Here is a 144179-nt window from a genome sequence, read left to right on the forward strand (position 1 = left end):
AAGAGAATTTAACACAAAAGACTGAGGATTTCCAGCCCCCAAACAGATCTAACCAGGATGGACTTTTATTTTTTTATATTGAAGTAGAGTTTATTTACAATGTTGTGCCAACCTTTGCTGTACAGCAAAGGGATTCAGTTATACACGTATAGACATTCTTTTGAGCAGGCAGCCATCTTCAAGCTCATTAAGCCGATTAACGATACTCCTCTGATGTGCAGAATCACTGTGGTTTTAATTTTCTTTATAGTTTTTAGATTGTTCCAATTTTCTATCATATGCATATAATACTTTTTCTCTATGGCAGAAAAAAATAAATGTGAATTAAAAAAAATACCCCAAACCACTACACATGGTGTTAATAGTTCCTGCTTCTCTGCATCACTCGTATGCTTTGAATTCTTGCCCCGATCCAAGCCACCCAGTGAAACATTTCCTGTGAACCCTTTCTCAGAAGTGGTTTTCAAGTGGATATTATGAAGCCTTTCAAATCACATGGGCTAGCACTGGTGGCTCAGATGGTAAAGTGCCTGTCTACAATGCGGGAGACCTGGGTTCGAGCCCTGAGTTGGGAAGATCCCCTGGAGAAGGAAATGACAATCCACTCCAGTACTATTGCCTGGAGAATCCCATAGACAGAGGAGCCTGGTAGGCTACAGGCCATGGGGTCGCAGAGTCGGACACGACTGAGTGCCTTCAGTCAGTCAGTCAGTCAGTCAGCACTTGAATCATAGCTCAGAGTGAAGATGGACAAGCGTCTTAATTCTCTGAAACTGTCTCTTCATCTGTAAAAGAAAGACAGACCTACCTTCTGGATTGTCATGTTGTTGGATCAGCAGCCTCCCAAACTTTAACGTGTTGATGAATCACCTGGGAGGTTGTTAAAATGCAGGCTCTGACTTACTAGGTCCAGGATGGCCCCAAGGGGTCTGCATTCCTAAGAGCTCCTAGAAACGGAGCTGATGTTGTGATGCATGAACCGCACTCTGGTGAGCGACACGACACCCGCAAGAGTCCAGGCGTGAACGTCCTGCCTGCGCTTGTTCCTCTCCTTCCAGGGGGCCTGGGTGTTCCGGCTGCTTGATGAGCCCACCTCAGAGAAGTGCTGACTGAGATCTCTTAAGGTGCAACCCGACTCACCTGAGCTTCAACCTGTTCCTATTTTCTCCCCACTTCAATATCCTTTGTTTTATCTGTTCAAGGACTTCATTCTTCTTTGGCCTAACAAAGATACTGGCACCTATGCTTTTAGGTTATAATTCTTCATTAACTATTTTCGGCTCTGCTGGGTCTTAGCTGCTGCATGCAGGCTCTCTCTACTTGCTGTGAGCAGGATTACTCTACAGTTCTGAGGAGTGGGCTTCTCATTGTGGTGGCTTCTCTTGTTGTGGAGCATGGTCTCTAGAGCATGCCCACTTCAGTAGTTGTGACCCGAAGCTTGCACAATCTTCCTGGGCCAGGGATTGAACCTGTATCCCCTGTGTCGGCAGGAGGATTCTTAAAATGCTGGTCCTCCAGGCAAGTCCAGACTATATTTTAAAGATTATTGAGGTATGATTGATACATGATAAATTGCACTTAGAGTATACGATTTAATAAGTTCCACAATATATGCTGCAAGGAGAGCCAACCGTCCATCCTAAAGGAGATCAGCCCTGGGTGTTCATTGGAAGGACTGATGCCAAAGCTGAAACTCCAGTACTTTGGCCACCTCATGCGAAGAGTTGAGTCATTGCAAAAGACTCCGATGCTGGGAGGGATTGGGGACAGGGGGAGAAGGGGACGATAGAGGATGAAATGGTTGGATGGCATCACCAAGTCGATTGACATTAATTTGAGTAAACTCCGGGAGTTGTCGATGGACAGGGAGGTCTGACGTGCTGTGATTCATGGGGTTGCAGAGAGTCGGACACGACTGAGCGACTGAACCGAACTGAACAGCATGTGTACACTTGAGAAACCATCATCATACTCAAGATAATGACATGTCCATCGCCCGCCCAAAGTGTCCTTAAGCTCCCGAAGCACCTTCCGACCCTGGACACCAGCCATCTGCTTCTGTTACACACACGGGTCTGCCTTTCCTAGAATCTAAATGCAAAGAATCATGCACATTTACTCTTTCACTATCTCACTTTTCCTCTTTCAGCCTAATTATTTCAACCCTAAGGATCATAACCCTCCAGGCTCCTCTGTCCATGGGATTCTCCAGGCAAGAATACTGGAGTGGGTTGCCATGCCCTCCTCCAGTGGAATCTTCCCAAACAGTGATCAAACCCACGTCTCTTATGTCTCCTGCACGGGCAGGGGTGTTCTTACCACTAATGAAACCTGGGAAGCCTCATCTATTGTCTCTTTTTTCTTTCAGCCTAATTACTTCATCCGTGGTATGGTGTGTGCCAGTAACTCATGTGTTGTTTATTGCTGATAGTGTTTCATTGTATGGATGCTGCTGCTGCTGCTGCTAAGTCACCTCAGTCGTGTCCGACTCTGTGCGACCCCATAGACGGCAGCTCCACCGCCCCTGGGATTCTCCAGGCAAGAACACTGGAGTGGGTTGCCATTTCCTTCTCCAATGTATGAAAGTGAAAAGTGAAAGTGAAGTCGCTCAGTCGTGCCCGACTCTTAGCGACCCCATGGACTGCAGCCCACCAGGCTCCGCTGTCCATGGGATTTTCCAGGCAAGAGTACTGGAGTGGGGTGCCATTGCCTTCTCTGATAGCTGCCATAATTTGTTTATCCATTTGCCTGTTGATGGAACTTTGGCTTTTTTCCAATTTCTGATTGCTACTAATATAGGTGCTTTGAACAGTTCTGCACAAGCCCTTGTATCAACATACACTTTCATTTTCTCTTGGGTAAACACCTAGAGTGGAGTGGTTGGGTCATATGGCCAGTGTATGATTAAGTTTAAAAAACTTTCTCTATTTTCCAAAGTAGATGCACCATTTTACATTACCAACAGAGGAGTATGAAGTTCCATTTATTCCACATTCTGGAAATATTTACAACTGTGAATAAACACTGGAAAAAGTTTTTTAGGAAACTCATTAGGGCCAAAAACACCATTTCCATCATTCATCCTACTCACGGGAGAAAACACTATCAAAAAGCCATGTTTGTAGATTTCCAGAAGTTTGCTCTCGTACGAGAATAAAAAGGAAGAAATTGAAAAATGCACTTTTCTCTGTCTTCACTGCTTTTTTAAAAAGCATTTTTAAAATAGACTTTCTTAGGGAATAGATCAGATTCTATCTTGTAAGTATTTTAAGTATTACAGTATTTGTCTGTAATGTGGTAAACAAGGACTATAGAAGTTTCCACTAGCTCTCCTTCTTCCTATACCACCAGGGCAGTAGAAAATAATTCAACACCAACATTACAGGCCTTCAGTTCAGTTCAGTTGCTCAGTCCTGTCCGACTCTTTGCCACCCCATGGACTGCAGTTTGCCAGGCTTCCCTGTCCATCACCAACTCCCAGAGTTTACTCAAACTCATGCCCATTGAGTCGGTGATGCCATCCAACCATCTCATCCTCTGTTGCCACCTTCTCCTCCCGCCTTCAATCTTTCCCAGCATCAGGGTCTTTTCAAGTGAGTCAGTTCTTTGCATCAGGTGGCCAAAGTATTGGAGTTTCAGCTTCAGCATCAGTTCTTCCAATGAATATTCAGCACTGATTTCCTTTAGGATGGACTCGTTGGATCTCCTTGCAGTCCAAGGGACTCTCAAGAGTCTTCTCCAACACCACAGCTCAAAAGCATCAATTCTTTGGCGCTCAGCTTTCTTTCTAGTCCAACTTTCACATCCATATACGACTATTGGAAAAACCATAGCTTTGACTAGATGGACCTTTGTTGGCAAAGTAATGTCTGCTTTTTAATATGCGGTCTAGATTGGTCATAACTTTACAGGCCTTAAGAGCCTTAAATGAGTTAACAACAAACAAATGGGAGGGGAAGGAATGTCTTTCCTCATGACATTATATCTGACAATTATTCTCTTATTTCAAGAGAGCCATAGAGCGAGCTGGTAGAAAAAGTAGGTAAAGAGCATCAATAATCGTAGTAGACTCTCAGTCATCACAGAACACCCACTATGTGCTCCCTGGGGCTCTCTCTGTGCACATTCCCCTTCATTAGGTCTGTGGAGAGTAACCTGCTTTCTTTAGTGTCGACTCAAGCTCCACAGCAGGGATTACCGAAAGGTCTAAAAGTAGGGGAAAGAATCTAGATGACATTTCTTGGGCTCTCTGGGGAAGCACCACCCAACTCCCTTCAACTGCACACCAGGGTGATTTCCAAGACCTCTGCCACTCTCGGCCCCCAGGTTCACTTCCTCTTCCGGGTATTCCACTCCAGAAATGATCCTTGGACTCAGCCACCAGGTAACGTCAGCTCCTTTTTATGTTATCTATGGAGAAGGAGTTTTCTTAACGAGTCTTTGTAACACTGACACCCTCTTAGAATCTATAGGTCTAACTTTGTTTGAGTCCACAGAAGATGCAACCCAAATTCATACTAAAATTGTCCAGTCCTCTATCTTCCGAGTGTCTGAAGCGCAAATGACGTCAATATCAGGCCAGTCTGTAACCTCAGCCTTTGTTTTCCTATCCCTAAAAATATAACGAGGTAATTCCTACAGCCTAGGGTTTATTCACGGACTCCCTCACATGTTCAGCCGTTCCTTCCTTCAGGAGTTTAAGTAGCCTCTCATCTGTACACTCACTCATCCGGTTCATCAAGTACCTAGTCCCTGCCAACCACCATTCTAGTGTGCTAAGTCGCAGGGAGTAAAGTTCCTCGAGGCGGTAGATACGCTAATGCTCTAGGCAGTTACTGCTTTTAGAAGAGGTTTTACTATCAGTGGTCATTTCTCCAGAAACCATCAGTTACTTAAATTACAACGGCAAGATACGGACCAGAGTTTCTTGGCACAGACGTTCCGAAATGCCTTTCCATTTTGGAAAATATTCAGGAAGCAAGAAGGTCCTCCTCCCTGCCAGATGGTTCTCCGAGCTGGCACCACGACGCCTCGAGGTTCCTGGAAACTTTTCTTGCCCAGGGAATCCAGAGGACGTGCAATGTATTTCTGGGCTGGAATTGCGAACCGAGTTCTGATTCTGCCCAGTACCGTTCGGCCTCTGTCCTTAGCCTGAACAGTTCTATGCTTCAGTTTTCCCGACTGATAATCAGGTGCCAGGCTCCTCACCGGCTGTGGCATGCAAGGTACGCGAGTCCCTTAGCCTTTCCGGTGCTGTTCCAAAAAGCGAGGGTCCGTCCACACTGAAGTTCTAGGGTGAGCGGGTCGCGCCCCAAGCTTGGGCGCGCACCCCAGATAAGAGGGCGCTGATGTACAGGCAGCGAAGGCACCGAGCCCAACCCTGCCTTCCTAAGCATCACGAGACTTACTAGAGAATGAAACTGAAAACGGGGAGCCTGTTTCTAACCTGCCCCGGCCTAGTTCGCTCGGAGACTTGTGACGGCCCGGCGGGCAGGCTTCCGATTGGCTGCCTGAATGCGGGGTATAAAGGCGAGCGCGGCCCCCGGCCGCTCACTCCGCCACCCGCGCAGCTGCTGCAAGGATGGCTGGCTCCGCGGCCTTGGTCCTTCTCGGCCTGCTGTCGCTGTCTGGACTGGACGCCATCCAGCGTGAGTGTCCTCTCCTCTCTCCCCTCTTCCGCCAGCCCGTCCTGTCCCGATCACACCCACTTGGCACCCTGGGCACTAACTCTGTCCACCCCGGTCCCGCTCCCAAGTTTTCCATCCCAGCTCGGTGGAGGAGCAGCCGGCTTCGTCTCGGGCAGTGGAAGCGGCGGGGTGCGCGGGGAGTGGGGAGAGGGTGCGACCTCAGGTCGCCAGCTTCCCCGGGATGTGGGGAGGGAGCCCCTGGCTCGGCCGGACGGTACCGCGCGGGTCGGGACGGAGTTCCTGGGTGCGGATGTGGTTCAGGGCGGGCGAGGTGGGGGAGGGATTCTCTTCCGCTGCTTCGCGGGGCTCTGGCTGCCGCCGCGCATCTCGTGGTGGGGGCGGGCTGGCGGGTCCCAGAGGGCAGGGTTGGGGGCTGCGAACGGGTGGAGACAACGCGTGGGCTTTGGGGGAGTCGCCGCCAGGGTATGTCGGCCAGCTGGCATCCTGAGGGCCTGGAGCTTCCAGCAGGAGCCGGGCAGGTTCATCTGCCCCTCTGTACTTTTCCCCAAATAAGGGACCAAACCAGAACGAGGAATTTTCGGAGACTTTGGTGGAATGCCTTGAGGTTTAACAAACCAATGCTCGTCGTTAATTCTCTTGTTCTCCTTACACTTCGCTTTTAATAACAATCATAGAGGTCCCCGTTGACAGCTGTCTATCCTGCGCTGTGTGCTGTCATTTAATTGTTGAAAGGGGTCTGCGATGTAAATACGGTGTCTGTCATCAGTGAAGTTCAGTCACTCAGCTCGTGTCCGACTCTTTGCGACCTCATGTACTGCAGCAGGCCAGGCCTCCCTGTCCATCACCAACTCCCAGAGTCTACCCAAACCCAGGTCCATTGAGTCGCTGATGCCATCAAACCATCTCATCGTCTGTCGTCCCATTCTCCTCTTGCCCTCTATCTTTCCCAGTAGCAGGATGTTTTCAGATGAGTCAGCTCTTCCCATCAGGTGGCCAAAGTATTGGAGTTTAGCTTCAACATCAGTCCTACCAATGAACACCCAGGACTGATCTCCTTTAGGATGGACTGGTTGGATGTCCTTGCAGTCCAAGGGACTCTCAAGGGCCTTCTCCAACACTACAATTCAAAACCATCAATTCTTTGGCGCTCAGCTTTCTTTATGGTCCAACTCTCATATCCATACATGACTACTGGAAAAACCATTGCCTTGACTTAGTTGGACCTTTGTTGACAAAGTACTGTCTCTGCTTGTTAATATGCTGTCTACGTTGGTCATAAAGGAAGGAAAGTTATGACCAATCTAGACTGCCTATCATCAGGGTGTCACAAATGAGGAATTGGAGGCTGAAAAGTTGAAACAAGTTAATCCCGCCAGGGGATCAGTGGCAGACAGTAGAGCCTGACCAGAGCCTTTGGCCTGGTGGTGCGCCCCTTGGGCAGTCACTGGTACGTTTTCCACAATCTTCTGGGGTGAGATTCTAGGGAGCAAGCTGGGCAGCTGTGGGCCTCTGTGACCTTTGTTCGCAAAGGGCTTCCTCCTTTGGCTCCTTGCCTGGTTCTTTCCAATATGAAGTGTCTCTCTACTTTCAGTTTTGAGTAAGTGAAGGTTTATCAGTCAGAAAGGTTGTAAAACTAGGGCTGAATAATCAACACACTAACCCAGGTTGTCAGGGACACTGTTCAGATACCTTCTAAACACAGTGAAGCTCAGATTTCTCTTTCATGTGAAAATGGAATTTAAAATGTATTTGCCAAAAAAACACATGATGTCTGTATTATCACTATTGATATTTTGTTGTGGCCATAGAATGCTTTCAAAAAATAACAAGCAGATATTAAAAAGTATGTTCATTAGAAAATTTCCAAGAGAATACATGCCTGGAAAATACACAGGGGATTTCTAGAAGACATACAAATAACATGTAAGTGTGATTCACTTTGGGAGAGGGGGGATCTATTTTCTGCTCTTCCCCTGTGTAGGTTTTATTTCAGTCTGGGCGTAAATTTTCAGTTAAACTACAGAAGCTAAAATAACTCTTCCCCAAAATGCAGAAGCAGTAAGTGGCCGAAGCCAGATTCAAACCCAGACCTGTCGGATACACCTCCTCCTTTTGGAAATCACTATTGTGATACCCTTGCAAACCCACCCCCTGGCACAAACCTGCCTAGCTCCCTCAAAGGGAGGATTCCAGGTGGGATGAACCTGTGCTGTTGGATGTATTATGGTCTAGTTATTAGATCCACCTGCAATGGGGGAGACCTGGGTTCAATCCCTGGGTTGGAAAGATCCCCTGGAGGAGAGAAAGGCTACCCACTCCAGTATTCTGGCCTGGAGAATTCCATGGACTCGATAGTCCATGGGGTCGCAAGGAGTCGGACATGACTGAGCAACTCAACTGTCACTTATAAGAAGCTCAAATGTAAATAAAGGTTTAAATAGAGGTAAATAGAGGTGTAAATAGAGGTTTCTGATTTATCTTCACTTTGAACGTTGGAAAAATACCAGGGCTTCATAGTATTTCCAGTCTAGCTCTTAGTGGGACTAGGGATCTTTTCTTTGATGATTGGAAGATTCTACAGAGATACATCCAGTCACAGTGGCCTGGACTCCTCCTCCTCTGTGCCTCCTGGACATAGAGGATGAACTGACCTTTGTAATCATGTCCCCTGAGTGCATTTGTATCTAAGTGGATTATATACATATATTTATATCAGTCTGTAAGTTTAGCAGCATTAACAGTTCACTTAGAAAATGTAGATACAGAGCTTATAGTACTTTCTTCCACATCCTCATGGAGCGTCTAAACGTGCGTCTCATTTTGGAATCCACCTGTTCTGTAGCAATGTGTCATATTCGCAGCCTGGCAGATGTGGAAGTCACTTGACCGTGCTCATTAACAACGCAGCTCCCACCGTCACATGCATTACACCACTTGGTCCTGATGGAGAGTCTGATCTTTCCCATTTGCCGCAGGCCTCACTCTTTCTGTTGGTCTCACCCAGCTCATCTAAGGTGTTCCCAGCTCCTGTCAGTGTTTCCCTTTTGCTTCTTTCTTGTCTGGCTCATGAATCGGGTACACGTTCAGATAGAGGTTTGTCACGTGAACTGTAGACATGGTGAACAGCTTGTGTTCTGTGGAAATACACCGTGGGTGGACTCTGTTAGGGACCTGAGCGAGGAGGTAATGATGATTACACCTGCCGTTTACCGGGCAGCTGCGCTGTGCAGGGCTCTGTACTAGGCACCTGCTGAGAAGTCTGGTGGGTGTGCATCTAGACAGGAGACCAGGAAGAAAGAAGCAAATGTGAGGAAAATAACTGGCGGGGCTGAAACAGGGTATAATATGGGAGTCTTTTGATGTGGCCACTCTGGAGGGTGTGTGAAGTGAGAAATGAAGCCCGATCAGTCGACTGGGGCCAAATCATGTAGACTCTTGAGCGATACAGATTCTGTGTGCTGAGGAGCCGTGAAGCCCTCTTGGGAGCCTCCACACACAGTTCTTAAAAGATACAGCATAGTGTCCGTTGACAGAAAAAGATGTTACCAGAAATCTGCCAGGAAAAGCCTGAAAGGCCTGTGTAGGGGATTATGTGGGAGACATACTAAGTCATGGCGTTTCCCACAAACTGGAGGTGGCCTTTTGCAAAAATGGAAGGTCATTTGGCCCGAGGGAAAGAGGAATTGGGAGAAATGGAGGATCCAGTATAAACATTTGGTGCCTGATCTAGCTTCAGACCAAAGGAGCCCCAAGTGGAATACGCTGCAATTTCATGGGTCTTTCCCTGCCGCTCCTCAGGTATTCCAGAGGTCCAGGTATACTCAAGACACCCGCCAGAAGATGGAAAGCCAAATTACCTGAACTGCTATGTGTATGGGTTCCATCCACCCCAGATTGAAATCGATTTGCTGAAGAACGGGGAGAAGATTAAATCGGAGCAGTCAGACCTGTCTTTCAGCAAGGACTGGTCTTTCTACCTTCTGTCCCACGCTGAGTTCACTCCCAACAGCAAGGATCAGTACAGCTGCCGAGTGAATCACGTTACTCTAAGACAACCCAAGATAGTTAAGTGGGGTAAGTTGTCAAGTTCTTTGGTTAACCACTGACAGTTGTATCTGAGCACAGCCACGGCATAAAGCTGCTTTGATATAAAGACATCTGCATCCTGGGATTATCAGGGAGTGTTACTGAAGCTCTGCGTAGTGGCACCCTCTGAGAGAGCTGGGCACAGTGTGGTCGCTGAGACAGTGGCTTCCCTGCAGTGAGAGCAGGGAGCAGCGGCACGTGCGCAGGCACTCCCAAGGCTTGTTCCCTGTGGCCTCCTCGGCTCTCCTGGCAGCCTCGGGCACACCCAGGACCAAGGAGGGTCTCCGGAAGGCACGGGCCTTGAGTGCAAGCCCTGCTACGGTAGGGCCCTCCAACCCTGGCCTCCTCCAGCTCTCTGGATGGCTTGGGATCTCCGGCTGGTAGGAAACGTCTAGGTTTTTCCTCACAGGCTCTTCTGCCATCTTTGTTCATAACAATTTTAGACTTTTGTAGTAAGCAGCATTTCAGAAGTCAAACTTAACTGTTTTCTTTCTCCATCTTCTTTTCCACAGATCGAGACCTCTAAGCAGCACCATCAAGGTGGGTTTCTAACCTTAAGAAACCCTATTGTAATATCAGTATCCTGGGGACCATTACAGACAGCTCTAATATGATAAGCCTCACAGTCTGGAAGACATTAATCAGGGTAACAATTCAGCAGGCAGAGAAGAATCCCATGGGGTCCCATTCCCTGCCCCTGGGAGCGGGGGAGATGAGGAAGGCCGTGGTCCTGGGTGTGACTTTCCCAGCATCACTAACCCTCTAAAGGGAGGACAGAGGAGCTGCAGGTGTGGGGTTACAGGCAGAGGCAGCACCTGCAAGAGTTTGCTCTTGCTGCCATTTCCATGTTGGGCACCTCTGGGCCTTCAAAGGTGAACTGTCCCTCCCTTTGCGTGGCAGCTCTTTGCCAAATAGCCTGAAGAGAAGAGTGACGTGGTTCTGCAGAGACACCATTCCTAAGTGTCTGGGCACTGTAGTTGGGTCTCAAAGCTCCCAGTCCAACAGAGGAGAGAAGTGGAAACAAGATTGTTGTAACTCAGTGTAAAGACACTGTAACAGATGTATTGCAGCTCTCACACCTAACTCCAGCAGCATGGAACAGGGAGGGATTGGACTTCCCTGCCACTTCAGGTGGAGGCCAGAGGCAGATAATCCAGCTTTTCTGGGAAATTGTATTATTCAGTGTATCTTGGCATGGAAAACCTATTCAAATTTCCTGTTGCACTGTAGGACAGGGAAGTTAATTTGCGAGAGCATCAGAGAGTTTGACCTGCCCAGCGTCACACAGTTACTAAGTGGTGCAGTTAGGATGTGAACTCTAATACCAGTATCCTTTTCTTTAATGTTGTTAGTGGATCAGTGGGATAAACTAGTAGGTTATGCTCTTTTAATTCATCTGGAAAATCTCCTGCAGCTACTACTGTTACCAAGAATGATTTATATACAGCACAAGTTAGATAAGATTGGTGGTGCTATATGTAATCTAAGTAAAATAAATGTATTTGGTAATAACTCTTTTTTTTTTCCCCCCCAGGTCTGACGATGCCTCATTTGGGTTGGACTAATTCCAAATTCTGTTTTCTTGCTTTTTAATACTGATACACTTTTATGCTTTGTGCACATAAATTAGAAATTACATTGATGTTACCACAAACATCTTTTAATTGTTCATTGTGCCTGCCTTTCCCTGTAGTTTGGTCTGTGTTGGCAGTATGCTGCAGTGGAGGTGCTATGCCAGCATCTTAGCGGTGTGGAGGGAAGAACTCTGATGTTCAACATCAACATCTTGGTCAGGGTGTTTTGCACACAAATTGTAATCAGATAGCTATGCATATTTAGAGTAAATCCACAATTTGTAATTTTCCTTAGAATTTTTCAAAATGTTATGACAGATATTTGTCAGAATTATTGGAAATGTGTTATGGTGGATGGCATTTTGTCATATAAAATGATATTTACTTCTTCTGTTGAGACATGGTTATGCCTGTTTTCATTTTATTTTGTTTTACTAATTAAAATGTGGTAAAACTTGATGTGTATAGTGTTTATTTTTAGCTCCTCTTCTACTGCCTTCATTCGTTGTTTGGAGAAGAACATAAATTCCTGATGTGTAGGGCTGCTCATAGTGGAAGGAGCATCAGCTATTTGGATTTTACAAATGAGGGAAAGCCTCCCTAAGAAGTTAAATAAGTAGAGGGTCTGTGGTCTGCTGGGAGATCTGGCTTCTGTCTTTTAACCAGAATTCTGCTCCCTGGGCTAAGGAACGAGGGATGTGCAGACTCTCAGAAGGAGCGAAAGTATCTGGAGGAGCTTTAGCAAGCGATATATCCCAATGAAAAATACTAGACTTAGAGCCTCATAAGGCATACATGAGGCATAGTGTATACTTGATGATCAGGTTGGTGCATTTTAAAAACTTGACCGTGAATTTGAGTTAGTGCTAGGTTCTGACAAGGTGAATAAAACTCAACACTGCTCTCAAATTGCCTTAGTGGAGGTGGAGACATGCACTTAAATAGTTAAAATACATCCTGATGAGCAGATAGCACAGTTACAACCGAAGAACTGGGTGAGAGGAGAATGTGTTCAGGGAATAAAAAACTTCAGGTAGATTGTACAGTAGTTCTGTTTTTATTTCTTAAGGAACTCCCATGTTGTTTTCCATAGCGATTGCTAATTTACATTCTTATCAACTATGTACTAGGGTTCCCTTTTCTCTAATATTTATCTATCTATCTGACTGACTGACTAACTTTCAATATGCAAAAACACAAACTTTAGGTAAAGTGTTACGGAAGCCATTTGTTTGTGCTGTGTTTTACTGGGTAGTGGTTCTTCCAGTTGTTAAATGGGGCCTGAGTTAAGGAAGTAAAATGGTGAGATGTCTAGAGGTATGACAAACAGTGGTGCAGAGATGAAATGTGCACCCTGGATACACATTAGGGTTGTAGGGTAAGGGAGTCAGAGAAGGCGGGGTTTGGAAAAAGAAGAGGCCGGCACTTTACAGGAACACATCACCGTTAATGAGGTGAGAGGGGGCAGTAGTCAGATTAGTGAGCTGCTGCCTTAACCCAAGAAAAAAGTATGTATATGTAGGCATGTATGTGGAAAGCTACTGTCCCTTAGGGGGCCTGTTCTTCTTCAAGGTTGTTCAGAGTAGTTTTCTCTTAAATGGCTGGGGCAAGGAATTTTGGAGATCGGCCAGAGGCTGGGTGTAATCAGCCTTAACGTCCATTTTTTTCTTTGGGTGAGAGAGTTGTTTGTTTTGCACAGGATCGTGGGGAGGACCTGGAGGGGAGTTTTAATTCCTGGCTATTTTGAGCCATGTAATTTTCCTTCAAGAATCACCTATGGAACTTAATAAAAAATACGAGCTCTAGAAATTAAAGCCTATTAAAAAAACCCACCACCTTCCCAAGCACCAATTCAGACCAACTAAATCACGATCTGTAAGTATGGAGCCCACATACCAGTATTATTATTGTTGTTGGTTTTTTTTTTTTTTTAGTTAAAGCCTTATTTTTTTACAGCAGTTTTAGGATCTCAGCAGCACTGAGGGGAAAGTGCAGATATTTCCCATATACCTCGCACCCACACATGCATAGCCTCCCCCACTGTCAAAATCCCCCACCAGAGTTGTACATTTGTTAAAACTGATGAACCTACAAGGTTCATAATTTAAGGTTGTTCTTGGTGTTTTGTTCCATAGGTATAACCCAAATGAACTTTTTGGCCAACCCAATATCATAACATGTATCAATCATCATACTGCCCTAAACTATGTGCTCTACCTATTAATTTCTGCCACCCCTGGAAATCACTGATCTTTTTTTCACTGTCTCCATAGTTTATCCTTATCTAAAATGTTATATCCAGAATCATGCAATATGCAGCTTTTTCATGACTTTTTCCATGTAGTTATATGCATTTAAAGTTCCTCCATGTCTTTTGAAAATGACTTTATAACTCATCTTTAAGCTTTGAGTAATATTACATTATCTGGATGTACCACAGTCTATCCTCTCATCTACTGAAGTACATTTTGGTTTGTTCCAAATTTGGGTAATTATGGATGAAGCTGCTATAGACAGCATGCGCAGGTTATTGTGGATGTAAGTTTTCACAGTACTTGCTTAAATTTTTACATAGTTCTTATGTACAGCCAAGGCTGAAACCCATTGAGTTACATCATAAAGACTTTGTTGTTCCATGTCACTCAACTATTTTGTGAAAAGCTGCTTTGCTGACTGATGTTTCAATGTAATGACACTTTGGAGCATGCTTTAGTCTCCCATTTCAGAAGAAGAGATTGATCAAAGAGGATAAATACTGGAGCTTAATTAAGCTTATTAAATATAACTGCAGTTGCAAATTAAAAAGTAATAAAGAATTAGATCTTATATTCTGACTTGGAAGAATACCCATGTTCTATGGCTGAAGCAGAAAAGCAGTTTCTAGAAAATATATATTGTAAGCCTTTATATATAAGTACATGCATTTTATATTTGTATCATACACCAAAGCCGGTCTGGTAAGTAATGCCCTGCTCTGAATTGTTATTCAGGGCATGAAAGTGAAAGTGAAGTTGCTCAGTTGTGTCAGACTCTTTGCGACCCCGTGGACTGCAGCCCACCAGGCTCCTCCATCCATGGGATTCTCCAGGCAAGAATCCTGGAGTGGGGTGCCATTTCCTTCTCCAGGGGATCTTCCTGACCCAGGGATCAAACCCCAGTCCCCCGCATTGCAGGCAGATGCTTTAACCTCTGAGCTACCAGGGAAGCCCATTCAAGGTATGGATGAGGGTAAATAAAGAGAAAGCAAGTCATTTTCATTAGTGTCAGCTGGTGTTTTTCAGAAACCATATGTACTGGAGGGAGTTGGGAGGGATTTGAGGGAGGGATGGGAGTTGGGGATTAGAAGGGGAAACTGCAGGCTCAGACTCTGAGCAGTGGTGTTCCCCTCCTGCTGTTTACCGTGGCCAACAGTGAGGCCTGTGCCTTGCTCTTCTCAACATGGAGATGTGGCAGCTGAGCCAACCACCACCTATCATGGCCTGGCCAGATGGAAGGAGGGTAGGACCTATCAATATTGCCCACATTCTCCCAGGCAGAGAACTGGTCTCACTCCAGTCTATGCTGGTGAAAGGGCCCAAGGAAGCTGTCGCTCAGTTTGGAGCAAATTGATTATTTGAAGAATTGTTTTGCTAATTGATATATAAATTTTTTTCTTTCAAGAAATTTCTTTTATAACTGTTTTAAAACTGCCCCCTATCAGGTGGCGCTAGTGGTAAAGAGCCTGCCTGCACTGGGGGGCGGGAGACACGAGACTCAAGCTCGAGCCCTGGGTCGGGAGGCGCCCTGGAGGCGGGCGTGGCAGCCCGCTCCAGTGTTCTTGCCTGGAGACTCCCACGGACAGAGGAGCCCGGGAGGCTGCAGTCCATGGGGTCGCTGAGGGTTAGACACAACTGAGAGACTTCACTTTCACTTTCATGCATTGGAGAAGGAAATGGCAGCCCACTCCAGTGTTCTTGCCTGGAGGATCCCACGGACAGAGGAGCCTGGCGGGCTGCAGTCCACAGGGTCGCAAGAGTCGAGCACAACTGAGCGACAACACACATAACACACACATCATCAAGTAATGAACATAAAGAAAGTATTATAACCTTTGTAATTCCTATGGAGAAGGAAATGGCAGCCCGCTCCAGTGTTCTTGCCTGGAGAGTCCCACGGATGGAGGAGCCCGGAAGGCTGCAGTCCATGGGGTCGCTGAGGGTCGGACACAACTGAGCGACAACACACATAACACACACATCATCAAGTAATGAAAATAAAGAAAGTATTATAAACCTTTGTAATTTCTCTTATGGAGAAGGAAATGGCAGCCCGCTCCAGTGCTCTTGCCTGGAGAATCCCACGGATAGAGGAGTCTGGTAGGCTACAGTCCACAGGGTTGCAAAGAGTCGGACACGACTGAGCGAACCACCTTTTGGATCCCACTGGCTTCTCTCAACCCATCATTCTCCATTTTATGTTACAGAGATCTTTGTTAAATAGATTCTCCTTGCATTTCCATGTAATTTCCCACTTCGGATAATTTAGAAAGATCCAAGAAACTAGGGAAAGACAGCACAGAATTGGATGCAAGTTTTAGAACTGCAGGGTAGCCTGAGAGAACCCCATAACTTCACTGACCAAAGCAAGTGATACTGAGAAAAAGCTGTAGGGTGGGAGCTGTGACTAAAGGCACTAAACCATAGTAAAGGGAGAAAAAAACACCTGGAAGAGTCTATAAAGAAACACAGAAACGCAGGTTAGAATTCAACAACTTTAACAGAACTGCTCTGTTGACCCAAGGACCTATAAGGAAACATCAAGAGATGAGACTGTGACTCTAACTTAGTGGTTTGTGGATAACATTCCTCAAGAATGGTGCTCAGATCTTGGCAACATGGCAGTCAGCCTGCTCATTCATTTCAGAGCATCAGTATTTACCATCTCAGGTATTCCACGCTGAGGTGCTACCTCTGATCCCATTTTTATATAGGCTTAAAGCAAACCATATTTACCTTTTAATTTTTTTTCTCAACCTCTCTAAGCAGATTAACACCAACAAGAAAAGGTCCAGAAATGTATACAACAATCTCTTAATGATGTTTATCTAGGGGCAAGGGCCAAGATGTCAGGAGAACATGAAGACAGAGTTTTAAAATATAATTCTACATACTTCTTTTATTATTTGAATGTATGTTAATAATTTTTGAAAAACACAAAGTCTGTATAGGCAAAAAAAAAAACAACAAACCCAAAACCAAGTTGTGAATTCTACTACCCAGAGATGATGTTCATTTTGGTATGATTAGTTAAAAAAAATATTTTTACTTATTTTTCTGCACTGAGTCTTGGTTGTGGCACACAGGATCTTTGATCTTCACTGTGGCATGTGGGATGTAGTTCCCCAACCAGGGATTGAGCCTTGGTCCCCTGCACTGGGAGGGTGGAGTCTAGCCACTGGACTACCAGAAGTCCCTAGTGTGGTTAGTTTTTCAGGAGATTTTAACTTTTGTTCTATCTTTTAAAAATTGGTCACTTATTATTTTTAAATTTTTTGGAATAATTGTTATATCTCACTTTGTTTCCACTGTCCTCAGTGAAAACATGGCATAAAAGGAAGCAGTACAGAGGCCTGGCAAATGTTCATATCTAGTTTTTGGAGAAGGAAATGGCAACTCACTCCAGTATTCTTGCCTAGAGAATCCCAGGGATGGGGGAGCCTGGTGGGCTGCCATCTATGGGGTCGCACAGAGTTGGACACGACTGAAGCGGCTCAGCAGCAGTTTTTGTCGACAACTACTGTCTCTATACGTTTGCGCTGTCACTTTTACTTATATTTCTTATATTTTAAACTTGAGGTAAAACTCAAAGCCTTTAATAAAATCAGCATTTTCTCTGTGATGTAGCCATCAAGATTTTGCCTCACTTTTTCCTTGAATTCTAAGCTTTTACAAAAAAAAAAAAAAAAAAAAAAAACACAAAAAACCTGAAGACTAAAATTGGGGTCCCAGATATCTTAAAAGAAATAAAGTTACCTGTGAGTACCTTAATTGGAAATGTTATGCAGTAGAAAATATTCTGATACTTCAGAGAGCACAAGAAGGGTTTAATAAAAAAAAAAAAACCACCAAGTAGTAAATGTAATTACAAATCACACTTTGATCACATATCAATTACTTAAGTGAAAGTCACTCAGTCGTGTCCAATTCTTTGGGACCCCATGGACTATACAGCCCATGGAATTCTCCAGGCCAGAATCCTGGAGTGGGTAACCTTTTCCTTCTCCAGGGGATCTTCCCAACCCAGGGACTGAACCCAGGTCTCCCACATTGCAGGTGGGTTCTTTACCAGATGAGCCACAAGGGAAGCCCAAGAACACTGGAGTGGGTAGCCCATCCCTTCTCCAGCAAATCTTCCCAACCCAGGAATTGAACCTGGGTCTCCTGCACTGCTATGAGGGGAGCCCAAGTACTTGCTATGCACTAAATCCCATACGTCTCCTCTCATTATTTGGATACGGAGTTATTTATCTTCCTTAGTCCTCCACAACACAGATGATCACAAATTCTACAAAACTACAGCATATTAAAAAGCAGACATTGTCCACAAAGGTCCGTCTAGTCAAGGTGGACCATTTCTCAATGGTCATGTATGGATGTGAGAGTTGGATTATAAAGAAAGCTGAGCGCAGAAGAACTGATGCTTTTGAATTGTGTTGGAGAAGACTCTTGAGAGTCCCTTGGACTGCAAGGAGATCCAACCAGTCCATCCTAAAGGAGATCAGTCCTGGGTCTTCTTTGGAAGGACTGATGTTGAAGCTAAACTCCAATATTTTGGCTACCTGATGGGAAGAGCTGACTCATCTGAAAAGACCCTGATGCTGGGAAAGATTGAGGGCAGGAGGAGACGGGGATGACAGAGGATGAGATGGTTGGATGGTACCACTGACTCAACAGACATGGGTTTGGGTGGACTCTGGGAGTTGGTGATGGACAGGCAGGCCTGGCGTGCTGCAGTTCATGGGGTCACAGAGTCGGACACGACTGAGTGACTGAACTGAGCTGAAGGAGATGTTGTATTTCTATAGCACGCAGGCTCAGTTGAAGACGGCAATGATGTGCAATCTTCCTCTCCCCCACGGGCCACTTCCTCTTTTCACTGTTTTTCACTTAGAAAACAGAGCGGACTCTTGATGCCACACACTGCCATACTGTTACTTGAAGTGGTTTTCTAGGTATATTAAGCCGTCTGCAACTGTGCGTACCATTTTCCTCATCTGAAGAGTCAGTGAATGTTTTACATCTTGTTCTTGCAGAAGCAGGCCCTGAGTCAAGGATCTGGATGTATTAATCTGTGACTTAGGGCTTCCAGGAGAAACCTAAGAGGGTGTGGGGATGAAGGATAGGAAATGAGAAGAAGCCAAATGAGGGTGTGATTTCAAAAATCCTACCCTCAACCCAGGCCCATGGGAGCTCAGAACGCAGGAGTGCACGTCAGAGACTGTCCTGCTTTGTAGCAAAGGAGCTGCGCTCTGGTATTCCACATCAGCCTGGCTTTGCTTGGGTGATGCCAGGAGTGTGAAGGGTGAAACACAGTATGCCCAGGTACTTCCAGCTCACTCCATTGCCTGAGGGTAATTTTCAGCCCTAGGGGTAAGGCGCACGTGCTAACTGAGAGCAGCAAAATATGAAAAAGCTGGGGATGGACTCACAGCCATGGGTGGGGCATCAGTTTGCTACTGTGGGTTTCTTGTAAACTTCCTCTGGTGGATGCACAGCACATGTAATCACAAACTTCCACTGTAAGTTATAAGTTTCTGACCATAAAGAAGGCAGAGTGCCAAAGAACTGATGCTTCTGAATTGTGGTGCTGGAGAAGACTCTTGAGAGTCTCTTGGACTGTAAGGAGATCAAACCAGTCAATCATAAAGGAAATGAACCCTGAATACTCATTGGAAGGACTGATGCAGAAGCTGAAGTTTCATTGCTTTGGCCACCTGATGCGAAGAGCTGACTCATTGGAAAAGACCCTGATGCTGGGAAAGATTGAAGGAAGAAGGAGAAGGGGACGACAGAGGATGAGGTGGTTGAGTGGCATCACCGATTCAATGGACAAGAACTTGAGCAAACTCCAGGAGATGGTGAGGGACAGGGAAGCCTGGTGTATTGCAGTCCATGGGGTTGCAAAGAGTCGGACACAACTTGGTGACTGAACACCAAAAACAAAGCATTAAAGTGTGAGTGAATGCCACTGAACTCAGACTTGAGTTTAAATCCTAATTCCACAAATGGAATGGGAAAAGTCATGTTTCTGTTTAAGTCTGAATTCTAACTCCACAAAAGAAATTGGAAAAGTCATTATTACTATCTTGATTCTTTGTCACCAAATCCATAAATGGGAGAATCATCTTTACATCAAATGTTTACTCATTTATTTGGTCAATAATTCATTCAGTGAATATGGAGTATCTACTCTGAGTCAGGTTCTGTTCTAGGGTTATTCTGAGAAGGGGACAGTGGTAAGAAGAGCTCTGTAAAATGTAAAGCTCTAGGCAACTGCTTTATTTCCAGTGGTTATTTATTTTCACAGCTCACTAGAACACATAAAATTGCCTAAACCACAACAGGAGATACAAGGAAAAACTTCGTACAGAGCTGGTTGGGGGAAAAAAACCAACTAGAGTTGTTTCCAGAGTGTCTAGACCTGCCTCTGTCACAGTTGATCCTTTTTCAAATCTCTTAACATTTCCTGTCATTGGTTTCCTTATCTGTAAAATGAACAGTTCTCAGCTACTAACCAGTGATTACCTGTTAGAGCTCTAGGAGAGGGAGTTGGCAGTCAAGTTCAGGCTTGGCAGACTGAGGTGGGCACAGTCCCTAGGGCTCCAGTGTGGATGAGAGGCTCCAACTCCAGTCACATCTGGCACCTCCTGTTTACAGCAACTGTTCAGTGGTCATCTTTTTGCTAATTCGATCACGAAAGCTGAGCGACTCAGGGTGTGAACACTCTAGCCCAGCTGCACTGGCTGCCGTAAAGCAGCGCCAGGTGCTCGCAGCTGGCCTAGGGTCTCCGTCACCCATGGCACTGCTGCCTGAGGGCTGCATTATATGCGTGGCTCCAGCTCAGATATGGTACTGCTTGCTGCGGTGTGATTCTCTGAAACGGTGAAAAATCTCTAGGTAGAAAACCAAAAGCAAACAAACAAGAAAAACTCAAATACATATCTTCCTTTGAGTTGCCTGGTAGTTGCCGTCTTGGAAAATTCAGTGTATATGGGTCTGGCATAGTAAATGATCAGTAAATAATCAAGGAAAAAAATTAAAATAATTGAAAAACAAAACTCACTTCATCATGTGATTGTAAAGCCCAGATTACAAGCAGGGTTTTCAAAGATGGAGAGGAAGAAAGAGACAGTCGTGTATAGGCTGGGGTCCCTGGCTCAGCCCTTAAATATCCAGAGGGACCCCATCCCCGGAACAAGCAAAGGCAGCCCTATTAATTTTCAAAACCTCTCCCAGAGAGACATAATACCATTAGGAACCAGTTTTCCAGAAAATGAGAGTCGCTAATCTAACGACTAGGGGAGAAAACAAAAACAAACACAAACAAACAAGGCAACCAACTTGGCCCCTCCCCTTTCTCGGAAAACAGACTTCCGAGAAAGACTGCGGACTGCAAAGTCCCCTTTCTAACCTGAAACAGCGCTTTCTGCCCAGAGACTTGTGACAAGCTACCACGGGCTTGGATTTTGATTGGGCAGTTGAGAAACTAAAATAGCGGGTGGAAAGGAGAGAAAGCCTGTGATTTCTGCCAACGGGTTGGTGGGAATGGGGGCCCTGACTCTCGCTCCGCGACCTTGGCTCTGTTCCCCTCTGGGCCTGCCGCGCCGCCAGCCTGCCGCGCTCACCCTGAGACCCCGCGCGCGCCCGCCCGCCCCGCGCTCTGCTTCTCGCGTTCAGCCCCGACCTCTGGCTCCTTGGTACTCTTTGCCCGCGCAGTGTAGCTAGGCACCCGGGCTCGGCTTGTTCAAGCTCAGTCTTGAGCAGACCAACAAGCCGCGGCGAGGCCAGAACCTGGCAGCCGCAGGAGCGCAGGCTTCCTGTTCTGTTCTCACACGACAGCTTCCCAGACGGGACAGGGAGAAACAGGAGACAACGCCACGGTCGTTGATAAGCTGCTGGGTGCGCCGGTGGGGGTTGAGGACGCTGGGCACTGCTTTGCAGGGCTGCCTGGTGTCACCCCAAGGGTTCTCTTTTCCTGGGCAGAGCGGAGGAGGGGCAGCCTGGTCACGAGGTCAGTGGTCTGTTGGGAGACAGGCGTTTGTGGGTCCAAGGCAAGGACCGCCTGAGTCAGCAGGTCAGTGCTTTAAGTGGAGCATTAAGCACTGGGCACTGTCCCCTCTGGGCTCCCACCATTCTCCTCTGGGGCGCCACACTTCCTCACTAGGTTCAAGGACTTGTATCTAAATCTAAATATCTCACACTGTTGTGTGTATCACTTCTGTGGCATCTTAGGTGGTTTTTTTTTTTTTTTAATGAAAGCTTTACTGAATAATTCACAAACCGTAAAATTCACCTATTTACAATGTTCTTCAGGGGGTTACAGTATATTCATGGAACTGTGAAACTATCTTCTCAATATTAAAACATTTCATCACCTCCAAAAAGAAACATTGTACCAATTAGCCATCACTACCCATTTCTCCCCAACCACTCTCAGGCTAAGGAAACACTAATCTTTCTATCTGGATGGATTTGCCTATTCTTGATAAATCATACAAATGGAAACATACAGTATGTGGTCTTCTGTGACTGGCTACTGTCACTTGCTATAGTATTTTCAAAGATCATCCATTTTAGCAACTATTGGCACTTTTTAAAAATTGCTGAATAATATTCCATTGTATATTACACTACATATTGTTTAATCATTCATTAGTTAATGAGCATTTTGGTGTTTTGACTTTTTGGCTATTAAAAATACTATTATCAACTTTTATATGCATGCATGAACTGAACTGATGTGTGCTAAGTTATTTCGGTCATGTCCAACTCTGTGTGACCCTATGGACCGTAGCCTGCCAGTCTCCTCTGTCCATGGAGTTCTCCAGGCAAGAATACTGGAATGGGTTGCCATGCCCTCTGCCAGGGGATTTTCCTGACCCAGGGACTGAACCCGCATCTCTCATGTCTCTTGCACTGGCAGGCAGTTTCTTTACCACTAGCACCACCTGGGAAGCCCCATCAACATGCATGTACAACATGCATGTACAAGTGTTCAGTCCTCTTGGGTGGAGTGGAATTCTGTCTAGGAGTGGAATTGCTGGGTCATATAGTAACTATATCTTTAACATTTTCAGGAACTGCCAGGCTGTTTTCCAAAGGTGCCATACCATTTTACCTTCCCACTAGAAGCATATGAGAGTCCCAATTTTCCTACATCCGTGCCAACATCTTTTTCTCTTCCCATCTTATTGTGATATAACTGACATACAGCACATAAGTTTAAGGTATTATATCACAATGAGTTTAGTGAACATCCATAATTTCATATGGATACAAAATTAAAGAAATAGAAAAAATGTTTGTCTTGTGATGAGAACTCAGGATTTTCTCTCTTAACTTTTATATATAACATCCTACTGTTCATCATATTTATCATGTGCATTTAATCCCTATACATATAACTGGAAATCTGTACCTTTTGACTGCTTTCACTGAATTCTCCCTTCTACAACCCCCTGCCTCTGAGTAACCACACATATGATCTCTTTTCCTATGAGTTTATTATTGAAGTATAATTGAAAATGCTATATTAGTTCCTGTTACATGATGTAGAGATTCGATATTTCTATTCACTTCAAGACAGTAACCGTGATTATACTGTCAGCATACAAAGATGTCACATAGCTATACTATACATTTTGTACCCATGACTTATTTTGCAACTGGAAGTTTGTACCTCTTAATCTCCCTCACTGCTTTCTTTCCTCCCTTCCTCCCTCCTCTCTGGCAACCACCAATTTTTCTCTGTAATTAGAATTGTTTCTATTTGTTATGTCTGTTCATTTGTTCTGAAGTTTAGATTCCACATATAAGTGAAATCAGACAGTACTTGTCTGTCTCTGACTTATTTCATTTAGCACAACACCCTCTAGGTCCATCCATGTTGTCACAAAAAGCAAGATTTCATTCTTTTTTATGGTTGAGTAATATCCATTCTATAAATATATATGCCGCGACTTCTTTATCCATTCATCTACTGATAGGCATTTAGGCTGCTTCCATATCTTAGCTGCTGTAAATGATGCTGCAATGACAGAGAGGTACATATATCTTTTCTAATTAGTTTTCTTTGAGTAAGTTTGTTTTCTTTGGATAAATACCCAGGAGAGGAAATGCTGGATTATGAGGTAGTTCTAGTTCTATTTTTCATTTTTTTGGGTAATTTCTATACTCTTTTCCACAGTGGCTGTACCGATTTACATTCCCAGTTCACAAGGGTTCCCCTTTCTCTACATCCTTGCCAACATGTCTTGTTATCTTTTTGATACTAGCCATTCTGATGTGTGAGGTGATATCTCATTGCAGTTTTGATTTGCATTTCTCTGATGATTACTAATGTTGAGCATCTTTTCTTATGTCTGTAGCCATCTGTATGTCTTTGTTGGAAAAATGTCTATTCAGATTCTCTGATCACTTTTAAATCAGTTTCTTTTTTATCTTTTGTTATGTAAGTCATTTGTATACTATGGATATTAACCCCTTATTGGATATAAATTTGCAAATACCTTCTATTCAGTAGGTTGCCTTTTCATTTTGTTAATAGTTTCCTTTGCTATGTAAAAGCTTAGATGAAGTCCCATTTGGATATTTTTGCTTTTATTTCCTTTGCCTGAGGAGACATATCCAAAGAAATATTACTAAGAGTGATATCAGACAGCTTACTGCCTTTACTTTCTTCTAAGAGGTTTGTGGTTTTAGGTCTTATATATGTCTTTAATCCATTTTGAATTTATTTTTGTGTATACTGTGAGAAAGTAGTTTTTTCCAGTTGTTTTTTTGCATATAGCTGTTAAATTTTCCCAACATCATTTACTGATGAGGCTATCTTTCCTCTCCTGTACTATTCTTGCTTCCTTTGGCCTAGATTATTTGCCTATAAAATGTGGGTTCATTTCTGGCCACTGTGTTCTGTTCCTTGGTTTATTTGTCTGTTTCTCAGACGGGCGGGTCATGGTGGAGAGGTCTGACAGAATGTGGTCCACTGGAGAAGGGAATGGGAAACCACTTCAGTATTCTTGCCTTGAGAACCCCATGAACAGTATGAAAAGGCAAAATGATAGGATACTGAAAGAGGAACTCCCCAGGTCAGCAGGTGCCCAATATGCTACTGGAGGTCCATGGAGAAATAACTCCAGAAAGAATGAAGGGATGGAGCCAAAGCAAAAACAATACCCAGTTGTGGATGGGACTGGTGATAGAAGCAAGGTCCGATGCTGTAAAGAGCAATATTGCATACGAACCTGGAATGTCAGGTCCATGAATCAAGGCAAATTGGAAGTAGTCAAACAGGAGATGGCAAGAGTGAACCTCGACATTCCAGGAATCAGCAAACTAAGATGGACTGGAATCGGTGGATTTAACTCAGATGGCCGCTGTATCTACTACTGCAGGCAGGAATCCCTCAGAAGAAATGGAGTAGCCATCATGGTCATCAAAAGAGTCCGAAATGCAGTACTTGGATGCAATCTTAAAAACGACAGAATGATCTCTATTCGTTTCCAAGGCAAACCATTCAATATCACGGTAATCCAAGTCTATGCCCCAGCCAGTAACGCTGAAGAAGCTGAAGTGGAACGGTTCTATGAAGACCTACAGGACCTTTTAGAACTAACACACAAAAAAGATGTCCTTTTCATTATAGGGGACAGGAATGCAAAAGTAGGAAGTCAAGAAACACCTGGAGTAGCAGGCAAATTTGGCCTTGGAATACGGAATGAAGCAGGGCAAAGACTAACAGAGTTTTGCCAAGAAAATGCACTGGTCATACCAAACACCCTCTTCCACAACACAAGAGAAGACTATACACATGGACATCACCAGATTGTCAACACCAAAATCAGATTGATTATATTCTTTGCAGCCAAAGATGGAGAAGCTCTATACAGTCTACAAAAACAAGACCAGGAGCTGACAGTGGCTCAGATCATGAACTCCTTATTACCAAATTCAGACTTAAATTGAAGAAAGTAGGGAAAACCGCTAGACCATTCAGGTATGACCTAAATCAAATCCCTTATGATTATACAGTGGAAGTGAGAAATAGATTTAAGGGACTAAATCTGATACACAGAGTGCTTGATGAACTATGGACGGAGGTTTGTGGCATTGTACAGGAGACAGAGATCAAGACCATCCCATGGAAAAGAAATGCAAAAAAGTAAAATGGCTATCTGGGGAGGCCTTACAAATAGCTGTGAAAAGAAGAGAGGTGAAAAGCAAAGGAGAAAAGGAAAGATATAAGCATCTGAATGCAGAGTTCCAAAGAACAGCAAGAAGAGATAAGAAAGCCTTCCTCAGCAATCAATGCAAAGAAATAGAGGAAAACAACAGAATGGGAAAGACTAGAGATCTCTTCAAGAAAATTAGAGATACCAACGGAACATTTCATGCAAAGATGGACTTGATAAAGGACAGAAATGGTATGGCTCTAACAGAAGCAGAAGATATTAAGAAGAGGTGGCTAGAATACACAGAACTGTACAAAAAAGATTTTCACGACCCAGATAGTCACGATGATGTGATCACTCACCTAGAGCCAGACATCCTGGAATGTGAAGTCAAGTGGGCCTTAGAAAGCATCACTACGAACAAAGCTAGTGGAGGTGATGGAATTCCAGTTGAGCTCTTTCAAATCCTGGTAGATGATGCTGTGAAAGTGCTGCACTCAATATGCCGGCAAATTTGGAAAACTCAGCAGTGGCCACAGGACTGGAAAAGGTCCGTTTTCATTCCAATCCCAAAGAAAGGCAATGCCAAAGAATGCTCAAACTACCACACAATTGCACTCATCTCACATGCTAGTAAAGGAATGCTCAAAATTCTCCAAGCCAGGCTTCAGCAACACGTGAACCGTGAATTTCCAGATGTTCAAGCTGGTTTTAGAAAAGGCAGAGGAACCAGAGATGAAACTGCCAACATCTGCTCGATCATGGAAAAAGCAAGAGAGTTCCAGAAAAACATCTATTTCTGCTTTACTGACTATGCCAAAACCTTTGACTGTGTGGATCACAATAAACTGTGGAAAATTCTAGAAGAGATGGGAATACCAGACCACCTGACCTGCCTCTTGAGAAACCTATATGCAGGTCAGGAAGCAACAGTTAGAACTGGACATGGAACAACAGACTGGTTCCAAATAGGAAAAGGAGTACGTCAAGGCTGTATATTGTCACCCTGCTTATTTAACTTATATGCAGAGTACATCATGAGAAACGCTGGGCTGGAAGAAACACAAGCTGGAATCAAGATTGCTGGGAGAAATATCAATAACTTCAGATATGCAGATGACACCACCCTTATGACAGAAAGTGAAGAGGAACTAAAAAGCCTCTTGATGAAAGTGAAAGAGGAGAGTGAAAAAGTTGGCTTAAAGCTCAGCATTCAGAAAAGGAAGATCATGGCATCTGGTCCCATCACTTTATGGCAAATAGATGGGGAAACAGTAGAGACAGTGTCAGACTCTATTTTTTTTGGGCTCCAAAATCACTGCAGATGGTGACTGCAGCCATGAAATTAAAAGATGCTTACTCCTTGGAAGGAAAGCTATGACCAACCTAGATACCATATTCAAAAGCAGAGACATTACTTTGCTGACTAAGGTCCATCTAGTCAAGGCTATGGTTTTTCCTGTGGTCACGTATGGATGTGAGAGTTGGACTGTGAAAAAGGCTGAGCGCCAAGGAATTGATGCTTTTGAACTGTGGTGTTGGAGAAGACTCTTGAGAGTCCCTTGGACTGCAAGGAGATCCAACCAGTCCATTCTGAAGGAGATCAACCCTGGGATTTCTTTGGAAGGAATAATGCTAAAGCTGAAACTCCAGTACTTTGGCTACCTCATGTGAAGAGTTGACTCACTGGAATAGACTCTGCTGTTGGGAGGGTTTGAGGGCAGGAGGAGAAGGGGATGACAGAGGATGAGATGGCTGGATGGCATCACTGACTCAATGGACGCGAGTCTGAGTGAACTCCGGGAGCTGGTGATGGACAGGGAGGCCTGTCATGCTGCGATTCATGGGGTTGCAAAGAGTTGGACACGACTGAGCGACTGAACTCAACTGAAGCGACTCAGCATGCATGCACATGTCCATGTGATTAGGGAAAAGGGCCTATTTTCTCCAGCTTGCCAGCAGCCCTTGACTCTCCCTTATGTGCTCTACCCAGCCATATTTTCCTTATGTAGACATTTGAGTTTTTGATCTCTGCTTTATGGGAAAAAATGCCTTTGGGTGAAAGTTGGGCAGCCATGGATGCAGGGCCCTACTGCTGAGACACACGTAGCAGTAGTCACCACAGTCACCATGACTGTAGCCTCTCTCGTCCCATAGTGTTAGCACCTGCAGCTGACCAATGGAGAAAGACCCCAGCAAGTGTTGCCCTTTGAGCCCCTGCTGCACTGAACAACTGAGAAGGACCCCAATCAGGGCTACCCTCTGAGCAACAGGGAAGAACCTGCCAGGGCGGCCTTCTGAGTGTCAGCTGCCAGTGGCTAGAAAAGAATCCTAATAGTATTATATCGCCTGCTCCAGTAGCCACTGGAAGACAAGAATATACAATGGGGAAAAACAGTCTCTTCCATAAGTGGTGCTGGGAAAGCTGGAGAGCTAGTGCAAAAGAATGAAATCAGAATACTTTCTAACACCAAACACAAAAACTCAAAATGGATTAAAGACCTAAATGTAAGATCAGAAACTATAAAACTCTTAGAAGAAAACATAGGCAGAAGCCTCTGACATAAATTGAAGCAAGATCCTCTATGACCCACCTCCTAGAATAATGGGAATAAAAACCAAAATAAACAAATGGGACCTGAAAAGTGAAAGTGTTAAGTCTCTCTCTTTGCGACCCTATGTAGCCTTCCAGGTTCCTCTGTCCATGGGGTTCTCCAGGCAAGAATACTGGAGTGGGTTGCCGTTTCCTTCTCCAGGGGATCTTCCTGATCCAGAGATTGAACCTTGGTCTCCTCCATTGCAGGCAGATTCTTCACCATCTGAGCCACCAGGGAAATTAAACTTAAAAGATTTTGTACAGCAAAGGAAACCGTAAACAAGATGAAAAGACAATCCTCAGAATGGGAGAAAATAATTGCAAATGAAGCAACCGACAAAGGATTATCTCCAAAATATACAAGCAGCTCATGCAGCTCAATATCAGATAAACAAACAACCTAATCAAAAAATGGGTCAAAGACCTAAAAAGACATTTCTCCAAAGAAGACATACAGATGGCCAATAAACACGTGAAAAAATGCTCAGCATCGCTCATTGTCAGATGAAACGAAAAGTGGAAGTGAGAGTCGCTCAGTCGTGTCCGAATCTTTGTGACACCATGGACTATACAGTCCATGGAATTCTCCAGGCCAGAATACTGGAGTGGGTAGCCTTTCCCTTCTCCAGGGGATCTTCCCAACCCAGAGAACCCGGGTCTCCTGTACTGCAGGCAGATTCTTTGCAAATTAAAAACTACAATGAGGTATCACCTCACACGGTCAGAGTGACCATCATCAAAAAATGTAGAAACAATAAATGGGGGACAGGATATGGAGAAAAGGGAACCCTCTTGCACCGTTGGTGGGACTGTTAATTGATATAACCATATGCAGAACGGTACAGAGATTTCTTTAAAAACTAGGAATAGAACTACCATATGACCCAGCAATCCCACTACTGGGCATATACCCTGGGAAAACCATAATTCAAAAAGACACATGTACCCCAATGTTCACTGCAGCACTATTTACAATAGCTAGGACATGGAAGCAACCTGGATGTCCATTGACAAGTGAATGGATAAAGCAGATGTGGTACATATATAAAGTGGAATATTATTCAGTCATAAAAAGGAACAAATTTGAATCAATTCTAGGGAGGCAGATGACCCTCGAGCCTGTTATAGAGTGAAGCAAGTCAGAAAGAGGAAAACAAATACCGTCTATTAATGCCTGTATATGGAGTCCAGAAAAATGGTACCGATGAACCTATCTGCAGGACAGGAATGAAGATGCAGACATAGAGAGCAGACTTATGAACACAGCCAGGGAAGGAGAGGGACCTAACTGAGAGAGCAGCATTGAAAATATACATGACCATATGGAAACCAGCTAGCTAGTGGGGAGCTGCTGTATAACACAGGGAGCTCAACCCTGTGCTCTGTGCCAGCCTAGAGGAGCGGGGTGGAGTAGGGTGGAGGGTAGGAGGGAGGTTCAGGAGGGAAGGGACATATATATACTTATGGCTGATTCATGTTCTTGTGTGGTAGAAACCAACACAACATTGCAAAGCAATTATCCTCCAATTTAAAATAAATGTTTTTTGATAGTATGATAGACCTATGTTGTTAAAAAGATGAATAAGATCATATCCAAGATGGTAAAGAATCCACGTGCAATGCAGGAGACCCCGGCTTGATTCCTGGGTCAGGAAGATCTGCTGGAGAAATGGATAGTAACCCACTCCCATATTCTTGGGCTTCCCTGGTGGCTCAGCTGGTAAAGAATCTGCCTGAAAAGCAGGATACCTGGGTTTGATCCCTGGGTTGGGAAGATACCCTGGAGAAGGGAAAGGCAACCCACTCCAGTATTCTGGCCTGGAGAATTCTGGGTCGCAAAGAGTGGGACACGACTGAGCGACTTTCACTTTCACGAAGCTCACAACTAGGGGGGGAAGAGAATGTAGTGAAGGGCTTCCCTGCTGGTCCAGTAGTTAAGAATCTGCCCTGCAATGCAAGGGACATTCATTAGGTCCCTGCTCTGAGAAGATTCCACGTGCCAAGGGGCAACTAAGCCGGTGCTCCACAATGCTGAAGCTGTGCCCTGGAGCCCAAGAACCGCAACTCCTGAGCCCACGTGCCACAGTGACTGAAGCCCGCGCGCCTAGAGTCCCTGCTCGCAACAGGAGAAGCCGCCATAATGAGAAGCCTGAGCACCGCGATGGAGAGTGGCCCCTGCTCGCCACAGCTAGAGAAAACCATGCAGCCACGCAGACACAGCAGAGGCAGTAAATAAGTTATGTATTTAAGAAATAAGTAATGATGCAGTGAAATAAAATCCATGACGGAAGTTTCTGTTAGGTGCTGCTGGGCATAAAAGAGGAAATAACTGACTTCTCAGTGGCTTCCCTGGAGTTGGAAAATGGAACTTCCAATTTATTTTAAGTTCCACTGGAGTTCTTGAAGGTTAATACTTCTTGTTAAGATTAATACCTCTTATAGATACTTATATCTCTTGTTATATTTCAAGACAAAGTTAATTTGAAGGGGCTTTCCTTTTGTAAACTGTTTTCTGTTATCAATGTTAGTGCGATAACAATAACGATAGCTATGACTATTTATTGGGTGCTTACTATATGCCAGATACTGCTCAGTACTTTACATAAATTATCTCATTTAATCCTTGAAACAATCCTCTGAGGTTTGTATTACCATCTCTCTTTTATTTTTTATTTATTTTAAAATTTTTTGGCCTTGCCACATGGCTTGCAGGATCTTAGGGATCCTTGCAGGATCTTGCAGGGATGGCACTTGTCTGGTCTGCAGCAGAAGGGCAGAGTCCCAACCACTGGACCACCGGGGAGCTCCCTATCATCTCCATTTTACTTATGATAAAATTAAGGCTTGGAAAAGAAAAGCAACTTTGGCTTATGACTACATTTTCATTTTTTACTACCCCCGATTACCAATTATATGGTAAAACCTGGTATGTAGTTTTTTTTTTTTATTAGTGTATAATTGCTTTACAATGTTGTGTTAGTTTCTGCTGCAGGACAACATGAATCAGCCATATGTATACATATATTCCCTCCCTGTGGGACCTCCCTCCCGCCCCACTCCCCCCATCCCATCCTTCTAGGTCATCACAGAGCTGGTATGTAGTTTATTAAACACCACTGTCTACTGCCCCCTTGTTCAAAACTTTTATTTTTGAATAATGAAATAAAATCTCAAAATGCCTTTTTGTGAGATTTTGGATCTCTATGCTAAATAGGTTTTGAAATAACAAACTTCAGAGGTGGAAGGGAAGCCTCAGGAGTTCATATTTTACAGATGGAAGAACTGATTCCAGAGGAGTTAGACATCTTAGCCAAGGTTACTCATCGTTCTGGAGGGTGGAGGGAGACAAGGCTTATCTCTCCTAACCCACTATTCTCACCCCAGGGTCAAAGACTCAAGAATGTGCTGACTTCAATGTTTAGTACAATCATCTTGACTAAACATTGTTAAATACTGTAACCAACAACAAAACATTCAAGATGAAACAAACGTTTTTTTTTTACTTTGGGGAACATGATTTCTAGGTGATCATCAGCATTTCATAGCCATTTATTTGGCAAAGAACTTGATCCAATGAATGCTGTGTACCATCAAGGTAAGCATGACACAGCATAACCCAGCAGCTGTTCGTAACTTAGGGAGGGGGCAGACGTGCAGTCAAACAGTTAAAATAATTATGTACAAACATGTTCAAAGGTCTATTGCGCTATACAAATGTGTGAAGCAGCGCTTCTCAGCTGGAGGATGGGTCACACTCCCATATCCCCAGCAGACATTTGGCAATGTTAGGAGATAATTTTGATTCTCACAACTTTGGGGGTGGGGGTGATACTGGCATCTAGTGAGCAGAGGCCAGAGATGCGGCTAAACACCCTCAAATTCATAGGTCAGCTCCCCAACAACAAAGACTTAGGCAGCCCAAACTGTCAGCAGGGCTGAGGCTGAGGTGGTGTACAGGCAGCAAAGTATTTTCTACAAGGGACTGGCTATGGAAGAGTTTACTAAAGAGGTCAAGATTGGGGTGAGGGAGGGTGGGCCCCCAGAGGAAGAATCAGCATGTGCACAGCCACAGAAGCAGCAGATGCAGGCAATCGCACACACCGGTGGGAGGGTCACGGGCGCAAGGCTGGACAGCTAGGTAGGAGCTGACACAGGAGAAAACAGACGGAGCCGGAGGAGCCACTGTGAGAACCGTGGGTCCTGTTCTGTGCTTAACAGGCCACTCAGGAGCACAGGCCAGGGGCCGGCCGCTGCCAGCGGAGACTGTCGAAGTGCCTAAAATGAGACTTCTCTCATCTTGCGTCCTTACGGTCTGGGGTTCTCCAGGCATGTTACTTTCTCAGAGACACAATGCATAGGCTGTTTCAATGGAATATAAGCTCTCAGGTGGAACAGCTCTCTACTAACGCCACCCAGCTGGGTCTCAACGCTGTGATGATATCAGGAGCAGGGATGAAGTGGTTATTCCTCATGCATTAGTCTTACAGGCAAATGACGACGTTCCACTTTCAGGTAGCAATGTAGGCCAGAAATGGGGATATGTGACCCTTAAGATTAGACTGCCACTTTGAATTTAAATGAGTTGTTTTCCATTTCTTGCCAAAAAACCGTGGGCAGGGAGGCTGTTCCAATCAGGGTTTCTCTTTCTCTTAAGCTAACGATGACCAAAGCAACTGACAAACTGTCACGGAATCTGCCAGACCTCACACTGGCCTTCCTGTCTCCCCAGCTCCTGAACTTCCCCTCCTTCTCTCACGCTCTGGGCCCATTCTCAGCAAACTAACAAGTCTCTGACTCCTGATCTGCAGCCATCCTGGAGGCCTGTTGAGCTCTGGTCCAAGTGTCTATCTCTGCCCCCTGGTGGCTTGATGATAGAGCTTCATGGAGGTGAGCAACCTTTCTCTAAGTTAGCTGGTTTCCTGAGTATAATGTGGAAAACTGGATCACAGAAGAGGGCATGGATTTTACAGCATGAAAGAAAATTCAGGGAAAGAGTTAACTTGTGGCAGTTTATAGCTTTATATTCTTTCTAGGCCCTGAATAATTGAGAATTTAGAGAAGAGAGTATGGTAGGAAGTATTGAAATCCGTCACAAACTTTTGAGAAAAATTAACTATATAAAAATATACTTTCCTTCTTAATGTAATCATGTTATTATAATTTTATAGTAAAAAATTTAATTTGTTCATTATACTATCACACTTGGTATTTAACACTTAAAGTTGAATTGATTAAACATGTTAAATTGAATTCCTTCAAGATCTCTTCAGAGTTAGTGTTTTCTTGATTGTCATATAGATATAAGATGTTTATTTACTACGACTACAGGAAAGTAAAAAAAAAACTCACTGAGATTCACCAACAAGAAACTATGACATGAATTATCATTTCCATTAGTTATCACTTCTTATATAGTTTATATTAGATGTATATTAATCATTGAGATCAGGTTCTAATTTCTCCTATCACAGGACCTTTAGATTTGCTCTTACCCTTCTCTGTCCTTAGCTGTTGAAACAAAAAAGGTGTAAGTATTTTGTTTATAATTTCTAGAGAAAAAAGTTTCCATTATTCCCTATTCCTCAGTTCAGTTCAGTTCAGTTCAGTTCAGTCGTGCCGTCATGTCTGACTCTTTGCGACCCCATGAATCGCAGCACGCCAGGCCTCCCTGTTCATCACCATCTCCCGGAGTTCACTCAGACTCACGTCCATTGAGTCAGTGATGCCATCCAGCCACCTCATTCTGTGTCGTCCCCTTCTCCTCCTGCCCCCAATCCCTCCCAGCATCAGTCTTTTCCAATGAGTCAACTCTTCTCATGAGGTGGCCCGAGTACTGGAGCTTCAGCTTCAGCATCATTCCCTCCAAAGCAATCCCAGGGCTGGTCCCCTATTCCTACTACGTTCTTGTTCCTTTATAGTGAGGTCAGTAAAAATAGATGCTTTTTTCTAATAATAAACAAAAATTGTGTAATTGTGAACCTCCCCTTATTTCAAAATTTCAAGCAGAAGCTAGAAAGGAGTGAATTAAATGACTTAAGATCTTGTTCAATTCTGAGCTCTGATAAGTTAAAAAAATTCATAATTCTCCCCTCTTATGTGAAAATGGAGGGATTTGTGAAGCATATGTCTCGCTAGTATGGTAACTCTGCCATGTGATTTGTCCTGTACAGATGAATTGTATTTCTCTGTTCTTTTGGTTAATTCTTCAGAAAACCTGCCCATCAAAGTTTTCTTTGAGGTAATAAAAACTGAGAAAAAATGCTCTTAAATAATGCAACAAAGGTCCTTACCAAACAGCAAATTCCCTTAAATATTTTATTAATCATGATTTCAAAAATCACAATTTAAAAATCAGGAAAAAAAAATCTCAGGGAAAAACTAAGTATTTCTTCTGCAAGTTTCCAAGGACTTCATTACTCCTTGCCTTTTCTCTGTTCTAGAAGAATGTGCTTGGTGAGTGGAGAAGGATGGCTTTCTTAGACAGGCTTAGAAGGATGAAATCAATTCCTGACTCGGATTTCCCTCCCTCTGCCTTAAGGTTGGGCGACTTTCCATAAGGGTCTGTCAGTGGGTGTGATTTCCTAAGATTTCCAGGTAAAGCAATGTCAGAAACTTCTTTGATTTCCAATTACATTCCTCCCTCTAGAGCAGTAGGAGGTTTTTATAGGTTTTTTGCCTCACAAATTTGATCCATTTGATAAATTCAACTGCATAAAACACTGGTTGGCTTTCTGGTGACTAAATGATTATTAGGATAATGGGTTCTTGGTCATACAAACAGACCAAACCCAAGCTTCATCACTTAATTACTATGTAACCTTGGCAAGTTCTTTAACCTCTCTAAGCTTCAATGTCAGTTGGTGCTCGTGGTAAAGAACACTCCTGCCAGTGCAGGAGATGTAAAAGATGTGGGTTCACTCCCTGAGTCGGGAAGATCCCCTGGAGGATGGCATGGCAATCACCTCCAGTATTCATGCCTGGAGAATCCCATGGACAGAGGAGCCTGGTGGGCTATAGTCCTTAGGGTTGCAAAGAGTCAGATACGACTGGAGTGACTTAACACACAATCTTCAATCTCCGTAAAAATGGAAAAATATCTATCTCATAAACTTGTGGTTGTACAGTCACTAAGTCATGTCCAACTCTTTGCGGACTCTATATAGATTTTTATGAGGATTCATTTATACACAGTATTTTACACAATGAAAGATCAATAAATATTAGCTAATAAGATTAAGAGAATCCCTTGTTTTATAGCAGTGGCTATACTCTTGAAAGTCAGGATAACTGGCAAAACCTCAACTGGCAAGATGAATTCACATGAAATACATATATTTCATGTCACAAAATTCACCATTCTACGGTGTTCAATTCAGTGGCTTTTTGCATATTCACAAAGTTATACAGCCATCACCATTATCTAACTGTAGAATGCATTTATCACTCCAAAAGAAACTCCATACCATTAGCAGTCACTCCTCCTTTTCCCCTTGCTCTAGCCCTAGCAACAACTAGGCTACTTAAGTCTTAAAATTTTAATGTTTCTGGTGTATAGTTGATTTACAATGTGGTATTAGTTTCAGTTGTATGGCAAAGTGATTCAGTTATACATACACACATATTTTTTTTTTTTTAGATTATTTTCTCTTACAGGTTCTCACAGAATACTGAGTAGAGTTCCCTGTGTTATACAATTGTTGGTCCTTGCTGGTTATCTATCTTATATATATAGTAGTGTTGCATATTCATCCCAAGCTCTGGATTTGCCCTCCCCCCGACATTTCCCCTTTGGTAATCAAAAGTTTCTGTTTGGTAAATAAGCTCATTTGTACCATTTAAAAACTTAGATTCCACATGCCAGTGATATTCGATGATATTTGTCTTTCTCTGACTTCATTTAGGGTGACAATCTCTAGGTCCTTCCATGTTGCTGCAAACGGCATTCTTCCCTTCTTTTCATGGCTGAGTAATATTCCCCTGCATATATGCACACCTTCTTTATCCATCCCTCTCTTGATGGACATTTAGGGTGCTGCTGTGTTGTGGCTGTTGTAAGTAGTGGGGGTGCATGTTATCTTTCTGGATTATGGTTTTCTCCTGATGTATGTCCAGCAGTGGGACTGCTAGATCACATGGTAGATCTACTTTTAGTTTTTTAGGGAACATCCATACTGTTCTCCATAGTGGTTATACCAAGTTACAGGCTCATCAAAAATACAGGAGGCTTTCCTTTTCTCCACACACTCTTCAACATTTATTGTTTGTATTTATCAGTTCAGTTCAGTTCAATTGCTCAGCTGTGTCCGACTCTTTGCGACCCCATGGACTGCAGCATGCCAGGCCTCCCTGTCCCTCACCAACACCCAGAGTGTACTCAGACTCATGTCCATTGAGTCGGTGATGCCATCCAACCATCTCATCCTCTGTCATCCCCTTCTCCTCCCACCTTCAATCTTTCCCAGCATGAGGGTCTTTTCAAATGATTCAGCTCTTTGCATCTGGTGGCCAAGGTACTGGCCACCAGCATCAGTCCTTTCAATGAATAGTCAGTGTTGATTTCCTTTAGAATGGACTAGTTGGAACTTCTTGCAGTCCAAGGGACTCTCAAGAGTCTTCTCCAACACCACAGTTCAAAAGCATCAATTCTTTGGCATTCAGCTTTCCTTACAGGCCAAATGTTACATCCATACTGGAAAAACCATAGCTTTGACTAGACGGACTTTTGCTGGCAAAGTAATGTCTCTGCTTTCTAATATGCTGTCTAGGTTGGTCATAGCTTTTCTTCCAAGGAGTAAGTGTCTTTTAATTTCATGGCTATAGTTAACATCTGTGGTGATTTTGGAGCCCCCCAAAATAAAGTGTGTCACTGTTTCCACTGTTTCCCCATCTATTTGCCATGAATGATGAGACCAGATGCCATTTTAAGCCAACTTTTTCACTCTCCTCTTTCACTTTCATCAAGAGGCTCTTTAGGTCTTCGCTCTCTGCCCTAAGGGTGTTGTCATCTCCATATCTGGATTCCATCACCTCCACTTGCTTTGTTCATAGTGATGCTTTCTAAGGCCCACTTGACTTCACATTCCACCCTACATATCTGCAGTTTTTTTTTGGCCTTACGTTTAAAATTCATCTTCTAGATTCTGTTTCTTTATGATTCTCCATGGCGTGACCTTTTTGTTTCAAACTCTACCTCATGGAAACCTTAAACCTTCTGCTTCGATCGTCAATTTCCTGATTCTCTCTCTTGTTTCCAGAGCTAAATTCGCAAGAGGTTCTGTTTTTCCCATACCATCTTTTTTCACTGAGCCACATCTTGGGTTCTTGAACAGCCTACGGAATGGGTCAGAAGCTGACCTGTATTTTAATCACTTGGGAGAAGGTCAGTGGAGGTCACAAGCTATACAGAGGCTTGACCTTTAGCATGGACTATGGGAATGACAGCAACTGTATCAATGTATCTAGTAGGTCCTGGGTGGTGAATCTTAGTTTAAAAATCCAGCTGTGGGAAGGACAGAGCACAGCCTTTTCTATAACACTGCTTAATATTAACTTTGAGTCCCTATACCTGTTGCTGGAAGGAAATGTAACTTGTAATCTTTGAAGAGAGGCATCTACATTGATGACTGCTGAAAGTCCATTACTTAATCTGATTAAGATGGTGTATGAAAGACATATTGAAATATCCTCCCCTACCCTCTCCCCAGCCCTTTTCTACATACATAAAAGGATTTGATAAATGGTCAAAAACAATTTAAGCGTCGGTTTTCAAGTGTTAGAATAAAACACTTTCTTCTCTCAGAAATCCACCCAACTTGAAACTATAAAGAGAATGAAAAACAGACAAAAGAGATAAATGAAAACAGATAAAAATAGTCTGTAAGCCTGGACTACAGCCTATGACTACAGCCCAGTATAGCAAAAGTCAAACAGGAATGTGATAATGGATGCCTAGGGATGCACATTTTATACAATGTGAGAGTAATATTGCTCTCCAAAGAAAGTGACCCAAGACCAAAAAGCTCTTGTACTGAACAACAAGAACAGGCAAGCAGACCAAAGTTGGAGCTTTTTATAAAAAAAAATTTCCATTTGCCACAAAGATCTGAGGTATTGGGAAGGTGAAGCTGAACAAGGACAAACAGTCATGTCTGTAAAAAGCAGTCTGTTGGTAAGGAATAGTGAAGGACATGGACTCTGCGTCGTAAGAAACCCTGAAATGCTAATCATGGGGAAAAGCAAGCACTAGCACATACTGGTTCATGGAGTAAATGACCTTAAATATGCCCCTGCCTCCATCCTCTTGAAAGTCTCTTGCAAACAGCCGATGAAGAACTCAGCTCATTCAATGTTTAAAAAAAGCAAAAAATAAGTAGCGTCCATAAAAAAAGAGTGGGGAAAAATGTCCAGAGCAAAGCACTGAGAACTTTGGAATTAGAGAATATGAGCACATTAAGAGAAATGTGGGCTAAAGGGAGAGGCCCCTACATTTGCCTGATAGACGTTTCAGAAAGACTGAGGAGAATGGTGGAGGGGTAATATTCCAAGAGAGATGGCTCTATTAGGTCCAGGCAGGCAAGTGTCAGGGGTGAAGGACACAGGCAACACAGGGACACTAGGGAGCAAAGGTCTAGGAACTCAAGCAAAGCATTTGGGGAGAAAGAGGTGAAAGTATAAGTGTGGAAAGAGAGCAGAAGAGTTATAGATGAGCATGGAATCTGATGAACGGTGAGGCAAAGCATTTTTAGCCATGTTCTCTTGGCTAGAACAGATCTGAATATGAGTGAAACTAACTTTACAAGTAGAGGCAAGCACAAAGTTATGACAGGTAATGGAGGATTAGAAATGAAGAGCTAAGAGTTCTGGATACTTAGATTCCTGAGGGATGTACAGCAGATAGGGACAACTGAGGTCTTAGGGCCAGAGCCCTTTGGACTCCCTTGATTCTACGACTGACTTGAGTGTCACAGCAAATTCTGAATTCCAGTTTTCCTTTCAAGAGCATGAGAGTAACCTATGGACTAATCATCAGGGATTCTGCCTCAGAATAAATTTTCCATCTATATTTAAGCTTTTCATCCTTTGGAGGACACAATATGCAAACTGAAAAATAGTGTATGTACATTTAACATTTCTTTTTTCTCCCATAATAATGTTCCTCACTTTCGTCTGCCTAAGACCTGATCTTTTGAGTCCCGTCTTATATAGCCTATATATTTCCATTGACCACACCCCCTAGTCATACATCAAGGACCCATCTATTATGCTCTCCTAAAACATACTAGAGATATTACCTTGCCAACAAAGGTCCATCTAGTCAGGGCTATGGTTTTTCCACTGGTCATGTATGGATGTGAAAGTTGGACTGTGAAGAAAGCTGAATGCTGAAGAATTGATGCTTTTGAAATGTGGTATTTGGAGAAGACTCTTGAGAGTCCCTTGGACTGCAAGGAGATCCAACCAGTCCGTCCTAAAGGAGATCAGTCCTGGGTGTTCACTGGAAGGACTGATGCTGAAGCTGAAACTCCAATACTTTGGCCACCTCATGTGAAGAGCTGACTCATTGGAAAAGACCCTGATGCTGGGAGGGATTGGGGGCAAGAGGAGAAGGGGATGACAGAGGATGAGATGGCTGGATGGCATCACTGCCTCGATGGACATGGGTTTGAGTGAACTCCAGGAGTTGGTGATGGACAGGGAGGCCTGGCGTGCTGCAGTTCATGGGGTCGCAAAGAGTCAGACACGACTGAGTGACTGAACTGAACTGAAAAAATACTTAGCTCTGCTATACAAATTATCCTCCTGCTCTGAAGAGGTTTCATCTCAGTCTCCATTTCTATACTCCTGAATAATAGCATTTCAGCTTTAGCATTTAGGAAAGGGTAAGAATACACAGAGCTGGTAATGGTATATGCTGGGAGCAGCGGATCCTGGCATTTGAAAAGTCTAAGCTGGGGGCAAAGTCATTTCAGGAATCCTGGCAGAAAACTTTGGAAGAAGGAGAGCCCTGGGCTGTCAATGGTGACAAGGTCCTCCACACAGCTAAGTCAGACAGACCCCACAGGGCCCTGAGACTCCAGAAGTTCAGTTGTGGTAAAGATATCGCCTATGAGATGGAACTCCAGACTTGGTTTCAGGCCACCCTCTTGTTGCTGATTCCAGAACAGAGACAGGCTCAACCCATGGCTAGTGCTCAGATGAGGCAGAATAAAAGTGAATGGAGTGGGCAGGGAAGTGCCATGGCTAGACCTGGGCAAGGCTCCCACTCTGACCCTCCTCCAGCTATATTCCTCTTTATAAGATAAAGAGGCCATGACTGGACACAGAGCACATGCTCTCTCCCATAAATATTTTAAATTACATGCTATGCATCCAGGACTCTTAAAATTCTCTATTCAAGAGATTCTGCGTCCACTGTTGGGACCTCCATAGCTCCCATAGGCAACTGTGCGCCTGAAGGGCCGCTGTGTATAGGGGTGTGTGTGTATGCATGTATGGAGCTTTGTTTTGTGGGCTAGGCTTTCCACATACATGCTTATGAGGTATGGATAGGGTAAGGCAGTTGGGAGGTTAAGAGGAATGGGCCAGGGACTTCGAGCAGTACTTTGCCATGACCTACAAATGCTAGTGAAAACCCAGATGGGAGCAGTTCAAGGGCAGAGCCTCTATCTTACCCACATCTATGCCCTAACAAGTTTGGGCATTAGAACAGAGCTGGAATTATTGAATGTTTACTTCATCAGACTCTTAGGTACTGATATCAAATCCACTTCTGCTGGTTACTATTTAATAACAGCAGCTATAATACTGTGAATCATTTATTCTGGGAAATATCTGGCAATACTGTGAACCGTTTATCCTGGAAAACCTGCCACTATAAAACATATCAAAATGCCACAAACATCCTTTGTAATGCATACCTGAGTGTACAAGAAAGTAAAGAGACATTCCAAAGAATACAGACTGGAAAACAGCGAGATGGGCTGGAGTCACTGAGAGCTGTATCAGCACTGAGAGTTTCTGTGTATCTCAGGAAAACCAAGATTTAACAATTTAAAAAAAAATTTATTCATTTAACTTGTGGAAAATTGATTTAACAATCCTTAGACTCATATCAAGTAGGGAGTTGGACCTCAGACCCTAAATAATGGTAACACATTTGAAGGGTTACATCCTCAGCGAAGGAGTGGCAAAGAAAAATAATAAAGGACCTTTACTATCTTGATCTGGGGTCTGAGTGATAAACAAGAGTGTCTGTGGAGAATTTTTAACCACAAGCTTGACCTCCTACAGGGTTAGGCTTAAAATGTACAATCCCCTCTATGAGCTGTGAAGCTGTGAAGCTGTGTGAAGCTGTGAAGCTGTGTGAAGCTCGCTCAGTCGTGTCCGACTCTTTGAGACCCCATGGACTGTAGCCTACCATGCTCCTCCATCCGTGGGATTGTCCAGGCAAGGATACTGGAGTGGGTTGCCATTTCCTTCTCCAGGAGATCTTCCCAACCCAGGGATCGAACCCGGGTGTCCTGCATTGTAGGCAGACGCTTTACTGTCTGAGCCACCAGGGAAACTTCATGAGCTGGCTAGCAGTAAAGAGCCCGCCTGCCAATGCAGAAGACGCAAGAGAAGCGGGTTCTACCCCTGGGTTGGGAAGATCCCCTGGAGGAGGGTATGGCAGCCCGCGCCAGTATGCTTGTCTGCAGAATCCCACGGACACAGGGGCCTGGCAGGCTACAGTCCATAGAGTCACAAAGAGTAAGACACGACTGAAGCAACTTATTTAGCATGTACGCTATGAGCTACAGATTTGAAACCAATAATATTAACATAAAATGGTGGAGGGTTGGTGTAATTTGGATCTCCAAGCAGAAATAAACACAGATATTCCCTGTAGGGACTTGCCTTTAATCTAGGCAAAATATAAAATAGAAGAGATTCATAAACTAAATTATACTAAATTACACTGCTGCTGCTGCTAAATCGCTTCAGTCGTGTCTGACTATGCGACCCCATAGATGGCAGCCCACCAGGCTCCCCTGTCCATGGGATTTTCCAAACAAGAGTACTAGAGTGGGTTGCCATTGCCTTCTCCGAAATTACACTGAATTACACTAAAATTAAGGACTTCTTTTCTTGGGAAGACACTATAATGGGGATGAAAAGACAAGCCATATACCAGAGATGGGAGAAGATATTTATAAAACAACCAAAATAGAACTAGTATCTGGAATATATAGAGAACTACTCTGAATCAATAAGACAAACAACTCATTAAAAAAATGAAGAAAAGACTTAAGACACTTCTCTTAACAAAAGATGATCCACAAACACATGAAAAATGTTAAACTCTATTGCTGCTGTTGCTAAGTCACTTCAGTCGTGTCCGACTCTGTGTGACCCCGTAGATGGCAGCCCACCAGGCTCCCCCGTCCCTGGGATTCTCCAGGCAAGAACACTGGAGTGGGTTGCCATTTCCTTCTTCAGTGCATGAAAGCTGAAAAGTGAAAGTGAAGTCGCTCAGTTGTGTCCGACTCTTAGCGACCCCGTGGACTGCAGCCTACCAGGCTCCTCCATCCATGGGATTTTCCAGGCAAGAGTACTGGAGTGGGGTGCCATTGCCTTCTTTGGTTAAGCTGCATTAGGTAATCACAAAAATGCAAACTAAAGCTATACTGAGGTACCATTACACACCGGTTGGTTATAAGACAGAAAATGTGACAAAAATAGACGTTGGTGAGGATGTGGAGCAACCAAAAGTTTCATGTTCTGCTAGTAGAGTATAAATTCCTGCCATTGTTTTGGCAAACAGTTTGGTACTATGTGGTAAAGCTAAAGGCGTTCATACCCCATGATCTATCAATGCTATTTCCACATGTATAATGCACAAATTACACATGCCCACAAAAAATACAGAAAAGACATACAATAACACACGTAAGAATGTCATTAATAGGATTGTGCATTTTTTCACAAATTTAAGGTCTGTGGCAACCCTGCTCTGTGCAAACATATTGGTCCCATTTTCCCAAAAGTATTTGCTCACTTTGTGTCTCTGTGCCACATTTTGAAAATTCTTGTAATATTTCAAGCTTTTAAATTAGTATATTAATATCTGAGATATTACATATTATATATTAAATATATAATTATATGTACTATTAACTTCCTATCACAGATGTTATATTATTTGTGATTAGTGATCTCTGATGTTATTGTTGTAACTGTTCTGAGGCCCCACAGATCACACTTGCGTAAGACAAGGATACTTAATAAATGCTGTGTGTGTTCTGACTGCTGCAGATGGGCCACTCCTTTGTCTCTCTCTTTTTCCCTGGGCCTACCTCTTCTCTGAGACAGAGCAATGTTGATATTTGGCTGACTAATAACCCTACAATGACCCCTAAGTGTTCAAAGGGAAGGAAGAGTCACGTGTCTTAAATCAAAAGCTACAAAAGATTAAGCCTTGGTGAGGAAGGCATGTCAAAAGCCAAGACAGGCTGAAAGCTGGGCTTCCTGTGCTATGTGGTCAACTTGTGTATGCAAAGAAAAATTCTTGAAGGAAACTAAAAGTGTGAGTCCAATAAGCTGTGAAGCATAAAAAAGCAAGACAGCCCTACTGCTGATAATGGAGGAAGCTCTGGGGGTCTGGGTAAGAGATCAAACCAGCCACAACAACCCCTAAGTCAAAGCCTCATCCAAGCAAGGCCCTAACTCTTCGATCTCAGGAAGGCTGGGAGGGGTGAGGGGCTGCAGAAGAAGAGTGGCTCCAGGAGCCATCGCCAAGACATGAACGTTCCAGGTGAAGCAGCCAATGCTGAGGCAGAAGCTACAGCAAACTGTCCACAAGCTCTCGCTAAGGTCATTAGTGAGGGTGGCCACACTGAGCAACGGATTTTCAGTTTAGATGAAGCAGCCTTATGTTGGAAGAAGATGCTACCAAGGACTCTCACAGCTCGAGGGGCAGTCAGTGGCTGGCTCCCTAGTTTCAAAGGCCAGGACATGTCTCCTGCTAAGGGGGAATGCAGCTGGTAACTTTAAATTGAAGCCAGTGCTCATTTACCATTCTGAAAATCCTAGGGCCCTTAGGATTTACATTAAATCTACTCTGCCGGTGTTCTATAAACAAGGCCTAGATGACAACACATCTGCCGACAACATGGTTCACTGAATATTTTGAGCCCACTGTTAAGATCTACTGCTCAGAAAAAAATTCTTTTCAAAATATCATTGATAATTTGTCTGATTACTCAAGAACTCTGATTGAGATGTGCAATGAGATTCAGGCTGTTTTCATGCCTGCCAACAGGACACGGAACAAGGAAAATTTCAACTTATAAGTTTTGCCATTTGAGAAGTACATTTCATAAGGCTATAACTGCATTAGATAGTGATTCCTCTGATAGATCTGGGCAAAGTAGATTGATAGCCTTCTGGAAAGGATTCAGCACTACAGACGCCATGAAGAACACTGATGGTTTGTGGGGAGAGGCCAACTATCGGCATACACAGGGATTTGGACGAAGCTGATTAAAACCCACAAGGAAGACTTGGAGGGGTTCAGAACTTCAGTGGAGGAAGTACCTGTGGCTGTGGTGCAATATCAAGGGAACTAGAACTGGAAGTAGAGCGTAGAGATATGACTCAATTGACTGCAGTTTCATGGAACTAAAGAGCTTCTTGATCAAGGTGAAAGAGGAGAGAGAAAAAGGTGGCTTAAAACCCAACTAAAAAAATCCAACTTAGAAAACTAAGATCATGCATCCAGTCCCATCACTTCATGGCACGTAGGTGGGGAAAAAATGGAAACAGTGACAGACTTTCTTTTCTTGGGCTCCAAAATCACTGTGGATGGTGACTGTAGTGATGAAATTAAAAGACGCTTGCTCCTTGGAAGAAAAGCTATGACAAACCCAGACAGCGTATTAAAAAGCAGAGGCATTACTTTGCCGACAAAGGTCCGTATTATAGTCAAAGCTATGGTTTTTCCAGTAGTCATGTATGGATGTGAGAGCTGGACCATAAAGAAGGCTGAACACTGAAGAATTGATGCTTTCCAACTGTGATGCTGGAGAAGACTCTTGAGAGTCTCTTGGACAGCAAGGAAATCAAACCAGTCAATCCTAAAGGAAATCAACGCTGAATATTCATCAGAAGGACTGATGCTGAAGCTGAAGCTTCAATACTTTGGCCACCTGGTGCAAAAAGCTGACTCGTTTGAAAAGACCGTGATGCTGGGAAAGACTGAGGGTGGGATGAGAAGGGGACGACAGAGGATGAGATGGTTGGATGGGATCACTGACTCAATGGACAAGAGTTTGAGCAAACTCCAGGAGAGACTGAAGGACAGGGAAGCCTGGTGTGCTTCAGCCCATGGAGTTGCAAAGAGTGGGACACAACTGAGCCACTGAACAACAACAATAACTGGCGGTCTAGTGGCAGTCACCTTCCAATGTGGGGGGTGTGAGCTTGATTCCTGGTCAGTGAGCTGAGATCCTACATGCCTGGTGGCCACAAAACCAAAATATAAAACAGAAGGAACATTATAACAAATTCAGCAAAGACTTCAAAAATGGTTCACATTAAAAAAAAAAAACAGTAATAGAAGAGAAGTTGCTTTTTATGGATGAGGGAAAAACGTGGTTTCGTGAGATAAAATCTACTCCAGGTGAAGATACCATGAAGAATGTTGAAATTCCAACAAAGGATTTAGACTATGACATAAAACTAGTGATAAAGCAGAGGCAAGGTTTGAGAGGACTGACTCCAATTTTGAAAGAAGTTCTAGTGTGGGTATAATGGAATCAAACAGTGCCACATGCTAAAGAGAAATCACTCGTGAAAGGAAGAGTCAATCAATGCAGCAAACTTCACTACTTATTCCAAGAAACCTCCACAGGCACCCCAGCCTTCAGCAACCATCACCCTGAGAAGTCAGCAGCCATCAACACAGAGGCAAGACTCTCCACTGGCAAAAAGACGCCACTTGTTGAAGGCTCAAATGATGGTTAGCATATTTTAACAAAAAGGTATTTTTAATTAAGATACGTACTTTTTAGTCATCACACTACTGCACATGTAATAAATTAAAACTACTTCCACAGGCACTGGGAAACCAAAACTGTCATGTGATTCCCTTTACTCTGATATTCATTTTATTGTGGTCGCCTGGAACCCAACCCACAACATCTCCAACATATGTCTGTATAGAATATATGTTCACCAAAAAACATGAGCAGGAATGTTCCTAGCAACACTATTTATAATAGCTCTGCACTGGTAACTACTCAAAAAGTCTATCAACAGTAGAACAGAGAAATAAATTATGGCATATTTACACACTGAATATTATGCAGCAATGAGGATGAATGGACCAAAATTATATAGAATATGAATAAATCTCACAAATGTAAGTTGACAAAAGAGGTCAGCAACAAAAGAGTATATATTTGCATTTATATAAAATTAAAAAACAGATAAAACTAATATATTGTGTTGGAAGTCAGGATGGGGGTCAGTCTTAATGAGGGATAGTGACTTGCAGCAGACCTATGGGGGGCGCTTCTGGGATGCTGAAAATGTTTTTCTTTTTTTAATGCTGTTTTCAATTTTATTCTTTTTTCAAATTTACTTTTTATTTTATATTGAAGTATAGCCAATTAGCATTGTGACAGCTTCAGGTGGACAGTGAAGGGACTCTCAGTCATATACATGTATCCATTCTCCCCCAATCTCCCCACTTCCATTCAGATTGCCACATAACTTTGAGCAGAGTTCCCTAGGCTATACAGTAGGACATTGTTGGTTATCCTGAAAATGTTTTGTTTCTTGATCAGGGTTATGATTACACAGATATGTTCATTTTGTGAGAAGTCATTGATCTGTACCCTTATGATTCTACATTTTCTGTAAAATGTTCTTTCTGGAGTGTGTTTTTTAAAAAGGAAGGGTGAAGGGCCTGGATGATATTATGGTTGATGACATTATGGCATTGACTGAGGAATCTGACTGATCTTCCAATTCTTTGCACATGACTTCTAGAAAACAAAATGAAAGGTAATAACTAATAGAACAGATGTTTAAAGTAAAACTTTCAACTGATATAAGGAGAAAGGGAGTGGAAGAAGTGATATACAATGAAATACATTTTTTGATTGGGTGCTCTTTCGTCTTCTGCCTTGGTTCTCTATTAAGTCTAATAATTCTGGGAGTAGAATGAGCTCTGATGTTAGAGAACACTGAGTTTACTGATCACTTTCAGAGAAGAGACGATAGTGCTTTTCCTCTGGCTGCACCAGTTCTCAGCTCCTTTAGGAACAGAGCCCACTACCCTGAAGTGGGCAACAAGAAAGAGAAACTCATTTTAGCTGTTCTTTTTCAAAGGTATCTTCCAACCTCTCCTCCAAAACTGACTCAGACAGCTACGCTGAAGTGAATGATGTGATCACCCAAATATCCTCCAAAGTGCAGATACAAGATATTACTACGGAATTACACTGCCCATTGTGTAATGACTGGTTTTGTGATCCACTAATGCTAAGCTGTGGCCACAACTTCTGCCAATCTTGTATCCAAAAGTTTTGGAAGCAGCAAGCAAATGAAACATTCTGTCCTGAGTGTAAGATGTTATGTCAATACAGCAACTGTACTTTTAATCTTGTACTGGAGAAGCTGGTAGAGAAGATTAAGAAGCTACCCCTGCTCAAGGGCCATCCACGGTGCCCAGAGCATGGAGAGAACCTGAAACTGTTCAGTAAGCCAGATGGGAGACTAATATGCTTTCAATGCAAAGATGCTCGATTGTCTGTAGGGCAGTCTAAAGAATTCCTGCAGATCTCTGATGCTGTCCGTTTCTTCACGGTGGGTGAGCCCTGGGTCTTGAACAGTCTTGAGCAATTCCTTAGGAAGGCTGGGAAAAACTGTTGGACTTCTTCTTTCAATACCACCCCTCATTCAAGTGATTATTAGAAAGCTCAGAGTGCTCAAAAAATACAACGTATCTTGCAAAGTTCTTTCTCTGTAGTTGTCAATTATAGGGAAGCAGTAAAGGAGCTCTGGCCTACTTCCTCAATCAATCAAACATTTACCTGAACCTTGCCTTGACAGCATTCTACTAGGCACTGTACAGAACATGGACATGTAAAATAATGCTTTTGTTACTGAAGTCTTGAAATGCAGTCAAGTTTAAAGTGAACAAAACAAGAGAAGGAATATAAGACAGTCTACTGTTGAGAGCTAAATTTTTGTCACATTTGTTTCAGAGATTAGAGAAAACTGAAATAGTCAGGGGAGGCATGGTGAAAGAAAGCTTGAAGGGGGGGCAATTATTTGAATTTGGATGGGTAGAAGGAAGAAACGAGTGTTCTGAGAACAATGTAAGTAAAAGTAGAGATAGCAAGAACAGTGTAAATATAGTAGAAAGTGTACAGAGTTCTGTTATCTTCCTCAAAGCCCCGTAGTTAGCTAAGAAGAAGATAAAACTTAGTTTTTCTGCAGTTTGTAATTTTCTTCACAATTTTTGGAAGAGACAGGAATTATGATATAAGGGAAAAGGAAACTTTTGTAGTGGGAGCTTGCTTTCTTTCCCCCTGACACCCTGGGGCTTTGGGGTAGATGTTCTTCATGGCCCTTCATCTCCCAATTAGCATGGGTTAATTCTTTATGGTATCCCCAGGAGGAGCTTACCATCCATCAGGGTCAACTGGAGGCAGCCCGGAAGGAGCTTCTGTCCCTGAAGAATATGCAGAAGGATGCTATCGCTGCTCACAAGGTGAGGAGCAGGGTAGAGGGGTCATGAGACAGAACTGGACTTGTACCCTCCTTGTAACTTCAGCTATGTGGGTGGAAAGGTACCTTTACATATACAACAACATGCTAAATGGCATCTGGCCTTAGAAGTAGAAAACAGACACTGTAGAGTGGAAAGAAATACGGCAGTGGAGTAGGTTCCCAATAGCTGATCAACAGAGAGAGCAGACTGACCTTTCCCCTAGATAAGCTGATCCTTTTCATGGTGCAGTCCCTAGGTGATTGCTCTGGGGCTGTGATCTGTCTGATCTTTCCTATTATCTATCGTAAAGTAAGGAATTCATTTTTAAAAAATCCACTAAAGATTGTGATGTTCAAAGAAATAACTTTCTTTCCTTTGGGCTTAAAACCAGGCCTCTCTGAACCAAGGTCTCTTAGACTGCTGGCTTTTCTCTGTGATCTAATCCTTCTTAGCTTCTCCCAAACTAAATAAAACTACTGCTTATACTTTCAACTTCACAGGAGCTCTAGGGCAACATTAATGGTTACGGACTTGGCAAATCAGTTCCTAGGCTGGGGGAATAATTTGGGAGTTCTGTTTCTTCATTAATTATCCTACAGAGGAGAGTCTTCTCTGGCATTTGGCATCTGGAAGAAGAAACAAATATAATGAGGGAAAGAAGAAGGCTAGATGGAAATAAAGATGTCTCAAGAGAATCGTGTTCCTGTTGTAAGAGTTCTTAGTTCAGCTATTACAGTCAACACTCATTCATTCAACAAATATTTGAGTGGTGCAGCATTATGCTAGATATTGTATTCCAACTATGGTGGGAGACAGATGTTAATTAAATAATCCCACCAATAATGAAACATCACTGTGATAATTACTATAAATGATTATAAATATACAGTATATTAGAGTATATAAATGGAGAGCCTAATCTAGACTGAAGAGGTCACTTACTAAAAATTGAAATTAAAAATTTCTTATTAAAAATTGAGAATTGAAAGGATAAGTATTATCTTTAGCCAAGTGAACTGGGTGAGGGGAATATGAAGGAAATGGCCTGTAGAATGTTCTATGAAGAGGAAAGAGCGTTATAGAAAAGTTCTTGAGACAGGAAGCTAGTTACTATGTTAAACAGAAAGAAGGCCAATTAAGATGGATCTTGGTAGGCGAGTTGAGACCAAAAAGGCAGATAAGGCCCAATCATGTAGGCCCTTGTAGATAATGTCATGAACTTTGAATTTTATTCTGTGCATAATTGAGAAGTCATTAAAGGGTTTAAACAGGACAGTCTCATCTCATTTTGAAAGCATCAGTCTGGTGGCTGTGTGGAGTGTGGACTGGAGAAAGGCAATAAGAAGGATAACGGTTAGAAGAAGACTACTGAGGTGGTCCCAGAGAACGATGATGGCTTGGACTAAAATGGCAGTAGAGACCGAAAGAAATAAACGGCTTTAACATATGCTTTGGAAAGAAAAACTGCCTGCATGTGGTGACCGATTAGATGTGAGAGGCGAGTGGTGATATCAAATGGACAACCGGATGTATGGACCTGGAGTTGAGAAGCTGGTCTAGGCTGAAAATAAGAGGTCAGCGTACAGACTGCACTTCAAAGTTGTGAGAGCAGAGGCTATTACCGAGAACGAGAGTGTAGAATGAGAAAGGGAAAGAGCCTAGGACAGAGTATCAAGTAATTTAATATTCAAAGCTTGGTTAGAGACACAACTAACAAATGAGACTGAGAAATAGCGGTGAAATAGGTAACAGGAAAAATGGAAATGTCTGACCTAGAGGACAGTGAGAGTTAAGACTATTTTAAAGAGTACAATTACAGTGCTTGACCATAGACTATAAGCTGGATAAGAGGGGACATGAAGACAGAGAAGTTGAAGAACAGAAACGGAGGGGTCAATGAATAGGAGGATTCTATGAAATCCAATAACTGCTGCAACAGTGGAACCTGGGTAAGCAAACATAAAAGTAATTCTGGGGATGGTACAATTGCCGAGGAAGATAAAACCCTCAATGTGACTAAAAGAATGAGTAGATATAGGTAAAAATCACTAGAAATGATGATGAGGAACTGAGAAGCCAGGATGTCAGATGGCTTGCCCATGAGGAAGCTGAAGTCACCTAGGGAAAGAGCTGCCAGTGTAACGGTTACCGATTTCAAGTGTTGCAGACATCACCCATCTCTGGCTTCTTTTGTATTGTCCTGGCAGCAGGAATGGTGCCTCCTCCGTTCTGATTTCTTGAAAAAGGGCAGTTCTTCCAGCCTCCTCTGGACCCAGTCTAACAGCATCACTTGGTAGATACTGGTTTGTACTTGTGGATAAAAGGGTATTATTGTTCATTTAAAAGTGTTCGATTAACCCCACAGTCTTATTTAAGATGGCATTGGTTACCACCTCAGTTTTGCAACAGGAACCTAGACATGACTTTTGACTATTCCAACCCTAACTATTAAACTAGCTGGGAAAGACAGAGTAAGTTTCCCAAAGGCCTCCTTTTAGTACAGTTGGATGTTGATATGCAGTGTTTGCATGCGTTTTCCTGTTATGGTATTTCCCAAGTTGTGGGAGTGCTGGTGGTGTGGGCCCCCATCCCTAAATGCTAGTCTCAGTAATTACCATGGTGATGATCATGGAGGTTTCCAGGAAAACAAGCTACATCTGCAGCAACACATCTCCCTGGAGTTTCTAAAGCTGCATCAGTTCCTGCACAGCAAAGAAAAGGACCTTTTAAGTGAGCTCCGAGAAGAGGGGAAAGCCTTGAATGAGGAGATGGAGCTGAATCTGAGCCACATTCAGGAACAGTGTCTCCTAGCCAAGGAGATGTTGGTGAGCATCCAGGCACGGATGGAGCAGCAGAACCCCTTCGACTTTCTCAAAGTGAGACTCCACACCGACATGACTATGGGTACAACAGAGGGGGGAAGAGAGGGTTGGAAAGAATGTACAAGCAGATTTTCCCTTCCAGGAGGGTAAAAAATTCTGCTGTAGTGATTTTAAGATTCCCTGGGAGAAAAGCAGAAGGTTCCTTTTGCCTTAGACTCAATTGAAAGTTTTCATATGCCTAGTAAAGAAGATAGTAAGATGCCATTAAAAGCAATGTTTTAATATTTCCCCATAAAGAACTCTGAAGCTTTATTTCTCAAAAATAATGTTGCCACCTAAACTGTATCTTTTACTGGCTCTCAGTAATCGTAAATTGACCTGTTTGAAAAGCTGTTTGCCAATCTTTGCTACCTGACGCTTCACCTCTAAAGTGGCATTGGTTACTACCTTAGGACTCAGAAGCTTAATTTAGCCATTGTAAAGAAAGTGGACTTGGGGTGGGAATATCTATTGTGTTGTTCTCCTGAGACTAAGTGGCAGTATAGGTAAAGACAGCTTAACCTTAATTTTTTTGTTTCCTTTAACAAGAAACTCTAGAAAATCAGAGGAAAGTAAGCCAGTTTGTTCTGGGGTAGATGAAGGATGAAGATCAGAAAAGGCATTTGGAGGATGAGAGGAGTTGGTGGCAATGGGATGGGGGCCATCTGCACAGGACTGCAGTTTTGACCATCATTTTCTGATGGTGGCCAGTAACACCAAACAAATTTCTGAGCTGATGAACATGCATCTAACCTTTTCATTTCTCCTTTCCTCTTCTAGGACATCATACCTCTCTTGGATAGGTAAGTGTTTCCTTGTGGTATTAATAGCCTGCCTTCAGTCCCTGGAGGATGTCTAAGAATAAACAGTTTACATCCCCTGCAGCTTGGAGCAAGGAATGAGAGTGCTGACGCCCAAGGAGCTTGTCTCCAGAAAGCTGAGCCCAGGCGTGTTTAAAGGGCCCATCCAGTACATGATGTGGAGGGACATGCAGCCCACCCTCTCTCCAGGTATCAGTGGGTAGGAGCCTCGGGTAGGAGCCCCAGGAGTTCCTGGGGCTCCCAATTTAATGTTTCATCCTCAGGACCTCTTCTGTGGCCCTAACAGTACGTTTGAGTCTAGATGGAGGGAGGGGTGAAGTTTAGCCAAAAGGCTAGTTGGTATGACTGAATTTCTTTTACTGTTATCTAAGAATGCAGGATCTTATACTTGTGAATAGAGTCTGGTGTCAGAACTAACTTCTCAGCCTATGATTTTGCTTGACTGTTCTATCAAATGTAGCAACCAATATTTTAATATTTTTCTAAAATAGTTATGTAAGTCTCTGAGGCATCTCTGCCCTGAAGGTGGAAGTTACTATACATATTCATCATATGTATGAGTACAGTTCCTCTTGTGGTTAATGTTCATAACACAGAGTATATCATCTTAGGAGATTGTTTACAGATCTTCAGTGCTTCAAAAGAAAACCAATTATTTCAATAACTGTGACTAAGTTTTTGTCATCCTGCAGATACTAAAAAAAAAAAACTGGACAGGATAGGACAAAAGAACACAAACAACATTTCAAGAACATAAAACGACATTCTAAATAAAAATAGTTACAGAAATAGAGCTCTAAATAAAGTGACTTATAGACTCATTATTATTTGTAATTACTGATTTAATGAAAATCACACATCTACCCCTGCTAATTTTTCCAGGTAGCCGACAATGGGAAAAATCAGCTTTACTGAGGTATAATTAACATAGAAGAAAATTTGCTAATTTTAATGTACAATTTGATGAGTCTGACAAATGTACACACTTATGTTAACATCTCCAAAATCAAGATACAGAAAATTTCTGTCATCCCCAAAAGTTCCTGCATAACCCTTTGTGGACAATCTTTTTCTTCTATCCTCAGTTGCTGATAATCACTGATCTACTTTATTTCACTTCGTCTTTTCTAAAATCTCATGCATATATTATGTGCTCTTTTCCTTTTGGCTTTTTTCCTTTAGCAAAATGCTTTTTGAGATCACCTATGTTGCTGCATGTATCAGTCGCTGTATTTTATGGATGCATCACAATTTGCTTATTCATTCACCAATTGATGGACATTTGGATAGTTTCTAGTTTATGGCTAGTATGAAGAAACTTGACTGAATATTCGTTTATAAATCTTTTTGCTTTCTTTTTTAAATTTAATTTCCATTTAACTGAGTCACTGGCTGCGCTGGGTCTTTGTCGCTGCACCTGGGCTGCCTCTAGCTTTGGTGAGCAGGGGCTTCTCTCGGTGCAGAGCTCGGGCTCTAGGGCACATGCGCTTCGGCAGTTGCAGCCCCTGGGCTCAGTGGTCGCGGTGCACGGGCTTAGTTGTTCCACAGCATGTGGAATCTTCCTGGACGAGGGATTGAACCTGTGTCCCCTGAATTGGCAGTTGGATTCTTAATCCCTGGACCACCAGGGACGTCCACGCTTTAATTTTTTCAGTGTAAATATCTAATGATGGGATTGCTGGGTTGTGTGTTAAGTATATGCTTAACTATAAGAAACTATCACATTTTTTCCCCTTAAATGGTGGAATCATTTTAATTCCCACCTCCAATGGATGAGAGTCCCAGTTTCTTCAAATCCTTGCCAAAGTTTGATAATATCTATCTTTCTGGTTGTTTTAAATCCATCAAAGAAAATATTTTGTTCAGGCTCCCAAAACAAATTTGAGAAGTTATGCTGGATTTAAATTGAAAAAAGCCAAGTTAAAACACGGAAATAAAGTTTTCATTTGGTGGACTCTGAAACCAATGTCTATTCCATGTGGCATTTTTCGAGTGTTTTTAAGGGTCTACCAGGCTAAACCCTTCATTGCCTTTACTTTCCCACTTTCCTTTCTTGCACTTTGCCTTCAGCCTTTTTTTTTCCTGCCTCTGGTTCATCCAGCATGGAGTAATATCCATGCTGGTCTAGAAGACTCCTTTTGTTTCTCTTAATATCAGGCTCCATTTTTATGTCTTTTTAATCTTTTACAACACGTTGAGTTTTACCATGACAATGTTTGGATACCACCACAGTTTTATTTTACCTTATTTAAAGAAAATATTTTTCCTCATATAGACTTGTGGGTTGATAGACTCTACTGCTTTAGAAAAGCCACTCCATTGTTTTCTCACCTGTACAGTTTCTGATAAGATATTTATTATCATTTTTATATCATTTCTCTGTATGTACTATCTTTTTTTCTCATGGGTTACTTGTAAGATTTAGTTTTTTGTCACTTTTTTCCCACCAAGTTGATTATGCTGGGTCTCGGTGTGTTTTCTTGGATCCATGGGTTTATAATTTTCATCAAGTTTGGAAAAATGTTGGCTATTATTTTCTAGCACTTTGTACCTCTCCATCTTTTCTTCTCTACTTCTGGAACTCTGACTGTACACATGTTGGTGTTGTTCAGTCACCAAGTTGTGTCCGACTCTTCACAACCCCATGGGCTGCAGCACACCAGGCTTCCCTGTCCCTCACCATCTCCTGGAGTTTGCCCAAGTCCACTGCCTCGGTAATGCCATCCAACCGTCTCATCTTCTGTCACCCTCTTCTTCTTCTGCCTTCAATCACATTCAGTTCAGTTCAATTCAGTTCAGTTGCTCAGTCGTGTCCGACTCTTTGCGACCCCATGAATTGCAGCACGCCAGGCCTCCCTGTCCATAACCAACTCCCAGAGTTCACTCAGACTCATGTCCATTGAGTCGGTGATGCCATCCAGCCGTCTCATCCTCTGTCGTCCCCTTCTCCTCCTGCCCCCAATCCCTCCCAGCATCAGAGTCTTTTCTAGTGAGTCAACTCTTCACATGAGGTAGCCAAAGTACTGGAGTTTCAGCTTTAGCATCATTCCTTCCAAAGAAATCCCAGGGCTGATCTCCTTCAGAATGGACTGGTTGGATCTCCTTGCAGTCCAAGGGACTCTCAAGAGTCTTCTCCAACACCACAGTTCAAAAGCATCAATTCTTTGGCGCTCAGCCTTCTTCACAGTCCATTAGACCACCTAAAATTGTCTCACTTCTCATTGATGTTCAGCATTTTTTAAGCCTTTTTTCTGTGTTTCATTTTGAAACACAGTTGCTATTGCTATTCAAGTTCTCTCATCTTTTCATCTGCACTGTCTAATCTTCTGTTAATCCTGTTTAGGATGTTTTTCATTTCAGTTACACTTCTTCAAAAAGTTGCATCTTTTTATATCATCAGTTTCTCTCTTTAACATGTTCATTGTTCATCTACATTCTCAGGCTAATGAGAGATATTTATAATGTCTGTTTTAATGTCTCTGTCTGCTAATACCACCACTGTTGTAATTTCTAACATGTTTTTACTGTGTGTGTTATCTCCTGACTGTGGGTTATATTTTCCTGCCACTTTGCATGGCTGATATAGTTTTTTCTTCTTAAAAAACTTTATTTTTTAGAATACTTTTAGATTTACAGAAGAATTGAAAATATAGTAGAGAGTTTTCATATACCTCACCCCCAGTTTATATTATATTTAGTGTGATACATTATTTACAATTAATGAACCATTACAAATGCATTACTAGTAGCTAAAATCAATAGTTCATTTGAATTTCCTTCAGTTCAGTTCAGTTCAGTTGCTCGGCTGTGTCCGACTCTTTGCGACCCCATGAATTGCAGCACACCAGGGCCCCCTGTCCATCACCAACTCCCGGAGTGTATTTCCTTAGTTTTTATTTAATGTTATTTTCCCATTCCACGATCCCATCGAAGGTGCAACATTACACTGAGCTGTCATGTTTCTTTAAGCTCTTCTTGGCTGTGACAATTTCTCAGGCTTTCCTTGTTTTTTGAAGATTTTGACATTTTTGAGGACTGCTGGTTCTGTATGTTGTAGGATGCCACGTTAGTGCAATTTGTCTGATGTTTTTCTCACTATAATGCTAGGGCTGTGAGTTACTGCGAGGAAGACCATGGAATTAAACTGTCATTTTCATCATATCAAGCATAGATTCTGTCAGCATAGTCTGTGACTGTTGATGTTGGCTTTCATCACCTGGCTGAGTTAGTGTAAGTTATTTCCTCTCTCGTTTCCATACTGTATACTGTGGAAGCAACTCACCATGTGCAGCTCACACTGAAGGAATGGGCAGCTATGCAATCTGTCTCTTCTGGCTGTCAAACATGATCTGTTTTACATTGCTATTTGCTAATTTTGGTGTAATCCTTTAAGCTCTATTGATTTAACTGGCATTTAGCGAAGTTATTTGAAATAACTTTGCTCCTTTCGACACTTTAAGCTTTGTTGAGCCTTTAAGCTTTGTTAGTGTGTTTCAAGAGAAGCCTTTAATCTGGGGCTAACTCTGCCAATTTTCCAAGATATCACCCTTCTGAGTACTCTGTCTGATGTTCCGCATATTAAAACATTTTTTCCATTCTGACTGGCAGGATTGAAAACTATTCCCAGTCTTGCGTGAGCTCTGCTTTCTGGAGATTCCCTCTCTAGATTTAATGAGTTTCACTGTAGTCGTGTGGCGACACTCAGTCACAACCTTGAGGGAAACCCTTTGTAGACGTTTTGATGTCTCTATGCAGCTCCCTCCTCTCTTACTCTACCCTGAAAACTCTAGCTGTTTCAAGATCACAGCGTTTTTCTTCTTGTACTCTTTGCCCCCAAACTTCACTTCTAGCATCATTTAAAGCACAAACTGACTTTTTCCTTACTTTTGGTATAATTTTACATTTAAGAAAATCAAATGGGATTTATTTAATATATGGCTATTTTAATAATAATGTAACTATGGTCAAACCTTGGTAAAATATACTTTATACTTCTTATTTCTAGGCCTTTGCTTATTCTTATTCTGCAGATTCTTATTTTCTTCTTTCCTGCCTTATAAATGAGGCTATTGCTTTAATTCAGGGGCTCATACTTTTTCTGTAAAGAGTTAGATAGTAAATACTTTTGGTTTTGGGGGTTGTTTGGTCTTGTCAAACTATTTACCTATGCCACTGTAGTGAGAAAGCACCCATGGACAATATGGCCATCCGTGTATTTCAGTGCAGGGAATTGTTTTTATCTTAACATATTTTAATATATTTTCTTTAGTTTTGTGTGTATCAATAAAATATCACCAAAGTTCACTCATTTGACATACTCAGAGAGGCCTACTACATGCTGAGCATTAAGCTGGGCTCCAAGGATACAGAAATAAAAGACACAGTTTCCGCTCCCCAGGAGAGTCTCGAAGACCAAGTTAGAGTCTGCAGCAACCTTCTAGGTGAAAAATTATTAAGATGTAAGCCAGAGGCATGGTAATGGAACATAAAGAATAGATTCCAGAGACAGAATTCTGAGAGGTTAAATATATAGGACAGTAATTAGTGGTAAGGCATAGAGAAAGGTGATGTCAAGGATGGAAATACAGGGGATGCAGATTTTGGAGGGGGCTGATGAGTTCAATTTTGGCCATGTTGTGTTGACTTATAGAACAATTAAATGAATATATTCAAATGGATAATTATTCTAACTAGAGCTTAGGAGAGAGGCCAGAGCTGGAACAAATAATATTGAGTGGGGGTAGCTGAGCTATTGATATAAATGAGATTGCCTAAGGAGAATGAGAACATACAGTCAAGGAGAGAACGTGTGATAGAGAATAACAACAGATGAAGGTCAATTAAGCCTCAGAAGGGACTGAGGAATTATCTGGAAAGAGAAAAAAGAAAAAACAGGAAATAAAGTCCCCATGGAATCTAAGGCAAAGAGAGTGTCAAGGAGAAGGGAATGGTCACTCATACCAAACGCAAAGATCAATTTAGAAAATAACTGGAAAAGAGATGCTTTTAACAATTGGTGGCTTTGAAACATGTGTAATATCATATATGAAACGAGTCGCCAGCCCAGGTTCAATGCATGATACAATGCTTGGGGCTGGTGCACTGGGACGACCCAGAGGGATGGTACGGGGAGGGAGGAGGGAGGGGGGTTCAGGATGGGGAACATGTGTATACCTGTGGTGGATACATGTTGAGGTATGGCAAAACCAATACAATATTGTAGAGTAATTAACCTCCAATTAAAATAAATTAAAAAAATTGGTGGCTTTGATAGGGGTGATTTCAAAAGAGTGGAATGAGTATAAATTATTACATATTGTATAGGGTTCAGGAACAATTTGGAATGAGGCAGTAATGAAGTGAATAGATCACTCATTTGAGAGGTTTCAATAAGAAGGGAAGATGTATATGTAGAAGCAAAGACAAAAGTGGACTTCTAAAAACATACTGAAGGGAAGCAGCCTGCAGAAGGGCAGAATCAGTAGCATAAGAAAGGGAATAATTGGTGAATGTCGGAAAGAGTGAGAGCTACAGAAGAGAGAGGTACTGACTTTACACAGCTTTCTCCAAAACTGGAGAGGAGATAAAGACAGTAGAAGCAAATAATTTTGTGAGATAAGGTTTGCAGTATGAGTAGGAAGAATTGGGGGGTTCATCTCTTCATTCATCTATTCATTTATAAAATGTACTGCAGTTTCTCTGTGAAAGAGGAGATGAAGCCTTCTGCCTGGAAGTGAGGAGCAAAGTGGTGGAACAGTGATTTGAGGAGGAGTTGAAGGTTTGAAATTGCTGTTGTGAGGAAGTGGAGAAGGTTTGATTTGGGAAATATAAGAGTTTGGGGCAGTGCTGATGGCCAAGCATAGAGTAGAAATAATGAATTTGTAGCAGTATCTGCATGCATAATTCTGTGATTTTCATCCTGCAATGGTGAGGAATTAGGATGTGAATTTGAATAGCTGAATAGATCCAAGCTTGGAGAGTTGCATGGCAGATGCTGCAGAAACAAGAAACATGAGAGGACGAAAGTGTTGAGGTTATTGGCAACGAAGCTATCAATGCTAAACTGTTTAGGGAAGAATTTTAAGCCAGGAAGCAAAGAGATTAGGATAATAAAGAGAAATAGGAGACTAGAGATGTTAATGAAGTCAAGTAATGGTTGTAGGGAGAGATGGGAGTGAGAAAGCTCAAAAAATAAGAGTCTGGCATACCTGAATTGAAGATTTTAGAGAATGAACAGTTCCTGGCGACTACAAGCTCCAGAACATAGGCACTGATATGGGCGGCTTAGATGTAATAAGAGTTCAAAAGTCATGAGCAGTGAAGTCGAAGCCATGGAAGAAGCGACGGGCAGCTATGCCCAGAGGACAGCAGAGCCCCGGGATGGTGGGCTGGACCCGATGCGGGAAGTGAGGCCAGCCCGAAATGCGGGGGTGTAGCCAGGAAAAGTTTGTAGGTGATGGTATTAAACAGAGACAGAGGGAAATGTGAAAAGGAATGACAAGAGCCTGAAACAAAGAACGATTTTTTAACATGAGATTGAGGAATAGAGCACAGGTCTGGAAGTGGTGGTGGTGGCTACCTGATCTTCAGCATCTGATTTTAGAAAATGAATAGTCTCTTGAACTTCTGGAAGCTGTTATTCAGTTACCTTCTTTTTTTTGGAAGAATCAGTCTGGAGTATGTTAAATTAAGGAGGTGATAAGAGAATTCTGTAAACTGAAGATGTGCGAGAGTTAAATGGGGAAGTAGATCCAAAGGGCAGGGTGGAAATGGTTGGGGGTGAACGCAGAGGAAGTAAAGAACAGAATAATGAGGATAAAAGTACAGTAGACATTAAATCATTAGAGAGATCTACAATCTGTGTGTTTATGCGAAGGATAACAGGAATACAAGGCATGGTGAAATTAGTTGGTGTCAAAGATTCATATGGAACTCTAATTGCAGTTTATTTAATTGTTTAAAAAATAGTTACTTGAATACCTAGGAATAGTTTCAAATTTTGAAGATAGATGAGGAAACAAAACAAAGTCCCTGCCTTTCCAGAGATTACACTCTAGTGGAAGAGACAATTAAGTAATTTCACATACTGATAACTATTGTGAAGAAAACAAAGCATGATACACTCAACAGATAATTATTTATGTGAGAAAAGAAAGCAGGATAAGAGTATAAACCATGACAGATGGATGAACATGTTACTTTAGATAGAATGCCTAGAGAAAATCTCTTTGAGCAGGTTTTCCCTGTGTTTTACTGTAGACATTTCTAAACATACTGAAAAGTTAGAAGAATTTTACAGTAAACACTTCTATACCTAGCTAGATTCTATCAATAACATTCTATTGCACTTGCATGAATAAAGGTCTGAATGATATTAAGGAGTAAACAATGTGGGCAAAGAGTGTCCAGAATAGAAATAGGAATAGAAAGCGTACAGACCCTGAAGTAGGAATGAACTTAGAATGTTCAAAGAACAGCCAAAAGGCAAGGGTGGCTGGACCACACTGAATGGGGGGAGGGAGGTGGCAAGTGGTGGGAGATGAGGTCAGAGAAGTGGGTAAGTCATGCAGGTCTTGTCTCTTCAGTAAGGACTCTGGATTTTACCCTGGATGATGGGAAGCATAAGAGTATTTTGAGTGGAGAACTAGATGATCTCATTCTTCTTATTGGCAGAATAGGCTGCAGATAGGCAAGAGTGGAAACAGAACAATTAAAAAGCTACTACAGTAGTTCCAAGACACTGGTATTTGTGGAAGTTATGTCTATATATTCTGAGTAGGCTCAGAATATATTCTGAAGGTGGAGCTGACAGAAAGAATTTACTGTTGGATTGAATATGGCATAAGAAGAAAAGCTGGTATGCAAAGCGGACTCCTAGGACTCCTCAAAGCGAGGGCAGGCTGAGCTAGCTGGAGATGTCAGAGGCTTGGTGATGAGAGCAGACTGGGGTTCTAAAAAGGTTAGCAGGAATTCTTTATGATACCTCCAAAGAAATTATAGTGCTCACATCCGGAAAAATAACAACCCTACATGAATGAGGATCGATCTGTGAGAGTGAGAAGACTTGGCCTACATGGAAAATCTTCAGGATTCCTCAGTCTCTTTGTTAGAAAGAAAAAGTCTCTGAGATGATGGAAAAGACTCAAGCTTTTCTGAGAAGAGAGAGAGAGGGTGGATAGTTCTTGCTTCCAGGACAAATAAATCCATCAACAACAAATGTGTTACGAATGCAAATGCACATTTGTCCCCTTGTCCATGACTTGAACAGGTTTTGTGTCTCCTTTATCAAATTTTGTGCCAAGGCTCCATTATCTCACATTTAGAATTTGTGTCGCCTTCTTGCTCACAGGCTTCCAACCTCTCTTCATTTAGAAATTCCCTTTTTATACTGCTGTCCATTGATCTGTCTAAACCACTTGTCAAATTACCTGTGATGAAGGACCAGTCTTAAAAAAACGGATGTTTGCAGAATATAAATGTTATCTGAAAAAATGGAGTTAGAAAATTGCAAAGTGCAAGCCCAGTTTTTAAACTAAATTGATTGACATAAAATTATTCTGTCAGATTTCTATGACAGTTTCCAAGAACTTACTCTTAATTTCTCTACCATCCTGTCCCAGCCTGGCAATTGTACAGTTTGTGAATCACAGTTGGCTCACCAGTGGCATTAACCATTCTAGACCTCAAAAGCTCCAGTGTCTATTAAACCAAATGCAAACTTACCACCATTTTCCTCTAAATTCTGTATCAGTTAGTTCAGTCTCACCTGCTCCTAACTGGCAAGTCCTTATCTTCTCTATCATGCAAGCTACTGTTTTTAACCCATTCTGTTTTTGCCATTGTTTACCCAAAGCATCCTGATACACCTCATACATGTTACATCAAACTAAAATACTTACTGCTTTAGAAATCTTTTTTGGGCACACTTGCCGAATCTTTATCCTTTCAGCATTTGTATTTTCTTATATGTGTTAGTACAGATTTATTTTACCTGTAGTTTTTATTGGAGTATAAATTGCTTCAGAGTAAAATCTGATTTTTTACCACAAATATAAAAAATGTCTAGAATGTAGCCACATGGCTAGCAAAACAATATATATAGAGAGAGTATATAAGATTACCTGCCCATCTAAGCATATACGGCACGGGGAGAGAAAGCACATAAATACTGTTTATGGGAACCTGCATTTATCCCTTTTTCCCCATGCCCTGCTTTCTCTTATTTTCTTACTAGGCCTATCTCCATTAACTCTGGACCCTAAAACTGCTCACCCAAATCTAGTGCTCTCCAAAAACCGAACGAGTGTGTGGCATGGTGACATTAAACAGGTAATGCCTGATGATCCAGAGAGGTTTGACTCAAGCGTGGCTGTGCTGGGCTCACAAGGCTTCACATCTGGAAAGTGGTACTGGGAAGTGGAAGTAGCAAAGAAGACAAAATGGACAGTTGGAGTTGTCAGAGAATCCATCCTTCGGAAGGGCAGCTGTCCTCTAACTCCTGAGCAAGGATTCTGGCTTTTAAGACTAAGGAACCAAACTGATCTAAAGGCTCTGGATTTTCCTTCTTGCAGTCTGAAACTGACTAACAGCCTCAACAAGGTGGGCATATATCTAGATTATGAGGGAGGACAAGTGTCCTTCTACAATGCTAAAACTATGACCCACATTTATACCTTCAGTAGCACGTTCATGGAGAAACTTTACCCCTACTTCTGCCCTTGCCTTAATGATGGTGGAGAGAATAAAGAACCATTGCATATCTTACATCCACAGTAATCTGTCATACTATTGTGTAAATTCAGAGAGTTATTAAAGAGGTACTGAAACAGTTTACCAGTCTCACTGGTTTCTCTTCCCAATGTATGGGGAACTCTGGAAAATGAAAAGAGGATTCACAAATTGAATTCCATTCTCAGTATTCTAAATGGATTTCATTGGAGCTTTTCGAGATGTTATTCTAATTCTCTGGGGTCTACTATGACACAGGAGCCACTTTCATGAGCATGCTCATCATCCTTTTTCACCAGAGCAAAATGCAACCTGAGTTTGTGATGATCAGGAACCCTTCTCTAACATGATCAGAAATTCTATCATGCAGTCCTTATTCTCCAACATAATGACTTTTAACAGATTATTTTTAGACGTGCACTCTTCTTCCTATTTAATTATGCTCTTATGTACATTTTATAAGACATTTATTTCCTGGAAACTGTTATTTTAATTAAAAGAAAACTGTTCGTGAGATTTAAAAAATAAGATGGACTGGGCTTGTTTATAATCTGGTCTTGAATTCTCTCAAGATACTTTTTTAGTCCAGCTAAACTCTGACTCTTTCTCAGTCTCTTTTTCTTGCTTTACCTACCTGTGGAGCATTTGTTTTTCTGTATTCAAATATATTTAAGTATATCCATTTACTTTTGACTATGTCCTTGTAAACATTCTTGCCTATAATTTAAACAGCAGTGTATTTCATCTTGTACTCTCCAATATATTAATTCTCTAGCTTGTTGCTTCTTTCTAAGCATTACTAACCTCAGCAGTACCCTTGAGGAACCATCCCTGTCTCCTTTCCACAGAACTCCCACCTGGCTTCATTCTCTATATTTGACAGTTTTTTGGGGAGGGATGGAGGGCAAGGGAGCAGTGCTTAGGATCTGCAGCATGGCCCTCTAAAATTACAATCAGCACAGCTCTTTTGGCAAGGTAAAAGCCCCCTATCCTATCTGTCATAGTGGAAGGATACCTACACTACAGGTAATATTTATGTAGTGTTGGAATACACAATATACATGCATTTGTAACTGCTGATTTGGGCAAACAGCCATGACATGTTAAGGCTTCATTTAAGAAATTAAAAAAAAAAATGAATTCATTTAAACTGGAATGTAATAAAGACCTATTCTGTACCTGGAACCTTGCTGGATGTTTTGAAGGATATAAAAGTATAAAAAGAAAAAAAAAAGGTTCACCTAGGAGGACTTAAAAGAAATTCAGGTGCCGCGACCCCATTTAAGACCAATTAAATAAGAATCTCTAGCAGTTGGGGCCGAGGCATTTGTAGTTTCTAAAAGCTTACTAATGTGTCCAGGGCAGAGAACCACTGAACTAAAGGAACATGATTTCTCTTTTTTAAATCTTAAAAAAACCCCACAAAACTATAAACTTAGAGAAAAATTGCATACTTGTATGATAAACGCCCATATACTCTCCACCTACATTACCAATCATTAACATTTTGCCATATTTTCTTAGTCTCTCTTCCTGACATCCACCCCATGTGATTTTGTGTGTGTCTATAATTATTACTAATGTCATTTTTGCTGAACTACTTTAGAATAAGTTGCAGGCATTAGGATTCTTATTCCTAAATACGTCAGCAAGTATCTTCTAAGAACTAAGATATTCTCTTACATAATCACAGCACTAAATTATCAAATTCAGAAAACTTAACATCAACACAATACTACTTACTAGCTAATATATAGTCCATATAAATAAGTAAATATTTCTAATGGTGGGATTTTAGGCACTATGGTTAAAAAAAACCCTCAAGTAATATGACAAAGAATCTGGGGGAAAGATGAGGGTCTAGTTAAGTCATATACAGGCAATGTTTTAGATAACTGACATGTAAAGTCTGTCCTTTGGGACAGACAAGTGCTACAGAGTTCAGAGAAAGGGGAGGTCAATATTCACCAGTAGAGGAGGAGAAAATTCAAAGGAAAAGATGTGATTAAGTTGGACAAAATGAAAGATAAGGAGGAATGAATGTAAATTCTAATCTAGACTTGGAAAAGAGGGAGAGGGTGGGATGATTTGGGAGAATGGCATTCTAACATGTATACTATCATGTAAGAATTGAATCGCCAGTCTATGTCTGACGCAGGATACAGCATGCTTGGGGCTGGTGCATGGGGATGACCCAGAGAGATGTTATGGGGAGGGAGGTGGGAGGGGGGTTCATGCTTGGGAGCACATGTAAGAATTAAAGATTTTAAAATTTAAAAAAATAAATAAATTAATTTAAAAAAATCAATGTTTTTTGGAAATGGTTGCATAGCCACACAAATATACTATAAATAGTGTTAATCGCTTAGTCATGTCTGACTCTTTACAACCCCATGGACTGTAGCCTGCTGGGCTTCTCTGAATTCTCCAGGCAAGAATACTGAAGTGGGTAGCCATTTCCTTTTCCAGGGAATCTTCCTGACCCCGGCAGCAAACCCACAGGCAGATTCTAATGTGTCCAGGGCAGAGAAGCACTGAACTAAAGGAACGTGATTTCTCTTTTTTAAATCTTAAAAAAAAAAAACTTTAAACATAGAGAAAAATCGCATGCTTGTATGATAAGCGCCCATATACTCTCCACCTGCATTACAGGCAGACTCTTTACCTGCTGAGCCATCAGGGAAGCCCATGCTATGAATAAGTGAGCTGCAAACATAATGGGCAACTTTTATGGGAAGTAGATTATACACAATAAAGTGTTTTTATAAAAGGGAAAGAAAATTGTGAGTGTTTTATTCAGATCACCAGGGGAATTACAACAGGTCGCAGGTGCACACATATCTTCCACTATCTGCAGGAACCAACCTTTAACACTTTTTCAGATATGCTACTTCAGCTTTCCAGTGTTTGTCTGAACATAGATGACACAAATTTTCCCACAGTTTCCCCAGATAACTGGTTGTTCTATATTGAATAATTTGAACAACCCAGTTACTGAGAACTCAGATTACAATTAAAAGTAGGAATTTTTTAAGGAGTATGAATTATAAAACACCAATATAAGACTTCCCTGTTGGAAACAGACTCTGAATGCATGCATGCTAAATCATTTCAGTTGTGTCCAACTCTTTTCTGACCCCATGGACTATAACCTGCCAGGCTGCTCTGTCCATGGGATTACCCAGGCAAGAATACTGGAGTGGTTGTCATTTCCTCCTCCAGAGGATCTTCCTGATCCAAGGATCAAATCTGCGTATCTTATATCTCCTGCATTGGCAGGTGGGTTTTACCACTAGTGCCACCTGGGAAGCCCAGACTCAGAATAGTTTTCACTAAGAAGCATGACTAGGGCTATCTTATATACTGTTTTCTCTCATGCCACAGGAGATGAGGCCGATAATAACCAAAAAATGAAGTAGAGGATAAAGAGGCACCAGTCAGTGTGTTGGGATTCACTGAGGTGAGAACCTCAAAAGGAAAATGCCTTGTAAAATCCATTCCGAAGAGTATATGTAATGCAATGGACAGTTTAGAGAATAATACAAAAAAATCCCACTCATTAATTCACTATCTAGCTTTGGAAATACAACTGTATTGAAAACCTTTGAAGGCCCCTGTGTATCTCTCCCAGCCCTGAGTTAATCACTATTCTATGTTTTGTGTCTGTTTTTTCCTGTTTGTAAATAATTCATAAATACATTTTTTTCAACAAATGTATTGTTTAGTTTTCCCATTATACATGTATGTTTAGTTTTTCCATGTATGTATCCCTAGAAAGTATAGTTTCATTATGCCTGTTCTTTGAACTTTAAATAAATGGAATCATGCTGCATGACTTCCATAGCTTTTTAAAATTCAAACTTTTGTTGTATTCCAGTGTATGAAAATTAAACAATTTAAATAATCCAAACTACTGTTAATAAGTAAGTAGTTGTTTTTAGTTGTTTCATTTTTTAAATGATCTCTGTTGCTATCCTTATTAGCAACAGTGCTGGCATACACATTATTGGATATGTGTACCAGTAAATGGGAGCAAGAATTTGTCTAGGTTTATACCTAACAAGCAGCAGCATACAGCACATGCACATCTTCAAGTAAGTAATGTTCAACAGTTGGTCAAATTGTGCCAATTTACACCATCACTAGCAGTGGGAATCCCCATTAATCTAGGGCTTCTCTTGTGGCTCAGCTGGTAAAGAATCCGTGTATAATGTGGGAGACTTGGGTTCCATCACTTGGTTGGGAAGATCCCCTGGAAAAGGGAAAGGCTACCGACTCCAGTATTCTGGCCTGGAGAACCGTGGGTCGCAAAGAGTTGGACACGGCTGAGCGACTTTCACTTTCTCTTGTCATTGTTATTAGTAGGAGGGTACATATGTAAGGTGGATACATAAGGTTATCTCATAGTTTTAGCTTGCATTTCCCTAATTACCACTGTGGTTGAGCATCTTTTGGAAAGTTTACTATCCATTAAGTTTCCTCTTCTGTGAAATGCCTATACAAATGTTTGCCCAATTTTTGCATAAGATTGTCTCTCACTGATTCATAAGATTACTTATATGTTCTGGATACCAATCCTGTTGGTTGTCTACACTGCAAATACTTTCTCGTACAGCTTAATACTTTCGTCTCATTTTTAAAAAATTCTTCTCACAGGTCAGAGATAGTCTCCTGTGTTTTATTCTACATATTATAAAGTTTTGCCTTTTATATTTAAGTGTTTAATTAGTCAATCAGCTAGAAAGTAACAAGCATACATGTGCATGCACCTGAAAACATAATTGCAACGTATAAGGCAAAAATTAACAGTATATTAATAAATCTGCAAATAACTTGGGAGATTTTAACATGCCTCTCTCAGTAATTGATAGAAGAATCAGACAATATGATTAACAAATTTGACTCAATGAACATAGGTTAGATAGAACACTGTACCCAACACCTGAGAACATCCAACAGCTGCAGGACATTCTTTGTAAACACACACAGGACTCTGACCATATATTTCAGTCAGAAGGAAAGTTTCAACAAATTTAAAAGGATTATAATCACACCAGTTATATTCTTTGATCTTAAGTCATTTAAACTAGGTATCAATAACAAGATAACTAAACAGTCACATGAACTTGGAAATTTTTAGTATTTTAAATAACCCATGGATAAAAAAAAATCCTATTCAAAGTCTGAAAATAGTTTTAATTGAATGATAACAAAAAACAACATCTGAAAAACTGGCAGTTTAAAGGAAATCGATAATCTTATATATGCATACTAGCAAAACAAAGTATGAAAAAAGTCATCTCTTTCAAGAAATTAGAAAAAGAATAGCAATTTAAAGCCAAGAAAAGTAGAAGGAAATTATAAGGGCAGGAATTAATGATATACAAATGAGACATATGAAAGTATCAAAAATGTCACAAGTTTGTCCTTTGAAAAGGCTAACAAGAACTACAAACTTCTAGTAAGACTAAGAAATGAAAAGAAGGCACAAGTAACTAGTATCACAAATGAAAATGGAACCACTGCTACAGAGCCTGACATTACAAAGCATCATAGAAGTTTTTATTGCATGCTCACTCAGTCATGTGTGACTCTCTGTGATCCTATGAACTGTAATCCGCCTGGCTTCTTTGTTCATTGAATTTCACAGGCAGTGCTCAACTTTATATCAATATTTAAATTTTAGAATAAATTGACCCCATGCAGGAACAATGTAGCTTATCAAAACTGATGTGGGGGAATACCAAAGAATAACATAACTTGAACACCGGTGATTCCTTAGTATATTAAACAAGTTTTTTAAAAAAGGTTTTTGGGTTTTCGTTTTTTGCCTTTTTTAGGCCTGCAATGGCAGCTGTGGAATCCTAACCACTGGACCACCAGGGAAGTCCTTTTTAAAATGTGATGATGATATTTTTGTTTAAGAATTCTTCTCTTTTAGAGACTCCAACTGAAACATTTATTTAAAAGAGATAAAATGGGTTTTGTTTCAAAATAATGACACAGCACAAAACCTTTGTTAATGCTAAGGGCTTAAAACTCACAAGCAGGACACCTTCCTCCTCTGCCGAGTCAGAGAAAGCTTAGACGACTCTTCACAGTTCCACAAGCAGCGACGCACAGCTGGTAGAGACCAGAACCTTCTCCGTCTTGTCTCAGGCTTTTTGGAGGTATTACTCTGACAACCAATCATGGAGCTGGGCTTCGGACCCGGGACCAATCAGTGACCTCACCTTCCACCCCGCCCCGCCCCCTCCCCCCCCCCCACCCCGCCCCGAGTCCTAGCGTGTGAGGAGCGTGAGGCAGCGCCATGTTTCAAGGGCAGCGGGGTTGGTTCTGTGGCAGCGTCAGCCACGACCTGAGGCAGTTTTGGGGTAGGAGATTGGGCAGCAGGGGTGGGTGAGGTGGTGAGGAGAGCACCGCCCCTCCCTCTGGTACCTTGGCCCCAGGGCACTTGCTAGGCTCACCATGTGCTCTTGCCTCCACAGTGGCTGAAGGGGGGACCATCAGTGACCCGAGGGCCGCCGACTTCTTGTTCAGCTGCGATGCCTCACACCCAGACACGCTGAGGTACCTGAAGGTCACCTGGGGGTACCTTTTGAATCATCAGGAACCAGGAGTTGTCGCTGGCAGTTGCCGTCGGCTAATGAATATTGATAATATGAAAAGAGACTGGAAACGAGCAAATTTTCAGTCCCGTCTGGATGTGCAGGGAGGGGGAGGGGCAGGCGCGGGAATAGCTCACAGTCCCTTTTTTCTGCCGCTAAGGCCTGGCCTCCTAACCACTCCTCATGTCTTCCCGACTTCAAGTTGTGTTTTTCCAGCAGACTTTCCCACATCCATGTGATGCCTTGTAGAGCTCTCCTATTCGGTATATTTAAACAAAATCTGATTGCCTGTTATCTTAAACGTTGTGTTCTGAAAATGTTGGTAATTTTTTGAGTAATAACTCCTACTTCCATTAGTCTATTAATTAATCCAGTTAATCCAAGGTCAAACACCGTGTACCATGCTCCTGTAAATGTTCTTTGTTCTTGCTGCCGCTATTTTAGTACACACCGTAAACTGCCTCTTGCCCTGATATCACAAAAACTTTCTGGGAGGTTGCTCTGACTCCAATCTGTCCACCTGTGAGCCCCCTTAACATTGCAGTGGGATTATGTTTACAGAACAGAGGCCTGATCACGGTTCTGGTTCCCTCCCTTTCTCACCCCTTCACTCCCCACCCTCCAGTCTCCTGATCACCTACAGTAATTCTGTTTCCATTCATTTATTCTTTCTTTTGAAATGTTGAATACATTCTTGTTTATTTCATAACCTAAATTATTTCCTTTCTCCTAGAATATATCAGAGTCTTGATTACATAGAAGATAATGCTACAGTTTTTCATGCCTACTATCTCTCTGCTGTAGCCAATGCTGAAATAAAAAACTCGGTGGCTTTAGGTCATTTCATTCTTCCTCCTGCAAGCCTGCAAAAAGGTTAGCAAAGATCTTTAATCGCTGTTAAACTCCGAAATCAGGCTATGTCATCCAACTTTACTGATATTTGTTCTTCATCAGAGCTTTTTGTTTTATATCATTTAGTGTAAACAGAAAAGCATGTACTTTGGATCAGATTGCCTTGGCTGTGTATTCTCGATTTGTTTATCATTCAGTCTTACATTCATCGAGCTCCTACTGTGCCACGTTTCAACCAAGGCGCTGGGGATTCAATGGTGAATAAGACTGATGCAAATATTATCCTCACATTGTTCACTGGCGAGAATCCAGCACTTAACTACTTTTTGTGGCCTCCAGCATTTCTCCCCAGTTGTTTTGAGGATAATACATTAAGTAATCTGACCTGTGAGTATATAATAAACGCTCGTTGCTAGTTTTGGCTCTCACCGTTATTTTTTCTGTTCCCCCCCCCCCACTGATATTTCAAGATTCATCGTGATAATAAATCCATGTATTTGTATTGTTTTATATTATTTAAAGAACTTGCACATTATCTTAGCAACCGTATGAAGTATAGAGCAAATGAATAAATTGCTTCTGAGATTGGTTCTTTCAGTTTTCCCTGCTGGGAACACACGTTCTTAGCCTGTTCTGTCCAAATCCTACCTATATTTTATGAACTAGCATTAAATATCCCATTTTTTAGATCTTACTATTACCCAATTCTTGATGTGTATGTGTCCATCCCTAGAAAGACAGACTGAAAATAGTACAAATTCCCAGCGAGCAGAGTATTTATTAAAAAAAACAACTTGAAAAATATTTCTGTAGAAGAGCTTTGGGAACTTCGAGGATTGGCTTTCTTCCATAGTTGATGTCCTGGAAAAACCTAGTTATAACTTAAAAAATAAATTGTTTTAAGTGGTTATGCAAATAAATTAATGACTGGATAGGAGAATTGATTTACTTAAAATCAGTGAATACCTACCTTCAGGGAGCTTATATTATGGAATGACTATCTGATCTCAGTTACCACTCCTATTAAATCTTTGAGTTTAAAAACTTATATTAAAATGTATTTGACTTTAAAAAATCCGTTTTAAATGAAAACATGCTCCTTTTAAAAAATTAAAAGTATGCATTATTATTCACCTAGACCGGGATTGTCTAGTAAAAGCAAGAAAGGCAAATGTAAGCAACATACTAATTTTAGGTTTCATATTACCCACAAGTTAATAAAAAAGATGAAATTCATATTAAGAATATGTTTTATTTAACATAACTAGAATATTATTTCAATATATAATCAGTATAAAATTATAGATAAATTTTTGTGTTCATTTTTTTTTTGATTCCAGTGTTTATTTTAAACTTAGAGCACATCTCAAGTTGGGCTAACTACACATTTCAAATATGTACCCACATTTATCTAGGTAGCTTAGGTCTAGAGGAATCTAGACAGCTTAGGTCTAGAGGAATGTTAACTATTTTATCCTTGAGTGGGCTGCTGTGGAAACCTGACATCATTGATTTAAGATGATGTCAGTCCTTTGACATGCTGAACATTGTAGAATTCCTGCACTATCATGCCCAATTGACATGTTGCTCATCCTACCTTCTTTTAACAAACTAAACTATTGAATTAAGCACTCCACAAATTCAGGAATTTTATGCCTTCTATTTTGACTGGACAGTTATCTTTATTGGCCTAAACACACTGACATCTTATGAAAATATCATAGCAGAAAAAGTTTAGAACAGTGATTTACATAATGCATTGGAATCATCTGGAGTTTGTTAGAAATGCAAGTTCCCAGCTTCTCAACAATCTGGTTCAATAAGAGTCCTCATTTTAAACAAGTATCTCAGGTACTTTTGATACAGTGGAATAAGGCTGACCTAGAAATTTGAAACCTAAACAAAATTCAGTGAATTCTACAGTTACTTTTTGAAAAATAATATTGGATTTATTTTTCTTACTACAGAAATAAGGAGAAAAATTGGTAGTTTTATTTGGGAACAAGACCAACATTTTCTGATAGAAAAGGTAAGAGTAAATTAAGGTATACAGTTGATACAGAATGTACAGTTTCAAAAAAATTTGAAAGCAGTGTAATCTTCAAAATATGTACTAGTGATGTGTTAGTTCCAGTGACCCAGAGTAAGAAATTTAGAGGGCATGTGTTTTATTGAACATTATCTCATTTGGCATTGTTTTTACGCTAGTAACATTAGTGAAATTGAGATTTTTGTATGAATAAAATAAAAAGCTTTAAAATTTGCCTCAGTAATATTAAGGGAATAATAGGTACACAGCATTTACCGGTTCTTTGCTGCCAGTGTAGATGCTATTTGATTAATTTCTTGTACTATTTGTTAAATGTTATGAATAATACTTCAATAAATGTATGCAATACTGTAAGTTTTTTAACTTTTGTCATCCTGCCTCACATTTGCCATGTTTTTTATTTACTTCAGAATCTTTATGCAAAGGCAAAATTGGGATAAGAATTTATCCAAAAAGAATAATGATGGTGATGGATTATAGTACTTAAAATTAAAAAAAAATCGATGATTCCACAATGATACTCCAAAAGCATAAAGAAAGAAAAAAAAGAACAGAGGAACAAAAGGAGGAAAAAAGGAAGAAAGGAAAGAGGGAAGGAGGGAAGTAAAAGAGGGGTAGGGAAAATTTCCTTTCCGAATAAAAAGTAATAAATGTAGAAGGGATGATAGGGTAGAAAATTTGCACTTTACCACTCCCAATAAAATAGTTGATTTAGGCAAGGGTTATAAATGGATGCTAAAATCATTATCTAAAATGATCACCTCACAGATTACTTATTGATTACAAAGGCAAGCATTGCTTGTACCATTACAATGGAGGGATCTGGCAGACACTGTCTTAACCAACTGATCAAATTTAGCATCACCAATTTGAAACAACCTCTTGTTACGTTCAGCTCAATGTGATATAATAAAAAGGACACTGTATAGGGAATTCCCTGGCAGTCCAGTAGGACACTGCACTCTTATTGCTGAGGGCCCAGGTTCAATCCTTGGTCGGAGAAATAAGATCCCAGGAACTGCCAAAACAACATCAAGAAAACGCAGTATTATCTTGTGTTCTTGTTCAAAGTTCTGAATCTAATTATGAGAAAATACTCTAATCCTTGACTTGTTAGAATGTTCCAGGGACATAAATGGTGGTAGAATGGTTACTATTTGATAATAATTATTGAGTATACCAAAAGACCCTCGAAGATCATTAATTATTCTGCTTTAGAAATGAGAAGACTGAGGTAAGAAGGAAAGACCTCTGACTTAGTTCACATAGCCAGATATTAGCAAAGTGGAACCAAGTTTTCTCAGCTCCAGCCCAATCCAGTGTTTTTTCTAATGTATTAGTAGCATATGCCTGTATTGACTGTTGACTCTAGAAATTGTATGATTATATGGTAAAGGATTTTGTTCTTTCAAATATTGATTGCTATTGAATATTAACTAATTATAATAACACAACCATGAAATTTGTAAGTAGAAGTTACCTCTTTTAATGGCAATAGCAAGGGTAAATCTGGAAAGTAATTTGGGAAACATTATTATTATTTAGAGTGGGCTTGCAACCTATATATAGAAATTTCCTAATGGAATATTACGTAAATATATTGTTATAGATACCAGAATCTGAGGTTTGTCAACTTTACATAATCTTTTGGAAAAGCTTTATATATGTTTAGTTCTTTTGTAACTCCATAGCTAAATGTTTCTTTAATTTTGAAGGGGAAACAATTTGTTCAACTTACTTCATATTTTTGATTTACAACTTGTAGGATGCCTAGGAGTTTTCATGTCAAGGATTTTAAGAAAGTTTAAATCAATAACACTTTTTTTGGCTTCTTTTTTAAAAAAAAACCAAAGAGTTATATGACCACATTAGGGAAAATTTCAAAAATCAGTAAGAGAATAAAATCAGTCAGTTTTACTATCTAATACAAGCATAGCATATATTTTAAAAATCCAGGTCTCCTTTCTTTATGTATCTCTAAAAATAGATAATTCTGTGTGTGTATATACAAAATTTTGTGAGTTTTTCCTATGAAACAAAATGGAATGGATCTGAGTCTGTAGATAGTTTTGTGACTGTTAATATATATATTGCCAATTTACTTTTTAAAAAATTGATATTGATTGCATGATTGATATGGCTGATTTTTTTAAAAGTGATTTCTTTTGCTGTCCACAGCAAGATGAAGTAACATCAAATGAACTAAAGGCCTTTAGGGAAAGCAGTGTACTAGCAACAGATCACAAGAAAGACTTATCCAGAAGGTACTGAATTTGTATACTTCACTGATTTGTATACTTCATTCAATATAGACACCTTTGAACACTGTGTCTTAATCTCATTTAATCTTCAGTCTTCTTATGACATTGGCATCATTATCACCATTGCCATTTTACAGAAAAAGAGATGAAGTATAGGTCAGGTCAGTTCAGTTCAGTCGCTCAGTCGTGTCCAATTCTTTGCGACCCCATGGGCTGCAGCACGCCAGGCTTCCTTGTCCATCACCAACTCCCAGAGTTTGCTCAAACTCATGTCTATAGAATCGGTGATGCCATCCAACCATCTCATCCTCTGTTGTCCCCTTCTCCACCTGCCTTCAGTCTTTCCCAGCATCAGGGTTCTTTTCTAGTGAGTCAGTTCTTTGCATCAGGTGGCCAAAGTATTGGAACTTCAGCGTCAGCATCAGTCCTTCCAATGAATATTCAGGACTGATTTCCTTTAGGATGGACTGGCTGGATCTCCTTGTATTCCAAGGGACTCTCAAGAGTCTTCTCCAACACCACAGTTCAAAGGCATCAATTCTCCGGCACTCAGCTTTCTTTATAGTCCAGCTCTCGCATCCATACATGGCTACTGGAAAACCATAGCTTTGACTAGACAAACTTTTGTCAGCAAAGTAATGTCTCTGCTTTTTAATATGCTGTCTAGGTTTGTCATAGCTTTTCTTCCAAGGAGCAGGAATCTTTTAATTTCATGGCTGCAGTCGCCATCTGCAGTGATTTTGGAGCACCTGAAAATAAAGTCTGTCACTGTTTCCATTGTTTCCCCATCTATTTGCCATGAAGGATGGGACTGGATGCCATGATCTTAGTTTTCTGAATGTTGAGTTTTAAGCCAACATTTCCACTCTCCTCTTTCACTTTCATCAAGAGACTTTAGTTCTTCACTTTCCTGCCATAAGGGTGGTGTCAACTGTGTATCTGAGGTTACTGATATTGCTCCCAGCAATCTTGATTCCAGCTTGTGCTTCCTCCAGCCTGGCATTCCTCATGATGTACTCTATAAGTTAACTAAACAGAGTGACAATATTCAGCCTTAACGTACATTTCCAATTTGGAACCAGTCTGTTGTTTCATGTCTGGTTCTAGCTATTACTTCTGACCTGCAGATACATCTTTCAGGAGGCAGGTCAGGTGGTCTGGTATTTCCGTCTCTTGAAGAATTTTCCACAGTTTTTTGTGATCCACACAGTCAAAGGCTTTGGTGTAGTCAATAAAGCAGATGTTTTTCTGTAACTCTCTTGCTTTTTCGATGATCCAGCGGATGTTGGCAATTTGATCTCTGGTTCCTCTGCCTTTTCTAAATCCAGCTTGAACATCTGGAAGTTGATGGTTCATGTACTGTTGAAGCCTGACTTGGAGAATTTTGAGCATTACTTTGCTAGCGTGTGAGGTGAGTGCAGTTGTGTGATAGTTTGAACATTCTTTGGCATTGCCTTTCTTTGGGATTGGAATGAAAAGTGACCTTTTCCAGTCCTGTGGCCACTGCTGAGTTTTCCATATTTGCTGGCATATTGAGCCCTCATAGCTCAGTTTTAAAAGAATCCACCTGCAATGCAGGAGACCCCAGTTTGATTCTTGGGCCTGGAAGATCCTCTGGAGAAGGGATAGGCTACCCATTCCAGTGTTCTTGGGCTTCCCTTGTGGCTCAGCTGGTAAAGAACCCACCTGCAATGTGGGAGACCTGGGTTCGATCCCTGGTTAGGAAGATCCCCTAGAGAAGGGAAAGGCTACCCACTCCAGTATTCTGGCCTGGAGAATTCCAGGGACAGTCCATAGAGTCTCAAAGAGTCAGACATGACTGAGAGACTTTCACTTACTCACTCACTGAGTGCAGCACTTTCACAGCATCATCTTTAGGATTTGAAATAGCGCAACTGGAATTCCATCACCTCCACTGGCTTTGCTTATAGTGATGTTTCCTAAGGCTCACTTGACTTCACATTCCAGGATGTCTGGCTCTAGGTGAGTGAGCACACCATCATGGTTATCTGGGTCATTAAGATCTTTTTTATATACTTCTTCTGTGTATTGGTGCCACCTCTTCTTAATATCTTCTGCTTCTGTTAGGGCCATACCATTTCTGTCCTTTATTGTGCCCTTCTTTGCATGAAATGTTCCCTTGGGATCTCTAATTTTCTTGAAGAGATCTCTAGTCTTTTCCAATCTATTCTTTTCCTCTAATTTATCATTTATCACTAAGGAAGGCTTTCTTATTTCTCCTTGCTATTCTTTGGAATTCTGCATTCAAATGGGTATATCTTTCCTTTTCCCCTTTTCCTTTTGCTTCCTTAGACAGCCATTTTGCCTTTTTGCAGTTCTTTTTCTTGGGGATGATCTTGATCGCTGCCTCATGTACAATGTCATGAACCTCTGTTCATCGTTCTTCAGGCACTCTGTCTATCACATCTAATCCCTTGAATCTGTTTGTCACTTCCACTGTATAAGATTTAGGTCATACCTGAATGGTCTAGCGGTTTTCCCTGCTTTCTTTCATTTAGGTCTGAATTTTGCAATTTTGAATTCATGATCTGAGCAACATTCAGCTCCTGGTCTTGTTTTTGCTGACTATGTAGAGCTTCTCCATTTTCACGTGCAAAGAATATAAATCTGATTTTGCTGTTGACCATCTGATGATGTCCATGTGTAGAGTCTTCTCTTGTGTTGTTGGAAGAGGGTGTTTACTATGGCAAGTACGTTGTCTTTGCACAACTCTTTTAGCCTTTGACCTGCTTCATTTTGTACTCTAAGACCAAACTTGCCTGATACTCCAGGTATCTCTTGATTTTCTACTTTTGCATTCCCGAAATGAAAAGGACATCTTTTTTGGGTATTCATTCTGAAGGTCTTGTAGGTCTTCATAGAACCGTTCCACTTCAGCTTCTTCAGCATTAGTGGTTGGGGCATAGACTTGGATTACTGTGATATTGAATGGTTTGCCTTGGAAATGAACAGAGATTATCCTGTCGTTTTTGAGATTGCATCCAAGTATTGCATTTTGGACTCTTTCATTGGCTAGGATGGCTACTCCATTTCTTCTAAGGGATTCTTGCCCACAGTAGTAGATATAATGGTCATCTGAGTTGAATTCACCCATTCCAGTCCATTTTAGTTCACTGATTCCTATAATGTCAATATTCACTCTTACCATCTCCTGTTTGACTACTTCCAATTTACCTTGATTCATGGACCTAACATTCCAGGTTCCTATGCAATATTGTTCTTTACAGCATCGGACTTTACTTCCATCACTAGTCACATTCACAACTGGGTGTTGTTTTTGCTTTGGCTCTGTCTCTTCATTCTTTCTGGAGTTATTTCTCCACTGTTCTTCAATAGCATATTGGGCACCTACCGACCTGGGGAGTTCATCTTTCAGTGTCCTATCTTTTTGCCTTTTCATACTGTCCCTGGGGTTCATGAGGCAAGAGTACTGAAGTGGTTTGCCATTCCCTTCTCCAGTGGACCACATTTTGTCAGAACTCTCCACCATGACCCATCCGTATAGGGTGGCCCTACACAGCATGGCTTATAGTTTTAATGAGTTAGACAGGGCTTTGGTCCATACGATCAGTTTGATTACTTTTCTGTGATTGTGGTTTTCATTCTGTCTGCTCTCTGATGGATAAGGATAAGGGGCTTATGGGAGCTTCCTAATGGGAGAGACTGACTGAGGGGGAAACTGGGTCCTGTTCTGATGGGCACGGCTGTGTTCCCTCCTTGGGTATGGCTAAGCCCTCTTGGAGGAGGTCACCATTAACCCCACCACAGAATGGCCAGAACTTACACAGGACTGGGAAACAGACTCTTGGAGGGCACAAACAAAACTTTGAGCACACCAGGACCCAGGAGAAAGGAGCAGTGACCCCACAAGAGACTGACCCAGACTTGTCTGTGAGTGTCGTGGCATCTCTGGTGGAGGCGTGGGTCAGTGGTGGCGTGCGGTAGGGTTGGGGGCACTGAGTGCGGTAGTGCATGCACGACCCTTCTGAAGGAGGTCACCGTTATCCTCATCACCTCCACCATAGACTGGCCTCAGGTCAAACAACAGGGAGGGAACACAAGTGTAGGTAGATGAAGTTATTTCCCCAAAGTCACACAAACTTCTATTAAATGGGGAGAAGCAGGATTTTAACTGGGTCAGTCTAATTCCAGAACCTGTGCATTTAACCATATTATGCTAGCCTAGCCTTACAGAAAAGAAACAGGATTTTTTTGATTACTGTGATATTATTTTTAATATATATAATAATAATAAGGAAATAAACTAAATATTAGTAATGTTATTAGGATTGGAGGATTAGAAAGAGGCTTTCCCTCTTTCTTTTCCACATTGTTTATAATGTGGCTACTTTGGCTTAAGAAATTAAAGTTATATTTTAAAAGACAAACAAACATGGACTTGGTGTTGTGTTAGGGCTAATCTGTGAGACGAACCCTTGTTTCAGGCTTATTCACTATCTAGTCCCAATACTATATTTTCCACTTCGGTGGCTTCCAGATGTTCATAGGAAGCATTAACTATTGAAAGTATGGGATTTAGCTGCTGAAATAAAGTGATCTTTCTTCAATATAAAAATTGAGTTTAATCTATATAGTGTAGTTTTTTTACCTGCAAGTTTTTTTTTCCCATAATTTTTTCTTGTTCCTTTTGTACCTCCTATATGGTTTTCCTTAATTTGATATACATTGTTATCTGATTTAGCACAAAGTTGTGTATTGAATTTTAGTGAACTATTGCCTCATGGTCCTGTGACTTACAGATAATCCACCACTTAAGTTTGAATATCCATATTCTAGGTCTTTGTATTAAAAAGCAGAGACATTACTTTGCCAACAAAGGTCCGTCTAGTCAAGGCTGTGGTTTTTACAGTAGTCATGTATGGATGTGAGAGTTGGACTATAAAGAAAACTGAACACTGAAGAACTGATGCTTTTGAACTGTGATGTTGGAGAAGAGTCTTGAGAGTCCTTGGACTGCAAGGAGATCCAACCAGTCCATCCTAAAGGAAATCAGTCCTGAATGTTCATTGGAAGGACTGATGCTGAAGCTGAAGCTCCAGTACTTTGGCCACCTGATGCAAAGAGCTGACTCATGTGAAAAGACCCTGATGCTGGGAAAGATTGAGGGCAGGAGAAGACGGACACGACAGAGGATGAAATGGTTGGTTGGCATTACCAACTTGATGGACATGGGTTTGGCTAGACTCTGAGAGTTGGTGATGGAGAGAGAGGCCTGGCATGCTGCAGTTCATGGGGTTGCAAAGTGTTGGACATGACTGAGCGACTGAACTGAACTGAACTGAATCTCTATTCATAGAACTCCTTTGAACTTGTTATGCTTTTTGAGATAAGAAACTGGTAAGGTTAGGAAGAAAAATGAAATTGAAAATGTGAGACCATGAAGATATTAAGGAATTAGTAAAGGAGGGAATAGTTATCCCAAGCATCCTTGTAAGAGAAGAATGGGAAAAAGAAATTTTTTCTTATTTTATTTTTTTCAGTTTTATTTATTTATTTTCTTTACAATATTGTATTGGTTTTGCCATACATTGACATGAGTCTGCCATGGGTGTACATGTGTTCCCCATCGTGAACCCCCCTCCCACCTCCCTCCCCATCCCATCCCTCTGGTTCATCCCCTGAACCAGCCCTGAACACCCTGTATCATGCATCGAACCTGGACTGGTGATTCGTTTCACATATGATAATTTACATGTTTCAGTGCCATTCTCCCATATCATCCTGCCCTCGCCCTCTCCCACAGAGTCACAAAAGACTGTTCTATACATCTGTGTCTCTTTTGCTGTCTCACATACAGGTTGTTGTTACCATCTTTCTAAATTCCATATATATGCATTAGTATACTGTATTGGTGTTTTTCTTTCTGGCTTACTTCACTCTGTATAATAGGCTCCAGTTTTATCCACCTCAGTAGAACTGATTCAAATGTATTCCTTTTAATGACTGAGTAATATTCCATATTGTATATGTACCACAGTTTTCTTATCCATTCATCTGCTGATGGACATCTAGGTTGCTTCCATGTCCTGGCTATTATAAAGTGCTGTGATGAACATTGGGGTACATGTGTCTCTATCAATTCTGGTTTCCTCGGTGTGTATGCCCAGCAGTGGGATTGCTGGGTCGTATGGCAGTTCTGTTTCCAGTTTTTCAAGGGATCTCCACTCTGTTCTCCATAGTGGCTGTACTAGTTTGCATTCCCACCAAAAGTGTAAGAGGGTTCCCTTTTCTCCACACCCTCTCCAGCATTTATGCTTGTAGACTTTTGGATAGTAGCCATTCTGACTGGTGTGAAGTGGTACCTCATTGTGGTTTTGATTTGCATTTCTCTGATAATGAGTGATGTTGAGCATCTTTTCATGTGTTTGTTAGCCATCTGTATGTCTTCTTTGGAGAAATGTCTGTCTAGTTCTTTGGCCCACTTTTTGATTGGGTCATTTATTTTTCTGGAATTGAGCTGCAGGAGTTGCTTGTGTATTTTTGAGAGTAATTCTTTGTCTGTTGCTTCATTTGCTATTATTTTCTCCCATTCTGAAGGCTGTCTTTTCACCTTGCTTATAGTTTCCTTTGTTGTGCAGAAGCTTTTAAATTTAATTAGGTCCCATTTGTTTATTTTTGCTTTTATTTCCAATATTCTGGGAGCTGGGTCATAGAGGATCCTGCTGTGGTTTATGTTGGAGAGTGTTTTGCCTATGTTCTCCTCTAGGAGTTTAATAGTTTCTGGTCTTAAGTTTAGATCTTTAATCCATTTTGAATTTATTTTTGTGTATGGTGTTAGAAAGTGTTCTAGTTTCATTCTTTTACAAGTGGTGAACAGCTTTCCCAGCACCACTTGTTAAAGAGATTGTCTTTACTCCATTGTATATTCTTGCCTCCTTTGTTGAAGATAAGGTGTCCATAGGTGCATGGATTTATCTCTGGGCTTTCTATTTTGTTCCATTGATCTATATTTCTGTCTTTGTGCCAGTACCATACTGTCTTCATGACTGTGGCTTTGTAGTAGAGCCTGAAGTCAGGCAGGTTGATTCTTCCAGTCCCATTCTTCTTTCTCAAGACTGCTTTGGCTATTTGTGTTTTTTTGTATTTCCATACAAATTGTGAAATTATTTGTTCTAGTTCTCTGAAAAATACTCTTGGTAGCTTGATAGGGATTGCATTGAATCTATAGATTGCTTTGGGTAGCATACTCATTTTCACTATATTGATCTGATCCATGGACATGGTATATTTCTCCCTCTATTTGTGTCATCTTTGATTTCTTTCAGCAGTGTTTTATACTTTTCTATGTATAGGTCTTTTGTTTCTTTAGGTAGATATATTCCTAAGTATTTTATTCTTTTCGTTGCAATGGTGAATGGAATTGTTTCCTTAGTTTCTGTTTCTGTTTTCTCATTGTTAGTGTGTAGGAATGCAAGGGATTTCTGTGTGTTGATTTTATATCCTGCAACTTTACTATATTCACTGATGAGCTCTAGTAATTTTCTGGTGGAGTCTTTAGGGTTTTCTATGTAGAGGATCATGTCATCTGCAGACAGTGAGAGTTTTACCTCTTCTTTCCCAATCTGGATTCATTTTATTTCTTTTTCTGCTCTGATTGCTGTGGCCAAAACTTCCAAAACTATGTTGAATAGTAGTGGTGAGAGTGGGCACCCTTGTCTTGTTCCTGACTTTAGGGGAAATGCTTTCAGTTTTTCACCATTGAGGATAATGTTTGCTGTGGGTTTATCATATATGGCTTTTATTATGTTGAGGTATGTTCCTTCTATTCCTGCTTTCTAGAATGTCTTTTATCATAAGTAGATGTTGAATTTTGTCAAAGGCTTTCTCTGCATCTATTGAGATAATCATATGCTTTTTATCTTTCAATTTGTTAATGTGGTATACTATGTTGATTGATTTGTGGATATTGAAGAATCTTTGCATCTCTGGGATAAAGCCCACTTGGTCATGATGTATGATCTTTTTAATATGTTGTTGGATTCTGTTTGCTAGAATTTTATTAAGGATTTTTGCATCTATGTTCATCAGTGATATTGGCCTGTAGTTTTCTTTTTTTGTGGTGTCTTTGTCAGATTTTGGTATTAGGGTGATGGTGGCCTCATAGAATGAGTTTGGAAGTTTACTTTCCTCTGCAATTTTCTGGAAAAGTTTGAGTAGGATAGGTGTTAGCTTTTCTCTAAATTTTTGGTAGACTTCAGCTGTGAAGCCATCTGGTCCTGGGCTTTTGTTTGTTGGAAGATTTCTGATTACAGTTTCAATTTATGTGCTTGTGATGAGTCTGTTAAGATTTTCTATTTCTTTTGGAAAGTTGTACTTTTCTAAGTATTTGTCCATTTCTTCCAAGTTGTCCATTTTATTGGCATATAGTTGCTGATAATAGTCTCTTATGATCCTTTGTATTTCTGTGTTGTCTGTTGTGATCTCTCCATTTTCATTTCTAATTTTGTTGATTTGATTTTTCTCCCTTTGTTTCTTGATGAGTCTGGCTAATGGTCTGTCAATTTTATTTATCCTCTCAAAGAACCAGCTTTTGCCTTTGTTGAATTTTGCTATGGTCTCTTTTGTTTCTTTTGCATTTATTTCTGCCTTAGTGTTTAAGATTTCTTTCCTTCTGCTAACCCTGGGGTTCTTCATTTCTTCCTCTTCAAGTTGCTTTAGGTATAGAGTTAGGTTATTTGACTTTTTTCTTGTTTCTTGAGGTAAGCCTGTATTGCTATGAACCTTCCCCTTAGCACTGCTTTTACAGTGTCCCATAGGTTTTGGGTTGTTGTGTTTTCATTTCTATGCATATTTTGATTTCTTCTTTGATTTCTTCTGTGATTTGTTGGTTATTCAGCAGCGTGTTGTTCAGCCTCCAAACGTTGGAATTTTTAATAGTTTTTCTCTTGTAATTGACATATAATCTTACTGCATTGTCGTCAGAAAAGGTGATTGGAGTGATTTCATTTTTCTTGAATTTACCAAGGCTAGATTTATGGCCCAGGATGTGATCTATCCTGGAGAAGGTTCTGTGTACGCTTGAGAAAAAGGTGAAATTTGTTGTTTTGGGGTGAAATGTCCTATAGATATCAATTAGGTCTACCTGGTCTATTGTATCATTTAAAGTTTGTGTTTCCTTGTTAATTTTCTGTTTAGTTGATCTATCCATAGATGTGAGTGGGGTATTAAAGTCTCCCACTATTATTGTGTTATTGTTAATTTCCCCTTTCATACTTGTTAGTATTTGTCTTACATATTGGGGTGCTCCTATGTTGGGTGCATATATATCTATAATTGTTATATCTTCTTCTTGGATTGATCCTTTGATCATTATGTAGCATCCATCTTTGTCTGTTTTTACAGCCTTTGTTTTAAAGTCTATTTTATCTGATATGAGTATTGCTACTCCTGTTTTCTTTTGGTCTCTCTTTGCATGGAATATCTTTTTTCCAGCCCTTCACTTTCAGTCTGTATGTGTCCCTTGTTTTCGGGTGGGTCTCTTCTAGACAACATATATAGGGGTCTTGTTTTTGTATCCATTCAGCCAGTCTTTGTCTTTTGGTTGGGGCATTCAACCCATTTACATTTAGGGTAATTATTGATAAGTAAGATCCCATTGCCATTTACTTTATTGTTTTGGGTTTGAGTTTATACACCCTTTCTGTGTTTCCTGTCTAGAGAAATCCTTTAGCATTTGTTGGAGAGCTGGTTTGATGGTGCTGAATTCTCTCAGCTTTTGCTTGTCTGTAAAGCTTTTGATTTCTCCTTCATATTTGAATGAGATCCTTGCTGGGTACAGTAATCTGGGCTGTAGGTTATTTTCTTTCATCACTTTAAGTATGTCTTGCCATTCCCTTCTGGCCTGAAGAGTTTCTATTGAAAAATCAACTGTTATACTTATGGGAATCCCCTTGTGTGTTATTTGTTGGTTTTCCCTTGCTGCTTTTAATATTTGTTCTTTGTGTTTGATCTTTGTTAATTTGATTAATATGTGTCTTTGGGTGTTTCGCCTTGGGTTTATCCTGTTTGAGACTCTCTGGGTTTCTTGGACTTGGGTGATTATTTCCTTCCCCATTGTAGGGAAGTTTTCAACTATTATCTCTTCAAGTATTTCCTCATGGTCTTTCATTTTGTCTTCTTCTTCTGGGACTCTTATGATTTGAATGTTGGGGCATTTAACATTGTCCCAGAGGTCTCTGAGGTTGTCCTCATTTCTTCTAATATTTTTTTTTCTTTTTTCCTCTCTGTTTCATTTATTTCTACCATTCTATCTTCTACCTCTTCTTTTCACAGCTATTTGTAAGGCCTCCCCAGAAAGCCATTTTGCTTTTTTGCATTTCTTCTCCATGGGGATGGTCTTGATTCCTGTCTCCTGTACAATGTCACAAATCTCTGTTCATAGTTCATCAGACACTCTATCTATCAGATCTAGTCCCTTAAATCTATTTCTCATTTCCGCTGTATAATCATAAGGGGTTTGATTTAGGTCATATCTGAGTGGTCTAGTGGTTTTCCCTACTTTCTTCAATTTAAGTCTGAATTTGGCAATAAGGAGTTCATGATCTGAGCCACAGTCAGCTCCCGGTCTTGTTTTTGCTGACTGTATAGTGCTTCTCCATCTTTGGCTGCAAAGAATATAATCAGTCTGATTTTGGTGTTGACCATCTGGTGATGTCCATGTGTAGGGTCTTCTCGTGTTGTTGGAAGAGGGTGTTTGCTATGACCAGTGTGTTCTCTTGGCAAAAGTCTATTAGTCTTTGCCCTGCTTCATTCTGTATTCGAAGGCCAAATTTGCCAGGTACCCCAGGTGTATCTTGACTTCCTATTTTTGCATTCCAGTTCCCTATAATGAAAAGGACATCTTTTTAAGGTGTTCATTCTACAAGGTCTTGTAGGTCTTCATAGAACCATTCAACTTCAGCTTCTTCAGCATTACTAGTTGGGGCATAGACTTGGATTACTGTGATATTAAATGGTTTGCCTTGGAAATGAACAGAGATCATTCTGTCGTTTCTGAGGTTGCATCCAAGTACTGCATTTCAGACTCTTATGATGACCATGATGGCTACTCCATTTATTCTAAGGGATTCCTGCCTGCAGTAGTAGATACAGTGGTCATCTGAGTTAAATCCACACTATCCAGTCCATTTTAGTTCGCTGATTCCTAGAATATCGAGGTTCACTCTTTCCATCTCCTGTTTGATCACTTCCAATTTGCCTTGGTTCATGGACCTAACATTCCAGGTTCCTATGCAATATTGCTCTTTACAGCGTCGGACCTTGCTTCTGTCACCAGTCACATCCAGAACTGGATATTGATTTTGCTTTGGCTCCATCCCTTCATTCTTTCAGGAGTTATTTCTCCACTGATCTCCAGTAGCATATTGGGCACCTACCCACCCAGGGAGTTCATCTTTAAGTGACCTATCATTTTGCCTTTTCATACTGTTCATGGGGTTCTCAAGGCAAGAATACTGAAGTGGTTTGCCATTGCTTTCTCCAGTGGATCACATTCTGTCAGTAAAAGAAATGTAAAAAAGCTAAATGGCGTCTGGGGAGGCCTTACAAATAGCTGTGAAAAGAAGAGAATCAAAAAGCAAAGGAGAAAAGGAAAGATATAAGCATCTGAATGCAGAGTTCCAAAGAATAGCAAGAAGAGATAAGAAAGCCTTCCTCAGCAATCAGTGCAAAGAAATAGAGGAAAACAATAGAATGGGAAATACTAGAGATCTCTTCAAGAAAATTAGAGATACCAAGGGAACATTTCATGCAAAGATGGGCTCGATAAAGGACAGAAATGGTATGGACCTAACAGAAGCAGAAGATTTAAGAAGAGGAGCCAAGAATACACAGAAGAACTGTACAAAAAAGAGCTTCACTACCAAGATAATCACAATGGTGTGATCACTCACCTAGAGCCAGATCCTGGAATGTGAAGTCAAGTGGGCCTTAGAAAGCATCACTATGAACAAAGCTAGTGGAGGTGGTAGAATTCCAGTTGAGCTCTTTCAAATCCTGAAAGGTGATGCTGTGAAAGTGCTGCACTGAATATGCCAGCAAATTTGGAAAACTCAGCAGTGGCCACAGGACTGGAAAAGGTCAGTTTTCATTCTAATCCCAAAGAAAGGCAATAGCAAAGAATGCTCAAACTACTGCACAGTTGCACTCATCTCACACGCTAGTAACGTAATGCTCAAAATCTGCAAGCCAGGCTTCAGCAATACATGAACTGTGAACTTCCAGATGTTCAAGCTGGTTTTAGAAAAGGCAGAGGAACCGGAGATCAAATTGCCAACATCTGTTGGATCATGGAAAAAGGCAAGAGAGTTCCAGAAAAACATCTATTTCTGCTTTGTTGACTATGCTAAAGGCTTTGACTGTGTGGATCACAATAAACTGTGGAAAATTCTGAAAATGATGGGAATACCAGACCACCTGACCTACCTCTTGAGAAACCTATATGCAGGTCAGGAAGCAACAGTTAGAACTGGACATGGAACAACAGACTGGTTCCAAATAGGAAAAGGAGTACATCAGGGCTGAATATTGTCACTCTGCTTATTTAACTTATATGCAGAGTACATCATGAGAAACGCTGGACTGGAAGAAACACAAGCTGGAATCAAGATTGCCGGTAGAAATATCAATAACCTCAGATATGCAGATGACACCACCCTTATGGCAGAAAGTGAAGAGGAGCTGAAAAGCCTCTTGATGAAAGTGAAAGAGAAGAGTGAAAAAGTTGGTTTAAAGCTGAACATTCAGAAAACGAAGATCATGGCATCCGGTCCCATCACTTCATGGGAAATAGATGGGGAAACAGTGGAAACAGTGTCAGACTTTATTTTTTTTTTGGCTCCAAAATCACTGCAGATGGTGACTGCAGCCATGAAATTAAAAGATGCTTACTCCTTGGAAGAAAAGTTATGACCAACCTAGATAGTATATTCAAAAGCAGAGACATTACTTTGCCGACTAAGGTCCGTCTAGTCAAGGCTATGGTTTTTCCAGTGGTCATGTATGGATGTGAGAGTTGGACTGTGAAGAAGGCTGAGCGCCGAAGAATTGATGCTTTTGAACTGTGGTGTTGGAGAAGACTCTTGAGAGTCCCTTGAACTGCAAGGAGATCCAACCATTCCAATCTAAAGGAGATCAGTCCTGGGATTTCTTTGGAAGGAATGATGCTAAAGCTGAAACTCCAGTACTTTGGCCACCTCATGCGAAGAGTTGACTGATTGGTTAAGTCTCTAATGCTGGGAGGGATTGGAGGCAGGAGGAGAAGGGGACAACCGAGGATGAGATGGCTGGATGGCATCACGGACTCGATGGACATGAATCTGAGTGAACTCCGGGAGATGGTGATGGACAGGGAGGCCTGGCATGCTGCGATTCATGGGGTCGCAAAGAGTTGGGCACAACTGTGACTGAACTGAACTGAACTGAAGGAAAAGACTCATAATATGACTACCAAAACTATTTTAAACTTGTGCCTGGAAATAGAAATATAAACCAGGTTAAAAGAAAAATATATACTTGAAAAAACATTTGATGAAAGCTATTTTCCTTAATATACAAAGAAAGTGAAAGTGAAGTCACTCAGTCGTGTCCGACTCTTTGAGACCCGTGGACTGTAGCCCACCAAGCTCCTCCATCCACGGGATTCTCCAGGCAAGAATACTGGAGTGGGTTGCCATTTCCTTCTCCAGGGGATCTTCCTGACCCAGGGATCGAACCCAGGTCTCCCACATTGCAGGCAGACGCTTTAACCTCTGCACCACCAGGGAAGCCCTAATATACAAAGAGAGCTTACAAATCTGGGGGAAATATGTCTAATATTTTCCAGTAACAACAAAATAACAAAAATAAAGGTAGATGTCTTTCTTTGTGGAACCACCAGAGCATGTAATATTGAACACTAAATGGTGAACTAGTTATTGAACACATGCCAAATGAAAGACATTTATGAGCTAAGCAATTCACAGTATTTCATTTGATTCTCACAACTCTATAAGATAGATAAATAGTATTAGCCTTGTTTTACAATTGAGGAAACAGGTTCAGAGATTTAAATAATTCACCCTGTGTTATTTAAGTAGTGAAGGTACTTTGAAACCAATTGTAGAGTCCAAACTCTTAATCATTGTGCTATTTTTCTTTCCCAGGATGTTCCCAAATCTTCTGAAAATGGCATGAATTTTTGCTTATTTTTCATGTTCTTATTTTATAATAAATGCATCTAGTTTGTCAAGATGGAAAATACTGACAAAAAAAGAATAAAGAAAATTTAAATTGTAACCAAACCCACCACTCAGATAACCACCATCAACATTAGTACATTTCTTGCTAGTTTTATACAGATACACACATTAAGTGGGCTTCCCAGGTGGCACTAGTGCTAAAGAATCCACCTGTCAATGCAGGAGATGTAAGAGACGTGGGTTCCATCCCTAGGTCAGGAAGATCCCCTGGAGGAGGGCATGGCAACCCACTCCAGTATTCTTGCCTGGAGAATCTCATGGACAGAGGAGGCTGGTGGTTGAGAAACCAGACACATGGACACAGAAGTCCATAGGATTGCAAAGAGTTGGACATGACTGAAGTGATTTCCGTGTACACATTAAGTAGAGTTGAGGTCAGATAGCAGAGAGTCTGTCTCTTCATTTTCTATTTATTATTGTATGGGCAGTTCCCCATTTTGAAAAACCTTATTTGACATCATGTCTGTAATGTATGCAGGTCAGGAAGCAACAGTTAGAACTGGACATGGAACAACAGACTGGTTTCAAATAGGAAAAGGAGTACATCAAGGCTGTATATTGTCACCCTGCTTATTTAACTTATATGCAGAGTACATCATGAGAAATGCTGGACTGGAAGAAACACAAGCTGGAATCAAGATTGCCGGGAGAAATATCAATCACCTCAGATATGCAGATGACACCACCCTTATGGCAGAAAGTGAAGAGGAACTAAAAAGCCTCTTGATGAAAGTGAAAGTGGAGAGTGAAACAGTTGGCTTAAAGCTCAACATTCAGAAAACGAAGATCATGGCATCTGGTCCCATCACTTCATGGGAAATAGATGGGGAAACGTGGAAACAGTGTCAGACTTTATTTTTTGGGGCTCCAAAATCACTGCAGATGGTGATTTCAGTCATGAAATTAAAAGACACTTACTCCTTGGAAGAAAAGTTATGACCAACCTCGACAGCATATTCAAAAGCAAAGACATTACTTTGCCAGCTAAGGTCCGTCTAGTCAAGGCTATGGTTTTTCCAGTGGTCATGTATGGATGTGAGAGTTGGACTGTGAAGAAAGCTGAGCACCAAAGAATTGATGCTTTTGAACTGTGGTGTTGGAGAAGACTCTTGAGAGTCCCTTGGACTGCAAGGAGATCTAGCCAGTCCATCCTAAAGGAGATCAGTCCTGGGATTTCTTTGGAAGGAATGATGCTAAAGCTGAAACTCCAGTACTTTGGCCACCTCATGTGAAGAGTTGACTGATTGGTAAAGACTCTGATGCTGGGAGGGATTGGAGGCAGAAGGGGACGACAGAGGATGAGATGGCTGGATGGCATCATGGACTCAATGGACGTGAGTCTGAGTGAACTCCGGGAGTTGGTGATGGACAGGGAGGCCTGGCATGCTGTGATTCATGGGGTCGTAAAGAGTCGGGCACGACTGAGCGACTGAACTGAACTGAATGGCTGTATTGGCATTTAGTCTTATCGTCCGTTTAACCACCTCCCTTTAAATTAAAAAAAATTTATAATTTGCTACTCTTGTAGCACCTTCATAAATATCTTTTAAAAAATAAATATTTGGACAGACAGTCACTTCTGCTTCTGTTTCCCATCAGTTCACAGGCTTTCTTTTTTCATGTAACCTTGTAAGCAGGCTGTGCACCCTGGAAGCAGGAAGCATGGAGAGAGGGGAGCGGCCGAGTTCAGCTGTCTAGTCACCGTGGAGTTGATTGTAGTCACTTCTCTATCATTAATTATAATCATAGCTGTACCCTTTTACTGGTATTATGATCTCACTGCAGGCTTTTTGTTAATACTTTATTCCTGTGTACACACTCAGGGCACAGCATATTGTCCTCCAGGTGTGGGGGTGGAAAATCACCAGAAGGTATCAGGAAGAATGCGGACACCTTCCTTCGTTTTCCAGGCACCCATGCCTGCCCAGCATGAAACTGTAAATGAACCCAGCCTTCTGTGTTAGCTGGGAGACTTCTCCCGTGGACCACACACCAGCGGACCTCACAGGTCTCTTGTGATCCTACTGACTCCGTCTTCATGGCCCTGGCTGCCATTCTGCTCCAGGAGGCAAACACAGCTTCTGAGTCGAGGGCAGAAGTGGATACAACTGCCTCAAGAGGCGGAGGAGCTCCCTCAAGGGCAGGTGGCCCCCGTGCAAGAGGAGCAGCCCCATCAGAAGATGTTTTCTCAACAGAGCATTCCAGTGGTAGTTCCCCCTTTTCTGTCTTTATCCTTTTCGATAGTGACAGGATCCTGGCCTCCTGTGTTGTGGCAGGAATGTTTTTTTGATGAGGGTAAGCATATTCACAGAGTCGTTTATATCCATCTAGTTTCGGGCCTTTGGTGCTCAGTTTTAACTGCTGGCACCAAGCACGAATGACATCCCTGTGGACCAGGTTGACAGGCGGCAGGACTTCAGGTAGAGGGGGGATGGGGATCCGCGTCGGTGTCTTCGGAGGTTTCACACTGGTGAAAGACTGGATACGAGAAATCAGTGAAAGCAAGAATCTTCCGCAATCTGTAATTGAACATGCTGATGGGAAAATGTTTACACCTGGATTTTACAGATTAGGAGTATATACAAAAAACTGCCAATATTGATGCGTTGTGTGTTGCAGCAAGACATGCTGATTGAAGTGACTTTTTCACCTCATTCTATGATAAGTTGAAATTACAGGGAGAAGTAAAGATTTAAGAACTGTTAAAGAGGCATTTATTTGTACCAGTTATCAAACTGTTTGATGGGATAGAGATTGATATTTTGTTTGCAAGATTAGCACTGCAGACTATTCCAGGAAACTTGGACTTAAAATATGACAGTCTGCTTAAAAATTTAGATATGTATAAGAAGTGTTAATGATTGCAGGGTTTTGATTTTGTTGCAAATCAATGAAGTGGTTTTACGAGATGTTCTACATCTAGCATCAAACATTGACAACTTCAGGTTAACCCTGAGGGCTATCAAACTGGGCCAAATGCCGCAACATCTACTCCAATATATCAGGTTTCCTCAGTGGTATCTCCTGGGATACACTCGTAGCAGGAACTTGCCAGCTTTTTTCAAATGCAATAGCATCAGCTCTTGTACATAAAGTTTTCTTGGTACTTTCTAAATGATATGTGTTTAGATTATATTAAAATAAAGTTGATTATAGACACTGAAAAAAAAATAAAAATAAAAATAAAAATAAAAATAAATATTTCTCCACTTCTTGGATAATGTTCTTTTCATTTTTTGGCTGCACCATGTTGCTTCCAGGATCTTTTGTTTCTCGACCAGCTACTTGACAGTGAAAGTGCAGAGTCCTAACCACTGGACAGCCATGAAATTCCCTAGATTATTTTCTTTTTTTTTTTATTATTATTTTTTTTAATTTATTTTTTAAATTTTAAAATCTTCTCAGATGTGAATTTTATGATATTAATGAAACATGAATGTTTTTAAAGGCCATGATGCCTGTTGCTTCCCATAAAAGTACAAATTTAAAAATTCCACTAGTGTTTGTCTCACTATATCCTCATCAGTATATTAATAAGTCTTGTGCTAACTTGATAGATAAAAAATAGGATCTTGGTTTAATTTGTATTTTTTATTAGATTACTAGTAGGTTTGAATCTTTTTTAATTTATTAGCATTTTACATGTCCTTTTCTATGACTTATTTTTACCCTTTCCTCATTTTCTACTGGGAGTCTTACTGTTTTTCTTATCAACTTGTCTGATATCTTTACATAATAGCTATATTGTACTTTTTGTCACATTGTCACATATCCAGTTAGTCACATTGTTTCCTCAGATGTTTATCTGGCTTATATTTTTTGGAGACATAAGTTTTGGATTTTTACATTGTTAAACTAATCACTTTTCTTTTTCTTTTACTGCTTTTATGTGCAGATAAATAACGTAAATAGCCAAGGCACATAAATACCAAACTCATTGCTCTCCTTTTGAAAATCTTTTCCTTAGTTCCTCATGCCTACTTATTATTTTCTATTGTCAAATTTTATTTTTAATAGATAATATATTCATATGGTTCGAAATTCAAGATACACAATAGGGGAAACTATGAAATACACTCTTACCTCTGATGTGAGGTAGCTCCTCTCGGCCACTGCCCTTGCCAACCTAGACAGCATATTAAAAAGCAGAGACATTACTTTGGCAGCAAAGGTCCATCTAGTCAAGGCTATGGTTTTTCCAGGGGTCATGTATGGATGTGAGAGTTGGACTATAAAGAAAGCTGAGTGCAGAAGAATTGATGCTTTTTGACTGTGGAGAAGTTCACAGTTGATGCTTTTGTTGGAGAAGACTGTTGAGAGTCCCTTGGACTGCAAGGAGATCCAACCAGTCCTAAAGGAGATCCTCCATCCTAAAGGAGATCACTCCTGGGTCTTCATTGAAAGGACTGATGTTGAAGCTGAAACTCCAGTACGCTGGCCACCTGATGTGAAGAGCTGAATCATTTGAAAAGACCCCAGTGCTGGGAAAGATTGAGGGCAGGAGGAGAAGGGGACAACAGAGGATGAGATGGTTGGATGGCATCACCAACTCAATGGATGTGGGTTTGGGTGGCCTCCAGGAGTTGTTGATGGACAGGGAGGCCTGGTGTGCTGTGGTTCATGAGGTCGCAAAGAGTCAGACATGACTGAGCAACTGAACTGAACTGAACTGATGAAATATACTGGCTTCTAAATAGCCCGTTTCCCTCCCAGAGGCAACTAGTATTATCAGGTTCTTGTATATGTATATACTGGCAAATTCAAGTAAATATTCTTCCTTTTCTTCATAGATAGTAATATTCTATAAACGTTGTTCAGCACCTTTCCTCTTTTCTCTTAATAATTTACCTTTTAGATCATTCCATGTTAACTACATAAAGAATGTTTTCATTTTTGTGCTATGTGGTGTTTTATTATATGGATTTACCATAATTTAACTGTTTTCCTGTTTTCCTGGACTTGAGGTAATTTCTCATTTGCTGTTAAAATCAGTGCTTCAGTGACTGATCAAGTAATGTCATTTTGTATGTGTGCAAGTGTCTGTAGAGTAATTCTTAGAAGGGGATTGCTGAGTCAGGAGTGTATTCATTTTGTATGCTTGATAGGCCTTGTCAAATTGCCCTCCAAGAGGTTAAACCAAATTACATTCCAATTGATTTTGTATTTACATGGTTAGGGTAACCAGACATCCAGATTTGCTTGGAATGGTCTTGGTTTTAGCACTGAAAAGCCCATGTCTGAGAAATCCCTCAATCCAGGGTAAACTGGGATAGTCATCATTCTTTTATACTTTCTCTGACACAGTGTGATAACATATTTCTACCTTCACATTAGCCTTTTGCTAATATATATTACCCCTTCCCTCTTCTTCACCTCAGCAGATCCTGGCTTTTCTTTATCTTCCTCTACAGTGCCTGGTAGACACGTGCTACTTTGGAAATATAGACCTTGTTAAGACTTATCCTGTAGTGTGGCATTCCAGATATGCTATGAGTAAAATAAGGTGAAGACTGTTTGCCAAAGAAATACGTAATTTATAAAAAAATAAAGTTCATAAATAAAAAATGGGTTTTGCATGTAGAAATTTTGTACTATATGTATTCATTCTTTTTTAAAAGAAATTATTTTTGTCTGCACTGGGCCATTGTTGCTGTGCACGGGCTTTCTCTAGTTGCAGCGAGTGGACTTCTCATTGCAGTGGCTTCTCTTGTGGGGCATGGGCTTGGCATGAGGGCTCAGTAGTTTCAGCACAAGGGGCTTAGTTGCCCCATGGCATGTGAAATCTTCCCAGACCAGGGATCGAACCCATGTCTCCTGCTTTGGCAGGTGGATTCCTAACCACTGGACGAAGTCCTGTATTCATTCTTACTAATATTTTCTTTAATGGCTCCTTGCATTTTGTTTCATTCTTTAAGAAAGCCTTCTATGAGATTATTGTTATTATTTTGCTATGGTTTTTCTTAATGATACTTTTTAATTTTTAAATTGAAATCTTTGACACATTTCGAATATATCTTGGTGTAAGATATGAGGTATGGATCTCACCTTCTTTTTTTTCTTCAGATAATTACCTACTTTTGTCTGTTGGTTGAATAATTTATCTCCCCCCTGCCACTGTATTGAAATGCCACCTTTATCCTAGGTTAAATCCCTTTAAGTATTTGGGTCTATTTCTGGACTTTATTATTAATATATTCTATTACATTCTGTTTGTCATACAACAGTCCCGCTGTTTTAATTATTTATAATATGATTTAATATCTAGAGCTAGTTCCTCCTCCTTACTCTTTTCCAAATTTTCTTAGTTAGCTATTCTTCCTGGTTTATTTTTCCATCTGAATTTTGATGGAATTTGAACCAGCCTGTTCATATTAAAAATTCCTGTTTTTATTTTTAGTAACATTACAAAAATTATAGGTTAATTTAGGGAGACTTTGACGCTGAATCTTCCTATCTGAGAAAATGGTATATTTTTCCTCACTTGTTCAAGTTTTCTTTTGTGGACCTTAAAATTTTTTTTTCAGGGGACTTCCCTCGTGGTCTAGTGGCTAAAAATCCGTGCTCCCAATGCAGGGGTCCCCAGTTAGACCACTGATCAGGGAACTAGATCCTACATGCTGCAACTAAAGACCCCGCATGCTGCAACTAAGATCTGGTGTAGCCACATAACTAGATATATATTAGAATTCTTTTTCATATTTTCTTCATGTAAATCTTATATTTATTTTAAGATTATTCCTAGGTATTTTTTCATTTTATTATAAATTTAATCTTACCTCCTGTTAGATATTCTAATGTGATTGTTCCTGTGAATTTTAGAATTATTTCTTCTTGAGCACTAAAATCCCTTTGAGAATAATTGATAATTTTCAGTATTCCTATCCAAGACAATGCCTTTTTTGTTTTTATTTTTTGATATCTCAGAAAGGTTCCCTAATTTTTCTACAGATAGAATCAGAAACTGCTTATTATGTTATCCCTAGATTTTTATGAACTTTGTTGCTATAGTGGATTGGATCATTTTTTTCCATTTTATTTTAATTAGTCATCGCTGATACATAGAAAATTTATTTGAGTATTTGTCTTACATTTACCCATTTGGAATCTTTAAGATTCTAAACATATTTCAGTTTTTCCTCTTGGGTTTTCAGGATGCACATTTATATCATTTGTTAATAATGAAAGTATTTTTTCTTCCTTTTCTCTATGTAGCTCTTCTATTTTACTAGCTATCTCTTGCATTTCTTGCTTTTCCCTCCCCCATCTCTTTCTGCTTGGCCAGAAATTTTAAAGCCGTAGTAAATTATAACAATGATAATGGGTATCCTTGTTTAGTCCCTGACTTTTCTGGGAACATTGTTTTGCTTTATTTGTAGGACTCTTTCTAAATGAGCTATGGTTTCTCTATTTTCATTTATTTTCTTTTAATTTATTGGCCATGCCTCATGGCATGCAGGATCTTAATTCCCCAACCAGAAATCAAACCCATGGCCTCTGCAGTGGAAGCACAGAGTCCTAACCACTGGACTGCCAGGGAAGTCTCCAGGCTATAGTTTCTTTTAGATGGACTTTTAAACAAATTGAAAATAAAGTCTTTGTTATCTCTCAATATAATTTAAGATATTTTTTAGGAAAATAAATTTAAGGATGACCTCAATGTTTTATTATTGAAGTTTTTATTCTCACACAGTTGTATTATCTATGGATTATATAGAGTCTAAATATAGTTAACATTGCTATTTGGCAGTAGGAAAATAAGATATTTTAGTTGAAAACTGCTTAGCTTTGTAAAAATTAGAATGTAATTAATTGTACTATATAACCACACTCAGAATAATTTAACTTTTTCTCTTTTTAACTCAGAAGTCACTTAGTGTACCTCATGTTCTTTCCCAGACATCATTTTTCACCTAAAATGTGCAAGTACTAATTAATAGAGCTCCAGTTATTTGAACACAATAGCAGTAAATGTGACGATTATTTAAAATGGGGCCTTTTCTTTTAGAGTATTTAAAATTACATGTGTATTTATGTATTTTATCTAATTATAAAGTATTATTGAATTATTATGCTTTCAAGAATATTGGGGAAAAGACCAGGTCTCTATTACTCAATAAATACTTGTGTTTTGAAGTAGTCAAGAAAACCAAAAATATCTGCTCAGTTCAGTTCAGTCACTCAGTCATGTCTGACTCTTTGCAACCCCATGGACTGCAGCATGCCAGGCCTTCCTGTCCATCACCAGCTCCCAGAGTCTACTCAAACTCTTGTCCATTGAGTTGGTGATGCCATCCAACCATCTCATCCTCTGTTGTCCCCTTCTCCTCCCTCCTTCAATCTTTCCCAGCATCAGGGTTTTTTCCAAATGAGTCAGTTCTTCGCATCAGGTGGCCAAAGTATTGGAGTTTCAGCTTTAGCATCAGTCCTTCCAATGAACATTCAGGATTTATTTCCTTTAGGATGGACTGGTTGGATCTCCTTGCTGTCCAAGGGACTCAAAAGAATGTTCTCCAGCACCACAGTTCAAAGGTATAAATTCTTTGGTGCTCAGCTTTCTTTACAGTGCAACTCTCACATTCATACATGACTACTGGATAAACCATAGCTTTGACTAGCTGGACCTTTGTTGGCAAAGTAATGTCTCTGCTTTTTAATATGCTGTCTAGGTTGGTCATAACTTCCAAGGAGCAAGCATCTTTTAATTTTATGGCTGTAGTCACCATCTGCAGTGATTTTGGAGCCCCCCAAAATAAAGTCTGTCACTGTTTCCACTGTTTCCCCATCTGTTTGGAAGCACAGAAGAAGTTCATAGTTAATGTTTTCACCTAATAAGACTGAAGTTTTATCACAGAGCAATACATTGCTATACATATTGCCTGGAATAATTTCTAATTTGTATAACAAGTCCAAAAAACAAATATAAATATGACTTTCTATATGTTTCATTTTATAGCACAGAAAAGCATTTTATAAGGACTCCAGTTGTAGAAAAGCAGATGTACTTTCCTCTTCAGCACTATCCAGTGAACAACATGGTAACAGGTAATTTAAAATAAAATTTAGAGTCAACTCAAGTAGGGAAGAAACAAGGGAATATGTTATACAAAGTATAACTCCCCTGCCATACACACTAATAGGAGACCTCATTCACACATTAAAAAAATTAATCTGCAGAACTGACCCCAAATAGGCCCTGTATTTCCTGTGTTAAAACGCTGGTCTATTGGTAAGGTGGAAACACATCCGTGTTTACATAAGACAGTTCCAGTTTATGCCTGTTGTCCTGGCATCAACTTTTGCTCTTAAGTGTCCCAATTTGGAAGATTAATTGTATAAAATGTTAGTGTTAGTTGCTCAGTCATGCCCGATTCTTTGTGGCCCCCTGGACTGTAGGCCCCCAGTTTTCTTTGTCCATGGAATTCTCCAGTCAAGAATACTGGAGTGGGTAGCCATTCCTTTCTCCAGGGGATCTTCCCGACTCATGGATCAGGTCTCCTGCATAGTAGGCAGATTCTTACCATCTGAGCCACCAGGGAAGCTAGATAAATTGCTTGAACAACCCTAATTATATAGTTTCCTTTGAGAATCTGATGAAACATAGGTCTCTTCCCCCAAGCATACATACATACAAACGTAACACATAAACTTTACATATAATTTAAAGAGGCTCACATGTGCCCAGAAGCCCTTTCATGGGTCACCCAGATGTTGAAAGACTTCATATTTAGGTTTTCTAGTGCCCAGCATAAAAAGAAGACAGTTAATTGAGGCTGACATTGAGAGGGTGCAAACAAAGGAACTAGTTGAAAAGTGGCCATTGAAATTTGAGTAGTGCTAAGTGAGGCAAAGTAGGAGATATTATTTGAATAATTTAATGTGGGTAGTATTTAGTAGGGTCATCATTAATTTAAAAAATAGAGGATTAAAAAATTGTTTTTAAAACACTGCAGTTAAAATGTGTGGACTTTTGGATGTTTCATTACAAAATCATTTGTATATTTATCGTTTTATCTTTTTTAGCATTGTCATAATTACCTCTCGCAACTAGTTTACAAATTCATAAATGTCTTCTATCATATTACTGTTCCTCTAACTAAGTTTATCTATCCACCTGTTTTATTAGTTTTTTCCTTCTATTCATTTGAGTAATATAAATGGCCTTCAGAAAAGCAATTAAGAACTTTGAATGTGTAGTTTGGGGCTGAGTGTTGGAGATATCAAAGAAAACTTCTATTCCAACTATGATAGTAGCAAAGTCAGTTCTGGAACTCTTAGGGGCAACTGTTGGCTGCAAGGGACAGTGAACTAAGAGGGTGTACAGTTGCCCTTTGGACAGCAAGCGTTTGAACTTCCAGGGTCCACTTATATGAGGGTTTTTAAAATAATAGATGCTACAGTTCTGCATAATCTGCAGCTGGTTGAGTTTGCAGATGTAGAACCGCAGATAAAGAGGAACACTGAATCTCCAGGGCTATACATTGTAAGCGGATTTTTGACTGCTGAAAGAGTTGGCACCCTTAACCCCCACATTATTTGGAGGGTCAACTGTACTTAAGTACTACGGTTGGGAGTAGCTGGTTGCTGCCTAGATTTTCCCTAGATCTAAATATTCACATAAGATGTAGGTACCTTAAACATGGATGGTTATGGTATAGTATTGGTATTGATTTTGCTTCAGGCAGCTCCATCACCACATACTAAATGTCTTTTGCTTATTTGGATTTACTGACTGTTTGATAACATAAAGACCAATAATAAATATTAAAATCAGCCATACAGTAAAGACATATGCTTAGGCTTGGACAAGTAACAATGCTGTTCTATATCTCATCGCCATCTTAATGTTTAAAAAGACATGGCAGTGTTATATAAAACAAACTAAAAAAGAACTATAGGGATATCTCTGGTGGACCAGTGGTTAAGACTCAGTGCTTCCAATACAAGGGGCCTGGGTTTGATCCCTGGCTTCCCAGGTGGCGCTAGTGGTAAAGAACCCACCAGCCAGACATGGGATTGATCCCTCAGTCAGGAAGATCTCCTGGAGGAGGAAATGGCAACCCACACTAGCACTCTTGCCTAGAGAATCCCATGGACAGAGGAGCCTGGAGGGTTACAGTCCACAGGGTCACAGAGAGTCAGATGCAATTTAGCACACAGGCAGAGGGCTAGATCCCATGTGCCACCACTAAGATCCAGTGCAGCCAAATAAAATTACTAAAAGCTGTAAAAATAATCATTAGTCATCTTTATAATTTTAACCTGTGGTAAGCTGGTATTGATTTTATTGGTAGAACTAAAATCTTCTAATTTTTTAATTTGTGAAGTTGAATAATTATTTTTTCTTTCTAATACTGCATTAAATTTAAAAATAGTACTTTCTTAAAAGAAAGTTTTATTTAAAAAATTATTTAATTGTCTTTAATTTTGACATAAAGTGACAGTCTTTCCTTTTTTTATCATGCTCATTTGCCTGTACAGGAAGAAATAACTTCCTGTTGAGAAAATCAGCATGTGTTAATTGAAAATATAGGGCAGTGGTAATCTAATTGAAAATGTAGGGCAGCAGTATTCTAATTTAGGCAGCATTATCAACATTTGTGACTATAACTTTACTGTCTCTTCCTCAAAATGGGTTGAGTTCAACTCAGTGAATGTTAAATATCTTAAAATAAATCTAGTTAGATGTCTGGTTTTAGAAAATACAAGTTGGAGCTATACCCTAGAACAGAGTTTCTCAGTCCTGGAACTGTCATATATGGCATTTTCAGTTCAGTTCAGTCACTCAGTCAAGTCCGACTCTTTGCAACCCCATGGGCTACAGCATGCCAGGCTTCCCTGTCCATCACCAACTCCTGGGGCCTATGCAAACTTGTGTCCATTGAGTCAGTGATGCCATCCAACCATCTCATCCTCTGTCATCCCCTTCTCCTCCTGCCTTCAATCTTTCCTAGCATCAGGGTCTTTTCAAATCAGTCAGTTCTTTGCATCAGGTGGCCAAAATATTGGAGTTTCAGCTTTAGCATCAGTCTTTGCAGTGAATATTCATGATTGATTTCCTTTAGGATGGACTGGTTGGATCTTCTTGCTGTCCAAGGGACTCTCAAGAGTCTTCTCCAACACCACAGTTCACAAGCTTCAGTTCTTTGGTGCTCAGCTTACTTTATAGTCCAGCTCTCACATCCATACATGACAACTGGAAAAACCATAGTTTGAAATTGACGGACCTTTGTTGGTATTTTAGGCCAGATGATTCTTTGTTGTAGAGAGCAACCCTGGCCAGTGCCCATTAGATGGGGTGCCCAGTAGCACCCCATCCAGAAACATGCCCCTCTCCACCACATGACCCCCATGTTGTGACAACCAGACGTATATCCAGGTGTTACAAGTGTCCCATAAAATATAAAAGTGTTTTTGGTCTGGTTTTTTGTTTATTTTTTTGCTTTTGACTGGAATTAAGTTCTCTCAGTCTGCTGTCACTGGTTATAACCATAATAAAAAATTCTGATTAACAGTTCCATATGTGGCTTCCCAGTGGCTCAGTGGTAAAGAATCTGCCTGCCGTGCAGGAGATGCAGGAGACACCAGTGTGATCTCTGGGTCAGGAAGATCCCCTGGAGGAGCGCATGGCAACTGACTCCAGTATTCAAGGTGGAAAAAGCCTATGGACAGAGGAGCCTGGAGGACTATGGTCCACAGGGTTGTAGAATCAGACATGACTGAAGCAACTGAGCACATATAGTTAATAAAAAGGAAAAGAATAAGTAAGAGTGATAAATTTCTTGCAGGCAAAAAATCTCAAGCCTAGACCCCCTTGCATTAAAGTTCTTAACTCCTGAACCACCAGGGAAGTCCCCAAACCAAAAAGTTCTGATAATTAAAAGCTTGGGAACTTATAAGAGATACTTTATTAGTTATATATTCAGTTCAATTCAGTTCAGTCGCTCAGTCGTGTCCAACTTTTTGTGACCCCATGGACTGCAGCATGCCAGGCCTCCCTGTCCATCACCAACTGCTGGAGTTTACTCAGACTCATGTCCATTGAGTTGATGATGCCATCGAACCATCTCATCCTCTGTTGTCCCTTTCTCCTCTCACCTTCAACCGTCCCAGCATCAGGGTCTTTTCAGATGAGTCAACTCTTCTCATCAGGTGGTCAAAGTATTGGAGTTTCAGCTTTAACATCAGTCCTTCCAATGAACATTCAGGACTCATCTCCTTTAGGATGGACTGGTTGGATCTCCTTGCAGTCCAAGGGACTCTCAAGAGTCTTCTCCAACACCACAGTTCAAAAGCATCAATTCTTTGGTGCTCAGCTTTCTTCACAGTCCAACTCTCACATCCATAAGTGACTACTGGAAAAACCATAGCTTGACTAAACAGACCTTTATTGGCAAAGTAATGTCTCTGCTTTTGAATATGCTGTCTATGTTGGTCATAACTTTTCTTCCAAGAAGTAAGCATCTTTTTATTTCATGGCTGCAGTCACTGTCTGCAGTGATTTTGGAGCCCCCAAAAACAAAGTCTGCCACTGTTTCCACTGTTTCTTCATCTATTTGCCATGAAGTGATGGGACCAGATGCCATGATCTTTATTTTCTGAATGTTGAGTTTTAAGCCAAGTTTTTCACTCTCCTCTTTCACTTTCATCAAGAGGATCTTTAGTTCTTCTTTGCTTTCTGCCATAAGGGTGAAGTCGTCTGTATATCTGAGGTTATTGATATTTCTTGCAGCAATCTTAATTCCAGCTTGTGCTTCATCCAGCCCAGCGTTTTTCATGATATACTCTGCATTTAAGTTAAATAAGCACGGTGACAATAAACAGCCTTGATGTATTCCTTTTTCTATTTAGAACCAGTCTGTTCCATGTCCAGTTCTAACTGTTGCTTCCTGACCTGCATACGATTTCTCAAGAGGCAGGTCATGTGATCTGGTATTCCCATCTCTTTCAGAATTTTCCACAGTTTGTTATGATCAGCACAGTCAAAGGCTTTGGCATAGTCAACAAAGCAGAAATAGATGTTTTTCTGAAACTGTCTTGCTTTTTCAGTGGTCCAGCGGATGTTGGCAATTTGATCTCTGGTTCCTCTGCCTTTTCTAAAACCAGCTTGAACATCTGGATGTTTACGGGTCACGTACTATTAAAGCCTGGCTTGGAGAATTTTGAACATTGCTTTACTAACGTGTGAGATGAGTGCAATTGTGCAGTAGTTTGAGCATTCTTTGCTATTGCCTTTCTTTGGGATTGGAATGAAAACTGACCTTTTCCAGTCCTGTGGCCACTGCTGAGTTTTCCAAATTTGCTGGCATATTCAGTGCATCACTTTCACAGCATCACCTTTCAGGATTTGAAAGAGCTCAACTGGAATTCCATCACTTCCACTAGCTTTCTTTGTAGTGATGCTTTCTAAGGCCCACTTGACTTCTTCACATTCCAGGATGTCTGGCTGTAGGTGAGTGATCACACCATTGTGATTATCTTGGTAGTGAAGCTCTTTTTTGTACAGTTCTGTTGTGTATTCTTGGCTCCTCCTTAATATCTTCTGCTTCTGTTAGGTCCATACCATTTCTGTCCTTTATCGAGCCCATCTTTGCATGAAATGTTCCCTTGGTATCTCTAATTTTCTTGAAGAGATCTCTAGTTTTTCCCATTCTGTTGTTTTCCTCTATTTCTTTGTGTTGATTGCTGAGGAAGGCTTTCTTATCTCTTCTTGCTATTCTTTGGAACTCTGCTTTCAAATGCTTATATCTTTCCTTTTCTCCTTTGTTTTTCACCTCTCTTCTTTTCACAGCTATTTGTAAGCCCTCCCCAGACAGCCATTTTGCTTTTTTGCATTTCTTTTCCATGAGGATGGTCTTGATCCCTGTCTCCTGTACAATGCCACAAACCTCCGTCCATAGTTCATCAGGCACTCTTATCTATCAGATCTAGTCCCTGAAATCTATTTCTCACTTCCACTGTATAATCATAAGGGATTTGATTTAGGTCATACCTGAATGGTCTAGCGGTTTTCCCTACTTTCTTCTATTTAAGTCTGAATTTGGCAATAAAGAGTTCAAGATCTGAACCACAGTCAGCTCCCGGTCTTGTTTTTGCTGGCTATATAGTGCTTCTCCATCTTTGGCTGCAAAGAACATAATCAGTCTGATTTCGGTATTGACCATCTGGTGATGTCCATGTGTAGAGTCTTCTCTTGTGTTGTTGGAAGAGGGTGTTTGCTATGACCAGTGCATTCTCTTGGGAGAACTCTATTAGCCTTTGCCATGGTTCATTCTGTACTTCAAGGCCAAATTTGCCTGTTACTCCAGCTGTTTCTTGACTTCCTACTTTTGCATTCCAGTACCCTGTAATGAAAAGAACATCTTTTTTAGGTGTTCATTCTACAAGGTCTTGTAGGTCTTCATAGAACTGTTCAACTTCAGCTTCTTCAGCATTACTGGTTGGGGCATAGACTTGGATTACTGTGATATTCCAAGGTTTGCCTTGGAAATGAATAGAGATCATTCTGTCCTTTTTGAGATTGCATCCAAGTACTGCTTTTCGGACTCTTGTTTACTCTGATGGCTGCTCCGTTTCTTCTAAGGGATTCTTGCCCACAATAGTAGATATAATGGTCATCTGAGTTAAACTCATCCGTTCCAGTCCATTTTATATTGCTGATTCCTAAAATGTTGGCATTCACTCTTGCCATCTCCTGTTTGATCATTTCCAATTTGCCTTGATTCATGGACCTAACATCCCAGGTTCCTATGCAGTATTGCTCTTTACAGCATTGGACTTTGCTTCCATCACCAGTCACATCTATAACTGGGTATTGTTTTTGCTTCTACTGCATCTCTTCATTCTTTCTGGAGTTATTTCTCCACTGATTTCTGGTAGCATGTTTGGCACCTACCGACCTGGGGAGTCCATCTTTCAGTGTCCTGTCATTTTGCCTTTTCATACTGTTCATGGGGTTCTCAAGGCAAGAATGCTGAAGTGGTTTGCCATTCCCTTCTCCATTTATATATTGCTATGTAACAAACTACTTCAAAACTTAGCAGCTTAAGACAGTGAACACTTATTATTTTATAGTTTCTGAGGACCAGAAATCCAGGAGCATCTTAGTTGGATGGTGGCAGTTTAGTTGCTAAGTTGTGTCCAACTCTTGTGACCCCATGGACTGTAGCCTGCCATGCTCCTCTGTCCATGGGATTTCCCAGGCAAGCATACTGGAGTGGGTTGCTGTTTCCTTCTCTAGGGGATCTTCTCGACCCAGGAATAGAACCCAGGTGTCTTGCATTGCAGGCAGATTCTTCACTGAGTGAGCTACGAGGGAAGCCTTAGTTGGATACTTATGTCTAGTAGTCTCCCTAGTAAGGTTACAGTCAGTTTGTCAGCTAGTTTGCAGTCATTTTAGGGACACAAAAGTCCATTTCAAAGCTTATGCATATGGTTGTTGGCAGGCTTTGGGTTCTTGTTGGTTTTGGCAAAAGGCTTAGATCTCACCAAGTGGACTTCCATAAGGGCTATTCACAACGTGGTAGCTTGCTTTCCTCAGAATGAGAAATGCAATGCAAGAAAGAGTGTGTTGAAGACAGAAGCCAGTGTCTTTTCTATATCCTATTCTCAGAAGGGACATATCATTACTTCTGCCAAGTGCTGTCAGTCATACAGAATAATCCAATTACAAAGTGGGAGGAGCCTACACAAATTTATGAATACCAGGAAATAGGGATCATTCAGGGCCATTTGAGGGGCTGACTACCACAGACTCATATAGAATTGTCCACCAAGAATGTCTTTCTCAGGAACTCTCTTTTCTTCCCAATTATTTTGGGTTACATTGTCCAAAAACATGAGCTAGTTCCTACCCCAAACAGTTGCTTTGGGAATGAATACCTGACTTGAGCTGGACCAATCAGTTCTTTGGATTTCTAGACATGGAACGCAGCAAGTCATGTTGTTCTTATTCAAGTGACCATACCTCTAAGATAAAAAACTTGAGAGCTATTGGTGGCCATATTTTCTACCCTGTAAAGAAAGTCAGCTTGTGTTGAGAAGAAAATTAATTTAAATTAATATGTATAGGAAAAAACTGGAGATCAGTGAGATGGCCATGAGAGCTAGTTATTTCTGAGGCTTAGCAATATGTATGCCTTCCTCATAGTTTGGTTGATACAGCAGTGTCTTTCCAGTAAACTCACCTTCAGCTAGTTTATTCTTTTTTAATCTTTTAAAATGGATTTTTATTGGAGTATAGTCATTTTATAATGTTGTTTTCGTTTCTGCTGTACAGCAAAGTGAATCAACTGTGTGTATATGTGTATCCCCACTTCTTTGGATTTCCTTCCAGTTAGGTCACCACAGAACTCTGAGTAGAGTTTTCTGTGCTATGCGTGCAGTAGGTTCTCATTAGTTTCTGTCTAAGCTAGTTTAAATTGGGTGTCTGTCAATTTCAGCCTGAAGTCCTAACTACTTCAAAACTGCTACAGTAATCCAGTTTTAAATCATAAATGTCCTATCCTTCTTTAACTTGCAGGAATAATTTTATTAATATAGTAAATATTTAAAACATTTCTATCCTCCGTCATACCTTTAGAAACTTCACATAGTATGTATGTGCAGTTAATTAAATGCTAATATTTTAATGCACTACTTTATTTTACACAGAAATCTAGCCATTAGGCAAGGACCATGAACAATATGGAGTATAGTAATAGTGCTTTAAGAGATATTCTAAAGTAAATGGTTATGTTTAAAATATCTATAAAGATTCTAATGAGTTTTATTGGCCTCATAGTTAATTTATTAACTGAATTTATTATCTGTTATTATAAACAAACTGTATAGATATACTATTGATGGTGGTGGTCTAAATTCAGTCATCTCTGAGCTTTAGCAGAATTTTTTTTCATATGGTATTTACTTTTAAATTAGGTTTCAATATAAGTATAGACCACAAACATTTATATTACACATAAAACATTATCACTCAGATAAGCAACTGCTATCAAGGTAGTATTACTCAAAATCATTGAGTCTGTAAGCTCTTTCCATTCAGGTTTTCTTTTTGATTCTCATATCTATTTCAGATTATTAATGACATTGGAATTACACCTACAACCTTTGTTGACTAAGTTGTGATATCCATTTTCCTCTTAATTTTTTATTAAAGACTGTTATCTCAGTGTTAGCAATGCAGGAAGGTGTTGCTTGCCCTACTAGGGAAAGCTGTTTGTGTTAGTAGCTAGCTGGATGGGGAGTTCTAAGTGATTACATTCTAAGCCAGACACATGTCCCAGTTATTTTGGTCTAAGTACTTTTAAGTTCCAGCCCTAACTGGTACATCACACTCTCTATAGTCAAAGTGGCTAATGAAGTATCTGGTGTTTTAAAAGAGTATAAGGCTAGGGATAGTGGTGAAGAGGCGAGGAAGGTGTTCCCCGATAGTTACCATGTTTTATGGAGAATATTCTCACTGGTATTTCTTCTTTTTACTTCTTTTCTAAAAACATTCTTTGGAAATCTTAGCTCTAATAAATCAAAGACCTTGAAAAGGAGATAGTATGAATTTCCAATATATATATTCTATTCTGTAGGTTATATATCAATTGATGCCATGAAGAAATTTCTTGGGGAGCTACATGACTTCATTCCTGGAAGTTCAGGTTATTTGGCATACCATGTTCAAAATGAAATTAACATGTCTGCAATAAAAAACAAATTAAAGAATAAGTATTAAGTTAAATATTGTCTTTCTATCTGGGCATTTATTTTCTGTAAACTATTACCAAAGATGTGCATATTTTTAAATTCTCCTCTTTGGGACAGGAGGTTGGGGGAATGGGGAAGAATTCTTTCTTCCTCAAAATGTACCTTTAGAAATTCAGAATCATTTTGGCTCTCTGTTTTTACATTTGGGAAGGCATTTTCCCCCAGCTTGTAAGGTTATGTCCACAAAATTCTGAGTACATATTTGTTATGGAGTAATTATCGATGAAACATACTTCATGAATTCTCAATGTCTCTCCCTCTGTCAGATATTCTTTTGACTTTAATGTTCTATTAACTATATATATATATATATTTAAGTTTAATGCTGTAAATGATAAATTTTATGATTCTGGTCATCTTATTTTGATTAAAATCTCAGAATGTGATAGCTGAATTACTGTTTCTGGCTTGAAAAAATGTGTTAAGAAGTAAGTAATTCACAGTTCATTATATGAACAGTTTCTGATCAATGTATCAGAAGTGATTTCATGTAAACAAATGTTAAGTTTTCTGAAATGAACCCACAAGATACCATACAATCACAGTGCTAGAAAGGACCTTAGAGAATATTGGGTCCAACTTGTTTGTTTTTAATGAGGAAATGAAGGCCCTGACAAAGTGTTTTGCTTAGAGTGACTAACTGGAGGCTAAACCGCGACTGGAGCATGGTCCTCTTTTAGCTACTGTTTGAACCATAAGAGCATACTGTGACTGGCAAAGCAGTAGACTAAAAGGAGCCTGGGGTCCTGAGGACATTGTGGAGATACCTGCCACCCCAGCCCTGGGTTGCCTACCTCTAGACTTTCATGTGACCGAGAAAAATGTCTTCTTTGTTTAAGGCACTTTATTTTTGTGTCTCTTTCTGCCAGACTAACCATAAATGAGGCGTAAGAACAGGCTACTGACCTTGTTTTATGGGAGATAATTGTATGGAAGATAACCAGTTCTTTACATCTGTAAAGTGTTAATCTTGAAGTTATAAAGGTGACCTTAATAACATAGCATGTCTTTTACATTTATAGCAGCTTGAGTTAAAAAAAAAATAGTTCTTTCAAATGGAGTGTTTAGTTACAGTATTACTCAGCAATGTGGAAAACCTGAAAATAAACTCAGTGTTTAATAATTAATGAATAGAATGTACCTTAAAATCATATTTCATTGATTTAATGGACTAGCCATTTTTTCTCTTTAACGTCTTTATTAAGATACAATCACATACCACACAATTCACCCATTTAATGGGTACAACTTAATGGTTTGTAGTATAGTGACCGAGTTGTGCAACCATTACCACAGTCTAATTTAGCCCTTTTTCATCACCCTAGAGAGAAACCCCTTGCCTATTGGGCCAGCAGCCATGCCGCTCTACCACACCCACACCCCCGACTGGAGGCAGCCACCTGGTCTACTTTCCGTCTGTAGATTTGTCCATTCTGGACATGATTTGTACGTGGAGTCATGGAACACATGCTCTTCTGTGACAGACGTCTTTCACTTAGCATGATGTGGAGTTTATTCACATTACACTTTGAGGTATCAGTACTTTATTTTTATCACAAAGTAGTATTCTATTGTATGGACATTTAAGTAGAAAAAGATAGCTATTTTGCTTTGCCAGGCAAAGGGAGACACACTGGGTTTCTGCCTCAAAAAACTGTGTCTTCAGGAAGTTGTGTAGTTTTAAATACATACTTTAGATGAGAACAAGGACTAAAAATCAGTGATCTAATAAGCATCCATATCAGGAAACTAGAAAAAAATCACCAGCAACTCCTGAGAAAAATAGAAGGAAGAAATAATATAGATAAGAGGGGGAATTAATGAAATAAGAAACAAATCTATAATAGAAAGGGACAACAAATCAAGAAAATGTTTTCTTTGAAAAGACTAATTAAATTGATACATTTCTAGCAAGACTAGTTAAGAAAAAGAGAAAGAAGCACATAAAACCAGTATCAGAAATGAAGCCAAATGTTAAAAATGTTGAGAGAAATTTGACCAAACTTATGCCAGTAAGTTCAAGTATTTAAATGAGCTACCTAAATTCCTAGGAAATCTGTTTTACTAAATCTGACATGCAAAAAATAGGAAATATGATTAGTCCTCTAACTATAAAAATTACGAATTTACAAGATAAAAAGCTCCCTATAGCCCCATGAGTTACTGGTGTTGTGGTGCTGGCAAGCTATGTGCCTGCTTCCCCATCTCAGAAATGAAGAGAACAACGCAATGTCAGGGTTCCTTGGTGGCTCAGTGGTAAAAGAGCCTCCCTGTCAGTGCAGAAGACAGAGATTCCACCTCTGATCCAGGAAGGCCCCACATGCCTTGGAGCAGCGAAGCTTGCGTGCCACGACTGTGAAGCCTGTGCCCTACAGCCTGGGCACCGCAGCTACTGAGCCCACGTACTAGAGCCTAGAGCCTGTGCTCCGCAGCCAGAGAAACCAGCACAACGAGAGACTGCAGAGCAGCTCCTGCTTGCTGCAGCTAGAGAAAAGCCCTCGCAGCAAGGAAGACCCAGCGCAGCCAGGAATTACATCATTAGACTTTAAAAGGTAGCGTAATGTCATAGGGAGTACTTTGAGGATTAAATTCTGATAGGAGTGCTTTGCATATGGCCTGGTAGTTGGCACATGCTCTCTGTTTGCTGGCCATTGAGTCTCCTTCATGGTCTGGGTGTGTACCACTGAATGCAAAAACGCGTTCTGTGGGCACCCTGCTGTGCCTGTTCTGAGAGGTAAAAGGGACTGGTTTCTCTTTTTTTTGAAGTAAAAGTGCTCAAGGGGAATAGATGCATCTTAAATTTTAAAATAAATTTGATGGTAAATCAGTCTTGTCCTTAAACCAGATTCTGCTCTCCTTTTGTACACCTGCCTTAGAGCCATCTTCAACTATTTTCTGTTGCTCTGTGTTCAGAGTTGCCTACACACCTCCAGGCATGAATCTTAACTCTAGTGGCTTGGAGAAGGCTATTGCAGGTTGTAATTTATACGTCAACTCCGTGAATCACTGTTTCTATTCTTCTGTTTCCCAGGCTATTATTGTCTGATTCCTGTTCTGACTGCTTCTGTGATCTCAGGGCATATAGTACCATCCGGGCAGAATATCACCTATGTCTCCTGTGCGACATAAAGTTCGTTTTGGCTTATCTGATCTCTTCTCACACTTTGTCACTCTGGGGCTTTGCTCAGATCTGGTTGTTGAGCATTGTTTAGATTTGCTCTTCCTTGGTTGGAGGGCTCTTCATTCCTCTAGTCCCTGCCTCTGCTGCTTTGAGCTTGTGACACAGACTTACCCACCTCCCAGAATTCCCAGGTTTGTCTTTCCTCCAGGCTAGTTCTTTGCAGCATTGCCTTCTTAAATAAGAGCTTAAGAAGGAATGGTGGGATGAACTGGGAGACTGAGATTGACATATATACTCTGTGCATGCTCAGTTGCCAAGTTGTGTCCAATCCTTTGGGACTACATGGACTATAGCCTGCCAGGCTCCTCTGTCCATGGGATTTTCCAGGCAATAATACCGGCCATTTCCTCCTCCAGGGGATCTTCCCAACCCAAGGACTGAACCCTCCTCTCGCATTTCCTGCATTGGCAGGCAGACTCTTTACCATGCATAAAGCAGATGGCTGAGGTGTATACACTGCTCTGCATAAAACAGATGGCTGATGAGAACCTGCTGGGCAGCACTCAGTGCTCTGCGGTCACAAAGAGAGGGTTCATGTATCTGCACAGCTGACTCACTTTGCTGTGCAGCAGAAACTAGCAACACTGGAATGCAGCTGAACTCTCACTTTTTATGGGGCCCTCGCCCTCTCTGGTGGGGTTTTTTTCTCTGCCACACTGTAATGTCTTCCACGCTGCTCTTTGGAGTCCATTTAATTTCTTTGTCCTAATTGGTGTCTTCACTGTACCTCCTCTGAATTGTGTTTCTTCCTCATCTGTTAGATTTTTAAAGCTGTTTCTTCCCTTCCCTCTATTCCAATTATTCAAATCCTGTCTTACCTTGAAGTATCATCTCAAAGGATAAGTCTGAATAAAGCCTCTTTCGCAAGTGCCCTCTCCCTATAGTACTTTTTAAAGCGCTTTGTTTACTCAATCTAAAATTATAAATATTTGTGTATGATTAATGTGTAATTCTTTGTGCCCTCTACTAAATACTTAGGGTCTGGAGGACAGGGACATTTCTTGCTTCTCTTTGCAGCTCCCAGAGCACCCAGCATGGTGCCTGGAATATGGAGGTTGTTCAGGAACTATTTGTTATATTGAATTCATGAACATGAGACCCCAGAGGATAAAGCAAGTGCTTCCCTTGCTTTCCAGCCTGAGACCAACAGTGCTCTGAGTGGCTTCATTGTTTAATCAGGAAATAGGTTGTATGAACCTGGATATCCCAGATGAAACAAAGTTTTCCATAAAGCATGTTCATCAGTCTTGGAAGAATTGTCTCCTTCATTCATCACCAAACATCTGTTGAAACTAAGTGCTAACCCTAGTGAAGAGAGAAGATGGGGAATAGGACAGATGCCATTAGGCACTAGTCATCTTGTTCAGGAATTCGAAACAGAAACGTCTGACTGTAAGGCAAAGTGAAATGGGTACTCTAATAAAGTATAAACGAGATTCTCTGAGAACACTAGTCCTTGATTTCAGGAGGGAGAAAGAAGAGGGACACTGGAATAGATGATGATGGCACAGAAGAGCAACTTTGTTTTCACCAGTGGACTCTTAGCATTGGCAAGTAGCCACCAGCCAGATGTAGCTCTTGAAATGTGGCTGGTCTAAATTGAGATGTACGTAAGTATAAAACATGTAGTGGATTGTTGAAAATATAGCACAAGAATTAATTTATATTGATTACATGTTGAAAATAATGTTTTGAATATTTTGGATTAATATAATTTATTAAAATTAATTTCACTTGTTTCTTTCTACTTTTAATGTGAGTTCTTGATGATTTATAATTAGATACAAGGTTTTAAACCCACGTGGTTTTGGTTTTCCCCATGATTAGAAACTATACATCCCAAAGATACATTCCTGTCAGTATGTGAAGGCTGAGAAAAATGAAAGACAGGGTAAATCTCAGTCAGTCAGTTCACTCAGTCGTGTCCTACTTTTTGCAACCCCATGGAGTGCAGCATGCCAAGTTTCCCTGTCCATCACCAGCTCCCAGAGCTTACTCAAACTAATGTCCATAGAGTTGGTGATGCCATTCAACCATCTCATCCTTTGTCATCCCCTTGTCCTCCTGCCTTCAATCTTTCCCAGCATCAGAGTCTTTTCCAATGACTCCGTTCTTCTCATCAGGTGACCGAAGTATTGGAGCTTCAGCTTCAACATCAGTCCTTCCAATGGACATTCAGGACTGATCTCCTTTAGGATGGACTGGTTGGATCTCCTTGCAGTCCACGGGACTCTCAAGAGTCTTCTCCGGCATCACAGTTCAAAAGCATCAATTCTTCAGCACTCAGCTTTCTTTATAGTCCAACTCTCACATCCATATATGACCCCTGGAAAAACCATAGCTTTGACTAGACGGACCTTTATTAGCAAAGTAATGTCTCTGATTTTGAACATGTTGTCTAGTTTTGTCATAGTTTTTCTTCCAAGGAGCAAGTATCTTTTAATTTCATGGTTGCAGCCACCACCTGCAGTGATTTTGGAGCCTCCCAAACATAAAGTCTGCCACTGTTTCCACTGTTTCCCCATCTATTTGCCATGAAGTGATGGGACTGAATGCCATGATGTTAGTTTTCTGAATGTTGAGTTTTAAGCCAACATTTCCACTCTCCTCTTTCACTTTCATCAGGAGTCTCTTTAGTTTTTTGCTTTCTGTCATAATGGTGGTGTCATTTGCATATCTGAGGTTATTGATAGTTCTCCTAGCAATCTTGATTCCAGCTTGTGTTTCATTCAGCCTGGCATTTCTCCTGATGTACTCTGCATATAAGTTAAATAAACAGGGTGACAATATACAGGCTTGACGTACTCCTTTTCCTATTTGGAACCAGTCTGTTTTTCCATGTCCAGTTCTAACTGTTGCTTCTTGACCTACATACAGATTTCTCAGGAGGCAGGTCAGGTGGTCTGGTATTCCCATCTTTTGAAGAATTTTCCAGTTTGTTGGGCTCCAAAATCACTGCAGATGGTGATTGCAGCCATGAAATTAAAAGACGCTTACTCCTTGGAAGAGAAGTTATGACCAACCTAGATAGTATATTGAGAAGCAGAGACATTGCTTTGCCGACTAAGGTCCGTCTAGTCAAGGCTATGGTTTTTCCAGGGGTCATGTATGGATGTGAGAGTTGGACTGTGAAGAAGGCTGAGCGCCAAAGAATTGATGCTTTTGAACTGTGGTGTTGGAGAAGACTCTTGAGAGTCCCTTGGACTACAAGGAGATCCAACCAGTCCATTCTGAAGGAGATCAGCCCTGGAATTTCTTTGGAAGGAATGATGCTAAAGCTGAAACTCCAGTCCTTTGGCCACCTCATGCGAAGAGTTGACTCATTGGAAAAGACTCTGATGCTGGGAGGGATTGAGGGCAGGAGGAGAAGGGGACGACCGAGGATGAGATGGCTGGATGGCATCATGGACTCGATGGACGTGAGTCTGAGTGAACTCTGGGAGATGGTGATGGACAGGGAGGCCTGGTGTGCTGCGATTCATGGGGTCACAAAGAGTCAGACACGACTGAGCGACTGAACTGAACTAACTGTGATCCATACAGGCAAAGGCTTTGGCATAGTCAATAAAGCAAAAGTAGATGTTTTTCTTGAACTTTCTTGGTGTTTTGATGATCCAGTGGATGTTGGCAATTTGATCTCTGGTTCCTCTGCCTTTTCTAAATCCAGCTTGAACATCTGGAAGTTCATGGTTCACGTACTGTTGAAGCCTCGCTTGGAGAATTTGGAGCATTATTTTGCTAGTGTGTGAGATGAGTGCAATTGTGAACACTCTTTGGCATTGCCTTTCTTTGGGATTGGAATGAAAACTGACCTTTTCCAATCTTGTGGCCACTGCTGATTTTTCCAAATTTGCTGGCATATTGACTACAGCACTTTAGCAGCAGCATCTTTTAGGATGATGCCTACCCCTAATCCTAGAAGGGTAAGTCTGGCTCTGGGAGATACTTAGCCCTGAATATCAACTGTAAATCAGCAAAAACACCTGAATTATAAAGACTCAGCTCAGAACTTGGTCTTGTATGCACGTGCATGTGTCTCACACGCTGCCGTATCCCAAGGAGCTCCCGACCTCACAAGACTCGTCTGAGAATCTGTCACCCAGCCAGGGTGTCTTCCTTTCTTATTCAGCAAATCCAGCCTTGTCTGGTCAGTGGGGTTTTTGACAGCATTTTGCTAAAGCCTAAAATTGACAGAAGCTATAAACACAAAAATCAATAATATATCTGTAGGATAGCAAGGCATGCCTAGAATAGAATTGGGAAACTATCCTTCCATGATATGTCGAGCAATAATAAAATGCTTAGGAACAATGTCCACAAGAAAGGCACAGGATCTGTGTAAATAAAGCAGTAGAGTCATTCTGAAAGAAGTAATGAAAAATGCCAACAAAATGAAAAACTGCGAGAAGAATTAATGTATCAATTTCTCCCAATTTATCATGGAATTCATACAATCTTAAAGGACCACAATACTTTACAAACATTTTACCATGTTAAACAATTAGCACCATTCTCAAATTGGTAGCTTTAGATGAAATATGAGTGGAGTGTTACGTCCATAATTTATTTTGGCAGGTAAATAATGTTAAACTATATAAGCATTAGTCTTATCTTTATAAAAATAAATAAGACTTAATTGCATCTTCAAAAGTATTTGCATTCAGCTTGATTTAAGTCATTCTGAGTTCTTTTTATTTTTCATTCTAATTTATCTTTTAATTTTAAAGATAGTGTTGAAGTAATTTAATTTTCATTGAACAAATCGAGGTGATCTGTTGAAGGGAAAGTAATGTTTAGATGGAAGAAAAATTGAGTCATATTTTGTAAGCTTTTATTACCTTCATTTTAGCAAAATCACTGTTTTCAATTATTTATATAAATATCCCTTCCGTTCAACAGAACACGAAAGCTGTGCAGTGATAGCCTTCTTGGATATTTTGTCAAACTTCAGTCTCATGGCACTCATAATTTCACACATTTTAAAGTCTTGTCTTGAAGATTCACATATTATTTGATAGTTTATTGGCATTTATAATTTCAGCTTTAAAAATGTAAATGCATCACATACTCACCTCACTTGCACTGTTGCCCATGACTGTTACGAAGAGCTGCTGTTAGGGTTCCTGAATTCATCTGAAAAGCTGGTGTCGGGGGGTGAGGACTGAGGGTGTCCCAAGGAGCTGGAATGGGGGCCGGGCACCTGGAGGAGCTCCGGGTCCAGAGAAACTACGGAGGGACTTTGACCACAGTTTCTTGACCATAGTACTTAATTTTACTGTGGTATCTTTATGCTTTTATTTGTACTTTTTGCTACTGTAATACAGACAAAATGGAAGACCAGTATTGAACTGTGGTATATTCAACAATGTCATACCACTTAAGATCTATCTGGTCTTTGGTGAGGATTATTCTTAACGTCATGCTCTATGAAGCTATAGCACTGATTATTGTAAAACCTGTTTTATATACATATGAAAATGCAGTATCATGGGTCTGAAGTGTTTCTGAAACAATCCCATAAGAAATAGAGACTGTTATTTATTTTTTAAATATTTATTTATTTTTCTGCACCTGGTCTTGTTTGTGACATGTGGGATCTAGTTCCCTGACCAGGGATTGAACCTGGGCTCCATGCATTGGGAGAAAAAATATTTTTTTCCCTAGTTTTTATTTAGTTGTTAGCTCTAAATATGGCAACTAAGGTTCTATATAAGAAGACTAGGTCTGGATATGATGAAGAATTTAAGAATAGAAGTCTTAGGAGTTTTGTTGTGGTAAATAAAGCAAAACAGGGAAAAGCACAAGTAACACTTTGCTTTAAATGTGAGTTAAGTGCCAGTTCAAAAACAAGAAACGTGGTGAAAAAGGCCACTCCAGTATTTATTGAGGAAATGTTGTGTGATGGGCCAGGTAGGTTCCCATCCCATGAACTGTACCTTCTAGTGGGCAGATGGGACACCTCATTTTCTGAACTCCAAGCATGCCCTTGATGTGTTTTTACTAGAGAGTGTGGTTGGACCTATTTGAATTGCTGTGTGTAGCAGCAGAATCTGGTGAGTCAAAAATGCTCTAGTTCTGATGTTCTGTAGCTTATGAGGAAGGCCTTACAAACAGGTTTTGGTGAACAGATATCACTTGTGTTGTTTCCATTGAAATTCCAGTACTTTGGCCACCTGATGTGAAGAACTGACTCATTGGAAAAGACCCTGATGCTAGGAAAGATGGAAGGTAGGAGAAGGGGACGACAGAAGAGATGGTTGGATGGTATCACCGACTCAATGGACATGAGTCTGAGCAAGCTCTGGGAGTTGGTGATGGACAGGGAAGCCTGGCAAGCTACAGTCCATGGGCTTGCAAAGAGTCAGACACGACTGAGTGACTGAACTGAACTGTTGATTCCATTAAATATTAACAGTTCTGTGATGAGGCAGGACCAAACAGGGTCAAAACCATACATGGATCATTGGAGTTAGACTTTTAAAAAAGTTTATTTAGAGAAAGATGTTATGGGGAGGGAGGTGGGAGGGGGGTTCATGTTTGGGAATGCATGTAAGAATTAAAGATTTTAAAATTAAAAAAATAAAAAACTAAAATTAAAGATTAAAAAAAAAAGTTTATTTATGTATTTGTCTATTTATGGCTGTGTGGGGTCTTTGCTGCTGTGCGGGCTTTTCTCTAGTTATGGAGAAGGGGGGCTACTCCCCAGCTGCAGTGCATGGGCTTCTCACTGCAGCGGCTTCTCTTTTGTGGCGTGCAGATTTCTGTACTTGCGGCACGTGGGCTCAGAAGTTGCAGCTCCTGGGCTCTGTGGTGTGTGTTCTCAGTAGTTGTAGCCCAGGGGCTTAGTTGCCCAACAGCATATGGGATCTTCCTGGACCAGGGATGGAATGCGTGTTCCCTGCACTGGCAGGTGGATTCTTTACCCCTGAGCCACCAGGGAAGCCTTGAAGTTAGTCTTTTAATAAGTGAGCCACAAAAAGAAATAACATCTTCATGGATGATGATGGACATCTTACTTGCATTCATCTCTTTAATAATAATCTTTGTTATTTGTTGAGTGCTTGTTGTGTACCACACACTTTAAATGCATTTTCCAATTTGTTATGTAATTGTACCAAAGATATGTTGGATATTGATGTTTAATGTCTCATTGTCAAGTAACGGACACTTACCACCATCTATTAATACTCTCTCTGTTTCCGTGAGCTCAGCTTCTCTGGCTTAATCCTGTTATGGAAGGCTTGCAAGACACACATCTCAGCAGATTATAGTTGAGGATTTTCTTCTAATGTATTCTTTTATCATTCACTTTTAATATTTTTGTGTTATGTCTACTGGTGTTGTTTCTTACTGAAATTTGTCAATTTCTACTTAAGTACATCTCATGACATCAACATATTTGTGAATTCTATAATTGTAGCTTAAATTATGGATGATAATTTGGCATGAATTGTTTTTTTTAAATTTTGTAATCGTGTTTTTATTTAAGTTTTATGCAAAGTTTTCTTCTGATCATCAGTTTATCCTTTCTGAGCTGTCTGTGATTTTTATCTGTTTCTTACAACTTAACTTGATTTGTTAAAAAAAATCACGCCATCCAGGTGGCAGGTAAAATACTCTCTATTATTTTTAGGTAAGGAAAGGGAGAGATGAATTCTCTGGTGGTCCAGTGGTAAAAGCTCCATACTTCCACTGCAGGGGGCTCAGGTTTGATCCCTGGTCGGGAAACTAAGATCTCATATGCCACCAGGCAACTAAGCCCACAAGCCACAACCGGAGAAGAGCCGTGTGCTGCAAGAAGACCCAGCACAGGAAAAATTAAAAATGTTTCCCCCTCCTGCGCCCCACCACATCCCGTCTCTCTAGACTGATACATACGTGTACTCGTGGCTGATGCACATTGTTGTCTGGGAGAAACTAACAAAACACTGTAAAGCAATTTTTCTCCAAACGAAAAAAAAAGTTTTTAAAGTAATAGCCCCCCCCCCCCCACCAAATATCACTGGAATATGTAATGAAGGTATATGGGTCAAAATTCAGTTATCTGAATAATAACACATAAATTTAAATGAGAAAGAAATTGAAAAGTCATGAACTTTGCTTATCTTTCTGGCTTATAAATCAACCCTTTCCCTTCCCAATGGTTGGGGGTAGAAATCTCATGCACTAAAACAGAATATATTTGAGAAAGACAAGTATTTGAGAAGAATTGGATCACATTTACAAATATTTATTGGCTTGTGCAGATTCAATAGTGAAATCACTTTATGAATTTTTGGCTTTTTCTCTCATGAACACTTTCTAAATGACTCAAGATGCTGTCATTGGTAACTCACATGGAGCCTGGCTATTTTTAAGTATTGTTTCAAAATTCAGAAAGGCAAGTAAATACATATACAAGTGTTTGTGTATTCATTAAAGCTTTCATTTAAAGTCAATAGCAAAGGAATACATTAACTCTTTTGCTCTAGGGAGTATTCAATATTGGTGATGGTTGTTTAGTTGCTAAGTCATGTCCAACTCTTGTGACTCCATGGATTGTAGACCACCAGGCTTCTCTGTCCATGGGATTCTCCAGGCAAGAATATTGGACTGGGTTGCCATGCACTCCTCCAGGGGATCTTCCCGACCCAGCGATTGAACCTGTATCTCCTGCACTGGCAGGCAGATTCTTTACCATTGAGCCACCAGGAAAGTCCATTTTCAATAATAAATGACTGCAGTTACTGTCCATTTTGAGCTGAACAAGGTAATGCAATCCAATTTTTTAATTTTTCTATTAATGAAACAATAGTTAATGTGATGAACTAAGAGTAAAATCATCTCTGAAACCGTGTATCAGAGAAGGAATATCTAGTTAAATTAACTTTCGACACAAGAAGTCCCTGAAGTGGTGATCTGATGATTAAAGTATTAAAACCACAAAGTGTTTGCACAAACTGTTTCAGAAGAGAGAAAAAGTTGTAACTGTGCATCTAGGTATATCTTCCCTTCCTGGAGTTGCACTGCCTTTCAGAAATACATATCTTTACCCCTGTCCAGAATTGATTTTCAAGTGTGCACAGTTTCAATCATTAATCAGTATGGAATCATGGGAAATAAATCCTTTCTTATATGACTTTTAGTTCAGTCCAGTCTCTCAGTCATGTCCGACTCTTTGTGACCCCATGAATCGCAGCACGCCAGGCCTCCCGGTCCATCACCATCTCCCAGAGTTCACTCAGATTCACATCCATCGAGTCCGTGATGCCATCCAGCCATCTCATCCTCGGTCGTCCCCTTTTCCTCCTGCCCCCAATCCCTCCCAGCATCAGAGTCTTTTCCAATGAGTCAACTCTTCGCATGAGGTGGCCAAAGGACTGGAGTTTCAGCTTTAGCATCATTCCTTCCAAAGAAATTCCAGGGCTGATCTCCTTCAGAATGGACTGGTTGGATCTCCTTGTAGTCCAAGGGACTCTCAAGAGTCTTCTCCAACACCACAGTTCAAAAGCATCAATTCTTTGGCGCTCAGCCTTCTTCACAGTCCAACTCTCACATCCATACATGACTACTGGAAAAACCATAGCTTTGATTAGACGGACCTTTGTCGGCAAAGTGTCTCTGCTTTTGAATATGCTATCTAGGTTGGTCATAACTTCTCTTCCAAGGAGTAAGCGTCTTTTAATTTCATGGCTGCAGTCACCATCTGCAGTGATTTTGGAGCCCCCCAAAATAAAGTCCGACACTGTTTCTACTGTTTCCTCATCTATTTCCCATGAAGTGATGGGACCAGATGCCATGATCTTTGTTTTCTGAATGTTGAGCTTGAAGCCAACTTTTTCACTCCCCTCTTTCACTTTCATCAAGAGGCTTTTTAGTTCCTCTTCACTTTCTGCCATAAGGGTGGTGTCATCTGCATATCTGAAGTTATTGATATTTCTCCCGGCAATCTTGATTCCAGCTTGTGTTTCTTCCAGCCCAGCGTTTCTCATGATGTACTCTGCATATCAGTTAACTAAGCAGGGTGACAATATACAGCCTTGACGTACTCCTTTTCCTATTTGGAACCAGTCTGTTGTTCCATGTCCAGTTCTAACTGTTGCTTCCTGACCTCATATAAGTTTCTCAAGAGGCAGGTCAGGTGGTCTGGTATTCCCATCTCTTTCAGAATTTTCCACAGTTTATTGTGATCCACACAGTCAAAGGCTTTGGCGTAGTCAATAACGTAGAAATAGATGTTTTTCTGGAACTGTCTTACTTTTCCGATGATCCAGCGGATGTTGGCAATTTGATCTCTGGTTCCTCCATATGACTTTAGTACATCCAAACATGAACCTTTCACCTCATTGTCATCTACCTTTGGATCCACATGCATTTCTGGTATTTTTTGAAGCCAGAAAAGCCTAAGGAAGAAGAAAGCCCAGCAAATTGAGTAAATATGTTGTTTTGTCTGTGTATACTTGTGAATTGGCAGAGATTTCTCATTTTTCCCATGACCTGAGTTTAGTTTTCCCGTAGTGACTTTTTCTTTACACCTTTAATATGTGCCAAGTTTTATCACAGAATATGCTATTTTTCAATGAACTCCAGTCTCTTCTTCGAAAACTCTCTAGCTTTGTTCGTAGTGATGCTTTCTAAGGCCCACTTGACTTCACATTCCAGGATGTCTGGCTCTAGGTGAGTGATCACACCATCGTGATTATCTGGGTCGTGAAGCTCCTTTTTGTACAGTTCTGTGTATTCTTGCCACCTCTTCTTAATATCTTCTGCTTTTGTTAGGTCCATACCATTTCTGTCCTTTATCGAGCCCATCTTTGCATGAAATGTTCCCTTGGTATCTCTAATTTTCTTGAAGAGATCTCTAGTCTTTCCCATTCTATTGTTTTCCTCTATTTCTTTGCATTGATTGCTGAGGAAGGTTTTCTTATCTCTTCATGCTATTCTTTGGAGCTCTGCTTCAGATGCTTGTATCTTTCCTTTTTCTTTTGCTTTTTGCTTCTCTTCTTTTCACAGCTATTTGTAAGGCCTCCCCAGACAGCCATTTTGCTTTTTGCATTTCTTTTTCAGGAGGATGGTCTTGATCCCTGTCTCCTGTACAGTGTCACAAACCTCCATCCATAGTTCATCAGGCACTGTATCAGATCTAGTCCCTTAAATCTATTTCTCATTTCCACTGTATAATCATAAGGGATTTGACTTAAGTCATATCTTAATGGTCTCGTGGTTTTCCCTACTTTCTTTAGTTTAAGTCTGAATTTGGCAATAAGGAGTTCATGATCTGAGCCACAGTCAGCTCTTGGTCTTGTTTTTGCTGACTGTATAGAGCTTCTCCATCTTTGGCTGCAAAGAATATAATCAATCTGATTTTGGTGTTGACCATCTGGTGATGTCCATGTGTAGAGTCTTCTCTTGTGTTGTTGGAAGAGGGTGTTTGCTATGACCAGTGCATTTTCTTGGCAAAACTCTATTAGTCTTTGCCCTGCTTCGTTCCGCATTCCAAGGCCAAATTTGCCTGGTACCCCAGGTGTTTCTTGACTTCCTACTTTTGCATTCCAGTCCCCTATAATGAAAAGGACATCTCTTTTGGGTATTAGTTCTACAAGGTCTTGTAGGTCTTCATAGCACTGTTCAGCTTCTTCAGCGTTACTGGTTGGGGCATAGACTTGTATTACTGTGATACTGAATGGTTTGCCTTGGAAATGAACAGAGATCATTCTGTCGTTTCTGAGGTTGCATCCAAGTACTACATTTCGGACTCTCTTGTTGACAATGATGGCTACTCCATTTCTTCTAATGGATTCCTGCCCACAGTAGTAGATACAGTGGTCATCTGAGTTAAATTCACCCATTCCAGTCCATTTTAGTTTGCTGATTCCTAGAATGTCAACGTTCACTTTTGCCATCTCCTGTTTGATCACTTCCAATTTGCCTTGATTCATGGACCTGACATTCCAGGTTCGTATGCAATATTGCTCTTTACAGCATCGGACCTTGCTTCTATCACCAGTCACATCCACAACTGGGTATTGTTTTTGCTTTGGCTCCATCCCTTCATTCTTTCAGGAGTTATTTCTCCACTGATTTCCCGTAGTATATTGGGCACCTACTGACCTGGGGAGTTCCTCTTTCAGTATCCTATCATTTTGCCTTTTCATACTGTTCATGGGGTTCTCAAGGCAAGAATACTGAAGAGGCTTGCCATTCCCTTCTCCAGTGGACCACATTCTGTCAGACCTCTCCACCATGACCCACCCGTCTTGGGTGGCCCCAAGACAATTTAAACATTACATGAAAAGGAAAACAGCCTTCCAAATCAGTGGCTTAGTGTCCATTTTGTAGTGCTGAAATAAAAAGGAAAAAAATTTTAAAAAGAGAATCAATAAAAACATTTTTGTGAGGAGAAGAGAGTACCCATTTTTTGTTTAGTGTATTGATTGAATATTGGCTCTGATTACTGCATTCAGCCAGGTCCATCAGTTCCAAGCAGCCAGTTGCAAACAGTTCCATCCACAGCACTGATGCTGACTTTCAATGTAATGTCAGGGCTGAGTCACCGGGATTGGGTGGTGAAATTTTGCTAGTAAGGCTTTTTGCCACCCCATTTCAGTGTGGACCACAGGAGAATGTGGTAAACAGTAGGGCCTCAGGCAGAATGGTGTTAGGATGAGCATGGGTGCTCTCAGAGGATGTGCTGGTGATAACTCACATTCTAAGATGCAAATTCAGAGGCAGATATTATTGAATGGTTAAAAAAAAGTTTTACCCATGATATGAAATTAGCCCTTAGCTCTCATTACTATGTATAAAATAGAGAACTAATGAGAACCTACTGTATAGCACAGGGAGCTAGTGCTCTGTGGTGATTTAGATGAGAAGGAAACCCAGAAATGAGCGGATTTATGTATATGTATATGTATAGCTGATTCACTTTGCTGTATGGTAGAAATGAACACAACATTGGAAAGTGTCTATACCCCATTAAGAAAAAACCTGATTGCATCCAAGGCACTTGTGTAGGCTCTAGGGTTGCAAGCATTGGATAAGCAATCAAAACCTGTCCTCATGGAGCTCAAAGTCTGGTGGGGAGAAAGAGAAGAAAAGATGGGGGATTAATAAATCCATAAAGGAAACTGCAGAGATATATGTTGTTAAGTGCTGTGAATAAAACAAGCAGGGAAGTGATTTAGGGAACTTCTGGTGATGATAACAGTGTTTGTAAAGATGGCTAAGGGTATCTCTTTAAGAAGGTAACATTTGAACAACAGCCTGAGAGTGCAGGAGCTCTGCGTGTGCCAGAGATGAGGGGATACTTGTGGAAGTGTGTTCTCAGGAGAGGGAACAGAACCTGCAAAGACCCCGAGGCAGGGGCACAGCAAGGAGGCCTGTCTGGGGCCAGGGAGAGGGAGCAGGACCGAGAAGATGCAGGGCTCACAGGGTCTTTATTGTGACTACTGTGGCTCCTGCTCCAAGTGACAGGACGGGTTTGGAATGGGTGGTAAAGAGAGGGTTTGTGGACTTAGTGTGAACAGTTGTTAGATTTACATTTAGCCTCCAATTCTATCACACGGGGGATTTGTTTTTAAGTTTCTAACATAATATTAGGGGTTCTTAGATGGTGCAGTGGTAAAGAATCCACTTACCAGTGCAGGAGATGCAAGAGACACAGGTTTGATTCCTGGGTCGGGAAGACACCCTGGAGAAGGGCGTGGGAACCCACTCTAGTATTCTTGCCTAGAGAATTACATGGACAGAGGAGCTTGGTGGGCTACAGTCCATGGGGTGGCAAAGAGTCAGACATGACGGAGTGACTGAGAATATTGTCAAATGAAGAAAAGCGTTAGAAATCCCCAGGAGTTCAGTGGCAGCCAGAGAATGAGATGTTGACTGTCTCACGAATGCGAAACCATCTTAGGAGATGATACACAGTTTCTCTAGTATACAGATCCTTCTATAACCATCAGTTCAGTTCTGTTCAGTTCTGTCGCTCAGTTGTGTCCGACTCTTTGCAACCCCATGGACTGCAGCATGCCAGGCCTACCTGTCCATCACCAACTCCCAGAGTTACCCAAACCCATGTCCATTGAGTTGGTGATGCCATCCAACCATCTCATCCTCCATCGTCCCCTTCTCCTCCTGTCCTCAATCTTTCCAAGCATCAAGGTCTTTTCAACTGAGTTAGTTCTTTGCATCAGGTGGCCAAAGTATTGGAGTTTCAGCTTCAACATCAGTCCTTCCAGTGAAGACCCAGGACTGATCTCCTTTAGAATGGACTGGTTGGATCTCCTTGCAGTCCAAGGGACTCTCAAGAGTCTTCTCCAACACCGCAGTTCAAAAGCGGCAGTTCTTCTGCACTCAGCTTTCATTGTAGTCCAGCTCTCACATCCATACATGACCACTGGAAAAACCATAGCCTTGACTAGACAGACATTTGTTGGCAAAGTAATGTCTCTGCTTTTTAATATGCAGTCTAGGTTGGTCATAATTTTCCTTCCAAGGAGTAAGCGTCTTTTGATTTCATGGCTGCAATCACCATCTGCAGTGATTTTGGAGCCCCCCCAAAATAAAGTCAGCTACTGTTTCCACTGTTTCCCCATCTATTTGCCATGAAGTGATGGGGCCAGATGCCATGATCTTCGTTTTCTGAATGTTGAGCTTTAAGCCAACTTTTTCACTCCCCTCTTTCACTTTCATCAAGAGGATCTTTCGTTCTTCTTTGCTTTCTGCCATAAGGGTGGTGTCAACTGCATAGGTTATTTTATTTCTTCTAGCAATCTTGATTCCAGTTTGTGCTTCTTCCAGCCCAGCGTTTTTCATGATGTACTCTGCATATAAGTTAAATAAGCAGAGTGACAATATACAGCCTTGACGTACTCCTTTTCCTATTTGGAACCAGTCTGTTGTTCCATGTCCAGTTCTAACTGTTGCTTCCTGACCTGCATACAGATTTCTCAAGAGGCAGGTTAGGTGGTCTGGTATTCCCGTCTCTTTCAGAATTTTCCACAGTTTATTGTGATCCACACAGTCAAAGGCTTTGGCGTAGTCAATAAAGCAGAAGCAAATGTTTTTCTGGAGCTCTCTTGCCTTTTCATCGTAAAATAGGACTTTATTAAAAAAAACAATAAAAACATAGCACTTTCCCAGTTTCAAATACTTCATGTGTATGTATTCTTTCTGTTGTAAAGAATGTGTTAGTACTAGCATGCTTTATTGATCATTAGAAAATATTTGTTTAACAGAAAATTGTTTTTAAAAAGCATATAAACACTCAGCAAAGATCATTAAAATGGTTTATTTTAAAACTCCCTTCTTAGAGTAGGTCACTGAAGTCAGTAAACATGTTATTCTTACTTTTCAGCACAATTGTAGGTTTGCTATTTAAGACTTACAGCATAGACCACTTTTTAATATTACTATTTTGGATTTATTTTTACTTTATTTTTGGCTATGCTGGATCTTCGTTGCCGCACTCAGGCTTGTCTGGTTGCTGTGACAGGGGCTGCTCTCTAGTTCCCGTGAGTGTGAGGGCGTCTCATTGCAGTGGCTTCTTTTTTGCTGTTGTGGAGCATGTTGTGGGCTCTTGCTGCACAGGCTTCGATAGTTGTAGCACTCGGGCTTAGTTGCCCTGCAGCATGTGGGATCTTCCCAGACTAGGGGTTGCACCCATGTTCCCTGCACTGACAGGTGAATGCTTACCCAGTGTACCACTGGGAAAGTCCCACTTGTTAGTCTTGATACTTGACACTGTGGCCCTGTATCTTGGTATGTTTGTTTTAGGCTCATAAACACTTTATGCCCCTGACTCCACGCAGGTGTGATGGAGGGCTTGTCATTGCAGAGGGGCAGTCTCCACCCCTAGGGAGGTGGAGATGCCTGTGATGCGTGGAGAACTTTGATGTTCCACGTGGTCCCTGAGCAGTGCATCCATGCAGGGGTGGGAGCTGGCCTGGGCAGGCTAATCCAGGCTCTCCTAACCATCGCTGGGGACCGGACTGCAGCAGAAATGCTGAATGTTGAATGTTGTTTTGTAAAAAGGACACAGGCGTACGTACCTGAGGGCAGACGACACAGGACACAGGCACTCATTGCCCCTCCTCTTCATCTCATGCCTCTGGTCCAGGGCTGGGTGACCTCACAGCCCAGGTCTCACTGGTGGTCGGTGGACGTGATTGAATGCCTCCCTTTGCCCTGTGGTTGCTCATTCAAAGTGAAAATGTTAGTTGCTCAGTTGTCTGACTCTTGCCCCATGGACTGTAACCCACCAGGCTCCTCTGTTGATGGTATTTCCCAGGCAAGAATACTGGAATGGGTAGTCATTCTCTTCTCCAGGGGATCTTCCTGACCCAGGGCTCAGACACATGTCTCCTGCTTGGCAGGCAGATCCTTTATCACTGAGCCCCCTGGGAAGTCTGAACTGCACTTTAGGTGAGAGCAAAGCCAGGCAGTGGAGGTCAGCCCCACAGTTGTCCAAGCAGACAGTGCGCTTCCTCTTTCATTAGAGAAGGCACCTCTGGTTCATCTCCAAGAGTGTCTCACTGGAAACAAAGTTATGATGATTGTCTGTCTACTTACTCCTGAGAAACAGTTATCAGAAACATTAGTCTAGTTTTTATTGATGTAAATGTACTATTTTTCACAGTGAACCACAGTAGGCACTGGAATGTTTCTGTCATCCTCGATGCTTGAGAACAAGTTTTCCTTTGTTTTGTATTAGATTACTAGTCCTGAGTAAACAAGTGTAACCATTTTTTTTTTCTCTTGACACACCTGGGTAAATAATTCAAATGTAATCCTTTTGAGAGGGTAATAGGCAAGAAGGCTAGGGGTCTCCAAACGGAGGAAATAGGCTGTAAGTGGCAGACGTTTTTTATCTCTCTGTGAAGCAGCAGGAGAAAACAAACTACAAGTGTCAGGGTTTTTTCCCCTTCTCTATATAAAATTAAAAGGGTTCTCTGAAAATTCTGTGTTGCCATGACAACACCTGGTTCCACCTAAACATAACTTTTCTCAGACCTTGAGCTATCCAATGCATTTTTCTTATGGAGATGTTTTTCTTAAGCTTTGTTAATGAACCATGTATTTACCCTAGGCTCTATCTTTCTTTAAGTCAGTTCTGCTTAAGACTCAGAACCGATAAAGGCTCAACAAACCAGTATGTTTTACTCATACATTGTTCTCCTAATCTATGTTAATGAAACTATATATTGACTTGGAAACCTGCCTTTCTTTGTTTTATGGCTCAGGATGACTCACCTTGTGCCAATGTTATCTCAAAATGCATGTTGCTGGTGAAGGGCCTGGTGCCACTCTGAGTTTTGAGACATTTCCTTTCTCTAGTTATCAGCCTGCTGATAGGTATATAAGATACTGCTAAAGACTAGCACGGGGGCACTCTTTCCTGCCCCTTCTGATGTCTATGTCAGAAGCTTTGTCTGTTTTATACTTTAATAAAACTTTATCACACAAAAGCTCTGAGTGATCAAGCCTCGTCACTGACCCAGGATTGAGTTCCTCCCCTCCAGAGGTCAAGAATACCCGTGTCTTTCATGGCTCAGCAACAACTTTTCCTCTTGGGGTCTCATCTGGGATTCTTCAGGACAAGGTAAGAATGCTACTTAGAGCTCTAGTTCTTTGTTCTCCTAGCAAACGTGTTTTCTGCTGTACTTTACTAACTCTGCAGTGTGCTTGTGTGTGTGATTGATTGAAAGAGACACACGTGTATGAAGCAAGAACTGTTTCCTAATCTGCAGTTCTGTGGTGACCTTATACGGCTTATGGCGGAAACCCTGTCAGGGATTATACCGACCTGTTAATGTCAAGCGGAAAAGGCGATGGCACCCACTCCAGTACTCTTGCCTGGAAAATCCCATGGACAGAGGAGCCTGGTAGACGGCAGTCCATGGGGTCACGAGGAGTCGGACACGACTGAGCGACTTCACTTACACTTTTCACTTTCATGCACTGGAGAAGGAAATGGCAACCTACTCCAGTGTTCTTGAGTAGAGAATCCCAGGGACGGGGGAGCCTGATGGTCTGCCGTCTATGGGGTTGCACAGAGTCGGACACGACTGAAGCGACTTAGCAGCTGCAGCAGCAGCTGATGTCAAGAGGCACCCAATGTCTCCTTTGGGGAATGGCCAGAGATGGATGAAGCATGTGGACCAAGCTCTCCTTTCTTGGTCAAACTTTCCAGTCTCTTTGACCATTTCATGACTTCCTGGGAATCAGAACTACTAACCTAAACTGTTGGATCATAGGCTTTCAAGGGACTTGTGATCTGTGCTGTTACTGTGTACTCTTACTTAGGTCCCAAACTTGGATTGATAGTCAGGAAGTGCCTAGCCTCTCTAGGGGTTGAAAGTTCGGAAGCTAGATGGAGCTCTAGTGCCGGGGTCCAGCCCTGGTGGATCCAGGGAATTTGAAGGGTGGACAGAGTCTGCGAGGAAAACTTATTTATTTATTAATATAAGATTAGATTAGGAAGAAATAGTGTAGTAGGAAGATTAAGTGGAGAGAAGAGGCTGATTAACTTGGGTTACGTGGAAAACCAATAAAGTTCCAGACAAGGAGCTTGCACCATCTACGTTAGGCCGCTGGCACCCGTTTGAATATTGGAGAGTGCCCCGCCTTGGGCTCTCTCTTATGGATCTTAAAAGCTGGGACAAGTAAGTAGACAAAGTGAGTCTCCACGCCCCAGATGGGAATTCAGCCTGAAATTAGAGTAAAGAGGATACATAGGGGAAAGCAGTCCAGTGACTGGCTCTCCTTCTATTGTCCTTCAAGGCCTTTTATACTTTTGATTATACATAGAGATCAATGGGTAATACAAAATTATGTAGTTAGCAGCCCAGACTGTTTCTGTATATCTTTTTGTATACAAAAGGTCTCAGGTGATTTACATTATCTTCTGGCCAAGAGGCTTGTTAACACTTTTTGGCTCTCTTCCTTAATGAATGTTAATTTCGTTTCCCCTAAGTGTTTTTCTTTAATCTGCATCTCCTTAAAGAGCTAAAGTTACATCTCTATAGAACAAAGGCGCAGTGGGTTATAACAAAGAAGGTACTTAACTCAAAGATCTAATGTTGCTAATACCAGGTCTACTACTTGTTTTTCTATATACCAACTATATCTAAAAATAAAGGATATGAAAATTTGGCAGCAAGTATTGGCTCAACAAATGAAACCTTTAATCAGTCCTATTCTAATGATTTTGACTCCTCGGAAGCCCCTACATTCCTAGGATGTTTTAAGCTTCCTGTGCCTCCTGCGGTCAGGAGGCCTCAAACAATCACATCCATCAGAGGGGTTTTTGGATTGAAACACTCTTTCGAATGCAGAAGACTAAAGCCCTGAATTGACTTTTTCCAGAGAATGTCAGAAGAGTGGAAAAGCAGGCCGATTCTTATTTTTTGGGGGGTGGATGCTCAGGAAATTCCAGGGGAAAAACCTGAGGTCTGATTAGCCTTGCCATCAGAGCTCTGCCACATGACCTTGTCACGGGTGGAATTCCTCACTCTGGATCCCGGCACTCTAGCTCTAGGAGCATTTCTCAGGTTAAAGGTTATTCAGATAGGAAGTACAGCAGGTTTCTCCCTTTGGTAACTCTAGCTCTCAGTGGACCAGAGGAGGCTCTCCAGTGGCTTTTGTCCCAACTCCCTAGATATTCTTTCTATGGAATCTGTGGGAATGAACTGGAAGGACTGGACCTAATAACTTGAGAACAAAATCACTTTCCCTCACTGGCCAGCCCTTCACCACCTCTTTTGTATCAGTTATACTGGTGTGGTGAACTGGGAGAGACAGTAGTGTCATACCTGTGTTGGTAAGAGACAGGTTAACTCCAGCCAGGGAAGGAAGCTTAGCCGGAAGACCTGTCTCCACCCCCATCTAGAGCAGGGAGGGATGTCTCTGGTAGAAAGGTAGCACTGGCTGCTTTTTTTCTCTCTTACAGATGGGAGCTAACAACTCCAGCCTCACTCCTTTGAAAAACTGGGATAGATTTGATCCTCAGAGCTTAAAGAAGACACGCCTGATCTTCCTGTGTGATACTACATGGCCACAGTATCCATTGGAGGATGGTGAACAGTGGCTGGTTGGAAGGTCTATAATACTGTTTTACAGTTAGACAGGTTCTGTGGAAAACAAGGGACATGATTGGAAGTCGCATATGTGTTGCCCTTTTTCTCTCTGTGAGATGTGCCAGATTATGTCCTAAGGGTATAGATTTGGGTATGAAACTTTCATCTCCTTACTCTGCTTTATGACCTTACTTAGAAGGATGTGATATATATCCTGGGGCAAATGCTAACTCCCAACTCAAAAACTCGAGTTTTGGGGAAAGCTGTTGCTTATGGAGTTGAATGGCTTGGTAATGGATCAGTATGGAAGAGAGAGGATGAGATAGCCGCCCTCCCCACTGGGAATCAGGCGGTCCCAACTATAGACCCAGGTTGGAACTATAACACCGCTAAAGGAAGACGGGATCAGAGTCATTGGCAGATGTGTTCTTGAAGGACCCAGGCAAGTGCGTGCTAAGACTTTAGGCCAAATTGGCAAACATAGAACAGGAAGAGAAGGAAGCTCCTGGTAAATTCCTAGGTAGACTGAGGGAAGCCCTTTGCAGATTTACTGTTTGTTCCCAAAAGTAAAGAGGGAAGAATGATGTTAAAAGATAGATTTCTCACTCAGTTGGCTCCAGATATCCACTGTAAACTACTAAAACAGGCATATGGACCAAATCAGTCTTTAGATAATCTGTTGCAACTGGCTCAGACAGTCTGTTACAGCAGGGAATATGAGAAAAAGAAAGGCAGAGAAAGACCAAGAAACAAGCAGAAGCCCTTGTGATGGCTGTCAGAACTGTTCTGAAACGGCCTGAGAAAAATGCCCAGAGGGACCCAGGTGAAAAGGGATGGGCTTGCTATTACTGTGGAAAGGAGGGGCACCTCAAGCGGGATAGCTCTCAGGCATCTAAGCCGCCCCCGGCTCCATGTCTGGTCTGCAAGGGACCATGCTGGAGGAGAGACTGCCCCCAGAGGCGTAGGTTTCAGGGGCCAGACTCTCAAAACAATCAGGACTGAAGGTGACCAGGGGTCCCCACAGAAACTCCTGTCCTAATTACACCTGAGGAACCCCAGGTATTAATAACTGTGGGAGCCAATCTGTTGATTTCTTTTTGGATGCTGGGGCAACTTACTCTGTGCTTACTGAAGCCCCTGGTCCACTTTCTCCCCAGTCCACTTCCATGATGGGACTGTCTGGATGAGCCAAATGTTATTATTTCAGTCGTCCTCTAAGCTACAACTGGGACTCTGTGCTATTTTTCACATGCGTTTCTGACTGTGCCAGTCTCCCTCACCCCTTTTGGAGAGGAGTTCACTGAGCAAGGTCCATGCCTCTGTTTTTATGAATATGAAGCCCTCCTTTTCTCTCCCATTAATTGAACAAAATGTAAATCCTAGAGTGTGGCTGATGGAAAATCTGTGGGTCGAGCGCAAAATGCTATTCCTGTCATTGTCAAGGTCAAAGACCTGCACTTATTTCCACATCAAAAGCAGTATCCACTGAAACATGAGGTTAAGGAGGGGTTAAAACCCATCACTGAGGATTTAAAGGAGCAGGGACTCTTAATTCCCTGTAACAGTCCATGCAACACTCCTATCTTGGGGTGTAAAGAAGTCAAATGATAAATGGAGACTAATTCTAGATTTACAGATGATAAATGAGGCTGTAGTTCCTTTACACCCCATGGTGCCTAATCCTTATACTGTATTGTGTGAAATTTCTGAACAAGCCAAATATTTCTCAGTAATTGATTTAAAAGATGCCTCCTATTGTGTACCTTTGGCAGAGGAAGGTCGATTTCTGTTTGCCTTTGAAGACCTTACTCAGCCAGCTTCTCAGTTAACCTGGACAGTTTTGCCCCAGGGATTTTGTGATAGCCCCAGCTATTTGGGCTGTTTGTCATGGGATCTACAGCACTTTAATAGCTCTGAGGCAGTGGTGCTACAATATGTGGATGACATTCTGCTCTGTGCTGAGACAGAGGAAGCTTGTTCAATAGCTTCAGAAGGCTTCTTAAACTTTCTGGCAGGCTGTGGTTATAAGGCATCAAGGGAAAAGGCTCAGCTTTGTCAACAGTCTGTTAGATATCTGGGCCTAATCATATCAGAAGAGACTAGGGCCATAGGCCCCGAGAGAATTGACCCTGTACTAAATCATCCCCTACCTATGACTTTAAGACAATTGAGAGGATTTGTGGAAATCACAGGCTACTGCCACGTTGGATTCCGGGTTATGGGGAACTTGCCTGGCCTTTATATAAACTTATAACTGAAACTCCGCAGGCCCGAACCGACAAACTACTGTGGTCTCCAGGTACTCAAAAGGCTTTCAAGGCTCTTCAGACTGCTTTCCTGCAAGCTCCCACTTTGAGCTTGCCCACAGGGTCAGAATTTAATTTGTTTGTCACTGAAAAAACAAAGGTATGGCCTTGGGAGTTTTGACACAACCCCAAGGACCTCACCAGCAGCCTATGGGATACCTGAACAGAGAATTAGATGTAGCACCTGATCACAATTGTTTCCAGTTTTTTAACTTTATGCAGCTTGGGAAGATGTGATGGATATCCCGTTAGACAATCCTGAGTTGGAAATATTTACAGATGGCAGTTCTTTTGTTTGGGTTAAAAAGCATAAAGCAGGTTATGCTGTGGTGATGGCTGAACAGGTTTCGGAAACAAACTCTCTCCCAGGGAACCAGTGCTCAGTTAGCGGAGCTTGTGGCTCTGACCCAAGCTCTGGAGTTAAGCAAAGGGCAATGAGTAAATATCTACACTGACTCCAAGTATGCTTATTGACTTTAAATGCTCATGCTGCACTATGGAAAGAAAGACAGTTTAAAATGGCAGCAGGAGAATCTATTAAGCATTTCAGAGAGACTGAGAAACTTTTAACTGCTATATATTGTGCTAAGGAAGTAGCTGTTATGCATTGCAAAGGACACAGCAGGGACAGAGTAAAGTAGCTGAGGGTAATCAGCTGGCTGACTGTCAAGCCAGAAAGGTGGCACTTTATGAAACCCCTGCACTGCAGACACCTTTGATCTGGACAGGTCCTGTGGAACAGGAAAAACCACAATATACTGAGGAAGAATTAGAAAGATATGAGAAAAGAGGAGCAAAGATAACTGATAAAGGATGGTTACAGTCTGAGGATAGATGATTAATAATTCCTGAAAATGCTCAATGGAAAATTCTTAAGGGTTTAAGAAATTTCATTTAGGTGTAGAGAGTACTTGCCGGATGGCTTCTCATTTGTTTGAAGGTAAAAATGTAATGAAAACTTTAAAGAACATTATCAAAATCCTGGTTACAGCGAAGTGAAAAGTATCCTGGAGAGGACTGGGAAATTGATTTTACTCATATACCAAAAGCAAATGGATATTCTTGCTTTCAAGTTTCGGTGGATAGCTTTACTGGATGAATTGAGGCTTTTCCTTGTTGTAGTGAACAGGCTAAGGAGGTTATAAAAATTTTAATCCATGATATTATTCCCAGGTTTGGGTTGCTACAGAACCTTCAGAGCGACAATGCTCCACCTTTAAAGCTGCCGTAACTCAGGAAGTGTCAAAAGCTCTAGGGATAGAGTATCCCTTACACTGTTCCTGGAGATCCTAATCCTCAGGAAAAAGCTAATGACATTATTAACAGACATCTATGCAAATTAACTCAAGAGACACAGGACAGTTGGCTTAAAGTTCTACCCATAGCTTTAATGAGGGCTCAAACTGCCCACCAAAAGGAGGGACTCTCCCCCTTTGAATATATTCTTGGAAATCCCTTCTTATGTACAGACATTGTTCTAGACCCTGAAGCCTTAAAATTAGCTAATTATGTAACTCAGCTCTCAGCTTTTCAACAGGCATTGAAAGAACTCCTGACTCAGCTTCTGAATCAAGCAAGCCTCTATTTGAGCCAGGAACCGAGGTCCTCATAAAAACATTGGGATTTGGGGGCCAATCCCTTGAGCCCCTCTGGGAAGGCCCTTACCAGGTTATTCTTTCTTCTCCCACAGCTGTCAAAGTGCCAGGAACTGATTCGTGGGTCTATCACACTTGAGTTAAGAGGTGGCACCCTGACCAGAACTAAGTGGCATCATTTTATGTCTTTACTTTCTATGCTCTGACTTTCTACTTTTCAGATGGGCCTGATAATCTATGTTAGCCTACTTCTGTTGACTCCAAAAGCCCTGAGTCTGCCATTTGACCCTCAAGACAATGCCTCCCTGTCCTGGGCTCATTCTCAGGCTGCATTCCGCAATCGATCTAGCTGCTGGGTCTGTAGAGTGCTCCCCTCTTCCACAGTGGAAGGCTTCCCTTGCTGGGCTTTTCCATTTCAGGGAAAGGACTTTCTCCAAGTCTGCAAATACCTTTGACAACAGCAGTCATATGTGATGCCTCTTCTTAATCTGATGACATCTAATAACCCTAAAATGGACTGGTGAACAATTTGTGGACCTTAACTGTGGACATAATGTGAGTTTTTTTTTTTTTTAATTCTTTTTTTTTTTTTATTTTTTAAATTTTAAAATCTTTAATTCTTACATGCATTCCCAAACATGAACCCCCCTCCCACCACCCTCCCCATAACATCTTTCTGGGTCATCCCCATGCACCAGCCCCAAGCATGCTGCATCCTGCGTCAGACATAGACTGGCGATTCGATTCACATGATAGTATACATGTTAGAATGTCATTCTCCCAAATCATCCCACCCTCTCCCTCTCCCTCTGAGTCCAAAAGTCCGTTATACACATCTGTGTCTCTTTCCCTGTCTTGCATACAGGGTCGTCATTGCCATCTTCCTAAATTCCATATATATGTGTTAGTATACTGTATTGGTGTTTTTCTTTCTGGCTTACTTCACTCTGTATAATCGGCTCCAGTTTCATCCATCTCATCAGAACTGATTCAAATGAATTCTTTTTAACTGCTGAGTAATACTCCATTGTGTATATGTACCACAGCTTTCTTATCCATTCATCTGCTGATGGACATCTAGGTTGTTTCCATGTCCTGGCTATTATAAACAGTGCTGCGATGAACATTGGGGTACATGTGTCTCTTTCTATTCTGGTTTCCTCGGTGTGTATGCCCAGCAGTGGGATTGCTGGGTCATAAGGTAGTTCTATTTGCAATTTTTTAAGGAATCTCCACACTGTTCTCCATAGTGGCTGTACTAGTTTGCATTCCCACCAACAGTGTAGGAGGGTTCCCTTTTCTCCACACCCTCTCCAGCATTTATTGCTTGCAGATTTTTGGATCGCAGCCATTCTGACTGGTGTGAAGTGGTACCTCATTGTGGTTTTGATTTGCATTTCTCTAATAATGAGTGATGTTGAGCATCTTTTCATGTGTTTGTTAGCCATCCGTATGTTTTCTTTGGAGAAATGTCTATTTAGTTCTTTGGCCCATTTTTTGATTGGGTCGTTTATTTTTCTGGAGTTGAGCTGCAGAAGTTGCTTGTATATTTTTGAGATTAGTTGTTTGTCAGTTGCTTCATTTGCTATTATTTTCTCCCATTCAGAAGGCTGTCTTTTCACCTTGCTTATATTTTCCTTTGTTGTGCAGAAGCTTTTAATTTTAATTAGATCCCATTTGTTTATTTTTGCTTTTATTTCCAGAATTCTGGGAGGTGGATCATAGAGGATCCTGCTGTGATTTATGTCTGAGAGTGTTTTGCCTATGTTCTCCTCTAGGAGTTTTATAGTTTCTGATCTTACATTTAGATCTTTAATCCATTTTGAGTTTATTTTTGTGTGCGGTGTTAGAAAGTGATCTAGTTTCATTCTTTTACAAGTGGTTGACCAGTTTTCCCAGCACCACTTGTTAAAGAGATTGTCTTTACTCCATTGTATATTCTTGCCTCCTTTGTCAAAGATAAGGTGTCCATATGTGTGTGGATTTATCTCTGGGCTTTCTATTTTGTTCCATTGATCTATATGTCTGTCTTTGTGCCAGTACCATACTGTCTTGATGACTGTGGCTTTGTAGTAGAGCCTGAAGTCAGGCAAGTTGATTCCTCCAGTTCCATTCTTCTTTCTCAAGATTGCTTTGGCTATTCGAGGTTTTTTGTATTTCCATACAAATTTTGAAATTATTTGTTCTAGTTCTGTGAAAAATGTGGCTGGTAGCTTGATAGGGATTGCATTGAATTTGTAAATTGCTTTGGGTAGTATACTCATTTTCACTATATTGATTCTTCCGATCCATGAACATGGTATATTTCTCCATCTATTAGTGTCCTCTTTGATTTCTTTCATCAGTGTTTTATAGTTTTCTATATATAGGTCTTTAGTTTCTTTAGGAAGATATATTCCTAAGTATTTTATTCTTTTCATTGCAATGGTGAATGGAATTGTTTCCTTAATTTCTTTTTCTACTTTCTCATTATTAGTGTATAGGAATGCAAGGGATTTCTGTGTGTTGATTTTATATCCTGCAACTTTACTATATTCATTGATTAGCTCTAGTAATTTTCTGGTGGAGTCTTTAGGGTTTTCCATGTAGAGGATCATGTCATCTGCAAACAGTGAGAGTTTTACTTCTTCTTTTCCAATTTGGATTCCTTTTATTTCTTTTTCTGCTCTGATTGCTGTGGCCAAAACTTCCAGAACTATGTTGAATAGTAGCGGTGAAAGTGGACACCCTTGTCTTGTTCCTGACTTTAGGGGAAATGCTTTCAATTTTTCACCATTGAGGATAATGTTTGCTGTGGGTTTGTCATAGATAGCTTTTATTATGTTGAGGTATGTTCCTTCTATTCCTGCTTTCTGGAGAGTTTTTATCATAAATGGATGTTGAATTTTGTCAAAGGCCTTCTCTGCATCTATTGAGATAATCATATGGTTTTTATTTTTCAATTTGTTAATGTGGTGAATTACATTGATTGATTTGCGGATATTGAAGAATCCTTGCATCCCTGGGATAAAGCCCACTTGGTCATGGTGTATGATCTTTTTAATGTGTTGTTGGATTCTGATTGCTAGAATTTTATTAAGGATTTTTGCATCTATGTTCATCAGAGATATTGGCCTGTAGTTTTCTTTTTTTGTGACATCTTTGTCAGGTTTTGGTATTAGGGTGATGGTGGCCTCATAGAATGAGTTTGGAAGTTTACCTTCCTCTGCAATTTTCTGGAAGAGTTTGAGGAGGATAGGTGTTAGCTCTTCTCGAAATTTTTGGTAGAATTCAGCTGTGAAGCCGTCTGGACCTGGGCTTTTGTTTGCTGGAAGATTTCTGATTACAGTATCAATTTCCGTGCTTGTGATGGGTCTGTTAAGATTTTCTATTTCTTCCTGGTTCAGTTTTGGAAAATTGTACTTTTCTAAGAATTTGTCCATTTCTTCCACGTTGTCCATTTTATTGGCATACAACTGCTGATAGTAGTCTCTTATGATCCTTTGTATTTCTGTGTTGTCTGTTGTGATCTCTCCATTTTCATTTCTAATTTTATTGATTTGATTTTTCTCTCTTTGCTTCTTGATGAGTCTGGCTAATGGTTTGTCAATTTTATTTATCCTTTCAAAGAACCAGCTTTTGGCTTTGTTGATTTTTGCTATGGTCTCTTTTGTTTCTTTTGCATTTATTTCTGCCCTAATTTTTAAGATTTCTTTCCTTCTACTAACTCTGGGGTTCTCCAACTCTTCCTTTTCTAGTTGCTTTAGTTGTAGAGTTAGGTTATTTATTTGACTTTTTTCTTGTTTCTTGAGGTATGCCTGTATTGCTATGAACTTTCCTCTTAGCACTGCTTTTATAGTGTCCCACAGGTTTTGGGTTGTTGTGTTTTCATTTTCATTAGTTTCTATGCATATTTTGATTTCTTTTTTGATTTCTTCTGTGATTTGTTGGTTATTCAGAAGTGTGTTGTTCAACCTCCATATGTTGGAATTTTTAATAGTTTTTCTCCTGTAATTGAGATCTAATCTTAATGCATTATGGTCAGAAAAGATGCTTGGAATGATTTCGATTTTTTTGAATTTATCAAGTTTAGATTTATGGCCCAGGATGTGATCTATCCTGGAGAAGGTTCCATGAGCACTTGAAAAAAAGGTGAAATTCGTTGTTTGGGGGTGAAATGTCCTATAGATATCAATTAGGTCTAACTGATCTAATGTATCATTTAAAGTTTGCGTTTCTTTGTTAATTTTCTGTTTAGTTGATCTGTCCATAGGTGTGAGTGGGGTATTAAAGTCTCCCACTATTATTGTGTTATTGTTGATTTCCCCTTTCATACTTGTTAGCATTTGTCTTACATATTGTGGTGCTCCTATATTGGGTGCATATATATTTATAATTGTTATATCTTCTTCTTGGATTGTTCCTTTGATCATTATGTAGTGGCCTTCTTTGTCTCTTTTCACAGCCTTTGTCTTAAAGTCTATTTTATCGGATATGAGTATTGCCACTCCTGCTTTCTTTTGGTCTCTATTTGCGTGGTATATCTTTTTCCAGCCCTTCACTTTCAGTCTGTATGTGTCCCTTGTTTTGAGGTGGGTCTCTTGCAAGCAGCATATAGAGGGGTCTTGTTTTTGTATCCATTCTGCCAGTCTTTGTCTTTTGGTTGGGGCGTTCAACCCATTTACGTTTAAGGTAATTATTGATAAGTATGATCCCGTTGCCATTTACTTTATTGTTTTGGGTTCGGGTTATACACCCTTTTCGTGTTTCCTGTCTAGAGGATATCCTTTAGAATTTGTTGGAGAGCTGGTTTGGTGGTGCTGAATTCTCTCAGCTTTTGCTTGTCTGTAAAGCTTTTGATTTCTCCTTCGTATTTGAATGAGATCCTTGCTGGGTACAGTAATCTGGGCTGTAGGTTATTGTCTTTCATCACTTTAAGTATGTCTTGCCATTCCCTCCTGGCCTGAAGAGTTTCTATTGACAGATCAGCTGTTATCCTTATGGGAATCCCCTTGTGTGTTATTTGTTGTTTTTCCCTTGCTGCTTTTAATATTTGTTCTTTGTGTTTGATCTTTGTTAATTTGATTAATATGTGTCTTGGGGTGTTTCGCCTTGGGTTTATCCTATTTGGGACTCTCTGTGTTTCTTGGACTTGGGTGATTATTTCCTTTCCCATTTTAGGGAAGTTTTCAACTATTATCTCCTCAAGGATTTTCTCATGATCTTTCTTTCTGTCTTCTTCTTCTGGGACTCCTATAATTCGAATGTTGGAGCGTTTCATATTGTCCTGGAGGTCTCTGAGATTGTCCTCGTTTCTTTTAATTCGTTTTTCTTGTTTCCTCTCTGATTCATTTATTTCTACCATTCTATCTTCTATTTCACTAATCCTATCTTCTGCCTCCGTTATTCTACTATTTGTTGCCTCCAGAGTGTTTCTGATCTCATTTATTGTGTTATTCATTATATTTTGACTCTTTTTTATTTCTTCTAGGTCCTTGTTAAACCTTTCTTGCATCTTCTCAATCCTTGTCTCTAGGCTATTTATCTGTGTTTCCATTTTGATTTCAAGATTTTGGATCATTTTCACTATCAATATTCGGAATTCCTTCTCCGGTAGATTCCCTACTTCTTCCTCTTTTGTTTGGTTTGGTGAGCAACTCTCCTGTTCCTTTACCTGCTGAGTATTCCTCTGTCTCTTCATCTTGGTTATATTGCTGCGTTTGGGGTGGCCTTTTTATATTCTGATAATTTGTGGAGTTCTCTTTATTATGGAGCTTCCTCACTTTGGGTTGGGTTCTATCAGTGGCTTGTCAAGGTTTCCTGGTTAGGGAGGCTTGTGTTGGAGTTTTGGTGTGTGGAGCTGGGTTTCTTCTCTCTGGAGTGCAGTGGAGTGACCCGTAATGGGTTATGAGACATCAAAGGTTTTGGGATAATTTTGAGCTGCCTGTATATTGAGGCTCAGGGGAGTGTTCCTGTGTTGCTGAAGAATTTGGGTGGTATGTCTTGTTTTGGAACTTGTTGGCCCTTGGGTGGAGCTTGGTTTCGGTGTAGGTATGAAGGCATTTGATGAGCTCCTATTGCTTAATGTTCCCTGAATTCAAGAGTTCTCTAATGTTTTCAGGCTTTGGGTTTAAGCTTCCTGCTTCTGGTTTTCAGTTTTATTTTTACAGTAGCCTCTAGACTTCTCCATTTATACAGCACTGATGATAAAACATCTAGGTTAAAGATGAAAAGTTTCTCCAGATTGAGGGACACTCAGAGAGGTTCACTGAGTTACAAGGAGAAGAGAAGATGGAGGGGGTAGTTAGAGGTAACTGGAATGAGATGTGGTGAGATCAAGAGAGGAGAGAGCAAGCTAGCCAGTAGTCACTTCCTTATGTGCGCTCTATAGTCTGGACCGCTCAGAGGTATTTACAGAGTTATACGGTGAAGAGGAGAGGGAGGAAGTAGACAGAGGTGACCAGGAGGATAAGAGAGAGGAATGAGTAGGAGAGAGACAAATCCTGCCAGTAACCAGTTCCTTAGGTGTTCTCTACCGTCTGGAACACACAGAGATTCACAGAGTTGGATAGAGAAGAGATGGGGGAGAAAAGAGACAGAGGCCACCTGGTGGAGAAAAAGGAGAGGCCAGAGGAGGAGAGAGTGGTCAAGCCAGTAATCTCGCTCTCAGGTAAACTTGCATAGTGAAGTTTGGGTTTTTAAATGTACAAAATTGACAACAAAAACCTAAGAGCAAAGATTAAAAATCTGGAGTAGAGGTTGGATTTTCAAAGATACAATATTAAAGAAAAGCAGAAGGAAAAAGGAAGAAAAAGAAAAAAAAGAATTATTAAAAAACAGACAAACAAACAAAAAACAAAACAAAACACCAACAACCATCCAAAGAGTATATATGGTGTTTGCCTTAAAAAAAAAAAAAAAAAAGTCTTTTTTTTTTTTTAAATAGTAATACTAGGTTATAGAAATAAAAATTAGAGGAGAAATAGAAGACTTAACAATTAAAAAAAAGCTCGGAAAAAAATGAAAAAAAAAAGCAAAAAGCAAAAAAAAAACAAAAAAAAGAATGATTTTAAAAATATTAAAAAATTAAAAATATATCTGGCTCTTCTCTGATGTTATGGGCCATGTGGGCTCACTTCCAAGGTGGTTCCCTCTGTTTAACTTCTTCTGTTTGCTGGTTTTTAGGCTCACTAGTTCAGTCGCGCTGTGGGGAGGGGGGATGCTGCAAACAAATAGCACTGTCGTGTTCACACAGTATCTCTGCCCCGCTTGACCTGTCCTTTCTCGCGGCGCACAAACCGCTCCGGCTCTACGATGCTCAGCCGGGAACCGTCTGGGGCCGGCCCTAGGCTGCATGCACTTCCCCGGTCCAAGCCGCTCAGGTTCGGCCCTCAGGCAGCCCTCAGAGGCACAAATGCGGCTGGGACTGCGCTTTGTGCCCTTCCCAGGTCTGAGTAGCTCAGGAGTTTGGCGAGCGCGATCGCCGCGGCTTGTCACCTTTTCCGCCGCTGCCGCTCAGCTCTCTGGGTGGACCGCTGGCGCACCCCGTGAGGCAGACTGTGACTGTCCAGCACCCCCAGAAGTCTTAGCAAAGGAGCCTGCTTTCAGTTAGGTAAGTAAAGTCTCTCCGGGTCTGCAATTGCCCCTTTCCAGTCCTTACGGCTCTGGCTGCCTGTCCCCGGCGGGGGATGGTCTGCAGCCGGCTTTTTCCGTTCCGTCCTTTGTTCTGTGCTCGGTCCTGGCGGTGTCTTATGTTCGAGCTTTTCGCGTGGTAGCTATCCCACAGTCTGGTTTGCTAGCCCAAGTTAGATCGTTCTGGTTGCGCGTGGGGCGTTCCTGCCCGATTCTTGCAAAGCTCTGCAGCCCGCTCCTCCCGCGCGTCCCTGCCCTGCCCCCACTTCCCAATGGCGGATGCAGGCGTCTGTGCTGCTTTTCCGCTGGGGGAGTTACTGGTGGGCTTGTAATCTCCTGGTTTTAATTATTTATCTATTTTTCCTTCCTGTTATATTGCCCTCTGTGTTTCCAAGGCTCGCCACAGACTCGGCAGGGAGAGTGTTTCCTGGTGTTTGGAAACCTCTCTTCTTAAAATTCCCTTCCCGGGACGGGCTTCCCTTCCCGGGACGGAGCTCCCTCCCCACCTCCTTTGTCTCCTTTTTCATCTTTTATATTTTTTCCTACCTGTTTTTGAAGACAATGGTCTGCTTTTCTGGTTGCCTGATGTCCTCTGCCAGCCTACAGAAGTTGTTTTGTGGAGTTTGCTTGGCGTTGAAATGTTCTTTTGAGGAATTTGTGAGGGAGAACGTGATCTTCCCGTCCTATTCCTCCGCCATCTTTTCCGGTATTTCATAATGTGAGTTTTAACCTTGCTTATTGTTCTGTTTTTGTTGTTTGCTCCCTGCATCTGTTAACTGTGTAACTGGATTTGTTTCTAGCCATGTGAAGACTTTTAAGCTGCAAATGGTTGCTCAAATTCCTGCGCCTGCTGCAGCTTCCTCCAATTACTACTTGGGGCCCTTGGATCAGAGACCCTCAATATGAGGGTTAGGAGAATATGTTGACTCACCAATTTAGGGACAATGTGTTGGGACCTAACCTGAGCCACTACAGGCTTAACAGGCCACACTAGGCCCAAGCCTCAGGCTCCTGTAAGCATGAGTTATAATTCCAGGAAGCCCCATCCAAGGAGAGTTCCCGCTGGCGCCAAACCGGATTAAAACCTGAGTCATGACTCTGGGGAACCACACCCTGCGAAAGTCCC

The 144179-nt window shown here is 41.0% G+C and overlaps 4 protein-coding genes and 1 long non-coding RNA gene across 5 annotated transcripts; 3 read left to right on the plus strand and 2 right to left on the minus strand.

Moving 5' to 3' along the window:
• Nucleotides 1-5470: 5470 nt before the first annotated feature.
• On the plus strand, nt 5471-11767 carry LOC138443980 (beta-2-microglobulin). The gene is made up of 4 exons (XM_069597349.1): nt 5471-5648; nt 9447-9722; nt 10247-10274; nt 11269-11767. Exons 1-3 carry the CDS (start codon nt 5582-5584, stop codon nt 10258-10260), a joined length of 357 nt encoding a protein of 118 aa, XP_069453450.1. The 5' UTR covers nt 5471-5581; the 3' UTR covers nt 10261-10274; nt 11269-11767.
• Nucleotides 11768-16442: 4675 nt separating this feature from the next.
• On the minus strand, nt 16443-20859 carry LOC138443982 (uncharacterized). The gene is made up of 3 exons (XR_011258394.1): nt 20630-20859; nt 20092-20459; nt 16443-18662 (listed from the first exon to the last, which is right to left on the minus strand). It is a non-coding gene; the product is annotated as an uncharacterized lncRNA (long non-coding RNA).
• A 26853-nt stretch (nt 20860-47712) lies between these two features.
• TRIM69 (tripartite motif containing 69) lies at nt 47713-63606 on the plus strand. Its single transcript, XM_069597347.1, has 6 exons — nt 47713-48183; nt 48998-49093; nt 51736-51969; nt 52735-52757; nt 52840-52964; nt 63010-63606. The coding sequence occupies exons 1-6, from the start codon at nt 47857-47859 to the stop codon at nt 63549-63551; spliced, it is 1347 nt and encodes a 448-aa protein (XP_069453448.1). The 5' UTR covers nt 47713-47856; the 3' UTR covers nt 63552-63606.
• A 6183-nt stretch (nt 63607-69789) lies between these two features.
• TERB2 (telomere repeat binding bouquet formation protein 2) lies at nt 69790-108274 on the plus strand. The gene is made up of 7 exons (XM_069597348.1): nt 69790-69877; nt 69992-70073; nt 70845-70984; nt 72931-72992; nt 75192-75277; nt 98507-98595; nt 108132-108274. Exons 1-7 carry the CDS (start codon nt 69814-69816, stop codon nt 108272-108274), a joined length of 666 nt encoding a protein of 221 aa, XP_069453449.1. The 5' UTR covers nt 69790-69813.
• Nucleotides 91330-93708, minus strand: LOC138444029 (developmental pluripotency-associated protein 4-like). The gene is made up of 2 exons (XM_069597373.1): nt 93637-93708; nt 91330-92031 (listed from the first exon to the last, which is right to left on the minus strand). Exons 1-2 carry the CDS (start codon nt 93706-93708, stop codon nt 91330-91332), a joined length of 774 nt encoding a protein of 257 aa, XP_069453474.1.
• Nucleotides 108275-144179: the final 35905 nt, after the last annotated feature.

The sequence above is a fragment of the Ovis canadensis genome, chromosome 7, assembly GCF_042477335.2.
Source record: "Ovis canadensis isolate MfBH-ARS-UI-01 breed Bighorn chromosome 7, ARS-UI_OviCan_v2, whole genome shotgun sequence".
Taxonomy (NCBI): domain Eukaryota; kingdom Metazoa; phylum Chordata; class Mammalia; order Artiodactyla; family Bovidae; genus Ovis; species Ovis canadensis.

Coding starts and splice junctions, on each gene's coding strand:
- LOC138443980 (XM_069597349.1), top strand. CDS start 5,582: ATGGCTGGCTCCGCGGCCTTGGTCCTTCTCGGCCTGCTGTCGCTGTCT. Junction 5,649..9,446: donor TGGACTGGACGCCATCCAGC/GTGAGTGTCCTC, acceptor GCCGCTCCTCAG/GTATTCCAGAGGTCCAGGTA.
- TRIM69 (XM_069597347.1), top strand. CDS start 47,857: ATGCTAAGCTGTGGCCACAACTTCTGCCAATCTTGTATCCAAAAGTTT. Junction 52,758..52,839: donor ATCATACCTCTCTTGGATAG/GTAAGTGTTTCC, acceptor CATCCCCTGCAG/CTTGGAGCAAGGAATGAGAG. Junction 52,965..63,009: donor GCAGCCCACCCTCTCTCCAG/GTATCAGTGGGT, acceptor TTTTCTTACTAG/GCCTATCTCCATTAACTCTG.
- TERB2 (XM_069597348.1), top strand. CDS start 69,814: ATGTTTCAAGGGCAGCGGGGTTGGTTCTGTGGCAGCGTCAGCCACGAC. Junction 70,985..72,930: donor TCCTGCAAGCCTGCAAAAAG/GTTAGCAAAGAT, acceptor TTCTTACTACAG/AAATAAGGAGAAAAATTGGT. Junction 72,993..75,191: donor AACATTTTCTGATAGAAAAG/GTAAGAGTAAAT, acceptor TGCTGTCCACAG/CAAGATGAAGTAACATCAAA.
- LOC138444029 (XM_069597373.1), bottom strand. CDS start 93,708: ATGTCTCTGCTTTTTAATATGCTGTCTAGGTTGGCAAGGGCAGTGGCC. Junction 92,032..93,636: donor GGAGCTACCTCACATCAGAG/GTAAGAGTGTAT, acceptor TCTCGTATCCAG/TCTTTCACCAGTGTGAAACC.